Below are 144,179 nucleotides of genomic sequence, written 5' to 3' on the forward strand. Positions count from 1 at the left end.
AAAAATTTACCATAACCTCCTTTGTATGGCTGACCATTTTTCAAATTTTAACTCACTAAAATTAATTAGAAGTTCACCAAGAGTATTTAAATCATTCTAGTGTAAACATTTTCTACTTATTTAAGAGAACATTATGAAAAACTTGATTTTTATCCAATAATCAATCATCTAGGATAAAGAATGGTAGGATTCTCCTTAATCCTTTGTTTAATTTTTACAAAAATTAAAAAAATGAATAAGTAGATAATCTGTGAGAAGAAATGCTACTGTTTCATATTCACTAAGATGGTAATGAGAAAATTCAATTAAACTATCGAAGTTGGAGATCGAGATAAATGATTATTTTATTCCTCATAAGAAATTCATGTTTTAGAAATCTGTAAACAAATATTCATCGAATAAAATTCAGAAAAAGAGAAATTGAAATAATACCTTTTGAGAAAGATAGCTTAGGAAGAACCTTTCCAGACCCAAACTTTGATTCAGACTATTGACCAAGACCTACTTCCTTCATCAAATTCAATCAATGACGATGTGCCCAGTTCAGGAAAAATGTACTCAAATCCTCCACCGAATCTGAAACTAAGATAAGATTTTTGATTTTGATCTGAGGATCAAGTTAACAGAATTCAAGGAATTCTGTTTGGAATTCAGACTGGATCTAGAAGTATTGAGATACGGATTTAAGATTATTCATGGTTTTCAAACAAAATCAAAACTGAAAACTTGCATAGAAACCCTGTTTTCTTAAAGGACTGTCTTATGCCAGAATGCTGGAGGGAGCATTTGGCATATATGTTTATCTAAGGGAAGTTCGGTTGTAATAGCTAGCCGGGAGTGTTCGAGGGACAGCTCACGCGGCAAAAATTGCCCAGGTCTTGACCAGCATGGGTATGGTGAAAAATGGTGTGCTTTCCGGTACGATGGGCGAGGGCCGACGAAGCGGTCCCTGAGTGAAGTACCAGGACACCTAAGGAGGATCCTGGAAGGTTCTGACCAATCGATGCACATGCTCGCGGTGCTTAGGACACCCATACGTATGTCAAGGAAGATATATATATGTATGTTGACGAAGTGATTATTGTAATCTGTTACTGGATCTCGTTGCTGACTAGCTGGTCCCAAAACGGAGAGTCCAGATTGGTACTGTTTTTGTGAAACAAAGGATTGAATGGAAATTTTGAATTATGAAATCTGTGACCATATCTATTTTGTCAATGGATTATTTTTATATTAAAGTTTTTAAAGAGGAGTGTGTGCGTATCTATTTTCTAAATCTAAAGTTAAGAAAGGCATTTCAATTATGGGTGGGTGAGTACTTGCTTGGATCTATCGATTTCAGTGGTTGGTGGCAGGGTGGTGGCTAACCCATGGGCCGGATGGGGTTAGGCTGGAATTAGTGGAGTTTTAATAATCAAACTGAAAAATCTTAGGATTACGCTAGGATTCGAGTAGCTAGTTAATTCCCTGATAAATTTCTCAACTGAGTGGATCAACGACTCTGCCTGATCTTGATTAAGAAAAAAGCGTTGAATTTACTCAGATGATCAAATTATATCAGTGTTTTCCTTCTATCTGGTTTATTCAGGTGAAGGATAGTTTAGAATTGATCTCGTTAGAAAAATTCATTAAGAAAATTCAAAAAGGTGGAATCGTCCCCGCTTTTCGGGCATGGAAAATTTTCCCACTTTCGGTTTTCGGAGCAACCACCAGCCTAGTCTCGTGCCCGGACATTCGTGGGCGAGGCCCCGAGTGAGAAACCCTACCCCGCGCATGAGGGGGCTGCTTTCGCTGTCAGTTAACCGAGCAGAGGGGGTAGAGGGATCTCACAGTTGGTATCAGAGCAAAAATTACCTAAATTTTTAATAGAAATGTTGGGAAGAAATGTTTTTCACTTGTTAATACTATATGAATGAACTTAAAAAATTGAAAACTTATAAATTGAATTGGAAATTTATAGATGGACACCCCGAACCTATCTGGAATTCCTGGACTCTCTCAGAGTCAGGATATGATAGCTCATCAACTCATCAACTCTGCTACGACCCAAATGAGCAGAGTGAGACTCACTCGCCATTTTGAGAGTCTTTACTTTCCTAATCCTCTTGAGCGACATCAGTATATGTGGTTCAATGGAGGATGGTGCATTAATGTCAATACCAGTCAGCGTCGGAGGCTCAAGCAAAATATTTTGTTGGCCATGATTCTGATAAGACTAGGGCTTGTGTTCAGCATGTTTAACTCTTTGATCATTCACCCAGGAACTTCAGAACTTCATGCTGATTTTTTAGACTTCTTAGCCGCTTTATCCCTAGGAATAGAATTACAGCACCTCTTTGTGTAATGAATTGTGTGTACCATGGTATGTCTTCTTCGCAGTTTTGTTTCTTTATACAATTACGACTGAGGTAGTGATTCTGGAGCCGAGATGCTCTATGTACATATTGCAACTTTTATATAAATAAAGAAATGTTTTCTGGAGAAAAATTCCCTGTTGTATAAGTGATTGTTTATGAACGATTTGATAAAGAAAAATCTATTATCGGACATATGTCATACATCTCCAATAAGATCATTGTCTTGTTTAAGAAATTATTTTCCAAACCTCTTAAGTCTTAAGATCTCGTGGATGATATCAAAATAAAAATTTAATAATATATAAATTTTTGGTAAAATCATGAGACGAGGAAACCGTGGCCGCCAGACCCTCTCTCTGAAGATGACGAGCTTGACCCTGATGTTCGCAAGGCTCTTCATAGGACTCAACTAGGACCCTTCAAAGGAGAAGGGGAGAACCTAGGTGAGGCTATGGAGAAGTGGGTGGAAGCCATGGAAGAATATTTTGACGTCACAGGCTACAATGAGCAGAGAAAAATGGCTCTTGCTTGGCTGAAAATAGTGGAAATGGAGGAACCACTGTGACACCAACCGTCTGGATAGAAATACTCAGTCCTCGAAGGACCTAAAAACCTATTTAAGAAAGAGATTTTGTCCCCCTGGATTTTTGGAAATCAAAAAGAACGAATTCTTAGAGCTGAAGCAGGAGAGAAAAACCATCGAGGAATATCACCAAGCCTTTGCTCTTCTACTCAAATATTCACCACCTCTAGATGAAGAACAACTCATGGCCAGGTTCATTCGGGGAATGAACAAACCCTTGGACACACTGGTCAAAAATGCCAAGCCAGTGTCCATGGTTGAGGCAGTAAGAATGGCAAAGGATTTTGCCAAAGCCTTTGTAGTAAAGGTCCCGCCAAAGCCTGCACCCTCCAACTTTAAAAGATTCCAAGCCTAGGGAAGTACTTCAAACTTTCCACCCCCGAAGAGGCAACAAGGCTCAAATCAGAATCAGGATGCAGGAAGATTCCGAAAAGTGAAGGAAGACCCTTCCCCCAGAATACTTTCTCAAGAGCCCCCCCTCTTTCAAGAAATCAGAAGGATGAACTCAGAAGTGAAAATCGATGTTTTGGATGCCAAGGTTTTGGTCACCAACTGAAAGACTTCCCGACTCCTACCATGTCAAGGGGACAGGGAAGTCAAGGACCCCGAATTCAGAGACCAACCCACCCCTTCATACTAGTCTAATCAAGGTCCATCTCGCCCAAGCCAGCGTAACCCCAGAAGAACTCCAGCTCAGCCATCTGACTTAACCTCAGAATTCCTTCCCAAAACTGGGGCAGCCAAAGAGAAAGAGTTCCACCTCAGACTGCAGCAGCTAGAGCAGTCACAATTTCAGATGTAGTAGAAGAGGAAAGAGGGCAGATCTTTGCTGCAATTGAAAACGAGAAAGAGTTCCACCTCAGACTGCAGCAGCTAGAGCAGTCACAATTTCAGATGTAGTAGAAGAGGAAAGAGGGCAGATCTTTGCTGCAATTGAAAACCAAGGACCTAACCGTCAGTTCTCAGTCATCCATACTCCAGCAGAATATCAGGGTAAGCCTTTAAAGCTTTTGATTGATTCAAGCAGTTCTCATTCATTCATTTCCCTTGGATACTTGCGTAAGCTAGTCTTAGAACAGAAATCAGGGAAACCTATGCAAGTTGAATTGGCTAGTGGGAAGACTCTTTTCACTCACCGTGAGACAGATCTTATCCAATTCAATCTAGATGGTAATATAACTGACTGCCAGTTCAAAGTCTTATCTTTGGGAGTTTTTGACGGGATCCTTGGAATGGATTGGCTCCATAAAAATCAAGCTGACATACACTGTCACAATGGAACCATTTCCTTCCCATGACCTTCAGGACGGGAACAAAGTTCGAGGAACTAGAGTTTCCGAATCCCCAGACCTTCAGTTTTAGTAAAAGCTTCTAGATTGCTGAAAAGACTTAGAAAGAAGCAGCAAATTGATATTGTCAAAATGAATCAAGTAGACTCAAAGCTTAAGGCTAAAGAACCAGAATGGTTAAATGAATTTGATGATCTATTCCCAGCAGAGCTAACTGAAATGCCTCCAATCCGAGAAGTAGATCATGTGATTGAATTGACCCCCGGAGCTCAGCCAGTAGCTCTGCGCACGTACAAAATGCCAATTCCTGAAGTCATCAAACTCAAGGAACAGCTTAGGCAGCTGTTAGAGCAAGGGTTTATAAGACCCAGTGTTTCACCCTGGGGTGCGCCAGTTCTCTTTCAGAAAAAGAAAGATGGAACGCTTAGACTCTGTGTGGACTACAGAGGTCTAAATCAGCTGACAAATAAGAATAAGTATCCTATCCCAAGAATTGATGAGCTTCTGGATAGGCTAAATGGAGCCCAGATCTTCACAAAGATAGATCTCAAATCCGGGTATTACCAGATCTCAGGATCAATTATCAAGATATACCAAAAATAGCCAACATCAATACTCGCTATGGGCATTATGAATTTACTATCATGCGGTTCGGATTAACTAATGCCCAACTACATTCAATCGCCTAATGCAGATATTTTTTTATAATAAAAAAGTGATTTTTATCATAAATGATTTTTATGCATAAACATATGCATAAAAGAAATTCTTTTATATTAAAAGAGTGATTTTCATCGTAAATGATTTATATGCATAAACATATGCATAAAAGAAATTCTTTCATGATAAAAGAGTGATTTTCAACATAAATTATTTTTATGATGATAAACGTGACTTTCATCAGAATTGGATTTTATACATAATTAGATGCATATAGAATCTTTATAATTAAATAAGGGTTCTCCTTAATCCTCTGTTTAATTTTCGTAAAAATTAAAAAAATGAATAAGTAGATAATCTGTGAGAAGAAATGCTACCGTTTCATATTCACTAAGATGGTAATGAGAAAATTCAATTTAACTATCAAAGTCGGAGATCAAGATAAATGATTATTTTATTCCTCATAAGAAATTCATGTTTTAGAAATCTGTAAACAAATATTCGTCGAACAAAATTTAGAAAAAGAGAAATTGAAATAGTACCTTTCGAGAAAGATAGTTTAGGAAGAACCTTTCCAGACCCAAACTCTGATTCAGACTATTGACCAAGACCTACTTCCTTCGTCAAATTCAATCAATGACGATGCGCCCAGTTCAGGAAAAATGTACTCAAATTCTCCACCGAATCTGAAACTAAGATAAGACTTCAGATTTTGATATGAGGATCAAGTTAACAGAATTCGAGAAATTCTGTTTGGAATTCAGGCCTAGATCTAGAAGTATTGAGATACGGATTTAAGATTATTCATGGTTTTCAAACAAAATCAAAACTAAAAACTTGCATAGAAACCCTGTTTTCTTAAAGGATTGTCTTGCCAGAATGCTGGAGGGAGCATTTGGCATATATGTTTATCCAAGGGAAGTTCGATTGCAACAGCTGGTGCGGGGAGTGTTCGTCGAGGGACAGCTCACGCAGCAAAAACGTGCCCAGGTCTTGACCAACCTGGGTATGGTAAAAAATGGTGTGCTTCCAGTACGATGGGCGAGGACCGATGAAGCGGTCCCTCAGTGAAGTACCAGGACACCTAAGGAGGATCCTAGAGGGTTCTGACCAGGCAATGCACGGGCTCGCGGTGCTTAGGACACCCACACGTATGTCGAGGAAGATATATATATGTATGTTGACGAAGTGATTATTGTAATCTATTACTGGATCTCGTTGCTGACCAGCTGGTCCCAATGGAGTGTCAAGATTGGTACTATTTTTGTGAAACAAAGGATTGAATGGAAATTTTGAATTATGAAATCTTTGATCATATCTGTTTTGTCAATGTATTATTTTTATATTAAAGTTTTTAAAGAGGAGTGTGTGTGTATCTATTTTCTAAAGCTAAAGTTAAGAAAGGCATTTCAATTATGGGTGGGTGAGTACTTGCTTGGATCTACCGATTCCAGTGGTGGCAGGGTGGTGGCTAACCCATGGGCCGGATGGGGTTAGGCTGGAATCAGTGGAGCTCTATATGGAGCCCAGATCTTCACAAAGATAGATCTTAAATCTGGGTATCAGGATCAATGATCAATATATACCAAAAATAGCCATCAATACTGTTCAATCGCCTAATGGAGGATATCCTCAGAGAATACTTGGATGATTTTGTTCTAGTTTTCTTTGATGACATTCTGATTTACTCAAAGAATGTAGTTGACCATGAGACTCGTGTCCGAAAAGTTCTTGAGATTCTAAGGAAGCACCAACTCTTTGCCAAAAAGAGCAAATGCACTTTCTCTGCCTACCGCGTTGAATACTTGGGCTTTCTGGTATCCAAAGATGTAATTTCTCCAAACTCCACAAAAGTCCAAGAAGTCATAGATTGGCCTGAACCAAAGACAGTGAAAGAAGTCAGAGGATTCTTGGGATTGACTGGTTGACTGGATTTTTATACCAAAGTATGCTCTCATACCTTCCCCCTTACTAACCTTCTCAAAAAGAATACCCCATTTCAGTGGTCTGCCAGGTGCCAGAGTGCTTTTGATAAGCTGAAGATTGCCTTGGTAACCAATCTCATTCTGAAGCTGCCAAATTTCTCTCTACCCTTTGAGGTAGTAATAACTGATGCAAGTGGTTGTGCCCTGGGAGGTGCACTCATATAGGAAGGTCATGCAGTGGCCTATGAATCCCGAAAGCTCAAAACACATGAGAGGAATTATGCTGTCCCCACGACCTGGAATTACTTTCAGTAGTCTATGCCTTAAAGTTGTGGAGACATTACCTACTGGGAAAAAGATTCACTTTGATGATAGATATCATTAGAGCTTAAAGTGGATCTTTACTCAGAAGGACCTTAACATGCGCCAAAGAAGGTGGATGCAGACCTTACAGGAGTTTGATTTTGAAATCAAGTACCGCCCAGGCAAAGAAAATATGGGATGCCCTCAGCAGAAAAGCCTCCTTGCTTGCAATTACTGTAGTATCAAACCCTTTGATTATTGAAGCAAGAGAGAAGATCATGCAAGATAGATTCTTTGGTCCTATTGCTACCCTACTTATGCAGGAAAGCAAAACTCCACAGGAGTTGAAGAGAGTTCAAGGGTACAACCTAGATGATGGCATTATGTACTAATAATTGTAGGCTATGCATTCCCAATGATGAGGGAACCAAGGATCAAATTTTGAATGAAGCCCATGATAGCCTTATAGTAGGACATCCAGGTTTCATCAAAACCTACATGTCTGTAAAGAGAAGCTTCTTTTGGCCTGGTCTGAAAAAGGATGTACTGAATCATGTACGTCACATGCCAAAAAGTCAAAGCTGAAAGAGTAAAAATACCTGGGAAGTTACATCCATTGGACATCCCCCAGATGAAGTGGGAATGTATCAGTATGGACTTTATTACTGGATTATCTTCAGTGCAATCAGGTTACAACTCCATTTTTGTGGTAGTTGTGACAGACTAACCAAAGTTGCCCATCTGATCCCAGTAAAAGAAACCTACACTGCAGTGGATGTGGCCAGAGTGTTCCTCAAAGAAATCTTCAGATTGCATGGCCTACCCAGGAGAATAGTAAGTGATTGAGATCCCAAATTTACTTCAAGGTTCTGGATTGCATTTTTCGAAGTAGTGGGATCTTTCTTGGATCTCAACACAGCTTATCACCCTGAGACCGATGGTCAAACTGAAAGGGTAAACCAAGTAATCAAAGATATACTTTGGTCATGCTGTGGTAAGGAACCCAAGAAGTGGCTAAGCTATCTGCACCTAGTGGAGTTCGCCTACAATGCTTCTTATCACCGAAGTATCGGGATGAGCCATTTTAAAGCTCTGTATGGACAAGATTGCTTAACTCCATTAACTTGGTCGGACCCATTGATTAGGGTCGAGATGTCGAGACAGATGCTTGACGACATGGAGCAGCAGATGCAGTCAATTTGTAAAGATATTAAAGCTGCCCAGGATCGACAGAAGCAGTATGCAAATAAGAAGAGGACAGACAGAAAGTTTGAAGAAGCAGATATGGTCTTCATTACTGTACGGCCCAAAAGAAGTTCTCTATCTCTTGGGAAGTACAAGAAGTTATCCCCCAGATATTGTTTGTGGGCCATATCTGATTACAAAGAAAGTAGGTGACTTAGCCTACGAGCTTCTTCTGCCTCCTCATCTCAAACTTCATAATGTATTTCATGTAAGCCTTCTAAAGAAATATGTGCCAAGCCCAAATCATGTACTTGATGATGAAATCCTAACCTCTTCAACCCAAGGGCAGATAGAACTCCAACCTGAAGAAATTCTTGATGTTCGAGAAAAGATTCTCATGAACAGAATTCTCAGAGAATTATTGGTAAAATGGAAGTTCTATCCTTTTGAAGATGCCACCTCGGAGAATGAAGCTGCCTTCTAAAGAAATATGTGCCAAGCCCAAATCATGTACTTGATGATGAAATCCTAACCTCTTCAACCCAAGGGCAAATGGAACTCCAACCTAAAGAAATTCTTGATGTTTGAGAAAAGATTCTCAGGAACAGAATTCTCAAAGAATTATTGGTAAAATGGAAGTTCTATCCTTTTGAAGATGCCACCTCGGAGAATGAAGCTGATCTGTTGTGCGGGATTACCCCCAGTTTTTGCGAGATGAGGGCATCTCACGTTGTTCAAGTGGGAGAGAATGTAAGATTCCTCCCCAGCCTCTCAAGATGTCCAGCATCTTCCCCTGTAATTAAATCCCTCTTCAAAAATATAAAAGATCTTGTTTCTACCAGTTTTGGCCTAGAGAGAGAAAATCTTCTAGAGAGTGGTAATTCAGTTTTTAAATATTTTTGGATAGAAAAATATATCATCTTATTAAAATAAGTTCCCCTGAACTAGAAGTTCAAAAAGATTTTCAGAAGATGCATTAGAAATTAAGTATAATTTGTTCAAGAGGCATTATCCTGGGGGTCAAGATTTTTTCAAAATTTTAAATTAAGGTTCCTATGGACCAATAAGATTCATCCAAATGTAGGGAGGAGATAAATAGAAGAATAAAAGAAAAATCTCCAAAAAATGAGTAAATACTCACATATGATGAAGATTTGACTAAGGACAAGGTTAATAGTTAAAAAAGAGAGATATTTAGAAGTAATGATGCATTTTTGACACCTCGGTATGGGGGAATTCCCCTCATGAATGAGGCACCTCTTTCACATGCTTGAATAAGTTTTAAACTCCCAAATAATGAGATCTTTTTATCTCTCCTCTCTCCTGTTTCAACTAGATCCAAAAAGTGAGCAAAACTGACCCAAAAATGGTCAAAAATTGACCAAACTGATCTGGAAAGTTCTAGAATCAGTTGGCTTGGTTAGAAGCTCACTTTTTCTTATAAATAGAAGCCTTCCCCTTTGTTGAAACTCAATAGTGTTTTACACTGTTACCCTGCCTCTCCCAAGTGCCAAAAACTGTGAATTTTACTCATAATTCGTTAGTTTTTTGACCTTCCCTCTTCTAAAAGATTGGTGGCCACTCTTATTTCCAAACAAGAGTAGAACCCTCAAACCATCAAGCCAAAGGAAAGCTCTCAAATTCCTTAGTAAGTTGGAGATTCTTCTCTTTTTTATTCATTTTATGGTTTTTTATGATTTTTGTCTTCTCTAAAATGAAATGATGTTATGCCTCATTGAAAAAAGGCATTCCCCTCTCTTCTTTAGTAAATCCAACCATTCTTTATCCTAGATGATTGATTATTGGATAAAAATCAAGTTTTTCATAATATTCTCTTAAATAAGTAGAAAATGTTTACACTAGAATGATTTAAATACTCTTGGTGAACTTCTAATTAATTTTAGTGAGTTAAAAATTGAAAAATGGTCAGCCATACAAAGGAGGTTATGGCAAATTTTTTTGAAAATTTGTGAAATAAATTTCATCTTTTATTAATCAAAAAGAGTAATCCCCATCGTTAGAGTATTCTAAAAGTGTCATTTTCATTCATGCATAGAAAGATGCATATTGATTAATTTTTATAAAAGAATGATTTTCAATAGAAATAAATTCTATGAAAGATACTTATTGATAAATTTTTTTATTATGAAAGTGTTACTTTCTTCATTATGTATTTTTATGCATAAAAGTATATTTTTTTATTACAAAAGAGTTACTTTCATCATATTGATATTTATGCATAAAAGTATGCATAAAAGATTTTTTTTTTAATTATAAAAGTGATACTTTTATCAAATTGATTTTTATGCATAAAAGTATGCATAAAAGAATAATTTTTTATTATAAAAGTGTATCTTTTATCATTATTGATTTCTATGCATAAAAGTATGCATAAAAGAATATTTTTTTATTATAAAAGTGTTACTTTTATCATTATTGATTTCTATGCATAAAAATATGCATAAAAGAATAATTATTTATTATAAAAGTGTTACTTTTATAATAAATAATGATAAAAGTGTTACTTTTATCATTATTGATTTTTATGCATAAACATATGCATAAAAGATAATTTTTTAATATTAAAAGTGTGATTTTTATCATAAATAATTTTTATGCATAAACAAATGCATAAAAGATATTTTTTTATATTAAAAGTGTGATTTTCATCATAAATGATTTTTATGCATAAAAGATATTTTTTATATCTAAAGTGCGATTTTCATCAAAAATGATTTTTATGCATAAACATATGCATAAAAGATATTGTTTTTATAGTAAAAGTATATTCATGAAAGATATTTTTATTTTCAAAAATATATTTTTTATATTAAAAGTGTGATTTTCATCATAAATGATTTTTATGCATAAACATATGCATAAAAGAAATTTGTTTATTTTAAAAGAGTGATTTTTATCATAAATGATTTATATGCATAAACATATGCATAAAAGAAATTCTTTCATGATAAAAGAGTGATTTTCAACATAAATGATTTTTATGATGATAAAAGGTGTGACTTTCATCAGAATTGGATTTTATGCATATTTAGATGCATATAGAATCTTTATAATTAAATAAGGGTTCTCCTTAATCCTCTGTTTAATTTTCGTAAAAATTAAAAAAAATGAATAAGTAGATAATTTGTGAGAAGAAATGCTTTCGTTTCATATTCACTAAGATGGTAATGAGAAAATTCAATTAAACTATCGAAGTCAGAGATCGAGATAAATGATTATTTTATTCCTCATAAGAAATTCATGTTTTAGAAATCTGTAAACAAATATTCGTCGAACAAAATTTAGAAAAAGAGAAATTGAAATAGTACCTTTCGAGAAAGATAGTTTAGGAAGAACCTTTCCAGACCCAAACTCTGATTCAGACTATTGACCAAGACCTAATTCCTTCGTCAAATTCAATCAATGTTGACGATGTGCCCAGTTCAGAAAAAATATACTCAAATCCCCCACCGAATCTGAAACTAAGATAAGACTTTTGATTTTGATCTGAGGATCAAGTTAACAGAACTCGAGGAATTCTGTTTAGAATTCAGACCTAGATCTAGAAGTATTGAGATACGGATTTAAGATTATTCATGGTTTTCAAACAAAATCAAAACTGAAAACTTGCATAGAAACCCTGTTTTCTTAAAGGACTGTCTTACGCCAAAATGCTGGAGGGAGCATTTGGCATATATGTTTATCTAAGGGAAGCTTGGTTCGCAACAGCTGGCGGGGAGTGTTCGAGGGACAACTCACGCGGCAAAAACCTGCCCAAGTCTTGACCAGCCTGGGTATAGTGAAAAATGGTGTGCTTCCGGTACGATGGGCGAGGGCCAAGGAAGCGTCACTGAGTGAAGTACTAGGACACCTAAGGAGGATCCTGGAGGGTTCTGACCAGGCGATGCACGGGCTCGCGGTGCTTAGGACACCCATACGTATGTCGAGCTCGTTGACGAGCTTGTCCCAACGGAGAGTCCAGATTGGTACTATTTTTGTGAAACAAAGGATTGAATGGCAATTTTGAATTATGAAATCTGTGATAATATCTGTTTTGTCAATGGATTATTTTTATATTAAAGTTTTTAAAGAGAAGTGTGTGCGTATCTGTTTTCTAAAGCTAAAGTTAAGAAAGGCATTTCAATTATGGGTGGGTGAGTACTTGCTTGGATCTACCGATTCCAGTGGCAGGGTGGTGGCTAACCCATGGGCCAGATGGGGTTAGGCTGGAATCAGTGGAGTTTTAATAATCAAACTGAAAAATCTTAGGATTACGCTAGGATTCGAGTAGCTAGTTAATTCCCTGATAAATTTCTCAATTGAGTGGATCAACAGCTATGCCTGATCTTGATTAGGAAAAAAGCGTTGAATTAACTCAGATGATCAAATTATATCAGTGTTAGTTCCTTCTATCTGGTTTATTTAGGTGAAGGATAGTTTAGAATTGATCTCGTTAGAAAAATTCGTTAAGAAAATTCAAAAAGATGAAATCGTCCCCGCTTTCCATGCAGGGAAAATTTTCTCGGTTTCGGTTTTCGGAGTGACCCCACCAACCTAGTCTCGTGCCCGGACATTCGTGGGCGAGGCCCCGAGTGAGAAATCTTGCCCCGCGCATGAGGGGGCTGCTTTCGCTGTCAGTTATCGGGAGTCCGTGCGCGGAGGGGACCGAGGGATCTCACAGTTGGTATCAGAGCAGAAATTGCCTAAATTTTTAATAGAAATCTGGGAAAGAATTGTTTTTCACTTGTTAATACTATATGAATGAACTTCAAAAATTAAAAACTTAAAAATTGAATTGAAAATTTATAGATTGACACCCTGAACCTATTTGGAATTCCTAGACTCTCTCAGAGTCAGGATATGATAGCTTTTGCATTTGATCACCTCATCAACTCTGCTACGACTCGAATGAGCAGAGTGAGACTCGCTCGCCATTTTGAGTCTTTACTTTCCTGATCCTCTTGAGCGACGTCAGTATATGTGGTTCAATGGAGGATGGTGCATTAATGTCAATATCAGTCGGAGGCTCAGGCAAAATATTTTGTTGGCCATGATTATGATAAGACTAGGGCTTGTTCAGCATGTTCAACTCTTTGATCATTCACCCAGGAACTTCAAAACTTCATGCCGATTTTTTAGACTTCTTAACCGCTTTATCCCTAGGAATAAAATTACAGCACCTCTTTGTATAATGAATCGTGTGTACCATGGTATGTCTTCTTCGTAGTTTCGTTTCTTTATACGATTACGACTGAGGCAGTGATTCTGGAGCCAAGCTGCTCTATGCACATATTGCAACTTTTATATAAATAAAGAAATATTTTGTGGAGAAAAATTCCCTGTAGTATAAGTGATTGTTTACGGACGATTTGATAAAGAAAAATCTGTTATCGGACATATGTCATAGATCTCCAATAAGATCATTGTCTTGTTTAAGAAATTGTTTTCCGAACCTCTTAAGTCTTAGGATCTCATGGATGATATCAAAATAAAAATTTAATAATATATAAATTTTTGGCAGAATCATGAGACGAGGAAACCGTGGCCGTTAGCCAGACCCTCTCTCTGAAGATGACGAGCTTGACCTTGATGTTCGCAAGGCTCTTCATAGGACTCAACCAGGACCCTTCAAAGGAGAAGGGGAGAACCTGGGCGAGGCTGTGGAGAAGTGGGTGGAAGCCATGGAAGAATATTTTGACGTCACATGCTACAATGAGCGGAGCAAAATGGCTCTTGCCTCCTGGCTGAAAATAGTGGAAACAGCCAGGGTAGCATGGAGGAACGACTGTGACACCAACCGTCTGGACAGAAATACTCAGTCCTGGAACAACCTAAAAACCTATTTAAGAAAGAGATTTTGTCCCCCTGGATTTTTGGAAATCAAAATGAACGAATTCTTGGAGCTAAAGGAGGAGAGCAAAACCATCGAGGAATATCACCAGGCCTTTGCTCTTCTACTCAAATATTCACCACCTCTAGATGAAGAATAACTCATGGCCACATTTATTCGGGGAATGAATGAACCCTTGGACACACTGGTCAAAAATGCTAAGCCAGTGTCCATGGCTGAAGCAGTAAGAATGGCAAAGGATTTTGCCAAAGCCTTTGTAGTAAAAGTCCCGCCAAAGCCTGCAACCTCTAACTTTAAAAGATTCCAAGCCCAGGGAAGTACTTCAAACTTTCCACCCCCGAAGGGCAGCAAGGCTCGAATCAGAATCAGGATGCAGGAAGATTCCAAAAAGTGAAGGAAGACCCTTCCCCCAGAATACTTTCTCAGGAGCCCCCATCTTTCAAGAAATTAGAAGGGTGAACTCAGAAGTGAAAACTGATGTTTTGGATGCCAAGGTTTTGGTCACCAACTGAAAGACTGCCCGACTCCTACCATGTCAAGGGGACAGGGAAGTCAAGGACCCCGAATTCAGAGACCAACCCCTTCATACCAGTCTAATCCTGTCTTGCCCAAGCCGCCAGGGTAACCCCAGAAGAACTCCAGCTCAGCCATCTGCCTGTGTCCAGAGTAACCTCAGAACTCCTTCCCAGAACTGGGGCAACCACAGAGAAAGAGTTCCACCTCAGACTGCAGTAGCCAGAGCAGTCACAATTTCAGATGTAGTAGAAGAGTAAAGAGGGCAGATCTTTGCTGCAATTGAAAACCAAGGACCTAACCGTCAGTTCTCAGTCATCCATACTCCAGCAAAATATCAGGGTAAGCCTTTTAAGCTTTTGATTGATTCAAGCAGTTCTCATTCATTCATTTCCCCTGGATGCTTGCGTAAGCTAGTCTTAGAACAGAAATCAGGGAAACCGATGCAAGTTGAATTGGCCAGTGGGAAGACTCTTTTCACTCACCATGAGACAGATCTTATCCAGTTTAATCTAGATGGTAATATAACTGACTGTTAGTTCAAAGTCTTACCTCTAGGAGTTTTTGATGGGATCCTTGGAATGGATTGGCTCCATAAAAATCAAGCTGACATACACTGTCACAATGGAACTATTTCCTTCCATGACCTTCACGGGAACAAAATTCAAGGAACTGGAGTTTTCGGATCCCCAGACCTTCAGTTAGTAAAAGCTTATAGATTGGTGAAAGGACTTAGAAAGAAGCAGCAAATTTATGTTGTCAAAATGAACCCAGTAGACTCAAAGCTTAAGGCTAAAGAAACAGAATGGTTAAATGAATTTGATGATCTATTCCCAGCAGAGCTAACTGAAATGCCTCCAATCTGAGAAGTAGATCATGTGATTGAATTGACCCCCGGAGCTCAGCCAGTAGCCCTGCACCGCACGTACAAAATGCCAGTTCTTAAAGTCATCAAACTCAAGGAACAGCTTAGGCAGCTGTTAGAACAGGGGTTTGTAAGACCCAGTGTTTCACCTTGGGGTGCGCCAGTTCTCTTTCAGAAAAAGAAAGATGGAACGCTTAGACTCTGTGTGGACTACAGAGTTCTAAATCAACTAACAGTTAAGAATAAGTATCCTATCCCAAGAATTGATGAGCTTCTGGACAGGCTAAATGGAGCCCAGATCTTCATAAAGATAGATCTCAAATCTAGGTATTACCAGATCAGGATCAATGATTAAGATATACCAAAAATAGCCCATCAATACTCACTATGGGCATTATGAATTTATTGTCATGCCATTTGGATTAACTAATGCCCCAGCTACATTCAATTGCCTAATGCAAGATATCCTCAGAAAATACTTGGATGATTTTGTTCTAGTTTTCTTTGATGACATTCTGATTTACTCAAAGAATGCAGCTGACCATGAGACTCATGTCCGAAAAGTTCTTGAGATTCTAAGGAAGCACCAACTCTTTGCCAAAAAGAGCAAATGCACTTTCTCTGCCAACCACATTGAATACTTGGGCTTTGTGGTATCCAAAGATGGAATTTCTCCAGACTCCGCAAAAGTCCAAGCTATCATAGATTAGACTGAACCAAAAGATTGTGAAAGAAGTCAGAGGATTCTTGGGATTGACTGGTTGGTGTAGGATTTTTATACCAAAGTATGCTCTCATACCTTCCCCCCTGACTAATCTTCTCAAAAAGAATACCCCATTTCAGTGGTCTTCTAGGTGCCAGAGTGCTTTTGATAAGGTGAAGACCGCCTTGGTGTAATAACCAGTCCCGTTTTGAAGCTACCAAATTTCTCTCTACCCTTTGAGGTAGTAACTGATGCAAGTGGTTTTGCCCTGGGAGGTGCACTCATACATGAAGGTCATGCAGTGGCGTATGAATCCCGAAAGCTCAGAACACATGAGAGGAATTATGTTGTCCACCACGACCAGGAATTACTTTCAGTAGTCTATGCCTTAAAGTTGTGGAGACATTACCTACTGGGAAAAAGATTCACTTTGATGATAGATCATCAGAGCTTAAAGTGGGTCTCTACTCAGAAAGACCTCAACATGCGCCAAAGAAGGTGGATGCAGACCTTATAGGAGTTTGATTTTGAAATCAAGTACCGCCCAGGCAAAGAAAATGTGATAGCAAATGCCCTCAGCAGAGCAGAAAAGCCTCCTTGCTTGCAATTACTATAGTATCAAATCCTTTGATTATTGAAGCAAGAGAGAAGATCATGCAGGATAGATTCTTTGGCCCTATTGCTACCCTACTTATGCAGGAAAGCAAAACTCCACAGGAGTTGAACAGAGTTTAAGGGTACAGCCTGGATGATGGCATTATGTACTATAATCGCAGGCTATGCATTCCCAATGATGAGGGAACCAAGGATCAAATTCTGAATGAAGCCCATGACAGCCTTATAGCAGGACATCTAGGTTTCATCAAAACCTACATGAATGAAAAGAAAAATTTCTTTTGGCCTGGTCTGAAAAAGGATGTACTGAATCATGTACGTCAATGTCTGACATGCCAGAAAGTCAAAGCTGAAAGAGTAAAAATGCCTGGGAAGTTACATCCATTGGCAGATGAAGTGGGAATGTATCAGTATGGACTTTATTACTGGATTACCTTCAGTGCAATCAGGTTACAACTCCATTTTTGTGGTAGTTGATAGATTAACCAAAGTTGCCCATCTGATCCCAGTAAAAGAAACCTACACTGCAGTGGATGTGGCCAGAGTGTTCCTCAAAGAAATCTTCAGATTGCATGGCCTACCTAGGAGAATAGTAAGTGATCGAGATTCCAAATTTACTTCAAGGTTCTAGACTGCATTTTTCGAAGCAGTGGGAACTTTCTTGGATCTCAGCACAGCTTATCACCCTGAGACCGATGGTCAAACTAAAAGGGTAAACCAAGTAATCGAAGATATACTTCGGTCATGCTGTGTGGCAGGGAACCCAAGAAGTGGCTAAGCTATCTGCACCTAGTCGAGTTCGCCTACAATGCTTCTTATCACCAAAGTATCAGGATGAGCCCTTTTAAAGCTCTGTATGGATAGAAAAATATCTGAGTGGTAATTCAGTTTTTAAATATTTTTGGATAGAAAAATATCTCATCTTATTAAAATAAGTTCTCTTGAAACAGAAGTTCAAAAAGATTTTCAGAAGGTGCATTAGAAATTAAGTATAATCTGTTCAAAAGGCATTATCCTGGGGGTCAAGATTTTTTTGAAATTTTAAATTAAGGTTCCTATGGACCAATAAGATTCATCTAAATGTAGGGATTCATCCAAATGTAGGGAGGAGATAAGTAGAGAATAAAAGAAAAATCTCCCAAAAATGAGTAAATACTCACATAAGGAAATTTTCCTCATGAAGGAGGCGCCTATTTCACATGCTTGAATGAGTTTTAAACTCCCAAATAATGAGATATTTTTATCTCTCCTCTCTCTTGTTTCAACTAGATCCAAAAAGTGAGCAAAACTGACCCAAAAATGGTCAAAAATTGACCAAACTGATCTGGAAAGTTCTAGAATCAGTTGGCTTGGTTAGAAGCTCACTTTTTCTTATAAATAGAAGCCTTCCCCTTTTTTGAAACTCAATAGTGTTTTACAATGTTACCCTGCCTCTCCCAAGTGCCAAAAATTGTGAATTTTACTCATAATTCATTAGTTTTTTGACCTTCCCTCTTCTAAAAGATTGGTGGCCACTCTTGTTTCCAAACAAGAGTAGAACCCTCAAACCATCAAGCCAAAGTAAAGCTCTCAAATTCCTTAGCAAGTTGAAGATTCTTCTCTTTTTTATTCATTTTATGGTTTTTTATGATTTTTGTCTTCTCTAAAATGAAATGATGTTATGCCTCATTGAAAAAAGGCATTCCCCTCTCTTCTTTAGTAAATCCAACCATTCTTTATCCTAGATGATTGATTATTGGATAAAAATCAAGTTTTTCATAATGTTCTCTTAAATAAGTAGAAAATGTTTACACTAGAATGATTTAAATACTCTTGGTGAACTTCTAATTAATTTTAGTGAGTTAAAAATTGAAAAATGGTCAGCCATACAAAGGAGGTTATGGCAATTTTTTTTGAATTTGTGAAATAAATTTCATCTTTTATTAATCAAAAAGAGTAATCCCCATCGTTAGAGTATTCTAAAAGTGTCATTTTCATTCATGCATAGAAAGATGCATATTGATTAATTTTTATAAAAGAATGATTTTCAATAGAAATAAATTCTATGAAAGATACTTATTGATAAATTTTTTTATTATGAAAGTGTTACTTTCTTCATTATGTATTTTTATGCATGAAAGTATATTTTTTTATTACAAAAGAGTTACTTTCATCATATTGATATTTATGCATAAAAGTATGCATAAAAGAATTTTTTTTAAATTATAAAAGTGATACTTTTATCAAATTGATTTTTATGCATAAAAGTATGCATAAAAGAATAATTTTTTATTATAAAAGTGTATCTTTTATCATTATTGATTTCTATGCATAAAAGTAAGCATAAAAGAATATTTTTTAATTATAAAAGTGTTACTTTTATCATTATTGATTTCTATGCATAAAAGTATGCATAAAAGAATAATTATTTATTATAAAAGTGTTACTTTTATCATTATTGATTTTTATGCATAAACATATGCATAAAATATATATTTTTTATATTAAAAATGTGATTTTCATCATAAATGATTTTTATGCATAAACAAATGCATAAAAGATATTTTTTTATATTAAAAGTATGATTTTCATCAAAAATGATTTTTATGCATAAACAAATGCATAAAAGATATTTTTTTATATTAAAAGTGCTATTTTCATCAAAAATAATTTTTATGCATCAACATATGCATAAAAGATATTGTTTTTATATTCAAAGTGTGATTTTCATCATAAATGATTTTTATGCATAAACATATGCATAAAAGATATTTTTTATATATTAAAAGTGTGATTTTCATCATAAATGATTTTTATGCATAAATATATGCATGAAAGATATTTTTATATTAGAAGTGTGCTCTTCATCATAAATGATTTTTATGCATAAAAGTTATTTTTTAATATTAAAAGTGTGATTTTCATCATAAATGATTTTTATGCATAAACATATGCATAAAAGAAATTCTTTTATATTAAAAGAGTGATTTTCATCATAAATGATTTATATGCATAAACATATGCATAAAAGAAATTCTTTCATGATAAAAGAGTGATTGATGGGCCGGATGGGGTAGGCTGGAATCAGTGGAGTTTTAATAATCAAACTGAAAAATCTTAGGATTACGCTAGGATATTCGAGTAGCTAGTTAATTCCCTGATAAATTTTTCAATTGAGTGGATCAACGGCTGTGCCTGATCTTGATTAGGAAAAAAGCATTGAATTTACTCAGATGATCAAATTATATTAGTGTTAGTTCCTTCTATCTAGTTTATTCATGTGAAGGATAGTTTACAATTGATCTCGTTATAGAAAAATTTGTTAAGAAAATTCAAAAAGGTGGAATCGTCCCCGCTTTCCAAGCATGGGAAATTTTCTCGGTTTCGGTTTTCGGAGTGACCACCAGCCTAGTCTCGTGCCTAGACATTCGTGGGTGAGGCACCAACGAGTGAGAAACCCTACCCCGCGCATGAGGGGGCTACTTCCGTTGCTGCTGCTGCTGTCAGTTACCGGGAGTCCGGTGCGCGGAGGGGGCAGAGGGATCTCACATGAACATTGCATGAAGCTCAAATTGGCTTTGAGGAGGTATGATGATTGTGGAGGCCAGCTCAACCCAAAGAAATGTCATCTAGCTCAACCAAGAGTCAAGTTTCTTGGCCATGTCATTTCAGAGAATGGCATTGATGCTGATTCAGAAAAAGTTGAGGCATTGCTACTTTTGCCACCTCCTAAGGACACAAGACAATCGGCGACCTTCATCCAAAAGGTGAAGTATATGTCTAGGTTTGTCTTTGGCATCACAGGTCTTATATTGCAACAAGCAGCCAACGTTGACCCTTTGGATTGGACCCATGAATGTGAAGAAGCTTTTGAGCAGGTCAAGGAGCGTTTGAGTACCTTATCTACCATGTAGGCCCCTGATTGTGTTGAAGATTCAAGCTCGATGTCAGTGTGAGCCAGCTATGCTATGTGCTGGCAGATTAGGTAGGAACATGTGTGAGACATAAATGACCGCATGTCCAGCTGGTCATAGTGTGTGGACATTAGCTAGGGTTAGTAGAGTGTGGACACAACTCATTGTGTGTTGTGTGGATTATGGATTAGTGCATTATGCTTTGTGTGAGAGTGGACATGGCTTTCCTCTATGGTTAGGGTTTGCAATATACATTAGGGTTTGCTCCTCTGTGTGTGTCTCCTCCCCCTCTACCATTCTTTTAAAATGGTATCAGAGCCTTGTGCTGTTTATTAGGGTTTATGAGTGAGTGAGTGAGTGAAGAGGGAGAAGAAGAAGCTGTGAAGCTTGCCATTGGAGTTGCGAAGCTTGGAGCACACCAAATACTATCAGATCTGAGAGCTTGGCCTACCGGGTAAGGTCCTCTAAACATCTTGGAGCGGATTGCAGGTGATACAGGCAAAAACAAAGCAAATCAAAGCAAAGAAAAATTCTGGTTTTTTGAAGCTTTCCATTAAAGCTTGGCAACATTGATGTATGGTGGAAATACAAGTGATTCTGGCAAAAGACATATGTATTTGACAAAGAGGGATGTAATGGCAACTCTTATGCAAGCCCTATTGTGATTTTGGAGCATTTTGGAAGCATTTGAATGTGTGAAAATACTGGTTTTTTGAGCTCTTACAAAACAGAGAGAAAGAAGCCCAAAATTGAAGCATTTGGAGTGTGATTTTGGCTAAAATCCAACTATTGGTGGGTTGCACACATACCTAGGTGTCTTGGGCACTTGTAGCACTCATCAATTAGCAACCTAAACCTTCCCAAAGCCCTCATTTGCAGGCGGCACAGCCCTGATCGTGGATGGAACAAGTTCACACTTGGTTCATGGAAGCTAACGCCTTTTCCCTCTTTTCTTTATGAGTCATGGCCACTAGCTTGTCTCCTAAAACCAACATGTTTGGGTGCTATTCTATTACAAATCGTAGATAATAATTATGTTGGAAAGTTACCCGACTCATCGGGTCCACCCATCCATAGGATGGTGCATCCATTCACCCACACACCCAATCATTTTTGTTATCCAATTAGGTCCTACCACACTGTCAAACATATAAAAATAGGTTCTTTAATTATTTCCCATCATCACTGATTCATTAAGACATTTCTCCCAAAATAGCTCAAAACCAATGGATCTTAAAACAAAGTAATAACATTATCACTTGCTCATTACATTATTCACGTGCTCCCATGCAACCCTCGCACAACATGGGCGACATGGTTCTTGTGGTAGCAATTATTCCAGGAGGGGTCTAGAACTACGAACATCACTCACCCGCTTGGTGAGGACTACTACTAAGTGGGTCCCCAGTTCCCTCGTCCTCGACATGGCGGTGTTGTTTAAAACTCAGAGCCCCCACGGAGTCCCACCTCCCCCTCGAGGGATGTGCCCCTTAGCTGGCTTTTATTTGCACCACTTGCCTCTCGTGCCCGGAAGCAAGCAGCTCATCCACCTAGATGGGTCCAACTCTGAGCATCTAGTGGGTCGTTCTCGAAAATGGGAGGACAGCTTTAGGGTGGACCAGCGACAAGACCAGCGACAACCGATGAAACAAGAGAAAATACAATTCCATCGCATTCACAGAGCAAACAAGAGAAAACAGTCTTTTCAACTTGAGATTGCGATACGACATTCTTTATTAAGGCATTTGTCATTGTTTCATGGATGATACACCCTTCTTGCTCTTTTTTTAGGCAAGTTTTTGTGTAGGACTTCCTCATCTTACTAGGTCGCGTAATGCAATGGTCTATGCAAAACTTAAAGAGTGTTGCTAAACTGGATGATATTGACGGTGTTAGGCACTTTTTGTGAAACAAAAAAAGTGCACGTGGTCTTTGGAAAGACTTGCCAATTCGTTCATGGATGGTAGATAAATCCAATTTGTAAAAGAAAAATACCCAAAAATGAGTAAATGCTCACATAAGATGAAGAGTTGACTATGTACAAGGGTTATTTAGTAAAAAACTACGAGTATTACTAAAAAAATGAGATATTTTGGGTATAATGATTCCATTTTGACAGATGTGTAAGGAAGAGGAGTCTCTTCAAGGAGGTGCCTACTTCACATGCTTGAATGAGTTTTAAACTCAAAAATAATGTGATATTTTTATCTCTCCTCTCTCTTGGATCAAATCGAATCAAGAAGGAACCAAACTAGGTCCAAATCTGGTCTAAATTTAACCAAACTGAATCTGAAAAATTCTAGAAATCAGTTGGTCTTGGTTAGAGCCTCCCTTTCCTATAAATAGAACATGAGCCCTTTGTAAAAAATAGGATAATTATGGTGAAATAATGATAATTTTTACTATTCTCTAAAATTCTCTCCAAAATGAAGAAATTGGAGCTTCCTTCCTTCTTCAATCTTCATTGATGACAGGTAAAGGGTGAATTTTGATCTTTTTCTATAATTTCTCAATGTTTCTCTCTTCTCAACCCCTCTCAAGCTTTAGAAGCTTAATTGGAATGGCTTTTTAATGCTATTGAAGTTAATTGATGAATGGTAGTAAGAAAATACATAAATTTCCATTTATGCTTAATTTTAATGGTTTTTATGTAATTTCTCTCTCTCACTCAAAGAATGGTCATTCTTATGACCTATTCTCAATCCAAATGAAGCTTCTCATGAAGCTTTTCCCTAATCCAAGAATAAATTCTATGCTTGTTTAATTGGAGGCCAAATTAATGGCTTTTTTATGCTTTTAAGTTAGTTATTTCATGAAAATTTATGATTCAATCCATAATGGGTTAATGATCCGATTAGATATCATTCTAATCATATCCATAATGTTAAAGTTCATTCTTTTAGAATAAATTGAGATTTATCAGTAATAGCAGCGGAGCTATGGCGAAATTTTTGTAAAAATTACACATAAAATATTTTCATTTAAAGTATGAAAAGAGGACTTCCTACCATATTCTAGGAATTATCATCCTAGATAAACTGATTGATTCTCATTGTAATCATAGAAATATTGGTTTTTAGGTTTATGCATAATTAATGAGTTTTTAGATAAATTTATTTATCTATGAGAAGTAATTAAATGTTAAAAGAGGAATTTTCATTACATTTGGAATTCCATCATTGGATGGGAATAGAGAATTTCCTATCATATTGGAATTATGAGATAATTCATTTAATTTTCAAAGATGAATTTTTAGATAAATTTATTTATCTATGAGAAGTAATTAAATGTTAAAAGAGGAATTCCCATTACATTTGGCATTCCATCATTGGATGGGAAAAGAGAATTTCCTATCATATTGGAATTATGGGATGATTCATTTAATTTTAAAAATAAATTTTTAGATAAATTTATTTATCTATGAGAAGTAATTAAATGTTAAAAGAGGAATTCCCATTACATTTGGAATTCCATCATTGGATGGGAAAAAGACAATTTTCTATCATATTAGAATTATGGGATAATTCATTTAATTTTAAAAATGATTTTTTAGATAAATTTATTTATCTACGAGAAGTAATTAAATGTTAAAAGAGGAATTCCCATTACATTTGGAATTCCATCATTGGATGGGAAAAAGAGAATTTCCTATCATGTTGGAATTATGGGATAATTCATTTAATTTCAAAGATGAATTTTCAGATAAATTTATTTATCTATGAGAAACATTTAAATGTCAAAAGAGGAATCCTTACGACATTTGGAATTCCATCATTTAGATGGACAAAGAGAAATTTCTAGCATATTGCAATAATGGATATTTTAAATGAATTTATTTTATAAGAAATATTTGATGGAAAAAGAGGAACTCCCATGGTAATTGGGATCCTAAAAATTAAATGGGAAGAAGAGGAATTTTTAGTATAAATTCGATTTATGATTATTTTACCATAAGAGGAAATATGGGTGTGGATGTATAAATGTGGATGGGGATGTGGATGTATGAATGTGGATGTGGATATGGATGTATGGATGTGGATGTGGATGTGGATGTGGATGTATGAATGTGGATGTGGAAATGGATGTATGGATGTGGATGCATGAATGTGGATGTGGATGTGGATGTATGAATGTAGATGTGAAAATGGATGTATGGATGTAAATGTGGATGTGGATGTATGGAATCAGGATGCAGGAAGATTCCGAAGTGAAGGAAGACCCTTCCCCTAGAATACTTTCTCAGGAGCCCCACCTCTTTCAAGAAATCAGAGGGATGAACTCAGAAGTGAAAACGGATGATGTTTTGGATGACAAGGTTTTGGTCACCAACAACAACTGAAAGATTGCCTGACTCCTGCCATGTCAAAGGGACAGGGAAGTCAAGGACCCCGAGTTCAGAGACCAACCCCTTCATACCAGTCTAATCAGGGTCCGTCTCGCCCAAGCCAAGAAAACCCCAAAAGAACTCCAGCTCAGCCATCTGCCTCTGTCCAGAGTAACCTCAGAACTCCCTCCCAGAACTGGGGCAACCAAAGAGAAAGAGTTCCACCTCAGACTGCAGTAGCCATCACGATTTCAGATGTAGTAGAAGAGAGGAAAGAGGGTAGATCTTTGCTGCAATTGAAAACCAAGGACCTAACCGTCAGTTCTCAGTCATCCACACTCTAGCTGAATATCAGGGTAAGCCTTTTAAGATTTTGATTAATTCATATAGTTCTCATTCATTCATTTTCCCTAGATGCTTGCGTAAGCTAGTCTTAGAACAGAAATCAGGGAAACCTATGCAAGTTGAATTGGCCAGTGGTGGGAAGACTCTTTTCACTCACCACCATGAGAGAGATCTTATCCAGTTCAATCTAGATGGTAATGTAACCGACCTGTCACGTTCAAAGTCTTACCTCTGGGAGTTTTTGACGGGATCCTTGGAATGGATTGGCTCCGCAAAAATCAAGCTGACATACACTATCACAATGGAACCATTTCCTTCCATGACCTTCACGGGAACAAAGTTCAAGGAACTAGAGTTTTCGGATCCCTAGACCTTCAGTTAGTAAAAGCTTCCAAGTTGCTGAAAGGACTTAGGAAGAAGCAGTAAATTTATGTTGTCAAAATGAACCCAGTAGACTCAAAGCTTAAGGCTAAAGAACCAAAATGGTTAAATAAATTTGATGATCTATTCCCAGCAGAGCTAACTGAAATGCCTCCAATCCGGGAAGTAGATCATGTGATTGAATTGACCCCCAGAGCTCAGCCAGTAGCCCTACGCATGTACAAAATGCCAGTTCCTCAAGCCATCAAACTCAAGGAACAACTTAGACAGCTGTTAGAACAAGGGTTTGTAAGACCCAGTGTTTCACCTTGGGGTGCGCCAGTTCTCTTTCAAAAAAAGAAAGATGGAACGCTTAGACTCCGTGTAGACTACAAAGGTCTAAATCAGCTGCCCTGACAGTTAAGAATAAGTATCCTATCCCAAGAATTGATGAGCTTATGGACAGGCTAAATGGAGCCCAGATCTTCACAAAGATAGATCTCAAATCTGGGTATCACCAGATCAGGATCAATGATCAAGATATACTGAAAACAGCCATCAATACTCGTTATGGGCATTATGAATTCACTGTCTTGCCGTTCGAATTAACTAATGCCCCAGCTACATTCAATCGCCTAATGCAAGATATCCTCAGAGAGTACTTGGATGATTTTGTTCTAGTTTTCTTTGATGACATTTTGATTTACTCAAAGAATGCAGCTGACCATGAGACTCATGTCCGAAAAGTCCTTGAGATTCTAAGGAAGCACCAACTCTTTGCCAAAAAGAGCAAATGCACTTTCTCTGCCAACCACGTTGAATACTTGGGCTTTCTGGTATCCAAAGATGGAATTTCTCCAGATTCCGCAAAAGTCCAAGCAGTCATAGATTGGCCTGAACCAAAGACAGTGAAAGAAGTCAGAGGATTCTTGGGATATTGACTGGTATAGAATTTCTATACCAAAGTATGCTCTCATAGCTTCCCCCCTGACTAACCTTCTCAAAAAGAATACCCCATTTCAGTGGTCTGCCAGGTGCCAGAGTGCTTTTGATAAGCTGAAGACCGCCTTGGTAACCATTCCCATTCAGAAGCTGCCAAATTTCTCTCTACCCTTTGAGGTAGTAAACTGATGCAAGTGGTTTTGCCCTGGGAGGTGCACTCATGCAGGAAGGTCATGCAGTGGCATATGAATCCCGAAAGCTCAGAACGCATGAGAGGAATTACGACCTAGAATTACTTTCAGTAGTCTATGCCTTAAAGTTATGGAGACATTACCTACTGGGAAAAAGATTATGCTGTCCACAACCTGGAATTACTTTCAGTAGTCTATGCCTTAAAGTTGTGGAGACATTACCTACTTTGATGACAGACCATCACAGTTTAAAGTGGATCTTCACTCAGAAGGACCTCAACATGTGCCAAAGAAGGTGGATGCAGACCTTACAGGAATTTGATTTTGAAATCAAGTACCGCCCAAGAAAAGAAAATGTGGTAGCAGATGCCCTCAGCAGAAAGCCTCCTTGCTTGTAATTACTGTAATATCAAATCCTTTGATTATTGAAGCAAGAGAGAAGATCACGTAGGATAGATTCTTTGGCCCTATTGCTACCCTACTTATGCAGGAAAGCAAAACTCCACAGGAGTTGAACAGAGTTCAAGGGTACAGCCTGGATGATGGCATTATGTATCATAATCGCAGGCTATGCATTCCCAATGATGAGGGAACCAAGGTCCAAATTCTGAATGAAGCCCACGACAGCCTTATAGCAGGACATCCAGGTTTCATCAAAATCTACATGTCTATAAAGAAAAGCTTCTTTTGGCCTAGTCTGAAAAAGGATGTACTGAATCATGTACGTCAATGTTTGACATGCCAAAAAGTCAAAGCTGAAAGAGTAAAAATGCCTGGGAAGTTACATCCATTAGACATCCCCCAGATGAAGTGGGAATGTATTAGTATGGACTTTATTACTAGATTACCTTCAACGCAATCAGGTCACAACTCCATTTTCATTATCTGATCCCAGTAAAAGAAACCTACACTGCAGTGGATGTGGCCAGAGTGTTCCTCAAAGAAATCTTCAGATTGCATGGCCTACCCAGGAGAATAGTAAGTGATCAAGATCCTAAGTTTACTTCTAGGTTCTGGAATGTATTTTTCGAAGCAGTGGGAACTTTCTTGGATTTCAGCACATCTTATCACCCTGAGACCGATGGTCAAACTGAAAGGGTAAACCAAGTAATCGAAGATAGACTTCGGTCATGCTGTGGGGCAGGGATCCCAAGAGTGGCTAAGCTATCTGCACCTACTCGAGTTCGCCTACAATGCTTCTTATCACAGAAGTATTGGGATGAGCCCTTTTAAAGCTCTGTATGGAGACAAGACTGCTTAACTCCACTAACTTGGTCCGACCCATTAGGGTCGAGATGTCTAGACAGATGCTTGACGACATGGAGCAACAGATGCAGTCAATTCGTAAAGATATTAAAGCTGCCCAGGATCGACAGAAGCAATATGCAAATAAGAAGAGGACAGACAAAAAGTTTGAAAAAGCAGATATGGTCTTCATTAGAGTACAGCCCAAAAGAAGTTCTCTATCTCTTGGGAAGTACAAGAAGTTATCCCCCAGATATTGTGGGCCATATCTGATTACAAAGAAAGTAGGTGACTTAGCCTACGAGCTTCTTCTGCCTCCTCATCTCAAAGTTCATAATGTATTTCATGTAAGCCTTCTAAAGAAATATGTGCCAAGTCCAAATCATGTACTTGATGATGAGATCCTAACCTCTTTAACCCAAGGGCAGATGGAACTCCAACCTGAAGAAATTCTTGATGTTCAAGAAAAGATTCTCAGGAACAGAATTCTTAGAGAATTATTGGTAAAATGGAAGTTCTTTTCTTTTGAAGATGCCACCTGGGAGAATGAAGTCGATCTGTTTTGCGAGATTACCCTCAGTTTTTGCGAGATGAGGGCATCTTGCATTTTTCAAGTGGGAGAGAATGTAAGATTCCTCCCCATCCTCTCAAGATGTCCAGCATCTTCCCCTGTAATCAAATCCCTCTTAAGAAATATAAAAGATCTTGTTTCTACCAGTTTTGGTCTAGAGAGAGGAAATCTTATGAGAGTGGTAATTCAATTTTTAAATATTTTTGGGTAGAAAAATATATCATCTTATTAAAATAAGTTTCCCTGAAATAGAAGTTTAAAAAGATTTTCAGAAGGTGCATTAGAAATTAAGTATAATCTGTTCAAGAGGCATTCTCCTGTGAGGGTCAAGATTTTTTTGAAATTTTAAATTAAGGTTCCTAATGGACCAATAAGATTCATCCAAATGTAGGGAGGAGATAAATAGAAGAATAAAAGGAAAATCCCCTAAAAATGAGTAAATAGTCACATAAGATGAAGAGTTGACTAAGGACAAGGTTAATAGTTAAAAAAGAGAGATATTTAGGTGAAATGATGTATTTTTGACACCTCAGTATGGGGGAATTTCCCTCATGAAGGAGGTGCCTATTTCACATGCTTGAATGAGTTTTAAACTCCCAAATAATGAGATATTTTTATCTCTCCTCTCTCTTGTTTCAACTAGATCCAAAAAGTGGACTAAGCTGACCCAAAAATGGTCAAAAATTGACCAAACTGATCTGAAAAATTCTAGAATAAGTTGGCTTGGTTAGAAGCTCACTTTTTCCTATAAATAGAAGCCTTCCCCTTTGTTGAAACTCAATAGTGTTTTGCACTGTTACCCTGCCTCTCCCAAGTGCCAAAAACTGTGAATTTTACTCATAATTCATTAGTTTTTGACCTTCCCTCTTCTAAAAGATTGGTGGCCACTCTTGTTTCAAACAAGAGTAGAACCCTCAAACCATCAAGCCAAAGTAAAGCTCTCAAATTATCTATGTAAGTTGGAGATTCTTCTCTTTTCAATTTCTTTTATAATTTTTGTCTTCTCTATAATGAAATGATGTTATGCCTCATTGAAAAAGGCATTCCCCTCTCTTCTTTAGTAAATCCAACCATTCTTTATCCTAGATGATTGATTATTGGATAAAATCAAGTTTTTTTATAATGTTCTCTTAAATAAGTAGAAAATGTTTACACTAGAATGATTTAAATACTCTTGGTGAACTTCTAATTAATTTTAGTGAGTTAAAAATTGAAAAATGGTCAGCCATACAAAGGAGGTTATGGCAAATTTTTTAAAAAATTTATGAAATAAATTTCATCTTTTATTAATCAAAAAGAGTAATCCCCATCGTTAGAGTATTCTAAAAGTGTCATTTTCATTCATGCATATAGAAAGATGCATATTGATTATTTAAAAAAAATGATTTTCAATAGAATTAAATTCTATGAAAGATACTTATTGATATTTTTTTTAATTATGAAAGTGTTACTTTCTTCATTATGGATTTTTATGCATGAAATAATGCATAAAACTATGCATAAAAGAATATTTTTTTAATTATAAAAGTGCTACTTTTATCATTATTGATTTCTATGCATAAAAGTATGCATAAAAGAATATTTTTTTATTATAAAAGTGTTACTTTTATCATTATTGATTTCTATGCATAAAAGAATATTTTTTTAATATAAAAGTGTTACTTTTATCATTATTGATTTCTATGCATAAAAGAATATTTTTATTATAAAAGTGTTACTTTTATCAAATGATTTTTATGCATAAACATATGCATAAAAGACATATTTTTTATATTAAAAGTGTGATTTTCATCATAAATGATTTTTATGCATAAATGGGTGCATAAAAGATATTTTTTATATTAAAAGTGTGAATTTCATCATAAATGATTTTTATGCATAAAAGATATTTTTTTATATTAAAAGTGTGATTTTCATCATAAATGATTTTTATGCATAAACATATGCATAAAAGATATTTTTTATATTAAAAGTGTGATTTTCATCATAAATGATTTTTATGCATAAATGGGTGCATAAAAGATATTTTTTATATTAAAAGTGTGATTTTCATCATAAATGATTTTTATGCATAAACATATGCATAAAAGATATTTTTTTATATTAAAAGTGTGATTTTCATCATAAATGTTTTTTATGCATAAATGGATGCATAAAAGAAATTCTTTTATATTAAAAGAGTGATTTTATTATAAATGATTTGTATGCATAAACCTATCCATAAAAGATTTGGAAAAATGAATAAGTAGATAAGGGTTCTCTTAATCCTCTGTTTAATTTCTGCAAAAATTAGAAAACTGAATAAGTAGATAATCTGTGAGACGAAATGCTACCGATTCATATTCACTACGATGGTAATGAGAAAATTCAATTAAACTATCAAAGTCGGAGATCGAGATAAATGATTATTTTATTCCTCATAAGAAATTCATGTTTTAGAAATCTGTAAGCAAATATTCGTCGAACAAAATTTAGAAAAAGAGAAATTGAAATAGTACCTTTCGAGAAAGATAGTTAAGGAAGAACCTTTCCAGACCCAAACTCTGATTCAGACTATTGACCAAGACCTAATTCCTTCGTCAGTTTCAATCAATGACGATGTGCCCAGTTCAGGAAAAATGTACTCAAATCTCCCATTGAATCTGAAACTAAGTTAAGACTTTTGATTTTGATCTGAGGATCAAGTTAACAGAATTCGAGGAATTCTATTATGAATTCAGACCTGGATCTAGAAGTATTGAGATACAGATTTAAGATTATTCATGGTTTTCAAACAAAATCAAAACTGAAAACTTGCATAGAAACCCTGTTTTCTTAAAGGACTGTCTTACGCCAGAATGCTGGAGGGAGCATTTGGCATATGTGTTTAACTAAGGGAAGTTCGGTTGCAACAGTTTGGCGGGGAGTGTTCGAGGGATAGCTCATGCGGCAAAAACCTGCCCAGGTCTTCACCAGCGTGGGTATGGTGAAAAATGGTGTGCTTCCAGTACGATGGGCGAGGGCCGACAAAGCGATCCCTGAGTGAAGTACCAGGACACCTAAGGAGGATCTTGGAGGGTTTTTACCAGGCGATGCACGGGCTCGTGGTACTTAGGACACCCATACGTATGTCGAGGAAGATATATATATATGTATGTTGACGAAATGATTATTGTAATCTGATACTGGATCTCGTTGGCTGGCCAGCTGGTCCCAACGGAGAGTCCAGAGTGGTACTGTTTTTGTGAAACAAGGGATTGAATGGAAATTTTGAGTTATGAAATCTGTGATCATATCTGTTTTGTTAATGGGTTATTTTTATATTAAAGTTTTAAAGAGGAGTGTGTGCGTATCTGTTTTCTAAAGCTAAAGTTAAGAAAGGCATTTCAATTATGGGTGGGTGAGTACTTGTTTGGTTCTACCGATTCCAGTGGTAGGGTGGTGGCTAACCCATGGGCCGGATGGGGTTAGACTGGAATCACTGGAGTTTTAATAATCAAACTGAAAAATCTTAGGATTACACTAGGATTCGAGTAGGATTACGCTCGGATTCGAGTAGCTAGTTAAGTCCTTGATAAATTTCTCAATTGAGTGGATCAACGACTATGCCTGATCTTGATTAGGAAAAAAGCGTTGAAATTACTCAGATGATCAAATTATATCACTGATAGTTTCCTTCTATCTGGTTTATTCAGGTGAAGGATAGTTTAGAATTGATCTCGTTAGAAAAATTCGTTAAGATTTTGTATAAAAGGTGGCTCATTTGAGAGCTTAGGCACACATTGGGCAAACTCATGTTTGAGCTCTCTTGAGACTAGCTCTCCCTCTTTTCCCATAGAGGTGCAAGCTCTTCTCTCTCCCCATCTACATTATTGTAAGTTCTTTTTTTAATTCAATGCAATGCAATGAGTGATGTTTGTCTCTCTTCTCATGTCTATTCTCTAGTGTGCATGTTTCTTATTGATAGCTTCAAGGTTTGTGTGCATGCTAGGGAAATGAGTATTTGAGAATGAAGAATGCTTTGATCTTGTGTATGCAATAGCTTAGCTTTCTTCTTGTTTGGATGCATGAATGAGTGGGATGATGAGTGAGTGAGCAATAGCAAGATTGAGCTTGTGTGTGTGTTAAGTCTATGTCAATAGTAGTAGTATTCTTAGCATTCTCTCCATCAAATGGATAAGCTTTTGTGCACTGGTACGGGTTGAATCCCTAGCTCCGAAAGGGATGCAAATCCCATTGGATTGAGTTACATGTGGATCATACTACTCTTGCTACAAGTGAGAGAGTTTTCCGTCTCTCCATTGGCGCCGTTGTGCCGGGGAGAAGACTCAAATCCGGTTGAGAGTGTGTGGAAACCACCACTATTTCCTCTTTTGGTTGCAAAACCATTGAGTGATTAGGTTAAGTTCGGGTGTGCGATCCCAGTGTGAGTGGATAAGGTTAGGATAAGAAAAACCCATTGAGCGGTTGAGGTTTCTCCCGCATTGTTTTTTATGTTTTATTGCTTTTATTTTTTTTCAAGTACCGTCATTATGCTTACCTTCATTGTTTTTTGTCATTTCATGCTTTCATGCTTTTCACTAACATGTAATTAGTAATAAAAATAAAAATAAAAGAGGTGCGTTGCTAAGCTCTTCCATAGCTTATGCAAGCTCCATAGGCTCCCAAGCGTGAAGCCCGCTTAAGGAAGAGAGGGAAAGAGAAGGGAGAAAGGAAAAAAAGAGGAGGAGAAATTATTTTTGTTATATTTAAAAAAAACACACAAAGAGAACTGTGCCTGTGTATTATGTAAATAGTAAGGCATATTAAAGCCTTACTAAAAACATTATTAAAACAGCTCTGTAAGCAATCTGACGTGGCCGGTTGAAATCAGACATTAGAGGAGGCTGCGTGGAGAGTGGCTGAGAAGGAGACTGGCCGTGTGGGAGATGTGAAGGGCCGCCTGGCTGTGAATGAGTTGGCGAAGGAGCAAGGTAGCTGGAGGCGGCTAAAGCTGCGAAGTGGGCGCAAGCGTGGAGAGAGCCGGCATCGAAAAGGACAGCGTGGAGGGCGCCTGGCTGAGAGAGCAAAAGAAGGAAGTGCCGCTGCTGCTGTGGCAAACGCAGGCGGCTACGTGGAGACAGGGCGGGCTAACTGGTCAGAAGCTCTGCAGCTAAGGGCTGGCGGTGGCGCAGGGAAGTGCCGCTCTGCTGTGGCCAACGCAGGCGGCAAAGGGTGCCGGCCGTAGAAGAAGGTGAGGCAGCATCGAAAAAAAAGGCTGCTGGCAAAGGAAGCGGCCAAGCCCGCCTAGGTTGCTGGCGAAGAGAGGCCATCGAAGAGGAGGAGGCGGCTGGCAAAGGTCTACTGAGCCTGTAGACGAGGCGAGGTGCTGAAGGGCAAGCGATGGTAGAGGGTGGCTAGCGAAGAGCGCAAGCACCTGCAGCGTAGGCTCAAGGCGGCAAGAAGAAGCGGTGGTGGAGAGCTGCACAGCTGGCTGCAGCAAACAGCACGTGAAGGCAGCAAGCGATCCGGAGCTGATAAGGTTAGTGATTTTTTTGTTTTTTTTTTGTTTTTGTTTATTTTTTATTATTTATTTTTGTTAATTTTCTTGTTAATTATAATTTTTTTTAAAAAATAATAAAAATAAAAAAAAACCATAAAACAATAATTTTTTTTAAAAAAAAGAGAAAAAAAAGGAGAGAAAAGAAAAAAAGAAAGAAAGGAAAAAAAACAAAAAAACAAAAAAACAAAAAAAACAATTTTTGTGTTTTTTTAAGAATCCATATTCTTTACATATTCTGTAATTTTTTATTTTTTAAAAAACTTTTGTAATTTTTTTTGTGCATAATTAGAATAACTTGCATTTTTTTTAAATTTTTGTAATTTTGTGCATAATTAGTATTTTTGTTTAATTAGTAAAAAATAAAAAAATATTAAAAAAAGAGAAGAAAAGAAAAGAAAAGAAATAGAAGTAGAAAAAATTCTGTAAATTATGTGTTTTTTTTAGGAGTCCATATTCTTTGCATATTTTGTAATTTTTTATTTTTTTAAATTTCTGTAATTTTTGGCATAATTAGAGTAACTTGCATTGTTTTAAAATTTTTGTAATTTTGCGCATAATTAGTATTTTTTTAGCGTAATTCATATTTTTGTGTAATTAAAAAAAATAATTAAAAATCAAAAATAAAAAAATAAAAAAAATAAGAAAGATAGTTACACACATATTTATTTTAGTTGCATTTAGTGGTGAGGTAGGGTTTAAAAATATATATATATATATATATACATAAATATATATATATATATATATTAAACAACCAAAAAAAAGAAAAAAAGAAAAGAAAAAAATCCCAAAAAAATTGACCTTATGCACTTACGGTTGGGACGTCAGATAGACTCTGCCACCATAGGGCCTAGGACACCTTCTAGAGTACCTACGCAGGAAAGTGGGACCCAATTGGTAGGAAATTTGGCAGATATTGCTGAAACCTTTTCCGAATCCCAATCTGATACCCTTTCCTCCTCCAGAACAACTAGCTCATTGTCCATGGACAATCTAGGGCTGTCAAATAGTCATTCCTTAGCCCCAAATAGAACACCCACAAGATCTTTTAATCCATTTGAAGCCGACACCATGGGGTTAACACTCAATGTGAGACTCCAATATGTCTACACGAATGCTCAAGGAGCTGAGATCTTTAGGGATCCACAACAACGGTATCTTGTTAAGATCACAGACTTTTTCTCAGAACTTGATAGAGCACCTCTAGTCAATGACCAGGGTAACATGTACATGGGTGGAAATGGTGTTCGCACGAAGTCACCTATCATCCAGAGAATGTAGACAAATTAGGGGAGCTCTCTAAAAGCGAGTTCTTAGACTTATCAAAGCTTTCCAGAGCAAGGGAGTCTAGAGATGATTGGCTCATCAAGCCGGACATGCTTGGACCATCCAATGCCCAGTCCTCAAAGCTATCCATAGATGATTTACTTTGTGTAGATCTAAATTTGGAAAGGGATAGGAAAGGCAAGAGCAAAATGTATCAGGGGGCTGAGAACCAATGGGAGTTTGTACGACAAATTCCAGTGACAAAGGTCTTACAGGATGACCCACTTCAAGAGGTCTATAAGGACTCTTTAGAGGGATATTATGCCACAACTAAATTGCCAGAGCTAGATCTTCCTCTAGCACTTGTGGTGGTAGTCGAGAAGCTTGCAGGAGACACATGAACCGAATCGTTGATAAATGGGCCAATGAATACCGAACCTTGGATTGGAAGGAGATTCGGGAGCTCACGTGGAAAGGACAACCATTATTCATGGAAGTGTTCTCAACAAATACAGCTAAACCAGGAGAGACAGCCTTTCTTGGAGAAACTGTTGCTCCTCCCCTACGAGAGTTCACTAGAGAGGGACCCTTCAAAGTGGACCACTGCTAGTAGCCCAACTCTAGCACCAAGACATTATCCTACACCAAAAGTGCGACCACAGGTCACACCACAACAACATTTCTCTCACTATAACAATCGGAGGGTAGGGGAGCCAACTCGGCCTCCCATAAATGCACCTCCTGAAATGCGGGTAACAAGATCTTTGGAGGGGGTTGGTGAGGCAGGTAATAGGGGACCCACACCAATTTGGGATGCATGTGGACCATCTTACCAAAGAGAGGAACAATTCCCACTGAGAGTGAGAGGCCGTAGGCCCTATGATGAGTATTCAAGACAAGTAAGGCCATCAACTCTTCAGAAACTGGTAAAGAAGTACGAAGGGTCGGGAGATCCATACGACCATGTAGCAGCATTTAGGCAAGCAGTTCGAGCTGAGCAAGTGGCTGACAAGCATACTCAAATTGAAGGATTTGGGCTCACTCTTGAGGGAAAGTCCCTTGCTTGGTTTCAGGCACTAGAGGCTTCAGACAAATCTTCTTTACGAGTTTTGGAAGAGAGATTCATTGCTGCTTTTTCCTTGATGGGGATTCAACATGACACGGTAGCAAACATCTACTCTTTCAAGCAAGGCGAGAATGAGAGTGTTAGAGATTGTGTAAATAGGATGAAGCAGTACATTAATCGTTGCCTAGAAGATGAGAAGCCCGCCCAGAGTCGATTAATTTCTCTCTTCTTAAAAGGACTCAAGAATTCAACACTGCATACACATCTCTATGCAAAGAAGCATACAAATTTCAATGAGTGTTGCCATGATGCTATGGATTTCACCGATAACTTCAAATTCCAAGATGGTATTGGCCCTGAGGTGAAACCTAGAGATCAGTGGGGTGATGACCAAAGTTCAAGGTCTAGCGCGCTAGTAAATCCAGACCAGATAGCTAACCTAGTACTAAGGAGATTGGGACAGACCTATCGCCCACCCATGCAGCCACAACAACAGCAGCAGAAGCGAATGAGGAGTGTACTACCTACAGGTCCTCATCTTTGTGGAGCATGTGGCGGTAACCATAAAACCGAAGAATGTAATACCTTTTTTCCTCTAGTCACAAACCAGCCCACAAAGAAGTGGTGCCAGGCCTGTGCTTGGAACTTTACCCACACCACACAGGAATGTACTCGCATTGCAAGAATGAGACAGGAGCGTGAGCAGCAAAGGGGTGGAGTGGCTCCACAAATGCATCAACAGTATACTAATTTTGAACGTAAGCCACCGATGGCACAAGAGCAAGCACGACCTGTTCTTGGTGCTCAACCTCCTGCTCCTGGGACTGCTCCTGTGAGGGTTGTTGACTACGACAATTCAAATATGTGTAGAGACTTGGTAAACCCAGGCTATGTGGAGGAGGAATATGCATCATATTCATCCAAGGAAAATCTCTTTGAAAGTCCCGCATATCCAAGCCAAGCAGTGGAGGCTCAACCAGGGGAACAAAATTCTTTGATGTTGCTAGGCGGCTACCAACCTAGGACTCCAGGTCCCTCAGGTCAATGGCAGCAAAGGAAAGTAGAAGCCAAACTAACAGGTCCCTATTATGAGTGCGGAGAACCCCATTAGGCTCGTGATTGTCCACATCGCTCAAGGCAAACAGCTCGATCCAATACAATAGTACCACAGTTTCCACCAATTGAGAGATATTGTCTAGGGTGTTGTGTAGAACACTTCCCAAAGGATTGTTTGCTGAAACCACATGAGGAAGGCACCTCTCAACCAAAGGTCTCACTCAACCTTGTAGGGGCAGTTCCATCACCACCTTCATCAGAGAATGAGGATGTCGTGCCACTTAGAGTCATGACTAGATCACAGACACGAAATGCCGAAATGCAAACTGATGAGACACCTCGAACTAGGGATGCAAAGGCAAATCTAGTGGACAAGACCCTACATTCAAATAGAAAAAGGACCACTAGGAGGAAAAAGAACCACTAGGAGGAAAAAGGACCACTAGGAGGAAAAAGAACCGCAACAAGCAAACTAAAAGTGCATCCAGTTCTCAAGAAGTCTCTAAACAAAACATGAGGGATCAAACTTTTACATCCCAAGAAGTGCATGAGGAGCATCAACCTCAGCCTGGGCCTAGTGCTAAACAAGATGAGACTAGTACGACCGAGGATAGTTCTGGGGGTTCTATTTTTGTGGATAAGGTGAATGAGACTCTAGATGCCATCATTGATGCTCATAGAAGTCGCATTGTAGCTTTATCTGAGCTACCCAAGAAGCTTCAAGAATACCCAAACCCTCGTCATCAGCAACTCATTAGGGAAGCTCAATCAATACTTGAGGGACCGCCTCCTATCCCTCGGGGCCCAACCTCTCTTAAGCCAACATTAGAAACCATACCAGAAGTGTCATCAAGTCGGGAAATGAAAAGTGAGCTCATTTCACAAGCTCATAGCGAGAGGTCTACACCAATTGACACCCAATTGAAAGGAGGTATTCTGCCACCACCTAGCCTTGTCTTCCCATGCAATGATGAAGTTATTGATGCTAACGAGGACATGGCAAATGAGATGTGGGCAGCAGTTCATGAGAAAGTTAATGAGAACATGTCCTCTATTAGTTCACCTCCATTCTCTGACCAGGGGCACAGAAAACAGCTCTAGACGCCCAAGCATCCAGGAGGAAGTTCAAACAATTATTTCTCCTAGAAGTAAGCATACAATGAAAACCTTACCATCATATTTGGGAGAATATGAGAACTGTTCTCAAACCTTGAGGATACCCTCCATGCATAGAAGGTTGACAAAGGAGATGGATATGGGTATCGTGCAAGCTATTTTGTCAGCACCAGTGGCTTGTACCTTACCTTTGCTTGATTTGATAAAGCTTCGACGTGAGTTGTGGAATGATATTGCCACATGTTTGTCAGAGCAGGTATTGCTACAAAAGGGTCACCATCATTGTACTATACACCCTGAGACAAAGCATGTTATGCCTGTTCCTATCAACAAAGTAGGAAAATTTTGTGAGGATGATCAGGGAAATGCTACCCTCCCATTAGAAGTGTGAAAAGTAGCTTCAACTGCAATACTTGATAGTGGTACAGGAGTGGGCATTGTGACAAGGTCCATTTGGGAAAAGTGGAGCAAACCAGCTATTAGGAGTACCAGGATGTGCTTGCAACTAGCAGATGGAAGCTTAGAACATCCCCTTGGGCTGCTTGAGAACATATTGGTCACCACATGTGGGATTGAATATGAGCACACCTTTACAGTAGTGGATTTTGGAAAACATCCAAATTATGTGGGTAGACCATTCATGCGACAATTTCAAATGATTCAAGATTGGGGATACAGTTATTTGTACCTCCGACATGATTCTGTCATCACAAGGGTCAACCTAAAGAATCACTCATATCGTGATGTAACAAGGTCTCCAATAGATGAGTTTGATTCTGCTTCATCTGAGGGCTCAAGAGTTACATTGTCAGATGGGCGAGAAGATCTGTGGATGTGTGGCGCCTCATGTAAGGATTTCAACACCGAGAGACTTAAGGGTAATCAAAGTGTATCAGATGAGGCATACATTCCACAACCCTTCCCTGAGCATTTAATTGATCCACTAGAATGGAGTCATGTCCTTGCAACTTTATCAACCTGTGCTTTACCTAAGCCAATTCAATTTTGTGACTCAGATGGATATGACATTATTCCTATATGAATGGTACAACCACGAGACCTTCTAGATGTTTTGTACTATGGGGATGCATCCACAACAGCACTGCATGTAGAGGAAGTCTCAGTGGAGGATTTAACACCCGAATCTGCTAATGATGCTGATAAGGAAGATGGATGGGACTTTGATTTTGATAATGATGTGATAATCCCTGAGGAAGAGTTAGGAAAGGCATGCCTACTCTTGAGAGGAACGGAGGTTCAAGTAGAGATCCCTCGAAGCTGACCCAAACGTAAATGCTGTAAGAGCCATAAGAGAGTCCGTAAACAAGATGAGAGGGAACGACGTGAGAGACTACAAAAAGAAAAGGAGGAGTCTAAGAATGAACTCTCTAGACCACCACCTCACTTCTCAGGAAAGAACGGATATCTATACTATGTCCAAGCACAAGATAGTATCAAAGACCAAGTAAAACGATCAGATGGATTCCAAGCAGGAGAAAAGCTAAAAATTGTTAGCAAAAATCGTAAAAAAAATGAAGAAACAAAAACCAAAACTCAAGTCTAAAACCGATTCAAAAGAGAGTGTCGGAAGTGCAAAGATAACGGTTGATCAAAAAAATCCGATGCAAGATGGCAAAGGAGAGCTCAAAACCACATGGTCTTCAATGAGTGATGACTCAAGTGGATAAGAACAGGGTCTCAATGTTCCCCCCAACTTCACACAGTACACTCTTCAAGATCGGAAGATTGTTCTTCAACAGCCCATGCGACAAAAACCAAGCGTGCCAGGGGTTTCATATGATGGTCCAGAAGATGCAAAAAAAATTGATATCGCTAAGCCAAGAGAAGAGCCTCGCTATGTGTGGATTGCCACCCACAGACTTGTCCTTAGATGAGGAGAAGTTATTAATTCAAATAATAACGGAGTATCGCGATGTTTTTGCTTGGAGTTATAAAGACCTCAAAGGAGTTGATCCAAGCATATGTCAGCATACAATTCCATTGCGAGAGGATGCAAAGCCTTCCAAGCAATATCCTTATACCTACAATGAGAATTTTGCACGAAAGATAAAAGAAGAAATAGACAAGCTCTTAGAGGCAGAATTTAACTATGAGATTGAACACACTGAATGGGTCTCTCCTATTGTAGTGGTGCCCAAGAAAAATGGAAAACTTCGAGTATGTGTAAACCTCAAGAAGGTAAATGCAGCTACTGTACGTGATCATTACCCACTTCCAATCACGGATCATGTTCTGGAACGAGTTGCAGGGAAAAAGGCATATAGTTTCTTGGATGGATTCTCCGGTTACAATCAAGTGTCAATTGCACCAAAAGATCAACACAAGACAGCCTTTGCTACTGAAGATGGCATCTTTGCCTATCGTGTTATGCCATTTGGTCTAACAAATGCACCAGCAACCTTTCAGCTCCTGTGGGTGTGGATGATGATATGTTAGATTCAACATTTTTCCTTGTAGAGACAGCTCCTAAATGGTCTGAACCCATCTTAGAAATTTTGACAAGTGGGCAGATACAACTAGCGGGTCCTAATGTGGACCTATGGCAACCATTCAAGTTAATCTCAGGGAGATTATATCGTCAGGGTAATGATGGAGTGTTGCGACTTATACTTAACCCTGACCAATATGAGGAGATCTTGGAATGGGCACATGCAGGTATCGGTGGAATCCATGCATCAGCTACTACTTGTGTGCGACGTATATCTTAGGATGGGCAATGGTGGCCTGCCATGCATGCGGATGCTGAAAAATTTGTTCGTAACTGTGCTTCATGTCAAATTCAACAGCCAATTCATAATGTCACATTATTCCAAATTTCAACTACACCAAGTTGGAGTAAGTATATTGTGGACTATCTTCAGCATGGTCATACTGATCAAAAAATTCCTAGATATCGAAAGCATGCTATTGAAGTTGAAGCGGCAAACTATATGCTGATAGAGGGCCAACTCTACAAGAGGGGTAAGGATGGCAACTTACGCATGTGTGTATGTGAAGCTGACTACTTGAAAATCTTGACTCATGCACATGCAGGTGTTGGGGGTGGACACTTTTTGGGCAATACCACAGCTAAGTTGATTAGGTGGTCGGGGCTTTGGTGGCCAACCTTACAAATGGATGCCGAAGAATATGTAAAACGTTGTGACGATTGTCAAAGGACCAAACCTCCCATCACAAAGGACAATATGCCATTGCGGCCTATGTTAAGCACACGTGCTTTTGCAAAATGGGGTATTGATTTTGTCGGTCCCATTAAACCTCCAGCTCGTCACACGCATGCCGAATATATTATAGTCGCAACTGACTATTTGACCAAATGGGTAGAGGCAAAGGCTATAGTCAAAAATGATGCCAGAACCACAGCCAAGTTCTTGTATGAGTACGTGTTTACACGCTATGGATTACCCATTGAGATCGTTAGTGATCAAGGTGTGCACTTTGTGAATGAGGTCATAGAGTTTTTGCTTCAAGAATTTATGGTAATTCACAAGCGTTCTGCACCCTATCATCCCCAGACCAATGGACAAGCTGAGAGTACTAACAAGATTCTCTGCACAGCACTCACAAAGATTGTTGAGGGACATAGGACTAATTGGGAGCAAAAGTTGCACTCAGTTCTTTGGGCGTATAGGACAGTCTATAAAACATCTGTGGGCACAACCCCATTTGAGCTTGCTTTTGGGCTAGATGCAATTCTTCCCATTGAATTTCTTGTACCTACTCTACGAGTTGCTAAACAATTGGATTGGACTGGTCATGAGCTTTCACAACGCATTGATGAATTGGAAAAGCTTGATGAGACCCGCTTAATGGCGGTAATGGGGATGTATGCCGAGAAGAGGAGACAGAAGCAATGGTATGATAGAAATGTAACAACTGGCCGATTCAAAAAAGGAGACCTAGTGCTCTTGTACACACTTAAGAAGCATAAGCGAAAGCTCAAGAAACGTGGCCTAGGACCGTTTGTGATTAATGAGCTTACTCCAAGTGGTGCAGTGCGTTTAGAGACACTAGAAGGTGAGCAAATGCCTAACTTCATTAATGGAAGTCGTCTCAAGAAATACAATGAACCATTAACTAAAGCCATGCTTCAACAAATGCATGTTGCACAAACACGGAAAGAAGCACTTGACCTACTTAAACGTCAGGCTCAAGAAGAGGCTAAAGCTAGAGTTGCAAAAGCCAAGGAGCATCGCAAGGCTTCTATGTTGGCCCTACAGGTTGCTACTGATGAACCATATGTCGATCCTTTCAATATTCAAGTGTGCCTTCATCTTCATGAGACTACCTACTTTGTCTCTACCTTAATTGACTCTGGTGTGCAGACTATAATGTTCTCTCGTTTGACACATGGATAGCCTTGGGACAACCAACACTTGTGCACATTCCTATTGACTTACGAAGCTTCTCAGGTGAAGATAACCCTATAGAGGAAAAATGTGTCATTATGATGTCCATTCAGGATCACCAGATGTCAGTTCCCTTTTATGTGGCAAGTAAGTCCAAGACAGTGGTAGAGGCGGTTCTCGGTCGATCATGGTTAAGTGCTACCAATTGTTCATTAGATTGGAAGAATAGACAATACAAATTGCAAATTGATTCTGACTGCCTCTTGGGATCTGCTACTCCACGAGCTTTATCGTGTCAAAAGGGTGGTGTTTCTACCTTACACAACCCACTTTCAAAATCTGCTCTTGAAGCTCCAACACAAATGATGTGGATAATTGATGAGTACTCAAGTGAGGGCCATGGCTGGCATGTTCCAACTACTCTAGTCGCTGCTCAAAGAAGGCCAGGCAAGAAGGAATTATCAATTTGGCTACCAAAAGATGCGTACAAACTGGTACCATCTAGTCTAGTTGCTAAGCCTCTTAAAAAGCACATCTTTTCCAAGCCTAAACCTCAGATTGTTACTCGTTGGGTCCCAAAGCATGTTCTTAAAGAACAAGACTATTATGAGGATGCCATGGTTTTCTAGGGGTAAAAGAGTGTATCAATAAGATTCCAAAAGCCGCCCTCGGTTTTCCATATCAGTGGGTGCTAAGGAAATCAACACAACCTCTTCAAGATAGGATAGTTGGTTGTGATAGCACCTACAAAACTTCTTGTGTTGATCTTCCCAAAACAAGTATTGAAACACCAGTTGTCCCAATTTCTCCTTGTTACACAATTCCACCATCAACTTGTGTACCTAAGACAAGTCCAACTTCACATGAGTCTCCTTTGAGCATAGATTCTAGCACTTCAATGCCTAAATCCTCTTATCTTGCTCAAATTCCTCGACAATTGCTAACCTTCCCACCTCTTAAGAAGGACATACCCAAAACCAAAGATAAGGCATTAACACTACAATTGAAGCTCTTTGGTAGATCAATGTTTGAATAGTGTGGTTCCTTATGCCTTAAGAGGATTGTGTTCTTTTTGAGATGATCTTATCTAAAATGTTTTTGATTGGGATTATAATGATGGATATGAGTGTTTCTAAATTTCATTGTTCTACGTCTAGATAACTCCTAATGGATACTTGGCAAGATACATGTCCACCATGCATTGACCCCGATAGTACTCGACCTGAACATTGCGGGGGTTATAGTGCTCCTCCTTTTCAAACTCATTCTAGGTACTTCTAATGCTCCCTTAGGTGAAAATTGCTGTGGGCATCACTTTGTCACATTATTCTATCAACAGCATCACCCATTTCCACATTGTCAAGAGTGTGCATGACTTGTATTAGGAGAAGCTTCACACATTTGTTGGATATGCCGCTCTTACTTTATACGATATGGCACGGGCTTAATGAAACAAATTGTGGGAATTACACCCCGACGCCATAATCTTCTTAATGTGAGAATACCAGAGAGAGGACCAAATCAACGTAGATTACCTGAGGGGTTCAAGCACAACAATGGAGGGATACATGCTTAAATGACTTGCAACCACCGATCTTGCAATGCATCAACACAAACGCACAACATCAACGAGCACTACAACAGGTGTATTCAAATCATAATCTTTTGTTCTTTATGTGCTTTTAACTTTTGGATATATGGTTTGCATGTTCACACACAGTTGGCTGGTTTAAGTTTTAGATTAGTTGTTAAAATGTGGTGAGTGATTTCTAGATTCTTAGAGGACCTAGTATAAGGTATTTCTATTTGAAGACAGTGTAGGATTTATACCAACGGAGTATGCCAAGTTCTTATGCTCTCAAAGTATATTAGTTACCCTTAGTGGTAGCTACCTCTTGGGTATGGGCTACCCTTAGTGGTAGCTACCTCTTAGGTATGGGCTAGGTGCTAGGATTAATTAAAAAAAATTTACGAAAAAAATATGCCCTAAAAAATATATACAAGTGAATCAAGACATGACGTGTCTTACAGCCATGTGGAATGCTTTTGGTAGGACCTGGGGTTGTCTTAGCACCTTGGGGCCGATGCCTTGGTTTCCATGGGGTGAACACTGACGTCTAAAAGCTTCAGAAAAAGACCTTCAAGGACTCTATCGCCTTGATAGATGTTGGTAGGACTCTGGGGTACATTATGGGCCCTCGAGACCGATGCCCTCATCTTCATGGGGTACTCCTTATGTCACAAAAGAAAGAAAAGGGTCTGTCGCCCTTGAGATACTTAGCGGCCTTTAGATTCTCTTGGCGGAGGTCTCTTGGCCATTGCTTGGGTCTCATTGGGATGGAACCTTCCTCTTTATCATCTTTTACACACACACCAAATGAAGAAAAAAAAAAGTTATCCAATCACCATTGCTCATATTTAGGAGTAGGTTTGCCACTTAGGAATAACTTAAATACTTGTAGGACATTGAGACTGCGATCATAACCTGCGGTGTACAAGCACACTTGCCTTTACATAGCACTATCTACCACTTAGTCTCACTTTGACTAGTCTTTACTCACCTCTTTTAGCACTCTTTAAAACTCTAATCATGATGCCTTTCACTTGTATGCTCACGTGTGAGATTGTCATTGCTGGTTTTTTTCTTTTCTTTTCTTTTCTTTTCTTCAATAAAAAGCTTTACTTGTATCCATTGTTTTTTGCAGCTTTTGCTTCTACCGCGCTCGAGGACATGCGCAAAATAGGAAGGGGGGAGTGTTGTGTGCAAGTTGTAGATGAGTGTGGGAGTGGGCTTTGCAATAATCCCACATGAGAACTTTTTGGAGTTTTAGAGTTTTTGTATAAAAGGTGGCTCATTTGAGAGCTTAGGCACACATTGGGCAAACTCATGTTTGAGCTCTCTTGAGACTAGCTCTCCCTCTTTTCCCCTAGAGGTGCAAGCTCTTCTCTCTCCCCATCTACATTATTGTAAGTTCTTTTTTTAATTCAATGCAATGCAATGAGTGATGTTTGTCTCTTCTCATGTCTATTCTCTAGTGTGCATGTTTCTTATTGATAGCTTTAAGGTTTGTGTGCATGCTAGGGAAATGAGTATTTGAGAATGAAGAATGCTTTGATCTTGTGTATGCAATAGCTTAGCTTTCTTCTTGTTTGGATGCATGAATGAGTGGGATGATGAGTGAGTGAGCAATAGCAAGATTGAGCTTGTGTGTGTGTTAAGTCTATGTCAATAGTAGTAGTATTCTTAGCATTCTCTCCATCAAATGGATAAGCTTTTGTGCACCGGTACAGGTTAAATCCCTAGCTCCGAAAGGGATGCAAATCCCATTGGATTGAGCTACATGTGGATCATACTACTCTTGCTACAAGTGAGAGAGTTTTTCGTCTCTCCAGAATGTTATGTTGGCTTATGATGTGTTTGAGAAGTGGGGACTTGATGCGATTGGGCCATTGCCTATGACTGGTAGAGGAAAGGTCTACATCCTCACTGCTGCTGTGGACTGCTTGTCAAAATGGGCAAAAGCAAAGGCAGTGAAACGAGTCACTAGCAAGGATATGGGAAAGTTTGTTTATGAGGAGATATGTTGCAAGTTTGGTGTGCCATTGGAGTTCCTATCAGATAGGGGTCCCGGATTCCGTGGGGAGTTAGTTGATTACCTTTGTGTGAGAAGCTACATATACAACACAAGTATACCACTCCTTACTATCCACAATGTAATGGCTTAAATGAAAGGTTCAATGGAGAGCTAATGAAGTTACTCACAAAGATGACTCAAAGTCATGGCAAAACGTGGGATTTGGAGCTTCCATGTGCCTTGTGGGCTTATAGGACATGGATGAAGACAAGCACAGGTTTTTCTCCGTTTCATTTGGGTGTTTGGCAAGGAGGCCCTGTTACCCATTGAAAGTGGAAATCCCATCATTGAGGTTGATGTGTGAGTTGGGCGAAGAAGGTTTAGATGCATTCCAAGAGAGGATGATGCATCTTCAATGTTTGCATTTGGATAGAAACCTTGCTTTAGAACATTATGAACAGGTGTTGAAGACAAACCAAAAGAAGGCAAATGAGATGTTCAAAGACAAAGGCATCAATAAAGGGAGGTATAATAGCAGGTTGGACCATTCATTTCAAAAGAAGTTCCAAATAAAGTGGGAAGGACCTTTCTTGGTTGTGGACAAATTTGCAAATGGCACTTACCAGCTTGCTGACTTGGATGGCAATTGTCATGGATATCGTGTGTGAATGGTTTTAGGCTGAAGAAGTATGTTGCTCGTTTGATGTGCATTGTCAAAGATGATATGCTTGAAATGGAGGATCTAAATATGGACATTGTCATGTGTGTGGACGCTGTTTCTGGGGAAGACATGCACGAGTTGTTTGCCTTGGAAGTTATCATGAATGATTAAGCATGCTAGCGGGGTTGGCAATGTTAGGCACTTTTTGTGAAATCAAAAAAAGTGCACGTGGTCTTTGGAAAGACTTGCCAACTTGTTCATGGATGGTGGAAATGATTATGCTATGTATATATTGTGAATACGTTCCTAGCGGGGTGACTTCCACATACATACCTCACCGCGGTTTTATGACCTTGGAGGTGGCACCATTGGTGTTATTTGGGTCTTAAACATTCTTTTCATGCTTTTGGCATGTACATACGTGGAATAAAAGGTGGCGAGATGCCCCTTGTGTTGGCACGATGGGTTGCATGTCGGTGATGCCTATATATAGAAAACCGGTGTGCACGATCATCAAAGATCATGCCCAGATAGGAGGTTTTGGGGGAGAGGAACACCGAGGAAAAGGAGGCCCGATGGCCTATGCATGGAGGAGGGGGATGAAAGTATGGAGGAGGGGTTCCTCATGTAAAAAATTGGCATCTTGGAGGCATGAAGAGTTTCTTGAATTTTGATTGACGTGCTAGGTTGAAACAATAGCTGGATTTTGCATGCAACAGCTGGATGTTGTTCATGTCTTGTCTCGGGAGGAACGGAGCGAAGGGATTCGAGGAAAGGTGTTGGAAGTTTGCCTTAATGTTTTGAGAATTTGGGAATGATTAATGAGGTACAGGTCCATGGTTTGTTTTGAGGGTGCCCTTCAAGGCTTGTTTGATGTGTGCTATTAATTCCAAGCCCTGGCTCTTCAGTTCGCCTAGCAGGGTTTTTTGGGTTGGCGTGTGCTCATAATCCCCAAAAGGCTAGGCTTAAGTGGAGAGAAAAGAGATAACCTTTTCTAATTTATGGGTCTAGCTTATGTTGTGAGTTGTTTTTTCAAACGGCAAGGAGGCTAAGTTATAGAGGTGCCCTGCTGTTGGCATCCCTTGTCAACGGCGATGATAGTGTCTATGCACGGTGGCGTTGCTTGGTCCGACAGAGACGTTACTTGGTCCCCGGGATGTTACTCACGTCCACACGCACATTTGGGTGCCATGACTTGAAAAATCATAAGATTAAGAAAAAGTGCACATAACGCTAAATTTGACGGATTTTGTGCAAAAAGCGACATCTTTAAGTGATGCTAATTTGGTTCCTTATTCAATTTCGCTATAAAGCGTGTTAAATTCTCCAAGTCAAATTTGTACAATTCGGGCCCCAAAAATGCATGATTAAGAGTGCAATAAAATGAATTAGAGTGGGATAAAATCAAATTCTGTGATTTCATGCATAATTTAGCTTAACTTGATTTATTCATAATTTCCTAAGCATTTTACTAACTATAGAGTAATTATGGAGTGAAATTTACACAATTTCTTGCATAAAAGAGTGGGAATTTAAAAAGAAATGTCAATTTCTGAAAGGATTTCTGAAATTAAGATTATTGAATCACTAATTTGCGTAAGGAAGTTAATATGAGAGTATTTACTTAATTAGAGAATAGTTTTAATGCAAGGTCGACAAAACAACACGTAAATGGGATCAAGCAGTAAATTTTTACCTTAACTCCGCTCCGCGTAATTACAACAACTTTCTGCCAAAAACGATGTGTGGGAGGACTACACCAACGTCTAAGGGTATGCACAAGTGTTAATGAAGATATATATCAAGGTCTAGAATCACCTTGAGGCTACTTGCTGCCTTCTTACAATTTCCCTGTGTAGAGACCTCGACAGAACCAACAAATTGTTTTGGCCATAACTCTATAATAAAAACCCTGAATATGGTCATGTAGCCAGTGAAAATAACAAGAAGGCATCTGGTCTACAAGCTGACGTAGGTAGAATAGGAAAAAAAATATCTGTATATAGCCGCAAACTCGCCATCTTTAGAAATGCCTTGCTTTTCCATATTTTTAGTGTGCATGAACTCTAAATATGTAAAAGTACTCTAAATATGACCTCCTATCACCTGAATTCAAAATTATAATTTTTGAGATATTTATCTCATAATAGATCTATTCTTATCTTCTTCTTTCTTTTCAAATTTTTGGAACTAATATTTTTACTCTATCACTTTCTTAATGTTTCTAGCCTTATAGTCTCTCTCGAAGTGCACTCTCTTTGTTATTGAAACCTGTATTAAAAGAGAATCCTTTACATGTCTTGGAAAGAATCCCACTTAAAAATTCGAGATGTCCTCATCTCGCGAGCTGGGGTAATCTCTAAGTAAATCCTCCTCTCTCTCCCAAAGTGGTGTCCCCACTGGGTAGAAATCTTCTTGTATCTAAACATTGTTCCTAAGACTCTCTTCTTTCATGTGTCTAGCTCATTTTGTTGAGCTCCCAAAATAGCTTTATTATTCTAAAGCTAATTGGCCTTATTATCCTAAGTTCATGCATCCATATACACTCTCATATGATACAAACCCATTATTTATTATCTCGAGTTCTACCTTATGAATTCCTTATTCAATCCTTTGTGCTATCTAACCTATGACAGAAAGATGCATAACCTTGGCATCCTCTCCTAGAATACCTTACTCCACATGAATCTTTCACCAATTAACTTCTATTTACTCAGAGAAACACTTGTTGAATTTGGGTATCTTTAACCCATCATATATATAATTCTATATCAAAATTTGTAACTTAATCTCTCGTTTATAATCTTCTCATAATCTCTATAATACTTCCTAACACAATCCCTATGTTAATCTTTAACATACTCCCTAACATATTCTTAATTAAACTTTGATTAAAGAATCAATGATCTCTTGCTTAATTCAAAACAATCACAACTTGGGCAACCACTTCATAGTTTGGGTATTCTAGGCTTCATGCTAGCCTCATTCTCGCCTCTTGCATTGATATAGGCCCATCCTATTGGGTTTCCCTTTTCCATGATTTGGGAAGAGAAGGGTCCTTGTTAGTTAGGGAAATCTTTTCTCATGTGGCCGTGTTGTCTGCTCTCTCTAACCCTGTTTCTTGACATTTATTTTACTCTAGCTCACGATTCCTCTTAGCCCAAGGGTGGGCTTCACATTCATCTTGAATTAGGGGACCTCTTCCTAATATTCATGGAAGGACTCACGTCCTTCTCGACACTTTATAAAAAACTTTATCATAGTCTCTGGCCATAATTATGGTTTCTCAAATGGAGGATGGCTTGGTAATTCTTGACTAGCTTATTCAAAGGCAGATTAAGTCTCCGAATGAATCGATGAAGGAGAGTTATCTCATCCATCTCAGGAGGAAATTAGAGAGGTTTAACAAAAGTTTGGCGGTATTCTTCTAGGGTCTTACTTTCTTGGGTTAGCTCCAAAAATTCATTCATTTTATCCTCCTGAAATCTTTGAGGACAAAACCTTTCATCACAAAGATGTACCTTCATGGCATCCCATGACAACTAATTCCAGTTCTAGTGGTTAGATTGACAATAGTTCTTTCAACCAATCCGAGCATTTCTCGCAATTTTAAAAAAAGCAAGGGTGAACTTGCTTCTTTCATTGTATCGAGCTACATCGAAATACTCGTCCATGGACTCTATCCAAGCGTCTACTTCTTGTCCCAAATTCCTTTGTTCACCTTTGAATGGTTTCATCCGGGCTCCATGAAGGACTTCTTTAATGCCATTATCCAGGCTTTCTTGGCGAGACACTTTCTCTTGCCTAAAAAGTATCCAAGAAGTCTCTCAGACTCAAACTCTCTTTCTTAAGAAAAGGTCTTTACTTAGCTGGTCTATATAAATTTCATGATATTTCTTATATGATATAATAAGTACAACACTTAACCTGCTTAACCGTTGGGACACTCTCCATCCACTGATAAATCTACTCGTTTAAATCGACTTCTCCGTAAAATCTGACATCATATATTATAAGAACAGTAATACTCTACTTTTTTGATTGCTCTAATAGGCTGAAGCAATAATTATTCATTATTGTCAACGATAGTTGACTAACTTTACTTATATCCCTGGTCATAGGCATGTTAATCTAGAATTTCCATCACAATAAAATCATGAAAGGGTAAACTTTCAAGTTTCCCTTGGTAATACTAGAGATTTTTGTTCAACTATTATTTTACTGTATTTTTTTGGTCATTGAGTGAGCCTCCTATTCTTGTCGAATAATAAAGATAAAAAGACGTCAAGAAAGCAATTCAAAATTTAATCTTCCCTTACCAGCTACCATAAAGCTATCATCCATGAAAAGTTCAAAACTATCACAAATACTTATCATAGCACCACATCTGAAGGCACTCAAGATTAATACACATGAGGGTTTGTTTTTCTTTCTTTTGGTAACATCCAAAGTCAGACCCACGTTTGTCCGAGATGGGGCCAGGAAACCGGACGACTGTCCTAGTGTAAAGTGTCTAGTGATGGCATTCACATGTCAACTATTCAAACATGTATTGGTACCTTACATAGGTCTCTCCTAAATGGAGTTATGATCCTAATAACTTATAATATGCAAATTAATGAGATATATCCTCAAAATTTATCTAAACAAAGTATCGGTCTATTGTTCTAGTCATTCAATCACACTAATTTCTTAATTAGATCACAATAACTTATAATATGCAAATTAATGAGATATATCCTCAAAATTTATCTAAACAAAGTATCGGTCTATTGTTCTAGTCATTCAATCACACTAATTTCTTAATTAGATCACCCATTGTTTTTCCTAAAATGGTTTCCTCCCCAATCTTATTCCTCAAATTTATTGCACAAAAATCTTGCGTGTTACCTTTGTGAGAAGCTACATATACATACCACTCCTTACTATTCACAATCTAATGGCTTAAATGAAAGGTTCAATGGAGAGCTAATGAGGATACTCACAAAGATGACTCAAAGTCATGGTAAAATGTGGGATTTGGAGCTTCCATGTGCCTTGTGGGATTATAGGACATCGATGAAGACAATCACAAGTTTTTCTCCGTTTCAGTTGGTGTTTGGCAAGGAGGTGCCCTGTTACCCATTGAAGTGGAAATCCCATCATTGAGGTTGATGTGTGAGTTGGCGAAGAAGGTTTAGATGCATTCCAAGAGAGGATGATGCATCTTCAATGTTTGCATTTGGATAGAAACCTTGCTTTAGAACATTATGAACAGGTGTTGAAGACAAACCAAAAGAAAGCAAATGAGATGTTCAAAGACAAAGGCATCAATAAAGGGAACATGGTATTACGGTATAATAGCAGGTTGGACCATACATTTCAAAAGAAGTTCCAAATAAAGTGGGAAGGACCTTTCTTGGTTGTGGACAAATTCGCAAATGGCACTTACCAGCTTGCTGACTTGGATGGCAATTGGCATGGATACCGTGTGAATGGTTTCAGGCGCGCTGAAGAAGTATGTTGCTCGTTTGATGTGCATTGTCAAAGATGATATGCTTGAAATGGAGGATCTAAATATGGACGTTGTCATGTGTGTGGACGCAATTTCTGGGGAAGACATGCATGAGTTGTTTGCCCTGGAAGTTATCATGAATGATTAAGTAGGCTAGGGGGGTTTGTAAGATTCCTCCACCAACCTTCGAGGTATACAGGAGTAAGAACCTCCCTTTCTGATCTTATAATTATTCCCTCTCTAAAATAAAAGAAAGATTCTGTTTAAAAAAGAAAGATCTTTCCCCAGAATACTTTTTCGGGAGCCCCACTTGTTTTAAGGATTCAGAACGATGAGTTCAGAAGTAAGAACCGGTGTTTTAGATGCCAAGGAATTGGTCATCAGTTAAAAGACTACCCAGGATCGACAGAAGCAGTATGCAGATAAGAAGAGGATAGTGAGAGAATTCAAAGAAGCAGATATGGTCTTCATTCGAGTACGGCCCAAAAGAAATTCTTTATCTCTTGGGAAGTATAAGAAGTTATCCCCCAGATATTGTGGACCATATCGGAATTCAATGAAAGTAGGTGACTTAGCCTACGAGCTTTTTCTACCTCATCATCTCAAAGTTCATATTGTATCTCATCTAAACCTTCTATAGAAATATGTGCCAAACCCAAATCATGAAAAGACGGTAAAACTTCAGTGGCAAGATACCCGTTGGCTTCTAGGTTACGCTAGTTCCTTCTTTTATATAAGTCGTAACTCTTACTTGTAACTCGTAGTAATCTTACTTCCATCGATTCCCTTTCTTTCTTAATCTCCTTTATGGCTTGGCAACAAGAATTGGTTTTATCCATGATGATTTCTCACCTTCAAGATGCAAGTGAGTCTGTGAAGAAGGATTTTATAGCATTGTATGAGCGCTCATTTTTCCCTCACTTGGGAACTTCTGTAGCTCAGACCAAATGGGGACGTGTCGAGACATAACTAGGGTAACATCGTGGGGTCGGCAGTACTTTCGTAACAGTGTCTGCTTGGCCATGGTTATTGAAGCTTTGGGTTTGGGTCCCTGATACTACTGCGTGATGAGATCAAGGCATGGTGGATTTTCTGAGCGGGTCTTCTTACTAGCGTGTTTTCTTCCTCATCAGAAGATATGTCTTTATCCCATTTTTGGCTTGCCTCTCAAAGGTCCTTTTAATAGGTCACCTCATACTAGTGAGATAGGTGCTGCAATATCCAGCCGAATTATTCCCATAGATGAGTTACCTTATACGTGTGCAGCTTGCGAGTGCTGCTTTTGTGATCATATGATGGACTAATGTGGAAAGACGGGAGTTTGATATAGAAACTGTATTTTGTGACTATTTGTAAATGACTGTTTTATGTCAAGAATACTAGGGAAGCATTTTGACCGTCTTATGGATTAAGGTCATGGAGACCTAACTGATAAAGTTGCAACTGCTGAGACGGAGAGTCAATGGACGATGTCTCGCGTAGCAAGGTCGACCGAGGTCTTGACCAGCCTCGGTTTGATTTAAATGGTGAGCTTCCGGTACGGTGGATTAGGAACCAAGGAAGCGGCTTATGAGTGAAGCGCTAGGTCACCTGCGAGAAGGATCCTAGAGGGTGCTATGACCATACGGTGCTCGGGCTCTGGGTCGCCGAAGATACCCACACGTGCGTCGTGGAAGATATTGGAACAAGGAATAAGAGTTGTTTTCTGAAACCGGGCATGGATCTGATTGATTGACCTTGCTGGTCCTCAACGGATGAGTCCATGGCTCTTTTATATGGATCTGTGGGTTGATCTTGCTGATCTTCCACGAAGATTCCATTCTATTATATGAATATATTGCCGGTTACTATGAGCTAGGAACTATGGAAAAGGCCCCCGAGTGAACAGGTGGTGAGCGTTCTGGTTGCCAATGATGCCATAAGTATACCGATGAATGAATGAATGACTGGAAATAAGGATTCAACCAGAGACTTTGAGGATTGTCATCAGTGACATAATGGTTTCATTAAAGGATTGTTTTAAAGTTAGATGATGCTAAGAAAAAGGCAATTTCATATTGGGTGTGTAAGTGGTGTGACTAGTTTTATGTTTGCATGAACTTCCAGCTAGGGGGCCTTGGAACTCTTTTCCTTGGTACCTGGGACAAAACCTAACCAAATTCTTAATTGGATCCCATCACTACAGTGGTTGGGAGGTTGGCTAACCCATGGGACCTGGATGGGGTTAGGCTGGACTGATGGATCCGTAAATCGAGACTCAATTTCTGTTATTACGATAGTTGAAGTAAATCCCGGATAGTAATTGTTCTATGGATAGGAATCAACGGCTGTGCCTCTTGATGGGGAAAAAAGCATGATCCCAATAATCCAAGTGCAAGTTTCTTCCTTGATCTGACCGAGTACCTTTATAGGTGCAGTCGGATCAGTTTGATCAGTAATGGTCTTGACTACGTTAGAGTAAAAAGTTATCCTGGTGGAATCGCCCGTGCTTTCCGGATAAAGGAAGTTTTTGCGGGTTTGGTTTTGGATAAACCGATGGATTAGTCTCTTGTCCGGATATCCGTGGTGGGTACCCCGCGCAAGATGTGCTACTTCCGCTGCTAGTACCCCGAATACGTTGCACGGTGGGAAGAGGGATCTCACAGTTGGTATCAGAGCAAATTGGCTAACTAAGATCAACTGAGAAGCCAATTATGTCAAAAAAAATTTAAGAAGCACAAAAAGGTTGTAATTGTGTGATATAATTCATACAATTTGATATTCAAACTCAAAATTCGTAAATTAGTAATTGGGTCTTCAGATGGAAGTACCGCAATTCTCTGGAACCCTGACTTGCTTGAGGCCTAGACATGATGGTATTTACCTTATAGTTCCAAGTACCATGACTACCCGTATATACCAAGGGTATAAAACTGCAGCTCTTTATCGGCAATATATACGAGTAAATCTAAGACTTGAAATTATAAGCATTAATGCTATCCAGATGATGAATTCGAATGTGGTTGATATGATTTTTAATTCTGTTTGAAAACTGATGAGTTGATTTGGATTCTGATTGAAAAATGTTGATCCCTAAAATTTGGTTGAAATGTAATAAGCTGAACGAATCCTCAATGAGAATGAATGGGACGAGTCCTTGTGATGATATTCATAACTGGAATGATGATAATGATTTCAGCAAATCACTATGAGATTAGTGGATTGTACTGTCAAATTGCTACTGTTAACTCTTATCATGGTAGATCAAGTTAAGGGATGACATTTTGAGAAATTGCTTAACTTAAATTTATGGAGGAATGTTCAAAAAGAAATTTTTCGATCTAATGGACCATTATCGTGTTAAAAATATGGATGATATGATCTGAATGAATTGTTATTTAATGAGAGTTCTATATAAGGGATACTTATCCCCGTATTCTGTTGGGTTGACCAGAATATAAGGAACCCGAGAATAAATTGGATCTTAAGAAAAAAGAGTTATCCTCTACTTTGCGAGATGAGGATATCTCGCGCCTTTTTAAGTGGGGTAGAATGTAAGATTCCTCCCCCAACCTTCGAGGTATACAGGAGTAAGAACCTCCCTTTCTGATCTTATAATTATTCCCTCTCTAAAATAAAAGAAAGATTCTGTTTAAAAAAGGAAGATCTTTTCCCAGAATACTTTCTCGGGAGCCCCACCTGTTTTAAGGATTCAGAACGATGAGTTCAAAAGTAAGAACCGATGTTTTAGATGCCAAAAGAAATTGGTCATCAGTTAAAAGACTGCCTAGGATCGACAGAAGCAGTATGCAGATAAGAAGAGGACAGTGAGAGAATTCAAAGAAGCAGATATGGTCTTCATTCGAGTACGGCCCAAAAGAAATTCTTTATCTCTTGGGAAGTATAAGAAGTTATCCCCCAGATATTGTGGACCATATCGGAATTCAATGAAAGTAGGTGACTTAGCCTACGAGCTTTTTCTACCTCATCATCTCAAAGTTCATATTGTATCTTATCTAAACCTTCTATAGAAATATGTGCCAAACCCAAATCATGAAAAGACGGTAAAACTTCAGTGGCAAGATACCCGTTGGCTTCTAGGTTACGCTAGTTCCTTCTTTTATTTAAGTCGTAACTCTTACTCGTCACTCGCAGTAATCTTACTTCCATCGATTCCCTTTCTTTCTTAATCTCCTTTATGGCTTGGCAACAAGAATTGGTTTTATCCATGATGATTTCTCACCTTCAAGACGCAAGCGAGTCTGTGAAGAAGGATTTTATAGCACTGTATGAGCGCTCACTTTTCCCTCACTTGGGAACTTCTGTAGCTCAAATCAAATGGCGGACGTGTCGAGACATAACTAGGGTAACATCGTGGGGTCGACAGCACTTTCGTAACAATGTCCGCTTGGCCATGGTTATTGAAGCTTTGGTTTTGTTCCCCGATACTACTGTGTGATGAGATCAAGGCATGGTGGATCTTCTGAGCGGGTCTTCTTACTAGCGTGTTTTCTTCCTCATCAGAAGATATGCCTTTATCCCGTTTTTGGCTTGCCTCTCAGAGGTCCTTTTAATAGGTCACCTTATACTAGTGAGATAGGTGTTGCAATATCCAGCCGAATTATTCCCATAGATGAGTTACCTTATACGTGTGCAGCTTGTGAGTGCTGCTTTTGTGACCATATGATGGACGGGCTTATGGAATTGTAAAGAGTTCTTCTATCTTTACTGTATATGTTCCAAGAATGAATAAAGTTGAAATCTTTGTTCTTGTCTTGAGTCTTGCTCTCTTTGAGACTTTTCTTGTGGTTAATCTTAATTAAATTTTCTCTTAGTCTCATATTCGTGCATCTTGCAAAATTACCCCCAGTTTGCGAGATGAGGACATCTCGTGTTTTTCAAGTGGGAGAGAATGTAAGATTCCTTCCCAGCCTCTCAAAATGTCCAGCATCTTCTCCCTGTAATCAATTCCCTCTTCAGAAATATAAGAGATCTCGTCTCTGCCTGTTTTGACATAGAGAGAGAAAATATTCTAGAGAGAGAATATTTAGATTATGAATATTTTTGGATAGAAAAATAACTCATCTTATTAAAATAAGTTTCCCTGAAACAGAAATTAAAAAAGAACTTTCCAATGTGCAATTAGAATTAAATGGAAATGGGTATGAAGGACCTTAGCCTAAGGGTCTAGATTTTCAGAAATTTTTAGATTATGGTCCAATTAAGGTTCCTATGGACCAATAAGATCAATCCATGTGTGGGGAGGAGATAAATCCAATTTTGTAAAAGATGATACCCAAAAATGAGTAAATGCTCACATAAGATGAAGAGTTGACTATGTACAAGGTTTATTAGTAAGAAACTATGAGTAATATCAAAAATATGAGATATTTTGGGTATCCAAAAATGAGTAAATGCTCACATAAGATGAAGAGTTGAAAATGTATAAGGTTTATTAGTAAGAAACTATGAGCAATATAAAAAATATGAGATATTTTGGGTATCCAAAAATGAGTAAATGCTCACATAAGATGAAGAGTTGAAAATGTACAAGGTTTATTAGTAAAAAACTATGAACAATATAAAAAATATGAGATATTTTATCCAAAAATGAGTAAATACTCACATAAGATGAAGAGTTGAAAATGTATAAGGTTTATTAGTAAAAAAACTATGAGCAATATTTAAAAATATGAGATATTTTGGGTATAATGATTCCATTTTGACACATATGTAAGGAAGGGGAGTCCATTAAAGGAGGTGCATATTTCACATGCTTGAATGAGTTTTAAACTCATAAAAATTGAGATATTTCATCTCTCCTCTCTCCTAATTCAAGTCTAGTTGCAAAAAGTTAACTCAACTGACCTAAAAATGGTCGAAAATTGACCAAACTGAGTTGGAAAATTCTAGAATCACTTTGTTTGGTTAGGAGCTCACTTTTTCCTATAAAAAGAGGCCTTCTCCTTTGTTGAAACTTAACAATGTCTAATGCATTGTTACTCTACTCCACCCAAGCCAAGAACTATGAATTTGTTAATAATGCATTAGTTTTTGACATTTCCCTCTTCCAAAGATTGGTTGGCCACTCTTGTTCAAACAAGAGTTGAACCCTCAAACTATCAAGCCAAAGGAAATCTATCAAAGTCATTAGTAAGTTGGTGATTCTTCTTTCTTTCAATTATTTTATGAATTTTTATGGTTTTAAATGGTTTTTATGCTTTATGTCTTCTCTATAATGTTAGGCCTCATTACAAAAGGCATTCCCCTCTCTTCTCTAACAAAACCAACCATTCTCTATCCTAGGTGAATGGTTAAGTGATTAATGTCAAATTTTTATAATGTTTATCTCAATTAAGTGAAAAAAAATGTTTACTTTAGGATAATTTCAATATGGGTGTACTTTTAATTAGTTTTAAAGACGTAGAAAATTAAAAAATGATCAGCCATACAAAGGAGGTTATGGTAAAATTTTTAAAAATTAGTAAAAGAAAATTCATCTTTTTATTATTATAAAAGAGTTACTTTTAGCATAATTGAATTTCATGCATAGAGGTATGCAAAAAAGGTGAATATTTTATTATAAAAGAGTTACTTTTAGCATAATTGAATTTCATGCATAGAGGTATGCATAAAAGATGAATATTTTATTATAAAAAGAGTTACTTTTAGCATAATTGAATTTCATGCATAGAGGTATGCATAAAAGATGAATATTTTATTATAAAAGTGTTACTTTTAGCATAATTGAATTACATGCATAGAGGTATGCATAAAAGATGAATATTTTATTATAAAAGAGTTACTTTTAGCATAATTGAATTTCATGCATAGAGGTATGCATAAAAGATGAATATTTTATTATAAAAGTGTTACTTTTAGCATAATTGAATTTCATGCATAGAGGTATGCATAAAAGGTGAATATTTTATTATAAAAGTGTTATTTTTAGCATAATTGAATTTCATGCATAGAGGTATGCATAAAAGGTGAATATTTTATTATAAAAGAGTTACTTTTAGCATAATTGAATTTCATGCATAGAGGTATGCATAAAAGATAAATATTTTATTATAAAAGTGTTACTTTTAGCATAATTGAATTTCGTATGAATGTGGATGTATGGATGTATGAATGTGGATGTCGATGCATGGATGTGAATGTGGATGTGGATGTGTATGTATGGATGTATGCATGTAGATGTGGATGTATGAATGTGGATGTATGGATGTGAATGTGGATGCATGAATGTGGATGTATGGATGTGAATGTGGATGGGTATGTATGGATGTATGAATGTGGATGTGGATGCATGGATGTGAATGTGGATATGTATGTATGGATGTATGCATGTAGATGTGGATGCATGAATGTGGATGTATGGATGTGAATGTGGATGGGTATGTATGGATGCATGAATGTGGATGTGGATGCATGGATGTGTATGTATGGATGTATGAATGTGGATGTGGATGCATGGATGTGAATGTGGATGTGTATATGTGGATGCATGAATGTGGATGTATGGATGTGAATGTGGATGGGTATGTATGGATGTATGAATGTGGATGTGGATGCATGGATGTGAATGTGGATGTGGATGTATGGATGTATGCATGTAGATGTGGATGTATGAATGTGGATGTGGATGTATAGATGTGAATGTAGATGTGGATATGGATGTATGGATGTGAATGTGGTGTGTATGTATGGATGTATGCATGTAGATGTGGATGCATGAATGTGGATGTATGGATGTGAATGTGGATGGGTATGTATGGATGTGAATGTGGATGTGGATGTGGATGTGGATGTATGGATATGAATGTGGATGTGTATGTATAGATGTATGCATGTAGATGTGGATGCATGAATGTGGATGTGGATGTATGAATGAGGATGTGAAAATAGATGTATGCATGGATGTGTATGTAGAATAATGAATGGGAATGTGTATGGGAATTAATGTGTCGTCGATACGAGTGAATGGATGAGAATGAGTATATATGAAGGGAATGTGGAATAAGTAATGTTGGATTGAGGAGGGATAATGTGGAAAGACCGGAGTTTGATATAGAAACTGTATTTTGTGACTGTTTGTAAATGACTGTTTTATGTCAAGAATGCTGGGGAAGCATTTTGACCGTCTTATGGATTAAGGTCATGGAGACCTAACTGATAAAGTTACAACTACTGACGGAGAGTCAATGGATGACGTCTCGCGTAGCAAGGTCGGCCGCCAGCCTCGGTTCGATTTAAATGGCGAGCTTTCGGTACGGTGGATTAGGGACCAAGGAAGCGACCTATGAGTGAAGCGCTAGGTCACCTGCGAGCGACGAAGGATCCTAGAGGGTGCTGACCATACGATGCTCGGGCTCTGGGTCGCTGAAGATACCCGGTGCTGACCATACGATGCTCGGGCTCTGGGTCGCTGAAGATACCCACACATGCGTCGTGGAAGATATTGGAACAAGGAATAAGAGTTGTTTTCTGAAACCGAGCATGGATCTGGTTGATTGACCTTGCTGGTCCTCAACGGATGAGTCCATGGCTCTTTTATATGGATCTGTGGGTTGATCTTGCTGATCTTCCATGGAGATTCCATTCTATTATATGAATATATTGCCGGTTACTATGAGCTAGGAACTATGGAAAAGGCCCCTGAGTGAACAGGTGGTGAGCGTTCTAGTTGCCAATGATGCCATAAGTATACCGATGAATGAATGACTGGAAATAAGGATTCAACCAGAGACTTTGAGGATTGTCATCAGTGACATAATGGTTTCATTAAAGGATTGTTTTAAAGTTAGATGATGCTAAGAAAAAGGCAATTTCATATTGGGTGTGTAAGTGGTGTGACTAGTTTTATGTTTGCATGAACTTCCAGCTAGGGGGCCTTGGAACTCTTTTCCTTGGTACCCGAGACAAAACCTAACCAAATTCTTAATTGGATCCCATCACTACAGTGGTTGGGAGGTTGGCTAACCCATGGGACTGGATGGGGTTAGGCTGGACTGATGGATCCGTAAATCGAGACTCAATTTCTGTTATTATGATAGTTGAAGTAAATCTCGGATAGTAATTGTTCTATGGATAGGAATCAACGGCTGTGCCTCTTGATGGGGAAAAAAGCGTTGATCCCAATAATCCAAGTGCAAGTTTCTTCCTTGATCTGACCGAGTACCTTTATAGGTGCAGTCGGATCAGTTTGATCAATAATGGTCTTGACTACGTTAGAGTAAAAAGTTATCCTGGTGGAATCGCCCGTGCTTTCCGAATAAAGGAAGTTTTTGCGGGTCCGTGGGTGAGGCCCCGAATGTGGGACCCTGCCCCGCGCAAGATGTGCTACTTCCGCTGCTAGTACCCCGAATACGTTGCGCGGTGGGAAGAGGGATCTCACAGGGTTGGCGAGATATGTTAGGCACTTTTTGTGAAACCAAAAAAAGTGCACGTGGTCTTTGGAAAGACTTGCAAATTTGTTCATGGATGGTGGAAATGATTATGCTATGTATATATTGTGAATACGTTCCTAGTGGGTGACTACCACATACATACCTCACCAAGGTGTTAGGACCTTGGAGGTGGCACCATTGGTGTTATTTGGGTCTTAGACATGCTTTTCATGCTTTTGGCATGTACATACGTGGAATAAAAGGTGGCAAGATGCCCCTTGTGTTGGCATGATGGGTTGCATGTCAATGATGCCTATATATAGAAAATAGGTGTGCACGATCATCAAAGATCACGCCCAGATAGGAGGTTTTGGGGGAGAGGAACACCGAGGAAAAGGAGGCCCGATGGCCTATGCATGGAGGAGGGGGATGAAAGTATGGAGGAGGGGTTCCTCATGTAAAAAATTGGCATCTTGGAGGCATGAAGAGTTTCTTGAATTTGATTGACATGCTAGGTTGAAAATTTGTGCACAATGGAAGTTCGAATTTTGCATGCAACAGCTGGATGTTGTTCATGTCTTGTCGAAAATAGAGCGAAGGGATTCGAGGAAAGGTGTTGGAAGTTTGCCTTCATGTTTTGAAAATTTGGGAATGATCAATGAGGTACAGGTCCATGGTGTGTTTTGAGAGTGCCCTTCAAGGCTTGTTTGACGTGTGCTATTAATTCCAGCCCTGGCTCTTCAGTTCGCCTGGTAGGGTCTTTTGGATTACCGTGTGCTCATAATCCCCAAAAGGTTAGGCTTGAGTGGAGAGAAAAGAGATACCCTTTTCTGATTTATGGGTCCAACTTATGTTGTGAGTTGTTTTTTCAAACGACAAGGACGCTAAGCTATAGAGGTGCCCTAGTGTTTGCCTTCCTTGTCAACGGCGATGATAGTGTCTGCGCGCACGGTGGAGTTGCTTGGTCCGGAGGAGAAGTTACTTGGTCCCAAGATGTTACTCGCATCCACACGCACGTTTGGGTGCCATGACTTGAAAACTCACAAGATTAAGAAAAAGTGCACCTAACGCTACACATGTGCCAACAAGAATTCGGCCTCAATTTCACGGATTTTGTGCAAAAAGTGACTTCTTTAAGTGATGCTAATTTGGTTCCTTATTCAATTCCGCTAAATTTTAACCTTTGAATGTCTATTTTAGCAAAAAGAACGCAAGTTCCAGCAATTTATGTGAAGATGTGATTAATCTAAAGCGTGCTTAATTTTCCAAGTCAAATTTGTACAATTCGGGCCAAAAATGCATGATTAAGAGTGTGAATTAGAGTGGAATTAAATCAACTTAACTTGATTTATTCATATTTTCCTAAGCGTTTTACTAACTATAGAGTAATTATGGAGTGAAATTTACATAATTTCTTGCATAAAAGAGTGCGAATTTAAAAAGAAATGTCAATTTCTGAAAGGATTTCTGAAATTAAGATTATTGAATCACTAATTTGCGTAAGGAAGTTAATATGAGAGTATTTACTTAATTAGAGAATAATTTTAATGCAAGGTCGACAAAACAACGCGTAAATGGGATCAAGCAGTAAATTTTTACCTTAACTCCGCATAATTACAACAACTTTATGCCAAAAACGATGTGTGGGAGGACTCCACCAATGTCTAAGGGTATGCACAAGTGTGGGAGGACTCCACCAATGTCTAAGGGTATGCACAAGTGTCAATGAAGATATATATATACATCTCAAGGTCTAGAATCACCTTGAGGCTACTTGCTGCCTTCTTACAATTTCCCTGTGTAGAGACCTCGACAGAACCAACAAATTGTTTTGGCCATAACTCTATGATAAAAACCCTGAAAATGGTCATGTAGCCAGTGAAAAGAACAAGAAGGCATCTGGTCTACAAGAAGCTGACATAGGTAGAATAGGAAAAAAACGTCTGTATATAGCCGCAAACTCACCATCTTTAGAAATGCCTTGCTTTTCCATATTTTAAGTGTGCATGGACTCTAAATATGTAAAAGTACTCTAAATATGACCTCCTATCACCTGAATTCAAAATTATAATTTTTGAGATATTTATCTCATAATAGATCTATTCTTATCTTCTTCTTTCTTTTCAAATTTTTGGAACTAAAATTTTTACTCTATCACTTTCTTAATGTTTCTAGCCTTATAGTCTCTCTCGAAGTGCACTCTCTTTGTTATTGAAACCTGTATTAAAAGAGAATCGTTTACATGTCTTGGAATGAATCCGACTTAAAAATTCAAGATATCCTCATCTCGCGAGCTGGGGTAATCTCTAAGTAAATCCTCCTCTCTCTCCCAAAGTGGTGTCCCCACTGGGTAGAAATCTTCTTTTATCTAAACATTGTTCCTAAGACTCTCTTCTTTCATGTGTCTAGTTCATTTTGTTGAGCTCCCAAAATGTCTTTATTATTCTAAATTTAATTGGCCTTATTCCTAAGTTCATGCATCTATTGCGTGACGAGTGGTGATCAATGCAAGGATGCAACACAAAGATGGAAGCAGGAAAACAAGAGACTTGACATTCTTATTTAGGGCTCTTGTAGAGAGTTCCAAGTTGTAGGTGAGTGTGGGAGTGGGCTTGAGAATAATCCCACATGGAAAGTTTTGGGAGTTTTAGTATAAATAGTGGCTCATTTGAGAGCTCACATACACTTTGGGCTCATTTGAGAGCTCACATACACTTTGGGCTAAGTTCATGCAAGAGCTCCTTTGAGAGCTCTTCTCCATAGAGGTGAAGACTCTTCTCTCACCCCATCTACATCTTTGTATGAGATAAATCTCTTCATTGAATCAATAGCAATGTCATGAGTCTTTCTCATCCTCTTCTCTAATCATTTTACTCTTATGCATGCTTTTAGTATTTTGTTTTTGTGTATGTGGGCTGATTTGAAGCTTTCATGGAAGCTTGAGTGTGTGCATGCTTGTAGGAAGATAGGAGTAGAGTGAGGTCTTTCTCTTTGCTTGTGTGCATAGTGATTGTGTTCCTCTTGCTTGTATTTGTGAATGAATGGGTGTGTAGGAATGAGGGCAAGTTGAGCTTGTGTGTGTGCTTAATCTAGTGTCATGTGATGGTAGCCATAGGCATCTCTCCTTTAGAGGATAAGCTTTTGTGCACCTAACCGGGTTGAGTCCCTAGCGCGAAAGGAGTGCTTGCATTCCATTGGAGCTAGGCATTACCTCTATTCGCCTATATTGCATCGTAGGGAGATAAGGGTCTTTCCACTGGCGCCGCCTGCCGGGGATACGACCTACGGTTGGTTGAGGACCCTTGGTAGCCATTACATTCTAAACATCATTAGGAGTAGGATAATTAGACTCTAAGCTATTGCAGGGAAGCGCTAGCAGGCGAAGAGTTGATTGGCCAAGGTAGAGAGGGCGACGGTGGCGGCAACAGCAGAGATGGCAAAAATGGAGAATGGCTGTGCTCGATGCGCCCATGCTTCTGCCTTCCAGTGCCCGTGCCACCATGTGGATGCTTCAACTAAGAGCTATAGCCGTCAATGATGCTTTGAATTGCCGCTCAAATACGTCGTCCCTGAGCCTCTTGCTTCTTACTGTGACGCTGACAGCTCCAAGCTCACCACGCGGCCCGTCGCCGCATCGCACGTAACCCCGTTCCACGCGCAACAATTGTAATGATGGGCAGCACCAGAAGTTGAGTCGACCCACGAGGTGCGAGAGGGCGGCCAGCCCCGACACCAGCTTTCCTTTGAGACGGGCTTGCGGTGATTCGCTCTCGCAAAAAGGGGAGGCCATAAGAAGGTTTTTGATTAGCTGGGCAGTGCAGACCTCATATCCGCCGGTGATTCGCTCTCGCAGCGCAGACCTGATTAGCTGGGCAGCGCAGACCTCATAACTGCCCGCCGGTGATTCGCTCTCGCAAAAAGGGGAGGCAATAAGAAGCCCGGTGATTAAATCAAGGTTAGTGTTTAATTTTTTTTATTAATCTTTAATTTTTTCAAAATCTGCAATTTCTGTGTTTTCCGCATATACTAGGTAATTTTCATGTTTTTTGCATTTTAAATAATAATAATAATAATTCTATAAATTATGTGTTTTCTTTGGTTTTCGCATTTTCTGCATATTTTGCATTTTTTGAAATTTCTATAATTTTTTGCATAATTAGTGTAATCTGCATAATTAGTATAATTAGCATAATTCGTATTTTTATGTAATTATTAAAGAAAATATATTTACACACATATTCATGTTAGTTGCATTTAGTGGTTAGGTAGGGTGAAAAAATAAAAATAAAAATAAAAATAAAAATAATAAAATTTCTAAAACTGGACACTCCAACGTGCTAAAAATAGCGTATGCATCTACGCTCGGGAACAATACTAGGGTTCTGCTAATCCATTTGAAATCCCAGATGGGGAGTTGATTGACAACATGAGACTCCATTTCTTGTATACAAACGCGCATGGCGGTGAGATCTACAAAGATCCAATAAGTCGGTTTGTTGTTAAAATTACAGACATTCATTCTGCATTTGAACCATGGGTAAACTACCAAGACGATATGTACATGGGTAGAAATGGAGTACGCTTCGAGGTCACCAAAAATCCTGAACAAATGGATGCTTTGGGTGTACTTCAACCTAGCGCACAAGCAAAGCAGGAGGAGGACTTCCATCGGACCCAAATGTGCCAGGAACATCGCGCAGACCTGGTACGCCCATTTCTTTACTTGAAGAATTGTTTTCTGACAGGAATTGGGAGGATAGAGAAAGAACGGGTAAAGAAAAAGAGACAAAGAAAAACCCACGGGAAATAGTAAAAGAAATTCCAGTAGTTAAAATCTATCAAGACGACCTAATTAAAGAGGTGTATAGGGATGCGGTAGAAACCTACTATGCAACCACTAAGCACCCGAGCTTAGAGCTTCCAGTCACGTATACAATAACTATAGAGCATCTAGAAGGTTTCACTAAGCGTGTTCATGATAGATGGGGGAACGACTTTAGAACCCTTGAATGGCCAGAGCTTAGGGAATTGACATGGAAAGGAAGACCCCTTTTCACTGAGGTGTCTACCTTAGACACGGCACATCCAGATGAATCTGCCTTTCGAAGAGAAACACTAGCACCACCATGGGCTAGAACCCCAAGTGTGGCTCGACCAGCACCTTCCATGCGAACAACTGCTAGAGGACCAGTCTTTCCAACTGCTAGAGGACCAGTCTTTCCAACGATTGATCCTACGAGGAGACCCGAGGCTATTAGAGAATCTAGGGGAGAAGAAAGACCACGAGCAAGTGGATATGTACCTCCAAGAGAACCCCATAGACCAAGAGAACTGACATTTGAAGAGCCTAGAGTTAGAGGCCGAGACTCATATAGGAGACATGACGATGAATATTCTAGAAAAGTGAAACCATCTGCGCTGCAAAAGCTTGTCAAGAAGTACGACGGATCCGGTGACCCATATGACCATATAGCAGCTTCTTTTAAGCAAGCTATACATGCGGAGCAAGTCACGGATACGCATACGCAAATCGAAGGATTTGGCTTGACGTTAGAGAGTAAGTCTTTATCATGGTTTCAGACTTTAGAGCCTGAGGCAAAGCGATCTTTTGATGGGCTGGAAAAGAGCTTTATAGCTGCGTTTTCAAAAATGGGAATTAAGTACAATGCGGTAGCTCAAATTTACGCTTTTAAGCAAAAAGATCAAGAATCTATGCGAGATTGCGTAAATAGGCTAAAGCAGTACATCAATCGATGCCCTAACGATGAGAAGCCAAGCCAAGGAAGATTAATTTCTATCTTCCTGGAAGGCTTACGAAACAAGACGCTTCATGCTCACTTGTACGCAAAGAAGCATGTCATCTTCAATGAGTGTTGCATGGATGCCATGGATTACGATGACAACTTTGACATGACTAGCATGGGAAACCAAGATAGTCATCCGGAAGATAAACCTAGCTCTGGGAAGAGCTTTGACTCTAGTGTGCCATTAGTTAATCCAGATCAGATTGCCGAGATAGTATTGAAAAAGATGGGGCAATACTACAGACCTTCCTATCGACCCCAACCATCATATATGCATACTGTACCTACAGGCCCCTACGTCTGTGGAGGATGTGGAGGTAGCCATAAAACCGAGCAGTGCCCAACCTTCTCACCATTGGTTAGCAATCAACCAACAAAGAAGTGGTGCCAGCTTTGTAAATGGAACTACACACATGTGACTTCGGACTGCAATCACATTGCAAGGATACAAAGGGAACAAGAAGCCAACTCTGCACCTAGGCAGCAAGTTGTGAACCATGAGAGAACCTTAGTTGCTCAAGAGCAAGCACGGCCGGTGCTTGCTAGGAGCTCAACCTCCTCCACCTGGCACAGCTTCCTTTAGATATGTGGAATATGAGAATCCTGAATTAGGTATGGAGATGGTTAGCTCTCAACCATACTACATCGAAGTGGAGCATCCTCTTGTCGAACCCTACTTTGAGAACCCAACCGGACCAAGCCTAGTTCATGACTTTAATGGAGACCCAAGCTCTTTGATGCTTATAGGATCTCAGCCAACCAAGACTCAAGGTTATCCAGGACCATATCCTACAAAGAGACTATACCCCACGCAACAAACAGGACCATGCTATGAATGTGGTGGACCGGTTTTGCCAAGGGTGTAGCATTGACCATCTACCAAAGGATTGCTTGTTGAAGCCTGCGGATCTGGCAGCACAGAAAGCTAAAGCGTCCCTCAACTATGTTGAAGTGATTCCATCACCCACGACATCTAAGGAGGAGAACGAACTAGTGTCGCTAAGAGTAGTGACTAGAGCCCAGGCGCAAAAGAATGTCAAAGAGGTTGTTGAGAAACCCTCTGAGATTAAGGTTCTATCCAAAGATGGAAAAGAGAGAAAGAAATCAACTCGACGTAAACCACGCAGCAAGGGGAGTAAGAAGTCGAAGGAGCAAAAGAGCTCTGATGGAGGAAACTCTATCCCAAAAGAGCTAGAAGGAATGTTGAAAACGAAACAAATAGGAGAGAAAACTCAAAATGAGCAAAAGGGAAAAGCATCCGAGTCTGAGGAAAGCTCAAGAGGATCAGTCCTTGTGGACAAGGTGTACGAGCCTTTAGATGCAGCGCTTCAAGCGTATAATAGTAGGATCACAGCTCTGACCAAGCTGCTTAAGAAGCTACAAGAATATCCCAACCCTCGTGAAGAGACAATCAACTTGGCTATCCATAAGCAGTTGATTAGGGATACTCAGACTCTAATAGACGGCCCACCACCTATGTACGCAAGAGGACCTGCTTCTCTGAAGCCTAACTTAGAGACGATACCAGAAGCCATGCCAAGCATGGAAAAGGGAAGTGAAGTTGTATCTCTACATTTCCTAGAAATGCCTGAAGGAGATGATTTACCTCATACCAATGCAGACGAGTCAAAACCATTGACTACCGTGGATTTTGGAGATGAAATTCCTAAAATAGAGGAAGAAGTAGCAAGGGAGATGTGGGAAGCAGTGCAAAAACAAGTTGAGGATCTAGCATCTTCTGACAAGTCACCACCGTTCTCTATAGTAGAATTCTCAAATCAAAGGGTTCAAGAATTAGATGCTTTATCTCTACCAGATGATGCTCAGACTGTTGTCTCAGCTCGGAGCAACAAGCTCACTTGCAAGACACTGCCCTCATATTTAGGACTGTATGAAGCACATAGCCAAATCATGCGAGTACCATCAATGAAACGACAACCTCATCAGGAACGAGACATAGGGAGTTTGCAAGCTTTAATGTCGGCACCAGTTACGTGTACCATTCCACTCGCAGAGTTCTTAAAGCTTAGGCCAAGATTGTGGGGAGAAGTGGCTACACAATTAACTGAGCAAGGATTGTGGAACCAGAACATCCAGGTTAAGGAGTTGTTGAAGGCAAAGGCTTCTGAGCTAATGCTTAAGCAAACAATTCCGGTTCCTGTGAACAAAGTTGGCAAGCATTGTGAAGACGATGAAGGAAATACTACGCTTCCTGTGGAGATCAACAAGATTGAATCTATAGCTATTCTAGATAGCAGAGCAGGGGTGAGTATAGCAACAAAAATTGTATGGGAAATGTGGGGAAAACCTGCAATTAGAAGTACAAGGATGAGTTTGCAATTGGCAGACGGAAATCTAGAGAGTCCCATAGGATTGCTTGAGAACATTATAGTCAAGTCATTTGGCATTGAGTACGAACATACCTTTGCTATTGTAGACTTTAGCAAGAACACAAATTACGAAGTGATCCTAGGAAGGCCATTCATGCACCAATTCAAAATGATTCAAGGCTGGGGTTACAATTACTTGTACCTCAGACATGAGAATGTAACCCACGAGGGTGAATCTGAAAAACCATGCTTATCGAGATGTGACGCACTCTCTTGTGTGGATGAGTTTGACTCCACTTCTTCAAAAGCATCGAGAGCAACCATGTCTGAAGGAAGAGCTGATCTATGGATCTGTGGAGCATCTTGTCGAGACTTGCAACTTGGAAATGTTACCATAGACAGAAGTGTGACGGATGAGGCGTATATCCCTATACCTTTTCCTGAGAACTTGATAGATCCCTTAGAATGGAACCATGTTTTAGCTACCATAGACACTTGTGCATTGCCAAGGCAAACACAGTTCTGTGATCCAAATGGGTATGACATTATTCCCGTAAGAATGCTAAGACTGATCTATGTAGAGGAACCTCAAGAAGCCCCTAGGTATGAAGCAAACAAATCATTATTGCTAGGAGATATGGTATCTGTAGAGGAAGTATCCCCTCTTGAGTACAGCTCAGCTGACGAAGGAGATGAGGATAGATGCTTAGAATCCTCTGATGAGAAGGATTCTGATGACGATGCCATAGTCCCTGAATCAGAGTTAGAGAAGATAAGATTATTGTTAAAGGGCATAGAGTCGAATTATTGGATATTTTATTTAAATTCAAAGATGAATTTTAGATAAATTTATTTTATCTATGAGAAATACTTAAATGATAAAAGAGGAATTCCTATGACATTTGGAATTCAATCACTTAAATGGGAAAAGAGAAGTTTCTAGCATATTGAATTAATGGGTATTTTATTTTAGATGAATTTATTTTATGAGAAATATTTGATGATAAAAGAGGAATTCCCATGACATTGGAATGCAAATAATTAAATGAAAAAAGAGGAATTCCCATGGTAATTGAGATCCAAGAAATTAAATGGGAAGAAGAGGAATTTTTAGTATAATTCAATTTATGATTATTTATCAAAAGTGAAAATATGGGTGGAATTGATTTCTGTAAATCCCATGAATTCTTCTATTCCAAAAGAGGAATATTGAATATAATTCATTTGAGGAATTGAGAAGGAATATGGAAATAGTTGTCGAGAAAAAGAACATTTATCTAGCCAAGCAATTGGCAAAAATTTAGAAAAAGGTCCCATTATCGGTATCAAAGTAGTAAAAACTATTAAATGGGAATAGGATGTGGAACGGATGTGATAAGAGTAAATGGGATGTGAGAAGATGTAAATGGGATGTGATAAGATGTAAATGCCATGTGATAGGATGTGAATGGATGTAAATACCATGTGATAGGATGTGAATGGATGTGATAAGATGTAAATGGGATGTGATAGGATGTGATAAGATGAAAATGGGATACGATAGGATGTGAATGGATGTGATAAGATGTAAATAGGATGTGAATAAGATGTAAATAGGATGTAAATAGATGTGATGTAAATAGGATGTGATAAGATGTGATGTAATGAAAATGGATGTGGATGTGAATGATGAGATGAGAATGAGATGAGAGGATATGTGCAAGGGTGAGATGAGAAGTACATGGATGTGGATGTGGATGTGGATGTGTAAGTGAAAGAATGTGATGTAAAGAGGATGTGGATGTGTATGTGAAAGAATGTGATGGAATTGGATGTGGATGTGTATGTGAAAGAATGGATTCGGATGTGTATCTAAAAGAATGGATGTGGATGTGGATGTGGATGTAAAAGAATGTGATGTAAGAGGATGTGTATGTGAAAGAAGGGATATGTGAAAGAATAGATGTGGATGTGTATGTGAAAGAATGGATATGTAAAAGAATGGATGTGGATGTGTATGTGAAAGAATGGATGTGGATATGTATGTAAAAGAATGTGATGAAAATGGATGTGGATGTGTATGTGAGAATGAATGAGGATGTGTATGCAAAGAATGGATGTGGATGTGTATGTGAAGAATGGATGTGGATGTGTATGTGAAAGAATGGATGTGGATGTGTATGAATTGATGTGGATGTGTATGTAAAGAGTATGATGTGATGTAAAGAGATGTGATGTGACATGAATATATGTGGATGTGAAGTGATAAATATGAATGTATGGATAGATGTGGGTAATCGTACATGTGAATGATTGGATGGATGTGGATGAATGAGATGAGATATGTATGAACGAGATATGATGTGGATGTGATGTAATGTAGATAGAATATATGTGATGGGATGGTGATGAGAATGAATGTGATGGATATGAATGAATGTGATGTAATGGATGTGATATAAATGAATGTGATGGACGTGAATGGATGTGATGTGATGTGATGTGAATCGGATAAATGTGAATGAATGAAATGTGATGTGAAATTATGTGAGGAGATGTGATGTAAATCGGGATGATAGATGTGAAAGGATGATATGTGATGTGAACGAATGTGATGTGATGTGATGAGAATCGGGATAAATGTGGATGAATGAGATGTGATGTGAATGGATGAGATGTGATGGGATGTGAATCGGGATAGATGTGAGAGACTGAGATATGTGGTGAAATGGATGTGATGTGATGTGGATATGGCTAGATCGAGTGGATGAGATGTGATGAGGCTAAATGAGGAAAGATGTGTGATGAGATGGAAAATGATGTGATTGGGTGAGAATGGCAATACATATGAATTGGATGTGGATTAAGTAATGTGTATTGATGTGGAACAATGTGGAAAGACGCGAGTTCGTTATAGAAATTGTATTTATGACCTATTTTTAAATGACTATTTTATGTCAATAATGCTGGGGAAGCATTTTGACCGTCTTACAAATGAGGTCATGGAGACCTAACTGATAAAGTTGCAACAGCTGTGAGACGGAGAGTCAATGGAGGACATCTCGCGTAGCAAGGTCGGCCGAGGTCTTGACTAGCCTCAGTTCGATTTAAATGGTGAGCTTCCCGTACGGTGGATGAGGGACCAAGGAAGCGGCCTATGAGTGAAGCGCTAGGTGACCTGCAAAGGATCCTAGAGGATGCTGACCATACGGTGCTCGGGCTCTGGGTCACCGAAGATACCCACACGTGCGTCAGGGAAGATATTGGAGCAAGGAGTAAGAGTTGTTTTGTCAAACCGGGCATGGATCTGGTTTCTCAACGGATGAGTCCATGGCTCTTTTATATGGATCTATTGGTTGACCTTGCTGATCTTCAACAAAGATTCCATTTTGATTTTTATAAGTGAATAAATTGTCGGGTACTATGAGCTAGGAACTATTGAAAAGGCCCCTGAGTGGACAGGTGGTGAGCGTTCTGGTTGCCAATGATGCCATAAGTACATCGATGAAGGAATGATTGAAAATTAGAATTCAACTGGATATTTTGGAGGATTATGATTAGTGATTCTATGGTTTCATTAAAAGATTATTTTAAAGATATCTAAATCTTTGAAACAGGCAATTTCATATTGGGTCTGTAAGTGGTGTGACTAGCTTGAAGTTTGCATGAAAATCCGGCTAGGGGACCTGGGAACTCTTTTCCCTACTACCCGGGACAAAACCTAACCAAAATTCCTAAATGGATCCCATCACTATAGTGGTTGGGCGGTTGGCTAACCCACGGGACTAGATGGGGTTAAGCTGGACTGATGGATCCCTAAAATGAGACTTAATTCTGTTATATGACAAATTTAGGAATTTGGGAAATTATTTGAGTCCCATTTCTTATAGGATTGGTTGGAAACTCGGTTTTTTTGTGTAGTTTGAGCTAACATCTATTTGTTGGTGCACTCTTTGTGCCATTAGATTATATCTTGACACAACTATTTGGCGTATTTGTTTGTAGTTGTATAGATACATACGTCAATGCAACAATATTAGAAGGACAAGGGAAACATGACACTAAACTTAATTAAAATTATACAACACCTTTCATATGAAGAAGATAATATTAAATACTATCTCCACTTTGAGACATTGAAGTAAAAACATGGGCTTTATTTAATTTGCCAAAAGAATTCTAAATATCACTTAAAAAGGAACCTTAGAAATGAGAGATCTCTAAAGGGTGTGGTGTTAGAAACAACAAAACAAAAAGTAAATCTCAATGACAGTAACAATGTGCTAAGTTTACGATTGATCCACAGATAAAAACCCATCTTAGACACTATATCAAGATTATAAATCATGATATATATGCTCAAATTTGAGGGACATTGAAGTAAAAACATGGGATAATAATGCCAAAGAACACTTGGAAAAGGAACCTTAGAATTGAGGGATCTCCAAAGAGTGTGGTGTTTAGAAACACCAGAAGTAATCAAATTTTAATGAGATTGTTACATTCAAGTTTACAATTTATCCGAAGACAAAAACCCTTCATAGACACTTTGTCAAGATAATAATTGAGTACAAATTGTATCTCAAACATAGCGTTTTCTCATGTATTGCTCCAATACATACAAAGTTTCTCTATCATAAGCTGCTTCATTTACTAAAGTGTTGCAAGTATACTCCCGTTTGTTCTTTGCATAAATCCAACCAAGTAACCATGCGCTGATTGTTGTCTCCAAAAAACTTTGAAGCTCCTCTATATTTTGATTCCACATCTTTGGAAAAATCAAGTAGGTTCCGGGAATATTCCACATTACATTGTAGAGGGTATCATAAAAAATTAGCGTGTTATTTCCATCCAGGTCATGAAAAATTCTCCATGCTACATCCAAGTTTTTGTGGTATACAAATCGATATCCAATTAGAAGATCCGTCTTTTGACATGCTGCTTGCCTTGCTACGACCTTAAACTTTTGATGGTGCCGAGGAAAGAACAACTCAAGAATGCGTCGAGTCCTTTGTAGTCTATTAGTACTCCAGATCCATACCTCAAACCATTGCATACAAAAATCAAGGAAAGTGAATGCATCTTTGCAAATCAAATGCCAAACACTTGTATTCTCTTCCACAAGATGCATATGTTTGGCCCAGTCTAGACATACATCACCATGTTGCATCTCAATGGTCTTAAGTAAAACACCATTGAGTTCAAGTATCAATACTCTTCTTTGTTTCCTTATTGTATCTGGGGGTGGTGGAACTCTTTTGCTTCTAGGTACGAGTCACCAATGATTGGAACCATATTACCTGCCAAGACTTTCACATAAGGGTCAAACTTGAGTTTGAGCCTCACTTACAAGGGCAAAGTAAAGATCCCTCAACTTGAGATTGTGCCTTGTGTTGGAAGACATCCCCAAGGTTGGACATAAGTGGAGGTACGCTACACTAGGATATGGAGTAAGTGTAATTTCTTAATAGTAAGTGTGCGTCATCATTTGTATTAGGCTCAAACTTAATTTTGAGCCTCACTGCTACACTAGGATATGGAGTAATTTCTTAATAGTAATACCAAACGTTGGCATGAAATAAAGGTGCATCATCTTTTGTACCAAACGTTGGCATGAAATAAAGGATAATTAGAATAGAAATATTCACTTTAATAGAAAAATGTTAAAAGTGAATCCAAAAAAGCCAATGTATTAATCAAAAGACTAATAATTATTTCAACAAATCCACACTTTGAACAAGACCTATGTCAATATTAGTTGTTGATAAGCTCCTTTCAATGATCACCATTCATTGTACATTCATAAGCACTATCAATGCACTTTTCTACCTTTCTTTGGTTGAGAGCTTGATGGGCTATGAGCATGGAAAGCCTTGTTGACATCTGTATCCCCAATCTTCTCAACGGCCATAGCAACCCCAACATTTGAAGCTTCCATGGCTTTTGCAGTATCCAATATATCATCACCATTCCCACCTTCATCATCATTTTCATGCCTTCCAATATCTTCAAAATTGTCTTTGGCATCCTCATTGAATAGAGCATCATTCCCTTGGTCCTCTTCATTCCTTTGCCCTACATCTTCAAAGTCTATAGCATCCCCAACTTCTTTATCATCATCTGTGTCATTTTTGTTGTCAATATCATCACCTTTGTCTTCCTCCTCTGTACTTTGGTGGGTTGTCAATGTGAAGATTTTGAAGGTTCTCTTTTTCTGCATCATCTAGTGTTTGCTTTTTTGTGCTGCCACTTACACCACACCACACCAAGGACGGGTGAACGTCATAAAGAGCAGAGCACTTTGATTCTAATGCCATCGCTTCCAAATCATCTTTGCATAAAGCAATACATCGTCTCTTCTTTAGCAAGCTCTCCTCTAGCACAACTCCACCACAATATATCTCTACAACATAGCTATGTTCAGGACAAAACCCTATGATGAGACCGTCAATAAACCCTGTGATGAGACCGTTAATTCTCTATTTTGGCCACTATAGCCTAAGATGAATACATTTTTTGTGAGAACCTTATCAATGGCCTCAAACTTGTCAACCTTGATGAAAAGAATAACAGTTGCAATCGCAACTGTTCCAGATGTCTAGGCATCATCTTTTTGTGTGTGGATCACGTCAAATTCATAGTGCACCTTTGCTGTGACTGGCTAGAAATCCCTTCGATAAGCATTCCAATGGTGATGAAATCAACAAAACACACAAGAATATATTCATATTGTGAGTTTAGTGTGTTTAAAGCAAGTGCCAACTTGGAGAAAAATTCTAACGAGAGCTTCTCCTTTGTACCATGTAGGTCCATGATTGCCAGTTGAAATGGTACATGCTCTTCACTATAGAAGGCTATAATCTTTGCCATATCAAAACCCACCCCCCTAATTGTCCAAGGAATAGACTCTTGTTGAGATACAATACCCATAGATGCTCTATATAGGTGATTCAGTAAAGTTACTACACTTTTTGGAAGTGATGTATTTTTTTTTGAACGATTGAGAGCGTCCCTAACAAAGGACTTGCTGTAGCTCTTCAATTGATTATACTCATACTCCTCTAGCTTATATGTCTCACACACCTGTTCCCAAGTCATCTTTTCCCTTGTCAAATCAAAATAGAAGGCGGTTATTGCATCTTTGAGCACTCGATTTGTTTTTAGCTTCCAAGCCATCTCCTCCATATCCATTCTTTGATGGGTTTGCTTTCCCTTCTTAAGCAATATTCTCTTGTCAAGAAGTGTTGTTTGAATGTCCAAAACTTCACTCTTTTGAAGGCCTAAAATGCACCTAAACAACGTTGGGCCTAGCGTGACTGTTCCTGGTGCTTGCTAAATTTGCCCACTCTTCAAAGTTGGAAGTTTGGGATTTCGATCAAGACCTTTAGTTTGAGTTTCACCCTTTGTATTTGGTAGCAAGCCTTTTGCATATATCCTCATGATCTTAACCCAATTCTGCCATACATCATCATCACATAGAAGCAAGTGTAAATCATTTTTGACAAAATTCTTATGTAGTGTGTGCTCCTCCGTGGTCTCCACAAAGGCCTGCAAAGTTGCAAAGTAAGAAGTTAGCCCCCTTACTATAGATATCACAAAATATTAGGAGAAATCATGCATCTATGGGGTTTCAATCATTTGGAGTTTATGCTCAAACTTGAGTTTGAGCCTTACTTGCCAGTGCTAAACTAGTATATATAATGATGGTGATGCTCGATCTTAGGTTTGAGTGTCACCTCCGTATGCAAATCTAGCACTTGCAAGTGAGGCTCCAACTTAAGTTCGAGCCACAATTAGATATGCAAGTGCTACACCATCATAGAGAGGTGAGGCTTGAAGTTCAATTTCAAACCAAACTATTAAGTTTATGCAGTTTGAGAAGAAGCCTCACATGCATCTTTCTTATGCCACTGCTACACTTGAAACTATAGATCCGTAAAAGATATTATGAAAAGTAAAGAAGAAGTAATGTATGTCTATGATTTACCAAGATATAGCAAAGAATCAAAAGAGTACCTTCCAAGACTCGTCCATCTTGGGTTGATTAACACCAGGCAAAGGTTTACTAGGACGACCGTTTGCATGCCATTGTGCTCGAGCTTGTAGAAGTTGATCGAGAAATGGCTCCTTTTGCATTGACTTTGCAACAAATAAATTTGGATCCTTGGAAATGTCACGAGAAATCTTGGGCGGGTAATTTACAATTATCTTTGATCTCCTGAAAACCTAAATTGTTGATGCAGTTGAGGGGTCACTTTAGCCATATTTAGAGCCTGCAAGCTTTTTGCAGCACTAATGGAGTGTTGACCAGAGATAATCCAATATTCAACTTTATGAATATGTTCTTTTGCGAGTTTATCAAGGGGTTGTTTCGTAGCACAATTATAGGGCATCAAAATTGTAAGTATATCCTCTTGCTTTGGGTCCTCAATAAAGTATTGGGTCAAAATACGAAGTGGGGGGACTCCACTAATGTCTAAGGGTATGCACAAGTGAGAATGAAGATATATATATACATCTCAAGGTCTAGAATCACCTTGAGGCTACTTGCTGCCTACTTACAGTTTCCCTATGCAGAGACCTCGACAGAACCAACAAATTGTTTTGGCCATAACTCTCTGATAAAAACCCTGAATATGGTCATGTAGCCACTGAAAAGAACAGGAAGGCATCTGGTCTACAAGGTGACGTAGGTAGAATAGGAAAAAAATGTCTGTATATAGCCGCAAACTCGCCATCGCTAGAAACCCGTTGCTTTTCCATATTGTTAGTGTGCATGGACTCTAAATATGACCTCCTATCACCTGAATTCAAAATTATAATTTTAAAAAAATATTTATCTCATAATAGATCTATTCTTATCTTCTGCTTTCTTTTCAAATTTTTGAAACTAATATTTTTACTCTATCACTTTCTTCATGTTTCTAGCCTTATAGTCTCTCTCAAAGTGCACTCTCTTTGCTCTTGAAACCTATATTAAAAGAGAATCGTTTACATGTCTTAGAAATAATCCCACTTAAAAGATTCGAGATGTCCTCATCTTGTGCGAGCTGGGGTATCTCTGGCATACTCCCTAACATATTCTTAATTAAACTTTGATTAAAGAATCAATGATCTCTAGCTTAATTCAAAACAATCACAACTTGAGAAACCAATTCCTAGTTTGGGTATTTTAGGCTTCATGGTGGCCTCATTCTCACCTCTTGCATTGATATAGGCCCATTGTATTGGGTTTCCTCTTTCCATGATTTGGGAAGGGAAGGGTCCTTGTTAGTTAGGGAAATATTTTCTCATGTGGCCATGTTGTCTTCTCTCTAACCCTGTTATCTATGTTTCTTGACCTTGATTTTACTCTAGCTCACGATTCCTCTTAGCCCAAGGGTGGGCTTGACATTCCTCTTGAATTAGGGGACCTCTTCATAATATTCATGGAAGGACTCACGTCCTTCTCGACACTTTCCATATAAAAAACTTTATCATGGTCTCTGGCCATAATTATGGCTTCTCAAATGGAAGATAGCTTGGTAATTCTTGACTAGCTTATTCAAAGGTGGATTAAGTCTCCGAAATGAATCGATGGAGGAGAGTTACCTCATCCATGTGTGGAGGAAATTGGAGAAGTTTAACAAAAGTTTGGTGGTATTCTTCTAGGGTCTTCCTTTCTTGGTTAGCTCCAAAAATTCATTCATTTTATCCTCCCGAAATCTTGGAGGACAAAACCTTTCATCTCACGAAGATGTACCTTCATGGCATCCCATGACAAGTGATTCTAGTTCTAGTGGTTAGATTGACAATAGTTCTTCCAGCTAATCCGAGCATTTCTTGCGATTTTTAAAAAAGCAAGGGCAAACTTGCTTTTTTCATTGTATCCAACAGCTACATCGAATTACTCATCCATGGACTCTATACAAGCCTCTACTTCTTGTCCCAAATTTCTTCGTTCACCTTTGAATGGTTTCGGCCAGGCTCCATGGACTTCTTTAATGCCATTATCTAGGCTTTCTTGGCGAGACACTTTCTCTTGGCTAAAAAATATCCAAGAAGTCTCTCAAACTCAAACTCTCTTTCTTAATAAAAGGTCTTTACTTAGCTGGTCTATATAAATTTCATGATATTTCTTATATGATATAATAAGTACAACACTTAACCTGCTTAACCGTTGGGACACTCTCCATCCACTGATAAATCTACTCGTTTAAATCGACTCCTCTGTAAAATCTGACCTCATATATTATAAGAAGAGTAATACTCTACTTCTTAGATTGCTCTAATAGCTTGAAGCAATAATTATTCATTATTGTCAATGATAGTTGACTAACTTTTCTTATATCCCTGGTCATAGGCATGTTAATCTAGAATTTCCATCACAATAAAATCATGAAAGGGTAATCTTTCAAGTTTCCCTTGGTAATACTAGAGATTTTTGTTCAACTCTTATTTTACTATATTTTTTTGGTCATTGCGTGAGCCTCCTATTCTTGTCGGATAATAAAGATAAAAAGAAAATCATACAAATTTAAAAAAAGACTGTCATCAAAAAAACAATTCAAAATTTAATCTTCCCTCACACCATAAAGCTATCATCCATGAAAAGTTCAAAACTATCAAATACTTATCATATCACCACATCTGAAGGCACTCAAGATTAATACACATGATGGTTTGTTTTTCTTTCTTTCGGTAACATCCGAAGTCAGACCCACATTTGTCCGAGATGGGGTCAGGAACCGGACGACCGTCCTAGTGTAAAGTGTCTAGTGATGGCATTCACACGTAAACTATTCAAACATGTATTGGTACCTTACATAGGTCTCTCCTTCATGGAGTTATGATCCTAATAACTTATAATATGCAAATTAATGAGGTATATCCTAAAAATTTATCTAAACAAAGTATCGTTCTAGTCATTCAGTCACACTAATTTCTTAATTAGATCACCCTGTGTTTTTCCTCAAATGGTTTCCTCCCCAATCTTATTCCTCAAATTTATTGCACAAAAATCTTGCATGTGCACCCCCAAGATATAAACACAATTTCACAGCATGATTGTCTAAACATGTGAGGATATTCAAATCACTTCTATGGCTAGCAGAGATGATCGATTCATCCTCATACGATAAACGATCACTTGTTTTAATTCCTTGATAGGTAATCTTTAAATAACAAACCCTACAAACTAAGATCGGCTCAGCTACCACTTGTAAGGTCCCCTCCCCTAGCTAGCTCAAGGGGATCCTTTTGATAGGCAGCAGCTAAGTCTCCTTTGTCTTCGATTGATGATACCTCAATCTCTTGGAAATACAAGGATACGAGCAAACGAAGGAACCTAACTCTATCTCGTATAGGGGAAACGTAATTATTCTAATAGGAATCTATTCCTCTGATCAAATGGCACTCTCAATGTGTGTGATCCTGGATGGAACAAGTTCACACTTGGTTCATGGAAGCTAATGCCTTTTCCCTCTTTTCTTTATGAGTCACGGCCACTAGATCGTCTCCTAAAACAAACTTGTTTGGGTGCTATTCTATTACGGATCGTAAATAATAATTAGGTTGGAAAGTTACCCGACTCATCGGGTCCACCCATCCATAGGATGGTGCATCCATTCAACAACGCACCCAATCATTTTTGTTATCCAATTAGGTTCTACCACACTGTGAAACATATAAAAATAGGTTCTTTAATTAAGGTCTTTCTCCCAAAATAGTTGAAAACAAATGGATCTTCAAACACAATAATATTATTATCACTTGCTCATTACATTATTCATGTGCTCCCACACGCAACCCTCGCACAACATGGGCGACATGGTTCCTGCGGCGCGGCAGTAATTATTTCTGGAGGGGTTTAGAACTACGAACATCACTCACCCGCTTGGTGAGGACTACTACTAAGTGGTGGGTCCCCAGTTCCCTCGTCCTCGACGTGGCAGTGATGTTTAAAACTCAGAGCCCCCACGGAGTCCCACCTACCCCCTCGAGGGGTGTGCCCCTTAGCTGGCTTTTATTTGCACCACTTGCCTCTCTCGCGCGCTCGGAAGCAAGCAGCTTATCCACCTAGATTGGTCCAACTCCGAGCATCTAGTGGGTTGTCCCGAAAAAGGGAGGACACCTTTAGGGTGGACCAAAGACAACCAATGAAACAAGAGAAAATACAATTCCATCGCATTCACAGAGAAAACAAGAGAAAACAGTCTTTTCAACTTGAGATTGCGATACGACATTCTTTATTAAGGCATTTGTCATTGTTTGATGGACGATACACCCTTCTTGCTCTTTTTTTAGGCAAGTTTTTGTGCAGGACTTCCTCATCTTACTAGGTCGCTTAATGCAATGGTCTATGAAAAACTTAAAGAGCGTTGCTAACTTGGGTGATATTGACGGCGATGATAGTGTGTGCGCACAGTGGCGTGTTGCTTGGTCCGACGGAGACGTTACTTGGTCCCAGGATGTTACTCGAATCCACGCACACGTTTGGGTGCCATGACTTGAAAACTCATAAAATTAAAAAAAAAAGTGCACAAAACGCTACACATATGTGCCAAGAATTTGGCTTCAATTTGATGGATTTTGTGCAAAAAGTGACATCTTTAAGTGATGCTAATTCAGTTCCTTATTCAATTCTGCTAAATTTCAACCTTTGAATGCCTACTTTAGCAGAAAGAACGCAAGTTCTAGCATTTTATGCAAAGATGTGATTAATCTAAAGCGTGCTTAATTTTCCAAGTTAAATTTATATAATTCGGGCTAAAAATACATGATTAAGAGTGCAATAAAATGAATTAGAGTGGGATTAAATCAAATTCTCTGATTTCATGCATAATTTAGCTTAACTTGATTTATTTATAATTTCCTAAGCATTTTACTAACTATAGAGTAATTATGGAATGAAATTTACACAATTTCATGCATAAAAGAGTGGGAATTTAAAAAGAAATGTCAAATTCTGAAAGGATTTTAGAAATTAATATTATTGAATCACTAATTTGCGTAAGGAAGTTGATATGAGAGCATATACTTAATTAAACAACAATTTTAATGCAAGGTCGACAAAACAACGCATAAATGGGATTAAGTAATAAATTTTTACCTTAACTCCGCATAATTACAACAACTTTCAGCCAAAGTGATGTGTGGGATGACTCCACCAACGTCTAAGGGTATGCACAAGTGAGAATCAAGATATATATATACATCTCAAGGTCTAGAATCACCTTGAGACTACTTGCTGCCTTCTTATAGTTTCCCTATGTGCAGAGACCTCGATAGGACCAACAAATTGTTTTGGCCATAACTCTCTGATAAAAACCTTGAATATGGTCATGTAGCCAGTGAAAAGAACAGGAAGGCATCTGGTCTACAAGCTGACGTAGGTAGAATAGGGAAAAAAACGTTTGTATATAGCCGCAAACTTGCCATCTTTAGAAACGAATTGCTTTTCCATATTTTTAGTGTGCATGGACTCTAAATATGTAAAAGTACTCTAAATATGACCTCCTATCACCTGAATTCAAAATTTTTAATTTTTGAGATATTTATCTCATAATAGGTCTATTCTTATCTTCTTCTTTCTTTTCAAATTTTTGAAACTAATATTTTTACTCTATCACTTTCTTAATGTTTCTAGCCTTATAGTCTCTCTGAAAGTGCACTCTCTTTGTTCTTGAAACCTATATTAAAAGAGAATCGTTTACATGTCTTGGAAAGAATCCCACTTAAAAGATCCGAGATGTCCTCATCTCGCGAGCTGGGGTAATCTCTAAGTAAATCCTCCTCTCTCTCCCAAAGTGGTGTCCCCACTGGGTAGAAATCTTCTTTTATCTAAACATTGTTCCTAAGCCTCTCTTCTTTCATGTATCTAGTTCATTTTGTTGAGCTCCCAAAATGTCTTTATTATTCTAAAGTTAATTGGCCTTATTATCCTAAGTTCATGCATCCATATACACTCTCATATGACACAAACCCATTATATATTATCCTGAGTTCTACCTTACGAATTCCTTATTCCATATGCCCATGTAATATGATAATTCATAAATTGTCATGGAAAAACGTAAGGGGATCAATCCTTTGTGCGATCTAACCTATGACAGCAAGATGCATAATCTTGGCATCCTCTCCTAGAATACCTTACTCCACATGAATCTTGCACCATTTAACTTCTATTTACTCACAGAAACACTTCTTGAATCTGGGTATCTTTAACCCATCATATATATAATTCTATATCAAAATTTCTAGCTTAATCTCTCGTTTATAATCTTCTCATAATCTCTATTATACTTCCTAACACAATCCCTATGTTAATCTCTAGCATACTCCCTAACATATTCTTAATTAAACTTTGATTAAAGAATCAATGATCTCTAGCTTAATTCAAAACAATCACAACTTGGGCAACCACTTCCTAGTTTGGGTATTCTAGGCTTCATGCTGGCCTCATTCTCGCCTCTTGCATTCATATAGGCCCATCCTATTGGGTTTCCCCTTTCCAAAATTCCTTCATTCACCTTTGAATGGTTCCGATTGGGCTCCATGAAGGATTTCTTTAATGCCATTATCCAGGCTTTCTTGGCAAGACACTTTCTCTTGCCTAAACAAATCTAAGAAGTCTCTCAGACTCGTTTTAAATCGACTCCTATGTAAAATCTGACCTCATATATTATAAGAAGAGTAATACTCTACTTCTTAGATTTCTCTAATAGGCTGAAGCAATAATTATTCGCTATTGTCAACGATAGCTGACTAACTTTACTTATATCCCTGGTCATAGGCATGTTAATCTAGAATTTCCATCACAATAAAATCATGAAAGGGTAAACTTTCAAGTTTACCCTTTGGTAATATTAGAGATTTTCGTTCAACTATTATTTTACTGTATTTTTTTGGTCATTGAGTGAGCCTCCTATTCTTGTCGGATAATAAAGATTTAAAAAAATGATACAAATTTCAAAAAAGACTGTCTCATCAAGAAAACAATTCAAAATTTAATCTTCCCTTACCATGATGTACCATAAAGCTATCATCCATGAAAAGTTCAAAACTATCAAATACTTATCATAGCACCACATCTAAAGGCACTCCAGATTAATACACATGAGGGTTTGTTTTTCTTTCTTTTGGTAACATCCAAAGTCACCACGTATTAGTACCTTACATAGGTCTCTCCTTAATGGAGTTATCATCCTAATAACTTACAATATGCAATTTAATGAGATATATCCTAAACATTTGCCTAAACAAAGTATTCGTCTATCATTCTAGTCATTCAGTCACACTAATTTCTTAATTAGATCACCTTGTGTTTTTCCTAAAATGGTTTCCTCCCCAATCTTATTCCACAAATTTATTGCACAAAAATCTTGCATGTGCACCCCAAGATATAAACACAATTTCACAGCATGATTGTCTCAACATGTGAGGATATTTAAATCACTTCTATGGCCAGAAGAGATGATCGATTCATCCTCATATGATAAACGATCACTTGTTTTAATCCCTTGATAGGTAATCTTTAAATAAAAAACCCTAGGAACTAAGATCGGCTCTGTTACCACTTGTAAGGTCCTCTCCCCTAGCTGCTGGCTCAAGGGGATCCTTTTGATAGGCAGCTAAGTCTCCTTTGTCTTCGATTGATGATACCTCGATCTCTTGGAAATACAAGGATACGAGCAAATAAAGGAACCTAACTCTATCTCGTAGGGGAAACGCAATTATTCTAATAGGAATCTATTTCTCCGATCAAATGACACTCAATGTGTGTGATCCTGGAAAGAACAAGTTCACACTTGGTTCATGGAAGCTAACGCCTTTTCCCTATTTTCTTTATGAGTCACGACGGCCACTAGCTCGTCTCCTAAACCAAACTTGTTTGGGCGCTATTCTGTTATGGATCGTAAATAATAATTATGTTGGAAAGTTACCCGACTCATCGGGTCCACCCATCCATAGGATGGTGCATCCATTCACCCATGCACCCAATCATTTTTGTTATCCAATTAGGTCCTACCACATTGTGAAACATATAAAAACAGGTTCTTTAATTATTTCCCGTCACTCACTGATTCATTAAGACATTTCTTCCAAAAAAATAGTGGAATACAAATGGATCTTCAAACACAGTAATAACATTATCACTTGCTCATTAGATTATTCACGTGCTCCCACGCAACCCTCGGACAACATGGGCGACATGGTTCTTGCGGTAGCAATTATTCCTAGAGGGGTATAGAACTACGAACATCGCTCACCTGCCTAGTGAGGAGGACTGCTACTAAGTGGGTCCCCAGTTCCCTCGTCCCGCGACATGGCGCGGTGATGTTTAAAACTCAGAGACCCCATGGAGTCCCACCTACCCCCTCGAGGGGTGTGCCCCGTAGGCTGGCTTTTATTTGCACCACTTGCCTCTCGCGCCCGGAAGCAAGTAGCTCATCCACCTAGATGGGTCCAACTCCGAGCATCTAGTGGGTCATTCCCGAAAACGGGAGGATAGCTTTCGGGTGGACTGATGACAACCATGAAACAAGAGAAAATACAATTCCATCGCATTCACAGAGCAAACAAGAGAAAACAGCCTTTTTAACTTGAGATTGCGATACGACATTCTTTATTAAGGCATTTGTCATTGTTTCATGGACTTGTTTCATTGACGCTACACCCTTCCTGCTCTTTTTTTAGGCAAGTTTTTGTGTAGGACTTCCTCATCTTACTAGGTCGCGTAATGCTATGGTCTATGCAAAACTTAAAGAGCATTGCTAACCTGGATGATGTTGACGGCGGATGATAGTGTCTGCGCCGCGCACGGTGGCGTTGCTTGGTCCGACGACGGAGACGTTACTTGGTCCCGAGATGTTACTCGCATCCATGCGCACGTTTGGGTGCCATGACTTGAAAACTCATAAGATTAAGAAAAAGTGCACCTAACGCTACACATATGTGCCAAGAATTCGGCTTCAATTTGATGGATTTTGTACAAAAAGTGACATCTTTAAGTGATGCTAATTTGGTTCCTTATTCAATTCCGCTAAATTTCAACCTTTGAATGCCTAATTTAGCAGAAAGAATGCAAGTTCTAGTAATTTATGCAAAGATGTGATTAATCTAAAGCGTGCTTAATTTTCCAAGTCAAATTTGTGCAATTCGGGCCAAAAATGCATGAATATGAGTGTAAAAAAATAAATTAGAGTGGGATTAAATTAAATTCTATGATTTCATGCATAATTTAGCTTAACTTGATTTATTTATAATTTCCTAAGCATTTTACTAATTATAGAGTAATTATGGAGTGAAATTTACACAATTTCATGCATAAAAGAGTGGGAATTTAGAAAGAAATGGGTGAAATTTTCTAAAATTGTGAAAAATAAGTTTTACTTTTTTTTATTTCAAAAGAGTAATTCCCATCGTATATGTATTCTTAAAGTGTTATTTTTCATCCTAGGTATAGAAAAATGCATACTAAAAATATTTTATTAAAAAAGTGTTTCTTTCTTTAGAATTAAATTCTATGCATAAAAGGAAGCATATTGAAATTGTTATTTTGATTATAAAAGTGTTATTTTCATTATAAATGATTTTTATGCATAAATGGATGCATAAAAGAAATTCTTTTATATTAAAAGAGTGATTTTCATCGTAAATGATTTGTATGCATAAAAGATTTTTTTATATTAAAAGAGTGATTTTCATCATAAATGATTTGTATGCATAAACATATGCATAAAAGATTTTTTTATATTTAAAGAGTGATTTTCATCATAAATGATTTGTATGCATAAACATATGCATAAAAGATTTTTTTTATATTAAAAGAGTGATTTTCATCATAAATGATTTGTATGCATAAACATATGCATAAAAGATTTTTTTTATATTAAAAGAGTAATTTTCATCATAAATGATTTGTATGCATAAAAGATTTTTTTTATATTAAAAGAGTGATTTTTATCATAAATGGATTTTATGCATAAATTAGATGCATAAAAGAAATTATTTTATTATAAAAGTGTGACTTTCATCAGAATTGAATTTATGCATAAATAGATGCATAAAAGAAAGTTTTTATTTTAAAAGAATTATTTTTTATTGGATTAAATAGTTTTTATGCAGGGGAAGATGCATAAGAGAAATTCTTTTATTCTAAAAGAGTAATTCCTACTAAATTGGATTTATGCATGGAAAGATGCATAAAGAATTTATTATTCTCATCAAATTTGATTTTATGCATCAAAGGATGTATAAATAAATCCATTTTTATTTCAAAAGAGTTATTTTCATCAATTTTTATTTTATGCATAAATAGATGCATAAAGAATTTTACTTTTAATCCAAAAGAGTTGTTCTTATCAATTTTGATTTTATGCATAGAAAGATGCATAAAAGATTTATTTTTATTTCGAAAGTATTATTTTCATTGAAATTGAATTTATGCATAAATAGATACATAAAAGATTTATTTTTATTTTGAAAGTGTTATTCTCATTAAAATGGAATTTATGCATAGTAAAATGCATAAAAGGTTTATTTTTAATTCGAAAGTGTTATTTTCCTTAAAATCAAATTTATGCATAAATAGATGCATAAAAGAATTTTTATAAAAGTGTTATTCCTACTAAAGTTATCTTTATGCCTAATTAGATGCGTAAAGAATCTTTATATAAAAAAATAGAATTCTCTTACATTCTATGAATGGATGGATGGAAGTGATATGAATCAGATAAATGTAAATGGATGAATGGATGTGATGTCCTGTAAATTAGGATGTGAATGATGTAGATCAATGTAGATAGACGTATGGATGATGTGGTTTGATGTGTGAATGATGTGGGTTGATGTAAATGGATGGATGGATGATGTGGTTTGATGTGTGAATGATGCAGATTAATGTCGATAGATGTATAGATGATGTGGTTTGATGTGTGAATGATATAGATTAATGTGGATGGATTTATAGATGATGTGGTTTGATGTGTGAATGATGTGGGTTGAAGGATGTGGATGTATGGATGTAGATGTAGATGTGGATGTATGGATGTAGATGATGTGGTTTGATGTGTGAATGATATAGATTAATGTGGATGGATTTATAGATGATGTGGTTTGATGTGTGAATGATATAGATTAATGTGGATGGATTTATAGATGATGTGGTTTGATGTGTGAATGATGTGGGTTGAAGGATGTGGATGTATGGATGTAGATGTGGATGTATGGATGTAGATGTGGACGTGGATGTATGAATGTGGATGTGAAAATAGATGTGTGGATGTATGAACGTAGATGTGGATGTGGATGTATGAATGTGAATGTGGATGTGGATGTAAGAGTGTAGATGTGGATGTGGATGTGAATGTAGATGTGGATGTGGATGTGGATGTATGAATGTGGATGTGAAAATGGATGTATGGATGTGGATGTGGATGTGGATGTGGATGTGGATGTGGATGTATGAATGTGGATGTGGATGTATGAATGGATGTGGATATGGATGTGTATGTATGAATGCAGATGTGGAAGTGGATGTACGAATGTGGATGTGTATGTAGAATAATGAATGCGAATGTGTATGTGAAATGATATGACGTCGATATGAGTGAATGGATGAGATGTGATGACATGTGAATTGGGATGTGAATAAATGATATGTGATGTGAATGAATCGGAGGTGATGCGATGGAAAATGATGTGATTGGATGACAATGAGTACACATATGAATGGAATGTGGAATAAGTAATGTGAACTGATGAGGGATAATGTGGAAAGACGAGAGTTCATTATAGAAACTGTATTTGTGACCTGTTTGTAAATGACTGTTTTATGTCAAGAATGCTGGGGAAGCATTTTGACTGTCTTGTGATAAAGGTTGTGGTTTGACCGTCTTGTGATAAAGGTTGTGGAGACCTAACTGATAAAGTTGCAACAGCGGACAGTCAACGGAGGACGTCTCGCGTAGCATGGTCAGCCCAGGTCTTGACCAGCCCTCGGTTCGATTTAAATGGTGAGCTTCCGGTGGTATGGTGGATGAGGGACCAAGGAAGCGGCCTATGAGTGAAGCGCTAGGTGACCTGCGAAGGATCCTAGAGGGTGCTGACCATATGGTGCTCGGGCTTTGGGTCGCCGAAGATACCCACACGTGCGTTGTGGAAGATATTGAATCAAGGAGTACGAGTTGTTTTCTGAAACCGGGCATGGATCTGGTTGATTGACCTTCCTGATCCTCAACGGATGAGTCCATGACTCTTTTATATGGAGCTGTTGGTTGATCTTGCTGATCTTCCACAAAGATTCCATTTTGTTATGTGAATATATTGCCGGTTACTATGAGCTAGGAACTATTGAAAAGGCCCCTGTGTGAATAGGTGGTGAGTGTTCTGGTTGCCAATGATGCCACAAGTACACCGGTGAAGGAATGATTGGAAACAAGGATTCAACCAGAGATTTTGAGGATTGTGATAAGTGACACAATGGTTTCATTAAAGGATTGTTTGAAATTTGTATGATTTCCTTTTTATCTTTATTATCCATCAAGAATAGGAGGCTCACTCAATGACCAAAAAAATACAGTAAAATAATAGTTGAACGAAAATCTCTAGTATTACCAAGGGAAACTTGAAAGTTTACCCTTTCATGATTTTATTATGATGGAAATTCTAGATTAGCATGCCTATGACCAGGGATATAAGTAAAGTTAGTCAACTATCGTTGACAATAACTAATAATTATTGCTTCAGCCTATTAGAGAAGTCTAAGAAGTAGAGTATTACTCTTCTTATAATATATGAGGTCAGATTTTACGGAGGATTTGATTTAAACGAGTAGATTTATCAGTGGATGGAGAGTGTCCCAACGGTTAAGCTGGTTAAGTGTTGTACTTACTATATCATATAAGAAATATCATGAAATTTATATAGACCAGCTAAGTAAAGACCTTTTCTTAAGAAAGAGAGTTTGAGTCTGAGAGACTTCTTGGATATTTTTTAGGCAAGAGAAAGTGTCTTGCCAAGAAAGCCTGGATAATGGCATTAAAGAAGTCCTTCATGGAGCCCGGTCGGAACCATTCAAAGGTGAATGAAGGAATTTGGGACAAGAAGTAGAGGCTTGGATAGAGTCCATGGACGAGTATTTCGATGTAGCTGGATACAATGAAAGAAGCAAGTTTGCCCTTGCTTTTTTTTAAAATCATGAAAAATGCTCGGATTAGTTGGAAGAACTATTGTCAATCTAACCACTAGAACTAGAATCAGTTGTCATGGGATGCGGTACATCTTCGTGAGATGAAAGGTTTTGTCCTCCAAGATTTCGGGAGGATAAAATGAATGAATTTTTGGAGCTAACGCACGAAAGGAAGACCCTAGAAGAATACCACCAAACTTTTATTAAACTTCTCCAATTTCCTCCAAAGATGGATAAGGTAACTCTCCTCCATTGATTCATTTGGAGACTTAATCCGCCTTTGAATAAGCTAGTCAAGAATTACAAAGCCATCCTCCATTTGAGAAACCATAATTATGGCCAGAGACCATGATAAAGTTTTTTATATGGAAATTGTCGAAGGACGTGAGTCCTTATGAATATTCGGAAGAGGTCCCCTAATTCAAGAGGAATGTCAAGCCCACCCTTGGGCTAAGAGGAATCGTGAGCTAGAGTAAAATCAAGGTCAAGAAATAGGGATAATAGGGTTAGAGAGCAGACAACATGGCCACATGAGAAAAGTATTTCCTAACTAACACAGGACCCTTCTCTTCCCAAATCATGGAAAGGGGAAACCCAATAGGATGGGCCTATAACTAACAAGATCCATTTGTTTTCAACTATTTTGGGAAATGTCTTAATGAATCAGTGATGACGAGAATTAATTAAAGAACCTGTTTTTATATGTTTCACAGTGTGGTAGAACCTAATTGGATAACAAAAATGATTTGGTGCGTGGGTGAAAGGATGCACCATCCTATGGATGGGTGGACGCGATAAGTCGTGTAACTTTCCAACATAATTATTATTTACAATCTGTAATAGAATAGCCCCAAACAATTTCGTTTTAGGAGACGAAATTGCTATGGCCGTGACTCATAAAGAAAAGAGGGAAAAGGCGTTAGATTCCATTAACCAAGTGTGAACTTGTTCCATCCAGGATCACACACATTGAGTGCCGTTTCATCAGGGGAATAGATTCCTATTAGAATAATTACGTTTCCCTTGCGAGATACAGTTAGGTTCCTTCATTTGCTTGTATCCTTGTATTTCCAAGAGATCGATGTATCATTATTCGAGGACAAAGGAGACTTAGCTGCCTATCAAAAGGATCCCCTTGAGCCTACTAGGGGCAGGGACCTTACAAGTGGTAACAGATCCGATCTTAGTTCCTAGGGTTTGTTATTTAAAGATTAACTATCAAGGGATTAAAACAAGTGATCGTTTATGGTATGAGGATAAATCCATCATCTCTCCTGGCCATAGAAGTGATTTGAATATCCTCACATGTTGAGACAATCATGCTGTGAAATTGTGTTTATATCTTGGGGGTGCTAAGAAATTAGTGTGATTGAATGACTAGAATGATAGACCGATACTTTGTTTAGATAAATTTTTAGGATATACCTCATTAATTTTTATATTGTAAGTTATTAGGATCATAAACTGCATTAAGGAGAGACCTATGTAAGGTACCAATACATGTTTGAATAGTTGACGTGTGAATGCCATCACTACACACTTTACACTAGGACGGTCGTCTGCTTCCTGACCCCATTCCAGACAAAACGTGGGTCTGACTTTGGATGTTACCAAAAGAAAGAAAAACAAACCCTCGTGTGTATTAATCTTGAGTGCGTTCAGATGTGGTGCTATGATAAGTATTTGATAGTTTTGAACTTTTCATGGATGATAGCTTTATGGTAGATGGTAAGGGAAGATTAAATTTTGAATTGTTTTCTTGATGACACTTAGTCTTTTTTGAAATTTGTATAACTTTGATTTTATCTTTATTATCCATTAAGAATAGGAGGCTCACTCAATGACCAAAAAAATACAGTACAATAATAGTTGAACGAAAATCTCTAGTATTACCAAGGGAAACTTGAAAGTTTTTCCTTTCATGATTTTATTATGATGGAGATTCTAGATTAACATGCCTATGACTAGGGATATAAGTAAAGTTAGTCAACTTTCATTGACAATAACGAATAATTATTGCTTCAGCCTATTAGAGCAATCTAAGAAGTAGAGTATTACTCTTCTTATAATATATGAAGTCAGATTTTACAGAGGAGTCGATTAAAACGAGTAGATTTATCAGTGGATGGAGAGTGTCCCAATGGTTAGCAGGTTAGGTGTTGTACTTACTATATCATATAAGAAATATCATGAAATTTATATAGACCAACTAGGTAAAGACCTTTTCTTAAGAAAGAGAGTTTGAGTCTGAGAGACTTCTTGGATATTTTTTAGGCAAGAGAAAGTGTCTCGCCAAGAAAGCCTGGATAATGGCATTAAACAAGTCCTTCATGGAGCCCGGTCGGAACCATTCAAAGGTGAACGAAGGAATTTGGGACACAAAGTAGAGGCTTGGATAGAGTCCATGGACGAGTATTTCGATGTAGCTGGATACAATGAAAGAAGCAAGTTTGCCCTTGCTTTTTTAAAAATCGCAAGAAATGCTCGGATTAGTTGGAAGAACTATTGTCAATCTAATCACTAGAACTAGATTCAAATGTCATGGGATGCCATGAAGGTACATCTTCGTGTGATGAAAGGTTTTGTCCTCCAAGATTTCGGGAGGATAAAATGAATGAATTTTTAGAGCTAACCCAAACTCGCCAAACTTTTGTTAAACCTCTCCAATTTCCTCCAGAGATGGATGAGGTAACTCTCCTCATCATCGATTCATTTGGAGATTTAATCCACCTTTGAATAAGCTAGTCAAGAATTACCAAGCCATCCTCCATTTGAGAAACCATAATTATGGCCAGAGACCATGATAAAGTTTTTTATATGGAAAGTGTCGAGAAGGACGTGAGTCCTTCCATGAATATTAGGAAGAGGTCCCCTAATTCAAGAGGAATGTGAAGCCCACCCTTGGGCTAAGAGGAATCGAGCTAGAGTAAAATCAATGTCAAGGAACAAGTATAACAGGGTTAGAGAGCAGACAACATGGCCACATGAGAAAAGATATCCCTAACTAACAAGGACCCTTCTCTTCCCAAATCATGGAAAGGGGAAACCCAATAGGATGGGACTATTTCAATGCAAAAGGCGAGAATGAGGCCAGCATGAAGCCTAGAGAATACCCAAACTAGGAAGTGGTTGCCCAAGTTGTGATTGTTTTGAATTAAGCTAGAGATCATTGATTCTTTAATCAAAGTTTAATTAAGAATATGTTAGGGAGTATTCTGGAGATTAACATAGGGATTGTGTTAGGAAGTATTATAGAAATTATGAGAAGATTATAAACGAGAGATTAAGCTAGAAATTTTTATATAGAATTATATATATGATGGGTTAAGATACCCAAATTCAACAAGTGTTTTTGTGAGTAAATAGAAGTTAATTGGTGCAAGATTCATGTGGAGTAAGGTATTCTAGGAGAGGATGCCAAGGTTATGCATCTTGCTGTCATAGGTTAGATCGCACAAAGGATTGATCCCCTTACATTTTTCCCTGACAATTTATGAACTAGCATATTACATGGGGCATATGGAATAAGGAATTTGTAAGGTAGAACTCGGGATAATAAATAATGGGTTTGTATCATATGAGAGTGTATATGGATGCATGAACTTAGGATAATAAGGCCAATTAACTTTAGAATAATAAAGACATTTTGGGAGCTCAACAAAATGAACTAGACACATGAAAGAAGAGAGTCTTAGGAACAATGTTTAGATAAAAGAAGATTTCTACCCAGTGGGGACACCACTTTGGGAGAGAGAGGAGGATTTACTTAGAGATTACCCCAGCTCGCGAGATGAGGACATCTTGAATCTTTTAAGTGGGATTCTTTCCAAGACATGTAAATGATTCTCTTTTAATAGAGGTTTCAATAACAAAGAGAGTGCACTTCGAGAGAGACTATAAGGCTAGAATTATTAAGAAAGTGATAGAGTAAAAATATTAGCTCCAAAAATTTGAAAAGAAAGAAGAAGATAAGAATAGATCTATTATGAGATAAATATCTCAAAAATTAAAATTTTGAATTCAGGTGATAGGAGGTCATATTTAGAGTACTTTTACATATTTAGAGTCCATGCATACTAAAAATATGGAAAAGTAAGGCATTTCTAAAGATGGTGAGTTTGCGGCTATATACAGACATTTTTTTCCCTATTCTACCTACGTCAGCTTGTAGACCAGATGCCTTCCTATTCTTTTCACTGGCTACATGACCATATTCAGGGTTTTTATCATAGAGTTATGGCCAAAACAATTTGTTGGTTCTGTCAAGGTCTCTACACAAGGAAACTGTAAGAAGGTAGCAAGTAGCCTCAAGGTGATTCTAGACCTTGAGATGTATATATATATATCTTCATTGACACTTGTGCATACCCTTAGACGTTGGTGGAGTCCTTCTCCCCGGTGTTCCTCTCCCCCAAAACCTCCTATCTGGGCGTGATCTTTGATGATTGTGCACACCCATTTTCTATATATAGGCATCATCGACATGCAACCCATCGTGCCAACACAAGGGGCATCTCACCACCTTTTATTCCACATATGTACATGCCAAAAGCACGAAAAGCATGCCTAAGACACCCAAATAACACCAACGGTGCCACCTCCAAGGTCCTAACACCTCGGTGAGGTATGTATGTGGCAGTCACCCGCTAGGAACGTATTCACAATATATACATAGCATAATCATTTCCACCATCCATGAATGAATTGGCAAGTCTTTCCAAAGACCACGTGCACTTTTTTTGGTTCCATAAAAAGTTCCTAACACCGTCAATATCAACCACGTTAGCAATGCTCTTTAAGTTTTGCATAGGCCATTGCATTACGCGACCTAGTCAGATGAGGAAGTCCTACACAAAAACTTACCTAAAAAACGAGCAAGAAGGGTGTATCGTCCATTAAACAATGACAAATGCCTTAATAAAGAATGTCGTATTGCAATCTCAAGTTGAAAATACTGTTTTCTCTTGTTTTCTCTGTGAATGCGATGGAATTTATTTTCTCTTGTCTCATTGGTTGTCGCCGGTCTGTCCTCCCGTTTTCGGGAATGACCTACTAGATGCTCGGATTTGGACCCATCTAGGTGGATGAGCTGCTTGCTTCCGGGTGCGAGAGGCAAGTGGTACAAATAAAAGCCAGCTAAGGGGCACACCCCTCGAGGGGGTAGGTGGGACTCCGTGGGGGCTCTGAGTTTTAAATATCACTGCCACGTCGAGGATGAGGGAACTGGGGACCCATTAGTAGTACTCCTCACCAAGCGGGTGAGTGATGTTCGTAGTTCTAGACCCCTCCAAGAATAATTGCTACCGCACGAACCATGTCGCCCATGTTGTGCAAGGGTTGCGTGGGAGCACGTGAATAATGTAATGAGCAAGTGATAATGTTATTAATGTGTTTGAAGATCCATTTGTTTTCAACTATTTTGGGAGAAATATCTTAATGAATCAGTGAGACGGGAAATTTTTAAAGAACCTATTTTTATATGTTTCACAGTGTGGTAGGACCTAATTGGATAACAAAAATTAGGTGCGTGGGTGAATGGATGCACCATCCTATGGATGGGTGGACCCGATGAGCTGGGTAACTTTCCAACCTAATTATTATTTACAATCCGTAATAGAATAGCGCCCAAACAAGTTCATTTTAGGAGACGAGCTAGTGGCCCTAACTCATAAAGAAAAGAGGGAAAAGGTGTTAGCTTCCATGAACCAAGTGTGAACTTGTTCCATCTAGGATCACACACATTGAGTGCCGTTTCATCGGAGGAATAGATTCCTATTATAATAATTATGTTTCCCCTGCGAGATAGAGTTAGGTTCCTTCATTTGCTCGTATCCTTGTATTTCCAAGAGATCGAGGTATCATCAATCAAAGAAAAAGGAGACTTAGCTGCCTATCAAAAGGATCCCCTTGAGTCAGCTAGGGGCGGGGACCTTACAAGTGGTAACAGAGTCGATCTTAGTTCCTAGGGTTTGTTATTTAAAGATTTACAATCAAGGGATTAAAACAAGTGATCATTTATCATATGAGGATGAATCGATCATCTCTGCTGGCCATAGAAGTGATTTGAATATCCTCACATGTTTAGACAATTATGCTGCAAAATTGTGTTTATATCTTGGGGGTGCACACACAAGATTTTTGTGCAATAAATTTGAGGAATAAGATTGGGGAGGAAACCATTTTAGGAAAAACACAGGGTGATCTAATTAAGAAATTAGTGTGATTGAATGACTAGAACAATAGACCGATGATACTTTGTTTGGATAAATTTTTAGGATATATCTCATTAATTTGCATATTGTAAGTTATTAGGATCATAACTCCATTAAGGAGAGACCTATGTAAGGTACCAATACATGTTTGAATAGTTGACGTGTGAATGCCATCACTACACACTTTACACTAGGACGGTCGTCCGGTTCCTAACCCCATCTTGGACAAACATGGGTCTGACTTTGGATGTTACCGAAAGAAAGAAAAATAAACCCTCATGTGTAATAATCTTGAGTGCCTTCAGATGTGGTGCTATGATAAGTATTTAAAAGTTTTAAACTTTTCATGGATGATAGCTTTATGGTAGATGGTAAGGGAAGATTAAAATTTGAATTGCTTTCTTGAGGACACTTAGTCTTTTTTGAAATTTGTATGATTTTCTTTTTATCTTTCTTATCCGACAAGAATAGGAGGCTCACTCAATGACCAAAAAAGTACAGTAAAATAAAAGTTGAACAAAAATCTCTAGTATTACCAAGGGAAACTTGAAAGTTTACCCTTTCATTATTTTATTGTGATGGAAATTCTAGATTAACATGCCAATGACCAGGGATATAAGTAAAGTTAGTCAACTATCATTGACAATAATGAATAATTTTTGCTTCAGCATATTAGAGCAATCTAAGAAGTAGAGTATTACTCTTCTTATAATATATGAGGTCGGATTTTACGGAGGAGTCGATTTATGAGTGGATGGAAAGTGTCCCAATGGTTAAGCAGGTTATGTGTTGTACTTATTATATCATATAAGAAATATCATGAAATTTATATAGACCAGCTAAGTAAAGACCTTTTCTTAAGAAAGAGAGTTTGAGTCTGAGAGACTTCTTGGATATTTTTTAGGCAAGAGAAAGTGTCTTGCCAAGAAAGCCTGGATAATGGCATTAAAGAAGTCCTTCATGGAGCTCAGTCGGAACCATTCAAAGGTGAACGAAGGAATTTGGGACAAGAAGTAGAGGCTTGGATAGAGTCCATGGATAAGTATTTCAATGTAGCTGGATAAAATGAAAGAAACAAGTTCGCCCTTGCTTTTTTAAAAATCACGAGAAATGCTCAGATTAGTTGGAATAACTATTATCAATCTAACTTCTAGAACTAGAATCAGTTGTCATGGGATGCCATGAAGGTACATCTTCGTGATGAAAGGTTTTGTCCTCCAAGACTTCGGGAGGATAAAATGAATGAAGTTTTAGAGCTAACCCAACAAAGCAAGACCCTAGAAGAAAACCGCCAAACTTTTGTTAAACTTCTCCAATTTCCTCCAGAGATGGATGAGGTATCTTTCTCCATCGATTCATTCAGAGACTTAATCCGCCTTTGAATAAGCTAGTCAAGAATTATAAAGCCATCCTCCATTTGAGAAGCCATAATTATGGCCAGAGACCATGATAAAGTTTTTTATATGGAAAGTGTCGAGAAGGACGTGAGTCCTTCCATGAATATTTGGAAGAGGTCCCCTAATTCAAGAGGAATGTCAAGCCCACCCTTGGGCTAAGAGGAATTGTGAGCTAGAGTAAAATCAAGGTCAAGAAACATGGATAACAGGGTTAGGGAGCAGACAACATGTCCACATGAGAGAAGTATTCCCTAACTAACAAGGACCCTTCTCTTCCCAAATCATGGAAAGGGGAAACCCAATAGGATGGGCCTATAACTAACAAGATCCATTTGTTTTGAACTATTTTGGGAAAATGTCTTAATGAATCAGTGACGAGAAATAATTGAAGAACCTCTTTTTTTATGTTTCACAGTATGGTAGGACCTAATTGGATAACAAAAATGATTGGGTGGGTGGGTGAATGGATGCACCATCCTATGGATGGGTGGACCCGATGAGTCGTGTAACTTTCCAACATAATTATTATTTACGATCTGTAATAGAATAGCACCCAAACAAGTTCGTTTTAGGAGACAAGCTAGTGGTCGTGACTCATAAAGAAAAGAGGGAAAAGGCGTTAGCTTCCATGAACCAAGTGTGAACTTGTTCCATCCAGGATCACACACATTGAGTGCCGTTTCATCGGAGGAATAGATTCCTATTAGAATAATTACATTTCCCTTGCGAGATATAGTAAGGTTCCTTCGTTTGCTTGTATCCTTGTATTTCCAAGAGATCGAGGTATTATCAATCCAAGACAAAGGAGACTTAGCTGCCTATTAAAAGGATCCCCTTGAGCCTGCTTGGGGCGGGGACCTTATAAGTGGTAACAGATCCGATCTTAGTTCCTAGGGTTTGTTATTTGAAGATTAACTATCAAGGGATTAAAACAAGTGATTGTTTATGGTATGAGGATGAATCGATCATCTCTGCTGGCCATAGAAGTGATTTGAATATCCTCACATGTTGAGACGATCATGCTGTGAAATTGTGTTTATATCTTGGGGGTGCACACGCAAGATTTTTGTGCAATAAATTTGAGGAATAAGATTGGGGAGGAAACCATTTTAGGAAAAACATAGGGTGATCTAATTAAGAAATTAGTGTGACTAAATGACTAGAATGATAGACCCATACTTTGTTTGGATATATTTTTAGGATATATCTCATTAATTTGCATATTGTAAGCTATTAGGATCATAACTCCATTAAGGAGAGACCTATGTAAGGTACCAATACATGTTTGAATAGTTGATGTGTGAATGCCATCACTACACACTTTACACTAGGACGGTCGTCCGCTTCCTGACCCCATTTCGCTTCCCTGACCCCATTCCTGACTTCGGATGTTACCAAAAGAAAGAAAACAAACCCTTGTGTGTATTAATCTTGACTGCCTTCACAAGTGGTGCTATTATAAGTATTAGATAGTTTTGAACTTTTCATGGATGATAGCTTTATGGTAGATGGTAAGGGAAGATTAAATTTTGAATTGTTTTCTTGATGACACTTAGTCTTTTTTGAAATTTGTATGATTTTCTTTTTATCTTTATTATCCATCAAGATTAGGAGGCTCACTCAATGACCAAAAAAATACAGTAAAATAATAGTTGAACAAAAATCTCTAGTATTACCAAGGGAAACTTGAAAGTTTACCCTCTCATGATTTTATTATGATGGAAATTCTAGATTAACATGCCTATGACCAGGGATATAAGTAAAGTTAGTCAACTTTCATTGAAAATAACGAATAATTATTGCTTCAGCCTATTAGAGCAATCGAAGAAGTAAAGTATTACTCTTCTTATAATATATGAGGTTAGATTTTACGAGGAGTCAATTTAAACGAGTAGATTTATCAGTGGATGGAGAGTGTCCCAACGGTTAAGTAGGTTAAGTGTTGTACTTACTATATCATATAAGAAATATCATGAAATTTATATAGACCAGCTAAGTAAAGACCTTTTCTTAAGAAAGAGAGTTTGAGTCTGAGAGACTTCTTGGATATTTTTTAGGCAAGAGAAAGTGTCTCGCCAAGAAAGCTTGGATAATGGCATTAAAGAAGTCCTTCATATGGAGCCCGGTCGGAACCATTCAAAGGTGAACAAAGGAATTCGGGACAAGAAGTAGAGGCTTGGATAGAGTCCATGGACGAGTATTTTGATTTAGTTGGATACAATGAAAGAAGCAAGTTCTCCCTTGCTTTTTTTAAAATCGTGAGAAATGCTCGGATTAGTTGGAAGAACTATTGTCAATATAACCACTAGAACTAGAATCAGTTGTCATAGAATGCCATGAAGGTACATCTTAGTGATATGAAAGGTTTTGTCCTCCAAGATTTTGGGAGGATAAAATGAATGAATTTTTGGAGCTAACCCAAGAAAGAAAGACCCTAGAAGAATACTGCCAGACTTTTGTTAAACCTCTCCAATTTCCTCTAGAGATGGATGAGGTAACTCTCCTCATCGATTCATTCGGAGACTTAATCCACCTTTGAATAAGCTAGTCAAGAATTACCAAGCCATCCTCCATTTGAGAAACCATAATTATGGCCAGAGACCATGATAAAGTTTTTTATATGGAAAGTGTCGAGAAGGACGTGAGTCCTTCCATGAATATTAGGAAGAGGTCCCCTAATTCAAGAGGAATGTGAAGCCCACCCTTGGGCTAAGAGGAATCGAGCTAGAGTAAAATCAATGTCAAGGAACAAGTATAACAGGGTTAGAGAGCAGACAACATGGCCACATGAGAAAAGATATCCCTAACTAACAAGGACCCTTCTCTTCCCAAATCATGGAAAGGGGAAACCCAATAGGATGGGACTATTTCAATGCAAAAGGCAAGAATGAGGCCAGCATGAAGCCTAGAGAATACCCAAACTAGGAAGTGGTTGCCCAAGTTGTGATTGTTTTGAATGAAGCTAGAGATCATTGATTCTTTAATCAAAGTTTAGTTAAGAATATGTTAGGGAGTATGCTAGAGATTAACATAGGGATTGTGTTAGGAAGTATTATAGAGATTATGAGAAGATTATAAACGAGAGATTAAGTTAGAAATTTTGATTAGAATTATATATATGATGGGCTAAAGATACCCAAATTCAACACTTAGTGTTTCTGTGAGTAAATAGAAGTTATTTGGTGCAAGATTCATGTGGAGTAAGGTATTCTAGGAGAGGATGCCAAGGTTATGCATCTTGCTGTCATATGTTAGAATGCACAAAGGATTGATCCCCTTACGTTTTTCCATGACAATTTATGAATTAGCATATTACATGGGCATATGGAATAAGAAATTCGTAAGGTAGAACTTGGGATAATAAATAATGGGTGTGTATCATATGAGAGTGTATATGGATGCATGAACTTAGGATAATAAGGCCAATTAACTTTAGAATAATAAAGACATTTTGGGAGCTCAACAAAATGAACTAGACACATGAAAGAAGAGAGTCTTAGGAACAATGTTTAGATAAAAGAAGATTTCTACCCAGTGGGGACACCACTTTGGGAGAGAGAGGAGGATTTACTCAAAGATTACCCCGTTTGCGAGAGATGAGGACATCTCGAATCTTTTAAGTGGGATTCTTTCCAAGACATGTAAATGATTCTCTTTTAATATAGGTTTCAATAACAAAGAGAGTGCACTTCGACTATAAGTCTAGAAACATTAAGAAAGTGATAAGAGTAAAAATATTAGTTCCAAAAATTTGAAAAGAAAGAAGAAGATAAGAATAGATCTATTATGAGATAAATATCTCAAAAATTAAAATTTTGAATTCAGGTGATAGGAGGTCATATTTAGAGTACTTTTACATATTTAGACTCCATGCACACTAAAAATATGGAAAAGCAAGGCATTTCTAAAGATGGCAAGTTTGCGGCTATATACAGACATTTTTTTCCCTATTCTACTACGTCAGCTTGTAGACCAGATGCTATCATGTTCTTTTCACTGTCTATTTAGAGTACTTTTACATATTTAGAGTCCATGCACACTAAAAATATGGAAAAGCAAGGCATTTCTAAAGATGGTGAGTTTGCGGCTATATACAGACATTTTTTTCCTATTCTACCTACGTCAGCTTGTAGACCAGATGCTATCCTGTTCTTTTCACTAGCTACATGACCATATTCACGGTTTTTATCATAGAGTTATGGCCAAAATAATTTGATGGTTCTGTCGAGGTCTCTACACAGGGAAGCTGTAAGAAGGCAGCAAGTAGCCTCAAGGTGATTCTAAACCTTGAGATGTATATATATATATCTTCATTGACACTTGTGCATACCCTTAGACATTGGTGGAGTCCTCCCACACATCAATTTTGGCAGAAAGTTGTTGTCATTACGCAAAGTTAAGGTAAAAATTTACTGCTTGATCCAATTTACACGTTTTGTCGACCTTGCATAAATTGCTAGAACTTGCGTTCTTTGTAGGCATTCAAAGGTTGAAATCTAGCGGAATTGAATAAGGAACCAAAATAGCATCACTTAAAGATGTCGCTTTTTGCACAAAATCCGTCAAATTGAGGCCGAATTCTTGGCACATATGTGTAGCGTTAGGTGCACTTTTTCTGAATCTTATGAGTTTTCAAGTCATGGCACCCCAACGTGCGCGTGGATGCGAGTAACATCCCGGGACCAAGTAACGTCTCCACCGGACCAAGCAACGCCACCGTGCGCAGACACTATTCATCGCCGTTGACAAGGGAGGCCAACAGCACCTCTATAGCTTAGTTTCCTTGCCGTTTGAAAAAACAACTCACAACATAAGCTAGACCCATAAATCAGAAAAGGGTATCTCTTTTCTCTTCACTCAAGCCTAACCTTTTGGGGATTATGAGCACACGCCAACCCAAAAGACCCTGCGAGGCAAACTGAAGAGCCAGGGCTTGGAATTAATAGCATATGTCAAACAAGCCTTGAAGGGCACCCTCAAAACAAATTGTGAGATCCCTGTCCCCACCGCGCAACGGATTCGGTGTGCTAGCAGCAGAAGTAGCACATCTTGCATGGGGCAGGGTCCCACACTCGGGGCCTCGCCCACGGATATTCGGATAGGTGACTAATTCCTCGATTCTTTCAAACAGAACTCAGAAAAAACTTCTCTTGCTCGGAAAGCACGGGTGATTCCACCAGGATAACTTTTCCCTAACGTAGTCAAAAGCCTTAACTAACTGAGCTCATCTGACCGAACCCATAAGTCCCATAGTCAGATCAGGGCCTTTTCAATAGTTCCTAGCTCATAGTACTCGGTAATATAGTCACTTATAAAAATCAAGATGGAATCTCCGTTGAAGATCAGCAAGATCAACCAACAGATCTATATAAAAGAGCCATGGACTCATCCGTTGTTGAGGACCAGCAAGGTCAATCAACCAGATCCATGCCCGGTTTCAGAAAACAACTCTTACTCCTTATTCCAATATCTTCCACGATGCACGTGTGGGCATCTTCGGTGACCCAGAGCCCGAGCACCATATGGTCAGCACCCTCTAGGATCCTTCGCAGGTCACCTAGCGCTTCACTCATAGGCCGCTTCCTTGGTCCCTCATCCACCGTACCAGAAGCTCACCATTTAAATCGAACCGAGGCTGGTCAAGACCTCGGCCGACCTTGCTACGCGAGACATCCTCCATTGACTCTCCGTCCAGCAGTTGCAACTTTATCAGTTAGGTCTCCACGACCTAAATCACAAGATGGTCAAAATGCTTCCCCAACATTCTTAACATAAAACAGTCATTTACAAACAGGTCACAAAATACAATTTCTATATTGAACTCTCGTCTTTCCACATTATTCCACATCAATCCATATTACTTAATCCAATTCCAAATCATATGTGTATCCGTTCTTGATCAGATACATCATTTTCCATCCCATCACATCAGATTCATTCACTTCACATAACATCCATTCCTATCTTTCTTAATTTACATTACGTCTCATCACATCCATTTCTCATTATATCTCATTCGTTCAGATCTTATATTATTCATTCACATTCTGATTCACATGACATCTCATCTCATCCATTTGCTCATATCGACTTCATATCCATTCACATTCATATTTGCATTCATTATTCCACACACACATCATCCACATTCACATCTATATCCATACATCCATTTTCACATCCACATCCACATCCACATCTACATTCATACATCCACATTCACATTCACATCCATACATCCATACCCACATTCCACATTCATACATCCATAGCCACATTCCACATCTACATCCATATCCCCATTCACACATCCACATTCACATTCATATACATCAGGGATTTCACTGACGTAAATGAAAACATGTGAACATGTTAATAACATATATTAATAACATATGTTAATAACACAAAAAATCTTGTGATCATATGTTATATTCACAAAGCTTTCGCAAGGGCCTTAAAAAATTATCTTTGTCGGGCATAAAAAATCTTCTTAGGTGGCCACTGACCTGCTATTATGTGAAGATGGTAACATGAGAACATGTGAATAGCTTATTCCCATGTGTAACCAAGCTTTTAAGGGGTTCCCAGATGGCAAGTGACCTGTTATTTTGTGAACGCTAACATGAGAACATGTGAATAACTTGTTCACATGTGTTATTATCACAAAAAATCTTGTGATCACATGAATATTAAATCCCTGATATACATCCATATCCACATTCCATATCTACATCCATATCCACATTCACATTCACATCCATACATCCATATCCACATTCCACATCCTCATTCACATTCACATACATCCACATCCACATTCCATATCTACATCCATATCCCCATTCACACATCCACATTCACATTCACATACATCCATATCCACATTCCATATCTACATCCATATCCCCATTCACACATCCACATTCACATTCACATACATCCAAATTCACATTCACAGTCATACATCTCCATCTATTCCTCGTTCATTTTCATCTATTTGATTCGTTTCACATCCTCATATCTATTTATAGAATACAAGAGAATTCTTATTTTTGATATAAGATTTCTTTACGCATCTATTTATGCATAAATTCCATTTTAAGGAGACTAACACTTTCAAAATAAAAACCAATCTTTTATGCATCTTCCTATACATAAACTCATTTTAAATGAGAATGACACTTTTGAATTAAAAATCAATCTTTTATGCATATTCCTATGCATAAATTCATTTTAAATGAGAATGACACTTTTGAATTAAAAATCAATCTTTTATGCATATTCCTATGCATAAAATCAAAATTGACGAAAATAACTCTTTTGAACTAAAAATAGATTTATGTATCTTTCTATGCATAAAATCAAAATTGATGAGAATAACTCTTTTGAACTAAAAATAGATTTCTTTATGCATCTTTCTATGCATAAAATCAAAATTGATGAGAATAACTCTTTTGGGTTAAAATAAATTCTTTATGTATCTTTCCATGTATAAATCCAATTTAGTAGGAATTACACTTTTAGAATAAAAGAATTTTTCTTATGCATCCTATTTATGCATAAAATCATTTATGATGAAAATCACACTTTTAATATAAAAAAATATCTTTTATGCATATGTTTATGCATACAATCATTTATGATGAAAATCACTCTTTTAATATAAAAAATTTTCTTTTATGCATCTAATTTATGCATAAAATCATTTATGATGAAAGTAACACTTTTATAATAAAAAATAATCTTTTATGCATAAAAATTAAATATGATAAAAGTAACACTTTTATAATTAAAAAATAATCTTTTATGCATACTTCTATGCATGAAAATCAAATATGATAAAAGTAATACTTTTACAATAAAATAATAATCTTTTATGCATACCTCTATGCATGAAAATTAAATATGATAAAAGTAACACTTTTATAATAAAATAATAATATTTTATGCATACTTCTATGCATGAAAATCAAATATGATAAAAGTAACACTTTTACAATAAAATAATAATCTTTTATGCATACCTCTATGCACGAAAATCAAATATGATAAAAGTAACACTTTTACAATAAATAATAATCTTTTATGCATACCTCTATGCATGAAAATCAAATATGATAAAAGTAGCACTTTTACAATAAAATAATAATCTTTTATGCATACCTCTATGCATGAAAATCAAATATGATAAAAGTAACACTTTTACAATAAAATAATAATCTTTTATGCATAAAAATCAATAATAATGAAAGTAATACTTTTATAATAAAACTAAATTTCTTTTATACAAATAATCAAAATGCATCTTCTATGCATGAAAATGACACTTTAGAATATAGAATTCATAAGGATTACTCTTTTAGAATAATGAAAGATAATACTTATTTCTAAATTTTTAAAAAATTTTGCCATAACCTCCTTTGTATGGCTGACCATTTTTCAATTTTAAGTCTCTAAAATTAATTAGAAATGCATCAAGAGTATTTAAATCATTCTAAAGTAACATTTTTCTACTTTTTTAAGAGAGATATTATGAAAAACTTGAGTTTATTCATTAATCATTCACTTAGGATAAAGAATGGTTAGATTTACTAGAGAAGAGAGGGGAATGCCTTTTGTAATGAGGCATAACATCACTTGCAATTTTAGAGAAGACAAAAAGCATAAAAAACCATAAAAACCATAAAATAAATGGAAAAGAGAAGAATCACCAACTTACTAATGAATTTGAGAGCTTTCCTTTGGCTTGATGGTTTGAGGGTTCAACTTTTGTTTGAGACAAGAGTGGCCACCAATCTTTTGGAAGAGGGAAGGTCAAAAACTAATGAATTATGAGTAAAATTCATTGTTTTGGCAGTTGGGAGAGGCAGGGTAAGAGTGCAAAAACACTATTAAGTTTCAACAAATGGGAGTGCTTCTATTTATAGGAAAAAGTGAGCCTTTAACAAAGCAAACTGATTCTAGAATTTTCCAGATCAGTTTGGTCAATTTTTGACCATTTTTAGGTCAGTTTTGCTCACTTTTTGGATCTAGTTGAAATAAGAGAGAGGAGAGATGAAAATATCTCATTGTTTGGGAGTTTAAAACTCATTCAAGCATTTGAAATAGGCGCCTCCTTCATGAGGGGAATTCCCCCATGCAGAGGTGTCAAAAATGCATCATTACTTCTAAATATCTCCCTTTTTTAACTATTAACCTTGTCCTTAGTCAACTCTTCATCTTATGTGAGTATTTACTCATTTTTGGGGGATTTTTCTTTTATTTCTTCATTTATCTCCTCCCTACATTTGGATGAATCTTATTGGTCCATAGGAACCTTAATTTAAAATTTTGAAAAAATCTTCACCCCTAGGATAATGCCTCTTAAACAAATTATATTTAATTTCTAATGCACCCTCTAGGCCAAAACTGGTAGAAACAAGATCTTTTATATTTCTGAAGAGGGATTTGATTACATGGGAAGATATTGGACATCCTGAGAGGCTGGGGGAGGAATCTTACATTCTACCCCACTTAAAAAATGGGAGATGTCCTCATCTCGCAGGTGGAGTATGATCTCTTTCATCTTCTTCTTCTTCTTCAATCACTTCCAGCGTTACTGCCTTGGAAGTGGACGACCGATTTGGGAACAACTCTCTGTGACTTCCCCTATTCTGAGTTGGAGGTCTTGCATTACTTTGGGTTGAAACTGCAGGTTGGATAGAGGGTCTACCTTTTGGGATTTCCCTGATTTTGACCGTGATTACTCTGGACGGAAGGGGTTGGAGTCTAGAATCTTGATCCCTGACTTTCTTGTCCTTAAAACCTTGATCCAAAAGGAGTTGGGCAATCCATACTGCGATGTCTAAATCCTTGACAGTTATAGCATTTCACTCCCTTGTTCAAGGGTGGAGCTTCTGAAGTTGAATTCCAGGGGATTGAGTTTCGGGAAAAGGACATTTCTTCCATTTTGGAACTTTCCATATCCTAGGTTTGACCCTGATATCTCTTAGGTGGAGGAAGGCTGGAATCACCTTCTGGGAATAAAAACCTTTTGAAAGGTGATGGTGCTAGCTTTTGCGGGACTTTGACATCGAAGGCTTTGGCGAAATTCTTCGCCATCTGAACTGCTTCGGCCATGGAAATAGGTTTGGCATTCTTGACTAAAGTATCTAATGGCTCGTTCATTCCCCGAATGAACGTGGCCATCAGCTGCTCTTCATCTAATTGAGGGGAATATTTAAGGAGAAGGGCAAAAGCCTGATGGTACTCTTCAATTGTCCGGTTTTCTTGCTTTAGTTCCAAGAACTCATTCATCTTAGTTTCAAGAAAGCCTGGGGGACAAAACCTCTTTCTGAGGTAAGCCTTGAGATCGGTCTAGGTTTGGGTATTTCGGTCGAGATGGTTTGTCTCGCAGTGGTTTCTCCATGCCACTCTAGCTGTCTCCACTATCTTCAGCCTTGCAAGAGCCATTTTGCTCTTCTCATTGTAACCAGTGACATCGAATTCCATTGATTCGATCCACTTCTCCACAGTCTCACCCAAGTTTTCCCCTTCACCCTTGAAAGGTCCAGGCTAGAACTATGAAGAGTTTTACGAACATCCAGGTCGAGTTCTTCTTCATCGAGTTGAGGGTTAACATTTCTACCACGACGTCCTCGATCCATGTTCCTATCAATACGAAAATTTTTGTTAAGTTCTTTTATTTATGATTCGATCTGATTTTTGATTCAACTGATTCTGGGGTTCTTTAAATAGGTCGGTGGCTCCCCACATAATCATGGGATAAAGATACTCATATAGAACGCATTATCAAGTAACAATTCATTCAGAATATCTCATTCATATCTTTAACACCATCAGACTAAATTTTTCCATCTGAACAGTCCTCCATGGTGGGGATTTTATTTTATTTTTTGATTTTTAATTTATCAACCCTTAACTTGATTCATTGATCAAAAGTTAACAGTAATAATCTGCCAGCACAATCCACCAATCTCATAGTGATTGGCTGAAGTCATTAACGTCATTCCAGTTAAGAACATCATCATAGGGACTCGTCCCATTCATCCTCATTGCAATTTTGCTCAGCTTATTACATTCCACGGATCATTATTTTTCAATCAGAATCCAAATCAATTCATCAGTTCTCAACCAGAATTTAAAAATCATATCAACCACATTTGAATTCATCATCTGGATAGTATTAATGCTTATAATTTCAAGTCTTAGATTTACTCGTATATATTGCCAGTAAAGAGCTGCAGTTATACCCTTGGTATATACGAGTAGTCATGGTTCTTGGAACTATAAGGTAAATACCATCATGTCTAGGCCTCAAGCAAGTCAGGGATTCCCTACAATTGCGGTACTTCCATCTGAAGACCCAATTACCAAATTACAAATTTCAGTTTAAATATCAAATTGTATGAATTTTTATCACACAATTACAACCTTTTAGTGCCTCTTGATAAATTTTTGACATATTTGGCTTCTCGGTTGATCCTCATTAGCCAAATGGCTGTGATACCAACTGTGAGATCCCTGTCCCCACCGCGGATTCGGGGTGCTAGCAGAGCGGAAGTAGCACATCTTGCGCGGTGCAGGATCCCACACTCGGGGCCTCGCCCACCACGAATATCCGGACAGGTGACTAATTCCTCGATTCTTCCAAACCGAACTCGAAAAAAACTTCTCTTGTCCGGAAAGCACGGGCGATTCCACCAGGATAACTTTTCCCTAACATAGTCAAAAGCCTTAACTAACTGAGCTCATCTGCCCGAACCCGTAAGTCCCATAGTCAGATCAAGGAAAAAGACTATACTTGGATCATAGAGATCAACGCTTTTTTCCTCATTGAGAGGCACAGCCGTTGATTCTTTTCCATAGAACAATTTTTGTCTGGGATTTACTTCATCTATCGGACTAAACAGAAATTGAGTCTCGATTTACGATCCATCAGTCCAGCCTAACCCCATCCAGTCCCATGGGTTAGCCAACCGCCCAACCACTGTAGTGATGGGATCCAATTAGGAATTTGGTAAGGTTTTGTCCTGGGTACCAGGGAAAAGAGTTCCCAGGCCCCCTAGCCGGATGTTCATGCAACATAAAACTAGTCACACCACTTACAGATTCAGTCATCTTTAAAACAATCATTTAATGAAACCATAGTATCACTGATCACAATCCTCCAAAATATCCGGTTGAATCTTAATTTCCAATCATTCCTTCATCAGAGTATCTATGGCATCATTTGCAACCAGAACGCTCACCACCTGTTCACTCAGGGGCCTTTTCAATAGTTCCTAGCTCATAGTACGCGGCAATATAGTCACTTATAAAAATCAAGATGGAATCTCCGTTGAAGATCAGCAAGATCAACCAACAAGTCCATATAAAAGAGCCATGGACTCATCCATTGAGAACCAGCAAGGTCAATCAACCAAATCCATGCCCAATTTCAGAAAACAACTCTTACTCCTTATTCCAATATCTTCCACGATGCACGTGTGGGTATCTTCGGTGACCCAGAGCCCGAGCACCATATGGTTAGCACCCTCTAGGATCCTTCGCAGGTCACCTAGCGCTTCACTCATAGGCCGCTTCCTTGGTCCCTCATCCACCGTACCAGAAGCTCGCCATTTAAATCGAATCGAGGCTGGTCAAGACCTCGGTCGACCTTGCTACGCGAGATGTCCTCCATTGACTCTCCGTCTCAGCAGTTGCAACTTTATCAGTTAGGTCTCCACGACCTTAATCACAAGATGGTCAAAATGCTTCCCCAGCATTCTTGACATAAAACAGTCATTTACAAACAGGTCACAAATACAGTTTCTATATTGAACTCTCGTCTTTCCACATTATTCCACATCAATCCATATTACTTAATCCAATTCCAAATCATATGTGTATCCATTCTTGACCAGATACATCATTTTCCATCCCATCACATCAGATTCATTCACTTCACATAACAATCATTCCTATCTTTCTTAATTTACATTACGTCTCATCACATCCATTTCTCATTATATCTCATTCGTTCAGATCTTATATTATTCATTCACATTCTGATTCACATGACATCTCATCTCATCCATTCGCTCATATCGACTTCATATCCATTCACATTCATATTTGCATTCATTATTCCACACACACATCCACATTTGTACATCCACGTTCACATCTATATCCATACATCCATTTTCACATCCACATTCATACATCCACATCCACATCCACATTCATACATCCACATCCACATCTACATTCATACATCCACATTCACATTCACATCCATACATCCATACCCACATTCCACATTCATACATCCATAGCCACATTCCACATCTACATCCATATCCCCATTCACACATCCACATTCACATTCATATACATCCATATCCACATTCCACATTCATACATCCACATTCACATTCACATTCACATCCATACATCCATATCCACATTCCACATCCTCATTCACATTCACATACATCCACATCCACATTGCATATCTACATCCATATCCCCATTCACACATCCACATTCACATTCACATACATCCATATCCACATTCCATATCTACATCCATATCCCCATTCACACATCCACATTCACATTCATATACATGCAGATTCATACATCTCCATCTATTCCTCGTTCATTTTCATCTATTTGATTTGTTTCACATCCTCATATCTATTTATAGAATACAAGAGAATTCTTATTTTTGATATAAGATTTCTTTACGTATCTATTTATGCATAAATTCCATTTTAAGGAGACTAACACTTTCGAAATAAAAACCAATCTTTTATGCATCTTCCTATACATAAATTCATTTAAATGAGAATGACACTTTTGAATTAAAAATCAATCTTTTATGCATCTTCCTATGCATAAATTCATTTTAAATGAGAATGACACTTTTGAGAAGCCTAGACATGGATCTATCAAGGTGTTGTCTCTTGGTGAGCTACCCAACATATGTCTAACTGTGGATGCATGGTATAAGGGTAATATGATGGGTGAAGCTTACATAGATGGGGGAGCTCAAGTTTGTGTCATTACACAATCATGTGTTGAGAGATTGGGACTTGTCATGTCAGGAAGTTCAGGGTTTAGGATTCAGCTTGCTAACCATGCAAAGGTAAAGTGTTTAGGCATAATCAAGGATTTGGAAGTGAATGTTTTTTATGTCAAAGCTTTGGTGAATTGCCATGTCATGCCCGCTGGACTTGGTGCATTTCCCCTTATCCTTGGGAGACCATGGTTAAGAGCTGTTGGTGCTATTCAAGATTGGAGGCATGGTACCATCACTGTGTACAATAGGAAGGGAGGAAAAAGAACATTTGATCTGGCAAGTAAGCAACCCTTGGAGATTGAAGACCTAGATGAAGACGGTGAAGATGAAGGCTCAAGTGAGTATGATTCAGGGGAGAGTGAAAGCACTACTATGTCCATATCAGATAGTGAAGGTGAGGTATCCTATCTACTTCTTGAAGATGAAGAGAGAGAAGATGCAAGGATGTCACAAGTCATGAAAGATGAAGGATCTTCAAGCTGCTTTGATCAACTAGAAGATTTGATGCAACAACCTAAGGTGGAGTCATCCACAAAGGAAGAGATCTTGCAAAAGATGTTGTGCCTAGATCTTTCACAAGGTGAGAAGGATGAATATATGTGCATGCTTAAGAAGTTTCCAAACCTTTTCATCACATCATACCAAGAGATAAGAGGTTTCAAGAGTGATTATGTGAAGATACAACTCAAGGAAGGGGCCCAACTAGTGAGACAAAAGTTGAGAAGATTTGGCCAGGAGCAAATGGTTGCAGTGCGAGAGGAGGTGGACAAGCTATTACAAGCAGGCTTCATTTATCCTGTGGATAATGTAGAGTGGGTAAGTCTTGTTGTGGGTAAGTCTTGTTGTGGTTACTCCCCAAAAAAGAATGGCCGTTGGAGAATCTGTGTTGACTACAAGCCATTGAATGCTGCTACTACCAAGAAGGATCCTTATCCTCTACCTTTCATTGATGAGGTTTTAGATTCAGTATAGCAGGTTATGAGAGATATAGTGTGTGTGATGGCTTCTCTGGGTACCAAGAAGGATCTTTATCCTCTACCTTTCATTGATGAGGTTTTGGATTCAGTAGCATGTTATGAGAGATATAGTGTGTGTGATGGCTTCTCTGGGTACTTTCAGCTTCCTATTTCTCCAGAGGATCAAAAGAAGACTACCTTTGTTACTCCTTGGGGTTGTTTTTGTTATCGTGTTCTTCCTTTCGGTCTCACAAATGGTTCAAGGGAATACCAAAAAAGGGTCAATAGGGTATTTTCACCTTTTCTTGGGAAGTTTCTCAAAGACTTTATGGATGACTTTTCTATCTATAGTGCACAATTTGAGCATTGCAGGAAGCTTGAAATGGCTTTGAGGAGGTATGATGATTGTGGAGGCCAGCTCAACCCAAAGAAATGTCATCTAGCTCAAACAAGAGTCAAGTTTCTTGGCCATGTCATTTCAGAGAATGGCATTGATGCTGATTCAGAAAAAGTTGAGGCATTGCTACTTTTGCCACCTCTCCTAAGGACACGAGACAATGGCGACCTTCATCCAAAAGGTGAAGTATATGTCTAGGTTTATGTCTTTGGCATCACAGGTCTTATATCCTTTGCAATAGGCAGCCAAGGATTTGGATTGGACCCATGAATGTGAAGAAGCTTTTGAGCAGGTCAAGGAGCATTTGAGTACCTTATCTACCATGCAAGCCCCTGATTGGAACCAAGAGTTCTATGTGAATCCATCAGTAGGTGAGGATGCCATTGGTGCTATGCTTTTGCAAAAAGGAAAGGAGTCAAAGTACATGAGGTAGTGTATTGTGCTAGTAGGGTAAAGACACCTTCAGAAAGGAAATTCTCTAAGGTGGAGCTTGTGATGGTAAGTGTAGTATATGCTTGCAGGAGGTTTAGACATTATCTATTGCATAGGCCATTTACCTTCCTTACAAGCTATTCCCTTCTTCCTCAACTCTTCAAGAATTCAAATTTGTCTAAAACGACGATGAAGTGGATGGTTGAGCTGCAAGAGTTTGAGTTCTCATTCTTGGTTGAGGAAAGCACTCGAGCAATCTTGGCAGATTTGTTGACATACAAGGAGAGTCCTCTCTTGATCAAGGAAGAAGTTGTGAGGAAGCCAGAGGTTGAGACGCCCAGGATTGACAATGCATTCTTGATGTTCTTTGATGGTTCATATAGGAAGAGCCATAATGCGGCATCAAGTGTGGTGTGGTGATCTATAACTAGCATGGAATCTTGGTTAGGAAGCAAGGTTTAAATATTGATGCAAAGAGCAACAATAAGGCAGAATATGTAGCTCTTGAAAGTGGATTATGCATATGCATGCAGCTTGGGATCCGTCGTTTTTGCAGATAAAAAGGGATGCATTACTTGTGGTAAAGCAAGTATTGGGAGTTTGGAAGAACAAAATTCCTAGATTGAAGAGCTTATACATGCGTGTGAAGCAATTTCTTAAAAGGTTTGAAGCCTGGAGCATTTAGCATATAGACAGGTCCCAAAATGAGCAAGCTCATGAAGCAGCACAAGGGGTGATAACCAATGTGTTTGTCATGAGGGTAGAAGGACCATTGTATCATGGGAGGAAATCTCTCTCCAAAGAGGCTGAGTTCTTGCAGAGATGTGTTTTACCAAAGGAGGTGTTGCCATCCAAGAAATATGCATTTATGAGGAAAGCAAGGAAGTATGTGTTGCATGATGATGTCTTGTACATGAAGGGTGCTGATTTGGTTTTGCGACGAGTACCATGGAAGGAGGAGATATACAAAATTTTGGAAGAAAACCACGAAGGTGCATGTGGTCACTTTGCCATGAAGGTCATTTTGCATCATAAAGTATTGCTTGAATACAAAAAGATGTGCATCATTGGTGTAGATCATGCTTGCCATGTGTCAAAGGATGGGAAAAAGGGTATTGAATCCCGAGTTGAGGAATGTTATGTTGGCTTATGATGTGTTTGAGAAGTGGGGACTTGATGCGATTGGGCCATTGCCTATTGACTGGTAGAGGAAAGGTCTACATCTTCACTCTGTTGTCTTCACTGCTGTGGACTACTTGTCAAAATGGGCAGAAGCAAAGGCAGTGAAACGAGTCACTAGCAAGGATGTGGGGAAGTTTGTTTATGAGGAGATATGTTGCAAGTTTGGTGTGCCATTGGATCTCCTATCAAATAGGGGTCCCAGATTCCGTGGGGAGTTAGTTGATTACCTTTGTGAGAAGCTACATATACAACACAAGTATACCACTCCTTACTATCCACAATGTAATGGCTTAAATGAAAGGTTCAATGGAGAGCTAATGAGGATACTCACACAAAGATGACTCAAAGTCAAGGTAAAACGTGGAATTTTGAGCTTCCATGTGCCTTGTGGGCTTATAGGACATCGATGAAGACAAGCACAGGTTTTTCTCCGTTTCATTTGGTGTTTGGCAAGGAGGTACTGTTACTCATTAAAGTGGAAATCCCATCATTGAGGTTGATGTGTGAGTTGGGCGAAGAAGGTTTAGATGCATTCCAAGAGAGGATGATGCATCTTAAATGTTTGCATTTGGATAGAAACCTTGCTTTAGAACATTATGAACAGGTGTTGAAGACAAACCAAAAGAAGGCAAATGAGATGTTCAAAGACAAAGGCATCAATAAAGGGAACATGGTATTGCGGTATAATAGCAGGTTGGACCATACATTTCAAAATAAGTTCCAAATAAAGTGGGAAGGACCTTTCTTGGTTGTGGATAAATTTGCAAATGGCACTTATTACCAGCTTGTTGACTTTGACTTGGATGGTAATTGGCATAGATACCGTGTGAATGGTTTCACGCTGAAGAAGTATGTTGCTTGGTTGATGTGCATTGTCAAAGATGATATGCTTGAAATGGAGGATCTAAATATGGACATTGTCATGTGTGTGGACAAGGTTTCTAGGGAAGACATGCACCAGTTGTTTGCCCTGGAAGTTATCATGAATGATTAAGCAGGCTAGGGGGGTTGGCGAGATATGTTAGGCACTTTTTGTGAAACCAAAAAAAGTGCACGTGGTCTTTGGAAAGACTTGCCAATTTGTTCATGAATGGTGGAAATGATTATGCTATGTATGTTGAAATATACAAGTGAATAGGGTGTGTGCGGGAACAAGCCCTTGGCAAGAGGCTATAAAAGAGAATGTGTAAATGTGAGAGAACCTGTGAAAAGGTAAGAAGAATCTACTGGGAGAGAATAAAGGGTAGCATGAGAAGATTTAGGAAGTGTGGAGATATTCTGGGAGAGGTGGAGAGAATCAAGCAAAAGAGGTGGAGTGAATCAAGGAGAATTCAATGGGATTAGATGCTTGGATGTAAACTCTATAAATTGAGGCATTGGCCTAATGAGAATTTGCTGGATTTTGATTATCCATGCCTACATTAAGCTATTATTTAACTACTCACTAATCATGTCTTAATTATCATAAAATGATGTTGATTATTCTAGCATTTGATCTACCATAGCTCATCACATTGCTGTAATTTTAACATGGTATCAGAGCTTGGATCTCACTGTAGATGTAAGATTCCTCCTCAGTCTCTCAAAATGTCCAGCATATTCCCCTATAATCAATTCTCTCTTCAAAAATGTAAGAGATCTTGTCTCTGGCTGTTTTGGCATAGAGAGAGAAAATATTCTAGAGAGAGAATGTACAGATTTTGAATATTTTTTGATAGAAAAATATCTCATCTTATTAAAATGAATTCCCCTGAAGAAATAGAAATTCAGAAAGAACTTTCCAATGTGCAATTGGAATTAATTGGAAATGGGTATAAAGGACCTTAGCCTAAGGGTCTAGATTTTCAGAAATTTTTAGATTATGGTCCAATTAAGGTTCCTGTGGGCCAATAGGATCAATCCATGTGTAGGAAGGAGATAAATCCAATTTGTAAAAGAAAATATCCAAAAATGAGTAAATGCTCACATAAGATGAGTTGACTATGTACAAGGTATATTAGTAAGAAACTATGAGTAATATCAAAAATATGAGATATTTTGTGTATAATGATTCCATTTTTGACACATATGTAAGGAAGGGGAGTCCCTTAAAGGAGGTGCATACTTCACATGCTTGAATGAGTTTTAAACTAAAAAATAATGTGATATTTTTATCTCTCCTCTCTCTTGAACCAAACCAAATCAAAATGGAACCAAACCGAATCAAAAAGTAACCAAACTAGGTCCAAATCTAGTCCAAATTCAACCAAACTGAAATCTGGAAAATTCTAGAAATCAGTTAGCTTTGGTTAGAGCTTCCCTCTCCTATAAATAGATCATGAATCCTTTGAAAAAAAGAGGAGAATTTTACTATACTAAAGTTATGCTGAAATAATGCTAATTTCTACTATTCTCTAAAATTCTCTCCAAATTGAAGAAATTGGAGCTTCCCTCTTTCTTCAATCCCCATTGGTGACTCTATCAACATACTAAACCAATTGATTGGTTGGGGGCCTCTACCGTGAACAAAGAATCAAGCAATTTGTAAGGTAATTAGTGAATTTTGATCATTTTCTATAATTTCTCAATGTTTCTCTCTTCTCAACCCCTCTCAAGCTTGAGAAGCTTAATTGGAATGGTTTTTGAATGCTATTGAAGTTAATTGATGAATGGTAGTACTTGAATTACATAAATTGATGAATGTTATTGAAGTTAATTGATGAAAGATAGTAAAGAATTACATAAATTTTCATTTATGCTTAATTCTAATGTTTTTTATGTAATTTCTCTCTCACTCAAGAAATGGTCATACTCATGACCCATTCTCAATCCAATGAAGCTTTTCATAAAGCTTTTCCTTAATCCAAGATTAATCTATGCTTGAGGCCAAATTAATGGCTTTTTTCTATGCTTTTAGTTTATGTATTTCATGAATATTGATGATTCAATCCATTATGGATTAATGATCCAATTAGGGATCATTCTAATTATTTTCTTAATGATAAGCTTTATCCCTTAGAAAAATTGAGATTTATCAGTCATAGCAGCGGAGCTATGGCAAAATTTTTATAAAAATTACGCATAAACTAATTTCATTCAAAGCATGAAAAGAGGACTTCCTACGATATTCTAGGAATTATCATCCTAGATTAATTGAAAGATATTCATTGTAATCATAGAGAAATTGATTTTTATATTATGCATAATTGATTTTCATGCATAGAGGTATGCATAAAAGATCATTATTTTAACATAAAAGTATTACTTTTATCATAATTGGATTTCATGCATAGAGGTATGCATAAAAGATTATTATTTTAATGTAAAAGTGTTACTTTTATCATATTTGGATTTCATGCATAGAGGTATGCATAAAAGTTGATTATTTTATATAAAAGTGTTACTTTTATCATGTTTGAATTTCATGCATAGAGGTATGCATAAAAGTTGATTATTTTATTATAAAAGTGTTACTTTTATCATGTTCGAATTTCATGCATAGAGGTATGCATAAAAGATGATTATTTTATTATAAAAGTGTTACTTTTATCATGTTCGAATTTCATGCATAGAGGTATGCATAAAAGATGATTATTTTATTATAAAAGTGTTACTTTTATCATGTTCGAATTTCATGCATAGAGGTATGCATAAAAGATGATTATTTTATTATAAAAGTGTTACTTTTATCACAATTGAATTTCATGCATACTAGAGGTATGCATAAAAGTTGATTATTTTATTATAAAAGTGTTACTTTTGTCATATTTGAATTTCACGCATAGAGGTATGCATAAAAGATGATTATTTTATTATAAAAGTGTTACTTTTGTCATATTTGAATTTCATGCATAGAGGTATGCATAAAAGATGATTATTTTATTATAAAAGTGTTACTTTTGTCACAATTGAATTTCATGCATAGAGGTATGCATAAAAGTTGATTATTTTATTATAAAAGTGTTACTTTTATCATAATTGGATTTCATGCATAGAGGTATGCATAAAAGATATTCTTTTTATACTAAAAGTGTGATTTTCATCATAAATGGATTTTATGCATAACTTAGATGCATAAGAGAAATTCTTTTATTCTAAAAGTGTAATTCCTACCAAATTGAATTTATGCATAAGAAGATGCATAAAAAATTGATTTTTAATTCAAAAGTGTCATTCTCATCTAAATTAAATTTATGCATAGAAGATTGATTTTTAATTCAAAAGTGTCATTCTCATCTAAATTGAATTTATGCATAGAAAGATGCATAAAAGATTGAATTTTAATTCAAAAGTGTCATTTTCATTTAAAATGAATTTATGCATAGGAAGATGCATAAAAGATTGATTTTTACTTCGAAAGTATTAATCTCCTTAAATGGAATTTATGCATAAATAAATGTGTAAAGAAATCTTATATCAAATATAAGAATTCTCTTGTATTCTATAAATAGATAAGAGATATGATAAGATGTGATAAGATGCATATGAGATGTGATAGAATGTGATAAGATGTGTATGGGAAGTGATAGGATGTGATAAGAGATGTATGAGATGTGATAAGATGTGATAAGATGCATATGAGAATGAGTTAGGATGTGATAAGATGAGTCAAGATGTGATAAGATGTGTATGGGATGATGAGGTAAGAAGTGTATGTGATGGGATAAGATGTATATGGGTTGTGATAGGGCAAGAATGGATGTGATGTAAAAGAATAGATATGAAGGCGTATGTGGTTATATGTGGATGTATGAATGTGAATGTGGATGTGGATGTATGAATGAGGATGTGAAAAGGATGTATGCATGTAGATGTGTATGTATGAATGGAAATGTGAAAATGGATGTATGTATGTGGATGTGTGAATGTGGAGATGGGAGTGTGGATGTATGAATGTGAAAATGGATGTATGCATGAAGATGTATATGAGTAGATGTGAATGTGGATGTAGATGTGGATGTATGTATGTGTGTGGATGTATAGATGTGAATGAGAATGCGGATGTGGATGTATGTATGTATGTGGATGTAGATGTGAATGTATAGATGTGAATGGGAATGTGGATGTATGTATGTATAGATGTGAATGTGGATGTGGATGTGGATGTATGTATGTATGTGGATGTGGATATATGAATGAGGACGTGATAATGGATGTATGCATGTAGATGTGGATATATGGATGTGAATGTGAATGTGGATGTGGATGTGGATGTGGATGTATGGACGTCGATACGGATGTGAATGTATGTATGTATGTGGATGTAGATACGGATGTGAATGTATGTATGTATGTGGATGTAGATGTGGATGTATAGATGTGAATGGGAATGTGGATGTGGATGTATGAATGTGAATGTGGATGTGGATGTGGATATGGATGTGTATGTATGAATGTGGATATGAGATGTGGATGTATAAATGAGGATGTGAAAATGGATATATACATGTAGATGTGGATGTATGAATGTGAATGTGAATGTGTATGTGAATTAATGTGTCGTTGATATGAGGAAATGGATGAGAATGAGTACACCTTGAATGGAATGTGGAATAAGTAATGTGGACTAAGGAGGGATAATGTAAATGTGGATGTATGGATGTGAATGTGAATGTGTATGTGAATTAATGTGTCGTCGATATGAGGAAATGGATGAGAATGAGTACACATTGAATGGAATGTGGAATAAGTAATGTGGACTAAGGAGGGATAATGTGGAAAGACGAGAGTTCGATTTAGAAACTGTATTTTGTGACTGTTTGTAAATGACTGTTTTATGTCAAGAATGCTGGGGAAGCATTTTGACTGTCTTGTGGATTAAGGTCATGAAGACCTAACTGTTAAAGTTGCAACTGCTGACGGAGAGTCAATGGAGGACGTCTCACGTAGCAAGGTCGACTGAGGTCTTGACCAGCCTCGGTTTGATTTAAATGGTGAGCTTCCGGTGGTACGGTGGATGAGGGACCAAGGAAGCGGCCTATGAGTGAAGCGCTAGGTCACCTACGAAGGATCCTAGAGGGTGCTGACCATACGGTGCTCGGGCTCTTGGTCGCCAAAGATACCCACACGTGCGTCGTGGAAGATATTGGAACAAGGAGTAAGAGTTGTTTTCTGAAACCGGGCATGGATCTGGTTGATTGACCTTGCTGGTCCTCAACGGATGAGTCCATGGCTCTCTTATATGGATCTGTTGATTGATCTTGCTGATCTTCAACGAGGATTCCATCTTGATTTTTATATGTGAAAATATTGTCGGGTACTATGAGCTAGGAACTATTGAAAAGGCCCGTGAGAGTGAACAGGTGGTGAGCGTTTTGGTTGCCAATGATGCCATAAGTACACGGTGAATGAAGGATTGGAAATATGGATTCAACTAGAGATTTTGAGGATTGTCATCAGTAACATAATGGTTTCATTAAAGGATTGTTTTAAAGTTAGTTGATGCTGAGAAAAGGCAATTTCATATTGGGTGTGTAAGTGGTGTGACTAGTTTTATGTTTGCATGAACATCCGGCTAGGGGGCCTGGGAACTCTTTTTCCTGGTACCCGGGACAAAACCTAACCAAATTCCTAATTGGATCCCATCACTACAGTGGTTGGGCGGTTGGCTAACCCATGGGATCAGATGGGGTTAGGCTGGACTGATGGATCCGTAAATCGAGACTTAATTTCTGTTAGTACGATAGATGAAGTAAGTCCCGGATAGTAATCTTGATGTTCTATGGATAGGAATCAACGGCTGTGCCTCTTGATGGGGAAAAAAGCGTTGATCCCAATGATCCAAGAGCAAGTTTCTTCCTTGATCTGACCGAGTATCTTTATAGGTGCAGTCGGATCAGTTTGATCACTAATGGTCTTGACTACGTTAGAGTAAAAAGTTATCCTGGAGGAATCGCCCGTGTTTTCCGGATAAGGGAAGTTTTTTCAGGTTCGGTTTTGGAAAAACCGACGGATTAGTCTTTTGTCCGGATATCCGTGGACGAGGCCCCGAGTGTGGGACCCTGCCTCGTGTAAGAAGTGCTACTTCCGCTGCTAGTACCCCGAATCCGTTGCGCGATGGAGACAAGGATCTCACAGTAGACTTGATCAAATCAATTTCTGACTTCACTAGCTTGTAGAGCATGCTTGAAAACCCCCGGGGCTAAGAGGAATTAGACCCATTTGATCTGTGGAAGAGAAGATCTCAGTTTTTCTCCCAGAAATAGGCACTTAATAAATCGCGAATTTCAGTAGCAACAACCAGTGGCGGTTTGACAATTTGAGCACATGGGCTAGTGCGTGGGGATCATAGCTATATGTGGCTAGAAGCAATGGGCCTAATGTTGAGCCTACAAGGAGAGCGAGATCCACTGGCTGGGGGTACAGAAAGCTTCTTGAAAATAACTAAAAATTTGATTATTTTCTAATTATCTACTAATCCTAATTAACTAGATAATGGGCTCATAAACTTGATGGATTCTAGGCTTGGCTCTGATACCATGTTAAAATTACAGCAATGTGATGAGCTATGGTGGTGGATCAAATGCTAGAATCAACATCATTAACAAAGTGATTAGATGATAATTAAGACATGATTAGTGAGTAATTAACTAATAGCTTAATGTAGACATGGATAATCAAAAACCAGCAAATTCTCATTAGGCCCATTGAGGGTTCAAATTAACCATTAACTTCAGATTGTAATTCGGAGTTGGTTTGATACTCCAACCATTCTGTACAAATTCGTTACCCTTGATTTAATGTAATTTCTGGAAAAATTATGCTGATAACTTTGTGGTAATCATCATTTTACATTTGACCCTTGGTTAATACTGAAAATCACACTCAAATTCAAGATTATTCACAGCTAGAGTTGCATTTGGGAATGTGCATAAAAATGAATGCTATATGCATTATGTATTGGGCACATTACATCAGTGTAAAAATGGGATCAAACACTGCCCTTGTCCAGAATAAGGCAAGAGGTAAGACCTCCCACATAGATTTGGGTTTGCATTACATAATGACACAAGATAAACATCAAAAGCCCAAAAGAACTATCAAACAAATATTTAAACATGTTGCTCACATGGAGCAAGAAGACCTGACGGACAAGCTCATGGCCCCAGCCATGATAGAAGAAGAACATCTCTTTCCAAGAGGAAGATCCACACCAAGAAGAAAAGCTAAAGGAAGACATGGACACGAGAAGAGAAGCTACCACAACAAGAAGACTGAAAGAAGAGAAAAACACGGATGCGTGAAGAGAAGAGGAAGACACGGACTAAAAGAAGAGGAAGACACGGACGCGTGAAGAGAAGCTGCCACGACAAGAAGACTGAAGACAAGAGAAGATGTGAGGCTCCAAAGAGTGAGGAGCCGCCATGTGAAAATCTGAAATGGATCTAGAGCAAAATATGGAATCAAACACATCAAAGCAAGAATCTAGCATCCATTAATCATGAGATTAGTGATCCAATGGCTCATCACATGAATATACAAAAGAGAGAGAAAATCTATAAGTGCATGTAGCAAGAGAAGATGCACAAATAGCCTAAGTGTGTTTAACCTCTCACCAAGAGGATGACCATGGAAGGCCATATCTCCATAGATGGAGCCCAAAGGTACAAGATGACCAAAGTTAGTAAAGTGTCAAAAGGTCCCTACCAATGTACCCCAAGCCCTATTTATAGTCACTTTCTCTTTTTGCCCATGGGCCCCTATGTCCATGTGGAAATCAAGCTCTATGGTTCATGACAAACCATCCCTTCCCAAAGATTTTGTCCTCAAAATCATACAAGATATTTACAATTGAATTGCAAACTCAATGTAAACCCATGGGAAGTAGAGAGGTCTTCAAAAATGTGCCTCGAATACATTTGGAATAGGAAAACCAAATGTAGTGAAGCCGGCAAACTCCTTCTCCAAAAATAGCATGTAGGACTGTTATGGCAGCCATGTTGTCGATGAAGCTTCCCTTGAAATTCTTCATGAAACCTCCATAAAAATGAGCTGCAAATGATGCGTAGCCGTACCAAAAAAATCCTACATATGTGTCATCAAACCAAATGATCTTCCAAGTGTGTTGGAGTAGATTGGTAACCCCAACAATAGATCCAACCAAAGCTGTCCAGAAATTACAGCACATATGAAACCTCATGATATGCCCATTCTTCATATAATAATCATGCCACTTGATCAAGGAATACTTCCATCAAGTAAACCATGTTGTTGAACATACTCCATTGATTGCCAAGTAGCCTCATCTATGGGCAAGCGCTTCCATTTCACAAGGAATTCATCAATGTTCCGGTTCCTCAAAACCCTTGTCCTCTTGTCCACAATCCTCTCCGGCTCATAGATAATCTCCCCTTCTTCATCCATCGGTGGTAACTCTTCAATCTCTTGAGGAAGAGAGCCCACAAACCTCTTAAGGTTGGATACATGAAACACATTATGAATCCTTGTAGAAGGAGGTAGGTCAAGCTTATAAGCCAAATCTCCCACTTTCTTGACTACCAAATATGGTCCATAGTATCTATGTGCCAACTTGGAATTGGAAGACCCTTTGAGAATATTGTGACGGCTCTTAGGAAGCTTGAGCAACACATAATCACCTTCCTTGAACTCCATTTTGTGTCTATGCTCATCCGCATTTGCCTTCATGACTTCTTGTGCCTTCTTCATATTATCCTTGCATAATTGAAGAAGCTGTCTCATCCTTTCCAACTCTTCCTTGGCTAAAGGATTAACCATTTTATCCTCATGGAAGGCAATAGATGGCACATGCACTTGATACCCATAAAGAGCCTCGAAGGGTGACATCCCAATACTCAAATGCTTGCTTGAATTATGACAAAATTCAGCAAGGTAAAGCCATTCATCCCATGATGCTTGCATGTCATGACAATAGTGTCTCAAGTACACTTCGAGCCATTTGTTTGTGCACTCCGTTTGCCCATCCGTTTGAGGGTGATAGGCTGTAGAAGGAGTGATTTGAGTCCCCAAGTTCTCATACAATGTCCTCCAAAAAGTGCCCATGAACTTGGTATCTCTATCACAAACTATGTTGAGTGGTAAACCATGTATCTTGAATACATGCTCCATAAATTGCTTGGCAATGTGAGAGGCCCCATAAGTAGTCTTGGAAGCAATAAAATGAGCTGATTTGGTGAGTCTATCCACCACCACAAATACTTGATCCCATCCATGCTTCGTCTTTGGCAAGCCCGTGATGAAGTCCATGGAAATGTGAGTCCATTTTCCATCCGGAATAGGCAAAGGATGAAGTAAACCACTTGGCAATTGGTGACTATCCTTATTCCTTTGGCATGACACACATTCCAAAACAAACTTCTTGACATCCCTCCACATGCCTTTCCAATAGAAGCTTTTGCTCACTTTGTCAAATGTCTTGAGAACACCAAGATGACCCGAAAGTGGTGAAGAATGCATCTCATGAAGCACCTTGGGAATGTAGGATGAGGTTGGAACCAAATACACCTTATCCTTGTGCCATAGTAGACCATTCCAAAGCTTATAATGAGGAAATTCTTCTCCATCTCCTTGCTGTAATTTTCTGTAAATATGGGCAGCACTCTCATTGACAAGATACTCCTCTTTACACTTCCATAATTGATGTCAAGGTGCAAGCCCCCACATTCTAGACAATGCGTCCGCTACTACATTGTCCTTTCCCGGAGTATAGGATATCTCAAAGTCATATCCTTGAAGCGTAGCCAACCATCTCTTTTGCTTGGGAGAAAGATTTGGTTGAGAGAGGAAAAATTTCAGCACCCTATGATCACTTCTCACCTTGAAATGAGCACCATAAAGATAGTGATGCCATTTCTTAATTGCATGAAGTATAGCCAACATCTCTTGTTCATACACATGCAATTCCATCTCCTTCTCGGAAAGCTTCCTACTCTCAAATGCAATGACACCATGCTCTTGATACAAAACTGCCCCAAGACCTCTTCCACTTGCATCCGCTCTCACATAGAATGTCTTTGAGAAATCCGGACAAACAAGAATAGGAGCTGATGTAAGTAAAGCCTTGAGCTCATTGAAACTCTTGTCGGCAATGGCATCCCAAGAGAAAGCTTCTCTCTTAAGTAGATCGGTAAGAGGTGCCGCAATTGATGCATAGTGCTCCATAAATCTTCTATAGAAAGAAGATAGACCCAAAAATCCTCTCAATTGAGTTGTATTAGTAGGGATTGGCCATTCTTTGACACATGCCACCTTCTTTGGATCAGCCCTAATGCCATTTTCTCCCACCAAGTGTCCAAGGTATTCAACCTCATTCACCATGAAAGTGCACTTTGTCTCCTTTGCAAACAATCTATGCTTCCTCATTACTTCAAAAACGTGCTTCACATGTACCAAATGCTCTTCTTTGCTCTTGCTATAGATCAATATGTCATCAAAGAATACAAGTACAAATTTGAACAAGAAAGAAGCCAACACTCTATTCATGAGTGCTTGGAAGGTGGCCGGGGCATTCGTGAGACCAAAAGGCATAACCATGAAATGTTTGCAACTCTCCCATTAATGGTGCCCACCAACCTCAAGGTGTTCGGACTCTTGCAACCCGCCAAAAGCTCTTGTGAAATGGAACATACATGGGCTGCATTTTCTGCATTTCCTGCATCTTTTAGCATATTGTCCCTCAAAATGCATGCATGATCCCTTCCACCGGGGTCGAAAGGAAACTCATCCTCTTCTTTGACAAAAGAATGACCCTCCAAGTCTTCTTCATGTGTCTCCTCCCTGGAATCTTCAAACTCTTCCACCTCATGAGATGACTTGGAATCGTCATGCTCATCCATAATGATCATAGTAGCCACCACTTTCTTTGATTTGCAAATGTGCCCGGGTGACCACTTCTCTTTGCATTTAAAACATAGGCCTTTACTCCTCAATTCCTCAATCTTAGGATCATCCATCCGTTGAGTCTTCTTGAATGGTTGAGGAGGCTTCTTGACAAACCCATTGCTCTTCTTAGCATCATTATGAACTCCACTTGTGGACTGTCCACTTCCAAAAGATGTATGGAATTTGGAAGTGTAAGTGGATGTAGAAGAAGGTAGACTTTTTCCCACATTTGAAGAAGTGTGAAATGGCTTATGAAAAGGTACATTGGGCTGAACCCTCTTATACTTTGGCTCATATAGCTCTGCCAACCTCATAGCCTCTTTGATAGTGCTTGGTCTTTGTGCCGAGACATCCGCTTTGATGTATGAATCTAGACCATGCACAAACTTCTTCAATCGCATGCCTTCATTGAGTCCATCCACGAACATAGAGAGCTTCATGAACCTCTTGATGTACTCCCTAACCGACATGCCCTTTTGTGTGAGTTCATACCATTCTTCATGGTATCCAAAGGCGACACAAATGTCAAATTCATTTCATGCTTGAGTTCTTCCCAAGTATGTGGCATAACTCCTTCCTTGAGCATATGTCTCCACCATTGATGTGCATAGTCTTCCAAATGCAAGGATGCAAAACACACTTTGTCCCTTTCACTCTTCGGATAGAGCTGAAAGTATGTATCCAACTTATTCATCCATTCTTCCAACTCATGTGGGGCTGAACCATCACCCTTGAACTTAGAGAGTGAAATCTTGTCCCTTACATCCTTTGACACGGTTGACGATGCATTCTCATGATGGTGCGAGGGCTTGTGCTTTTGCATTTGCACAAAAGATCCAAGGAATTGTGCAAAATCTTTGTACTCCCTCTTGAGGAAATTTGGCATTTCCATCCACCTATCATGAGCTTCTCTTTGTCTCTCAATGAATGACATATGTTCCCAATCAAGCTCAACCACATCATCCATATCATACACCTCCTCTTCAAGCATGGAGAACTGATTTGCTTTGGGTTTCAAAGGTACTCTCCTTGGATCCCCAAAATTTGACTCCTCATGTCTGAATGTAGGTGCATGTTGCTTTCCGTCCAATTGAGAAGAACCCGCTTGGAATGTAGTAGGCTTCATCTCCCGCATAGAAGGCTTTCTAGCATCCGCCATGAATCCAAAAGTGACATTCTTGGTAGAATGCTCATGTGTTACCTTGGGAGCAACCTCTTGTACCATGGGTAGCTTGCCTTCCCTACGGCCTTCAAAAGCTGTCCCAAATTGCTTGCCTTCATGTAAAGCACCATGACCACTATCATAAGAAGGTTGGCTCATTGGCCGAGTGACCCTTTCTTCCAAAACTTCCATCCTTGTAGCCATAGTGTCAAGCCTACCATTGACTTCCACCCTTGTAGCCATCGTGTCCATCTTAGCATTCATTTCCATCAGCATTTGCATGATCGAATCGATGGGGATGGTATGTGAAGTTTGTGGGGTGTGCTTATGGGCACTTCCGACATTCAACTCCTCATTCCCTTCTCTTGAAGTATGCCCAAAAGTATCCCCTTCTCTTGAAGTGTGCCCAAGAGTATCCTCTGGAGCATCCAAAATTCCTTGTTCCATCATTGTCTCTTCATCCTCTACCTCATCGGAAGCCAAAGTGTTGCGCCTCGATCGCCCTTTTGGCTTCGGCCCCATGGAAACCTTCGCGGTTTTAGAAATTTGGCTCTAAATTGAGGTAGAAATGTCCGATTGAAGTGATCTAAAGCTTGTTGGAGAGCTAATGAAGTGTACTAGACCACTATGCAAAGACTTGTAAGGATGAAGTGTGCTACTATTCTCTGTTTTAGGGTTTACAGGGTTATAGGCTGAAATGGTATTTTGGGTATAACTTGAGCTAGGAATATCCAAATGCAAAACTTTTTAGCTCAAATCGAAGCCCTCAATGAGTACTACAAGCCTATGTAATTAGATTTAGAAGACCTTCAAACCCTTGTGACTGAATTAGGGTTTACTGTTTCTACAAAAACCCTAAATTCTACCCTAAAGAGATATCGAAACGCGGAGGTTAAGGGCTCGTTGGGTAGCTCTAAGGAAGCACTAAGAGCTCATATGGTCCCTTTTAAGTCAGTCCAAAAGGGTTGGGACTGAATTTTGGTTTTTGGAAACCTGCAGATTCTTGCCAAAGTGACCCTTTTTGTGCCCCCCAATGATCCTTGTTTGTTCCCGCACCTTTGTCAACACCTTTTGCACTTCCTTTGCATCCCAAGGTCTGCAATTTATGTTTCACCAACCTCAATTGCCCATGCATAACCAGAATTTTGAGAAAATTTTGACATAGTCGCCTTTGTCTTTGGAGCTAAATCTCAATATTTCTCAAATAGCAATGCAATAAAAATTCCACAATCTTCTTATCAAATTCAATTTACTGCATAGCATGTGCCTCATTGCATCATCAAAAAGGCATCCCAATCCTTGCAATTCCAAGCATATGCATCACCAAAAAGGCATAGCAATCCTTGCAATCCCAAGCATATGCATGAACCAAGAGAGTGATCGTTTGAAGAGGATTGTCGGTGTAGCACGTCGAAGCTTGCCGATCTCCCGGCCAAGCTCTTCCCACCCTCGTACCTAGTTCGAATCAAGGCACGAGTTGAGGCCAAGTCTTCACCACCAAACCTAATCCTCCACCGTACCGCTTTCCCAAGGCAATCACGGCACGGTAGATTCAAGTCATGCTCTACCCACGGGCCTCTCCACCAACACCCGGGGTACCCTCACCACATATCTAGTTTCTAGAAATTTGACGTGAGTGTAAACAATCGTGAGGTGTATGTAACTTGAATCTCAAAATGAGGTGAATGTAATGGGGGGGAATCACTTACAAGGATGTGGCATGACTCATGCCATTTACAATATACTCATGAACCATGATGCATGAACTCATGCTTATCCTCATAGCTCCAAGTGTCCACCATTCATCCACAAATCCAACATCAATCATCAACAAGAACAAATCAAGTAATACCATAAACCAATGTATCAAAATCCACTTGGTATCAATCCCATGAGCATTGCTTATGAGTAATTGGCATCAAATGGCATCCAAGGGCATCCATTGCATTTGAATGTAGTATTGCCAATTGATTCCAATCATCAATCAAGCTTTTCCAATGCTCACTAGCATCATTCCCATGCATAGAAGCATCATGCTCATGGCAAAAGCCTTCATATTATGAACCAACATCCATTCCATGTATGTGGTTCAATCAATGCATCAATGCAAATGCATTCCCTCTTCCATTTATGCATAGATTCATCAATTAATGTTCCATGTGTCTCTCCAATGGCCCATTGCATCCAAATGAGTGTGATTAACAAGAAATGTGAGCAATGAGAGTATGTAACCACTTTCCAAATGATTATGAGTTATGTATGAGTGTTGAATTTCTGTAAATTAGGGTTTCCCTCATGAATAACCCTAATAGACCATGGCATGAAGAATAATCACCATTGCTTGAGGAAATGGTCATAGCAACTCACCAATGGCATGCCGGAAGCTTCAATGGTTGGAAATTTGCTTGATGGAGCATTCAATTAGTCCAATGCTTGAAGATTTTCCCTCTTTTTGATGATTGCTGTGGGCTGCTCAAACCACCATTTCTCCCTCTCCATTGGCCATGAAATGCTCCCCAAAATCTCACCAAAGGGCTAAAACACTTAGAAATCCTTCATGAAGCTTGTGGCTAAGCTTCATAGCTTGGAGGAGGCATGGAAGAGGCGACGAAATCAGCGAAATTCAGCGTGGAAGTGAAAAATCAGCCCCATTGCTAGTCTCCATGCTTATTGAGAGAAGAAATCACCATAATATGATGCTTTCAGCCATCTATGTTGAGTAGAACTTGGCAATGGTGAAGCATGAGGGAGGGATTAGGGTTTGGAGCAAAGAGGGAAGAAAAATGAAAAAAATTTCAAAAAATGCTTGTAAATTGGTGCTCTATGTGTTCCTCTCCTCAAGATCAACAAAAGCCCTAACAAATGGGAGCAAAACGGGATGAATCTAAGGAGTAATGGCTATGGAAAGCTTGAAAAAGAAGCACAAAAGATAAACATGATTAATAGAGAGATTAAAAGATGATTAATTCAAATTTTCCCTAATTTTTGTACCCCGCTCCAAAAATTTGGTCCAAAGTGCCCAAATTAGATCCAAATGAGCTAAATCTCCATGAAATCACATGAAATGATGCCTTTCCTCCACTAATCTCCAAAGATTAAGTAGAAATTAAGTAAGATTAAGCCAAAACTCCAAGAAATCAAGAGAAAATTCCGAAAATTATCAAGAAAATGACTAATCTCATGCCCAAAACCTTGAAAATGGATCAAAATCAAGGCTCTGATACCAAATGAAATGGATCTAGAGCAAAATATGGAATCAAACACATCAAAGCAAGAATCTAGCATCCATTAATCATGAGATTAGTGATCCAATGGCTCATCACATGAATATACAAAAGAGAGAGAAAATCTATAAGTGCATGTAGCAAGAGAAGATGCACAAATAGCCTAAGTGTGTTTAACCTCTCACCAAGAGGATGACCATGGAAGGCCATATCTCCATAGATGGAGCCCAAAGGTACAAGATGACCAAAGTTAGTAAAAGTGTCAAAAGGTCCCTATCAATGTACCCCAAGCCCTATTTATAGTCACTTTCTCCTTTTGCCCATGGGCCCCTATGTACATGTGGAAATCAAGCTCTATGGTTCATGACAAAATCTCTAAGAGAGAGAGAGAGAGAGAGAGAGACCCCACAACCCAATGTAACCTGCCCCAACAAAGTAAAACCACCTCTGAGCCACCGATGATGTAGGCCACGTGGTAGATGTATGTGTGAGCACTTTAGTCAAGGTCGCGGGCACTTGTAGTAGCCTTGGACACATAGAGAGAGAGAGTGTCAAGGATGAGGTACTGTAAGATTCCCCCCCCAGCCTCTCAAGATGTCCAGTATCTTCCATGTAATCAAATCCATCTTCAGAAATATAAAAGATCTTGTTTCTACCAGTTTTGGCCTAGAGGGAGAAAATGTTCTAGAAAGAGAATATTCAGATTTTAAATATTTTTGGATAGAAAAATACCTCATCTTATTAAAATAAGTTCCCCTGAAAGAGAATATTCAGATTTTAAATATTTTTGGATACAAAAATACCTCATCTTATTAAAATAAGTTCCCCTGAAACAGAAGTTCAAAAAGATTTTTCAGAAGGTGCATAAACTTGCCTAAAAAAAGAGCAAGAAGGGTGTATCATCCATGAAACAATGACAAATGCCTTAATAAAGAATGTCGTATTATCGCAATCTCAAGTTGAAAAGACTGTTTTCTCTTGTTTTCTCTGTGAATGCGATGGAACTGTATTTTCTCTTGTTTCAGTGGTTGTCGCCGGTCCACCCTCTGTCCTCCCGTTTTCAGGAATGACCCACTAGATGCTCGGAGTTGGACCCATCTAGGTGGATGAGCTGCTTGCTTTTGGGCGCGAGAGGCAAGTGGTACAAATAAAAGCCAGCTAAGGGGCACACCCCTCGAGGGGGTAGGTGGGACTTCGTGGGGGCTCTGAGTTTTAAACATCACCGCCACATCAAGGACGAGGAAACTGGGGACCCACTTAGTAGTAGTCCTCACCAAGTGGGTGAGTGATGTTTGTAGTTCTAGACCCCTCCAGGAATAATTGCTACCGCAGGAACCATGTCTCCCATGTGCGAGGGTTGCATGGGAGCACATGAAAAATGTAATGAGCAAGTGATAATGTTATTACTGTGTTTGAAGATCCATTTGTTTTCAACTATTTTGGGAGAAATATCTTAATGAATCAGTGAGACGGGAAAGTGAGCTAGAGTAAAAACAATGTCAAGATACAAGGATATTAGGGTTAGAGAGCAGACAACATGGCCACATGAGAAAAGATTTCCCTAACTAACAAGGACCCTTCTCTTCCAAAATCATGGAAAGGGGAAACCCACCAATAGGATGGGCCTATATCAATGCAAGAGGCGAGAATGAGGCCAGCATGAAGCCTAGAATACCCAAACTAGGAAATTGTTGCCCAAGTTGTGATTGTTTTGAATTTAGATAGAGATCATTGATTCTTTAATCAAAGTTTGATTAAGAATATGTTAGGGAGTATGCTAGAGAGATTAACATAGGGATTGTGTTAGGAAGTATTATAGAGATTATGAGAAGATTATAAACGAGAGATTAAGTTAGAAATTTTGATATAGAATTATATATATGATGGGTTAAAGATACCCAAATTCAACAAGTGTTTCTGTGAGTAAATAGAAGTTAATTGGTGCAAGATTCATGTGGAGTAATGAAATGGATCTAGAGTGAAATATTGAATCAAACACATCAAAGCAAGAATCTAGCATCCATTAATCATGAGATTAGTTATCAAATGGCTCATCACATGAATATACAAGAGAGAGAAAATCTATAAGTGCATGTAGCAAGAGAAGATGCACAAATAGCCTAAGTGTGTTTAACCTCTCACCAAGAGGATGGCTTTCAAGTTGACCATGGAAGGCCAAATCTCCATAGATGGAGCCCAAAGGTACAAGATGACCAAAATTAGTAAAAGTGTCAAAAGATCCTACCAATGTACCCCCCCAAGCCCTATTTATAGTCACTTTCTCCTTTTGCCTACCATGGGCCCCTATGTACATGTGGAAATCAAGCTCTATGGTTCATGACAAACCATCGCTTCCCAAAGATTTTGTCCTCAAAATCATACAAGATATTTACAATTGAATCGTAAACTCAATGTAAACCCATGGTAAGTAGAGGGGTCTTCAAAAATGCGCCTCGAATACATTTGGAATAGGGAAACCAAATGTAGTGAAGCTGGCAAACTCCTTCTCCAAAAATAGCATGTAGGACTGTTATGGCAGCCATGTTGTCAATGAAGCTTCCCTTGAAATTCTTGAAACCTCCATAAAAATGAACTGCAAATGATGCGTAGCCGCACCCAAAAGGGCCTCACATATTTATCATCGAACCAAATGATCTTCCAAGTGTGTTGGAGTAGATTGATAATCCCAACAATAGATCCAACCAAAGCTGAAATTACAGCACATATGTGAGATCCCAGTCCCTACCACGCAATGGATTCGGGGTGCTAGCAGCGGAAGTAGCACTTCTTGCGCGGGGCAAGGTCCCACACTCGGGGCCTTGTCCACGGATATCCGGACAAGAGACTAATTCGTCGGTTTTTCCAAAACCGAACCCGGAAAAACTTCCTTTATCCGAAAAGCACAAGCGATTCCACCAGGATAACTTTTTACTCCAACGTAGTCAAGACCATTACTGATCAAGCTGATCCGACTGTACCTATAAAGATACTCGGTCAGATCAAGGAAGAAACTTGCACTTGGATCATTGGGATCAACAATTTTTTTCCCATCAAGAGGCACAGTCGTTGATTCCTATCCATAGAACAATTACTATCCGGGATTTACTTTATCTATCGTAATAACAGAAATTGAGTCTCGATTTACGGATCCATTAGTCCAGCCTAACCCCATCCAATCCCATGGGTTACCAACCGCCCAACCACTGTAGTGATGGGATCCAATTAGGAATTTGGTTAGGTTTTGTCTCGGGTACCAAGGAAAAGAGTTCCCAAGCCCCCTAGCCGGAAGTTCATGCAAACATAAAACTAGTCACACCACTTACGCACCCTATATGAAATTGCCTTTTTCTCAGCATCAGATAACTTTAAAACAATCCTTTAATGAAACCATTATGCCATTGATCACTATCCTCAAAATCTCTAGTTGAATCCATATTTCTAATCATTCATTCATCATCGGTGTACTTATGGCATCATTGGCAACCAGAACGCTCACCACCTGTTCACTCAGGGGCCTTTTCGATGTTCCTAGCTCATAGTAACCGGTAATATTTTCACATATAAAAATCAAGATGGAATCCTTGTTGAAGATCAGCAAGATCAATCAACAGATCCATATAAGAGAGCCATGAACTCATCCGTTTTGAGGACCAGCAAGGTCAATCAACCAGATCCATGCCCGGTTTCAGAAAACAACTCTTACTCCTTGTTCCAATATCTTCCACGATGCACGTGTGGGTATCTTCGATGACCCAGAGCCCGAGCACCATATGGTCAGCACCCTCTAGAATCCTTCGCCCGCAAGTGACCTAGCACTTCACTCATAGGCCGCTTCCTTGGTCCCTCATCCACCGTACCGGAAGCTCACCATTTAAATCGAACCGAGGCTGGTCAAGATCTCGGTCGACCTTGCTACGCGAGACGTCCTCCATTGACTCTCCGTCAGCAGTTGCAACTTTATCAGTTAGGTCTTCATGACCTTAATCCACAAGACGGTCAAAATGCTTCCCCAGCATTCTTGACATAAAACAGTCATTTACAAACAGTTTATAAATACAATTTCTATAATGAACTCTCATCTTTCCACATTATCCCTCCTCAGTCCACATTACTTATTCCACATTCCATTCATATGTGTACTCATTCTCATCCATTCACTCATATCGACGACACATTATTTCACATACACCTTCACATTCATTATTCTACATACACATCCATGTTCGTACATCCACATCATACATTCAATCCCATATCCACATTCATACATACACATCTATATCCACATCCATACATCCACATCCACATCCACATCCACATTCACATCCATACATCCACATCTCCATGCATACATCCACATCCACATTCACATTCACATCCATACATCTACATCTACATGTATGCATCCACATCTCCATGCATACATCCACATCCCCATTCACATTCACATCCATACATACACATCCACATCCACATCTCATCGATACATCCACATCTCCATTCATACATCCACATCCACATCCACATCTCCATTCATACATCCACATCCACATTCACATTCACATCCATACATCTACATCTACATGCATACATCCACATCCACATTCACATTCACATCCATACATCCACATCTACATGCATACATCCACATCCACATTCACATTCACATCCATACATCCACATCTACATGCATACATCCACATTCACATCCATTCTCGCCCTATCACAACCCATATACATCTTATCCCATCAGATACACTTCTTACCTCATCCCATACACATCTTATCACATCCTAACTCATCTTAGCACATCTTATCACATCTCATACACCTCTTATCATATCCTATCACATCTCATACACATCTTATCACATCCTATCACTTTATATACGCATCTTATCACATCCTATCACTTCTCATACGCATCTTATCACATCCTAATATCTATTTATAGGATACAAGAGAATTCTTATATTTGATATAAGATTTCTTTATGCATCTATTTATGCATAAATTCCATTTTAAGGAGAATAACACTTTCAAAATAAAAATCAATCTTTTATGCATCTTCCTATGCATAAATTCATTTTAAATGAGAATGACACTTTTGAATTAAATATCAATCTTTTATGCATCTCCCTATGCATAAATTCATTTTAAATGAGAATGACACTTTTGAATTAAAAATTAATCTTTTATGCATCTTCCTATGCATAAATTCATTTTAAATGAGAATGACACTTTTGAATCAATCTTTTATGCATCTTCCTATGCATAAAATCAAAATAGATGAAAATAACTCTTTTGAACTAAAAATAGATTTCTTTATGCATCTTTCTATGCATAAATCCAATTTAGTAAGAATTACACTTTTAGAATAAAAGAATTTCTCTTATGCATCTAATTTATGCATAAAATCCAATTATGATGAAAATCACACTTTTAGTATATAAAAAAATATCTTTTATGCACCCATTTATGCATAAAAATCAAATATGATAAAAGTAACACTTTTATATTAAAATAATAATCTTTTATGCATACCTCTATGCATGAAATCCAATATGATAAAAGTAACACTTTTACATTAAAATAATAATCTTTTATGCATACCTCTGCATGAAATCCAATTATGATAAAAGTAACACTTTTACATTAAAATAATAATCTATTATGCATACCTCTATGCATGAAATCCAATTATGATAAAATTAACACTTTTATATTAAAATAATAATTTATCTTTTATATAATCAAAATGCATCTTTTATGCATGAAAATGATACTTTAGAATATAGAAACCATAAGGATTACTCTTTTAGGATAATAAAAGATGAATTTTATCTCACTAATTTCTAAAATTTTTGCCATAACCTCCTTTGTATGGCTGACCATTTTTTAAATTTTTAAGTCTTTAAGACTAATTAAAAGTGCACTAAGAGTATTGAAATTATCCTAAAGTAAATATTTTTTATTTAATTAAGACAAACATTATAAAAACTTGACTTTAATCATTAACCATTCACCTAGGATAGAGAATGGTTGGTTTTGCTAGAGAAGAGAGAGGAATGCCTTTTTGTAATGAGGCATAACATTTTTAGAGAAGACATAAAGCATAAAAACCATTTAAAACCATAAAAATAAGTAAAAAAATAGAAGAATCACCAACTTACTAATGACTTTGATAGCTTTCCTTTGGCTTGATGGTTTGAGGGTTCAACTCTTGTTTGGAAAAGAGTGGCCACCAATCTTTGGAAGAGGGAAATGTCAAAAACTAGTGAATTATTAATAAATTCACAGTTCTTGGCTTGGGAGGAGTAGAGTAACAGTGCATAAAACACTATTGAGTTTCATCAAAGGAAAAGGCCTCTATTTATAGGAAAAAGTGAGCTCCTAACCAAACAAACTGATTCTAGAATTTTCCAATTCAATTTGGTCAATTTTTGACCATTTTTAGGTCAGTTGAGCTAGCTTTTTGCAACTAGACTTGAAGTAGGAGAGAGGAGAGATGAAATATCTCAATTTTTAAAGATTTAAAACTCAATTGCACATGTGAAGTAGGTGCCTCATTCATGAGGGGGAAATCCCCATGCAGAGGTGTCAAAAATGCATCATTACTTCTAAATATCTCCCCTTTTTCACTATTAGCCTTGTCCTTATTCAACTCTTCATCTTATGTGAGTATTTACTTCTAAATATCTCCCCTTTTTTAACTATTAGCCTTGTTCTTATTCAACTCTTCATCTTATGTGAGTATTTACTTCTAAATATCTCTCCTTTTTTAACTATTAGCCTTGTCCTTATTCAACTCTTCATCTTATGTGAGCATTTACTCATTTTTGGATACCCAAAATATCTCCTATTTTTGATATTACTCATAGTTTCTTACTAATAAACCTTGTACATAGTCAACTCTTCATCTTATGTGAGCATTTACTCATTTTTGGGTATCTTCTTTTACAAATTGGATTTATCTCCTCCCCACACATGGATTGATCCTATTGGCCCACAGGAACCTTAATTGGACCATAATCCAAAAATTTCTGAAAATCTAGATCCTTAGGCTAAGGTCCTTTATACCCATTTTCAATTAATTCCAATTGCACATTGAAAAGTTCTTTTTGAATTTCTGTTTCAGGGGAATTCATTTTAATATTATGAGAAATTTTTCTATCTAAAAATATTCAAAATTTGAATATTCTCTCTCTAGAATATTTTCTCTCTCTATGTCAAAACAGGCAGAGACAAGATCTTTTATATTTCTGAAGAGGGAATTGATTACAAGAAGAAGAGGCTGGACATCTTGAGAGGTTGGGGAGGAATCTTACAACTTATAAAACCTCATGATATGCCCATTCTTCACATAATAATCATGCCACTTGATCAAGGAATACTTCCATCAAGTAAACCATGTTGTTGAACATACTCCATTGATTGCCAAGTAGCCTCATCTATGGGCAAGCGCTTCCATTTCACAAGGAATTCAACAATGTTCCGATTCCTCAAAACCCTTGTCCTCTTGTCCACAATCCTTTCCGGCTCATAGATAATCTCTCCTTCTTCATCCATTGGGTGGTAACTCTTTAATCTCTTGAGGAAGAGAGCCCACAAACCTCTTAAGATTGGATACATGAAACACATTATGAATCCTTGTAGAAGGAGGTAGGTCAAGCTTATAAGCCAAATCACCCACTTTCTTGACTACCAAATATGGTCCATAGTATCTATGTGCCAACTTGGAATTGGAAGACCCTTTGAGAATATTGTGACGGCTCTTAGGAAGCTTGAGCAACACATAATCACCTTCCTTGAACTCCATTTTGCGTCTATGCTCATCCGCATTTGCCTTCATGACTTCTTGTGCCTTCTTCATATTATCCTTGCATAATTGAAGAAGCTGTCTCATCCTTTCCAACTCTTCCTTGTCTAAAGGATTAACCATTTTATCCTCATGGAAGGCGACAGATGTCACATGCACTGGCACATGCACTTGATACCCATAAAGAGCCTCGAAAGGTGACATCCCAATACTCAAATGCTTGCTTGAATTATGACAAAATTCAGCAAGGTAAAGCCATTCATCCCATGATGCTTGCATGTCATGACAATAGTGCCTCAAGTACACTTCAAGCCATTTGTTTGTGCACTCCATTTTCCCATCCATTTGAGGGTGATAGGCTGTAGAAGGAGCGATTTGAGTCCCCAAGTTCTCATACAATGTCCTCCAAAAAGTGCCCATGAACTTGGTATCTCTATCACAAACTATGTTGAGTGGCAAACCATGTATCTTGAATACATGCTCCATAAATTGCTTGGCAATGTGAGAGGCCCCATAAGTAGTCTTGGAAGCAATAAAATGAGCTGATTTGGTGAGTCTATCCACCACCACAAATACTTGATCCCATCCATGCTTCGTCTTTGGCAAGCCCGTGATGAAGTCCATGGAAATGTGAGTCCATTTTCCATTCGGAATAGGCAAAGGATGAAGTAAACCACTTGGCAATTGGTGACTATCCTTATTCCTTTGGCATGACACACATTCCAAAACAAACTTCTTGACATCCCTCCACATGCCTTTCCAATAGAAGCTTTTGCTCACTTTGTCAAATGTCTTGAGAATACCAAGATGACCCGAAAGCGGTGAAGAATGCATCTCATGAAGCACCTTGGGAATGTAGGATGAGGTTGGAACCAAATACACCTTATCCTTGTGCCATAGTAGACCATTCCGAAGCTTATAATGAGGAAATTCTTCTCCATCTCCTTGCTGTAATTTTCTATAAATATGGGTAGTACTCTCATTGACAAGATACTCCTCTTGTATCCCTTTTATCCATTCACTATACACTTCCATAATTGATGTCAAGGTGCAAGCCCACATTCTAGACAATGCATCCGCTACTACATTGTCCTTTCCCGGAGTATAGGATATTTCAAAGTCATATCCTTGAAGCGTAGCCAACCATCTCTTTTGCTTGGGAGAAAGATTGGGTTGAGAGAGGAAAAATTTCAGCACCCTATGATCACTTCTCACCTTGAAATGAGCACCATAAAGATAGTGATGCCATTTCTTGATTGCATGAAGTATAGCTAACATCTCTTGTTCATACACATGCAATTCCATCTCCTTCTCGGAAATCTTCCTACTCTCAAATGCAATGACACCATGCTCTTGATACAAAACTGTCCCAAGACCTATTCCACTTGCATCCGCTCTCACATAGAATGTCTTTGAGAAATCCAGACAAACAAGAATAGGAGCTGATGTAAGTAAAGCCTTGATCTCATTGAAACTCTTGTTGGCAATGGCATCCCAAAAGAAAGCTTCCCTCTTAAGTAAATCGGTAAGAGGTGCCGCAATTGATGCATAGTGCTCCATAAATCTTCTATAGAAAGAAGATAGACCCAAAAATCCTCTCAATTGAGTTGTATTAGTAGGGGTTGGCCATTAAAGTGCACTTGGTCTCCTTTGCAAACAATCTATGCTCCCTCATGACCTCAAAAACTTGCTTCACATGTACCAAATGCTCTTCTTTGCTCTTGCTATAGATCAGTATGTCATCAAAGAACACAAGTACAAATTTGAACAAGAAAGGAGCCAACACCCTATTCATGAGTGCTTGGAAGGTGGCCGGGGCATTCGTGAGACCAAAAGGCATAACCATGAAATGAAACAATCCTCTTTCGGTCCTAAATGCCGTCTTCTCTTCATCACCCTCCTTCATCCTTATTTGATGGTATCCCGATCTCAAGTCAATCTTGGTGAATAACTTTGCCCCTTTTATCTCATCAAGAAGATCATCGATGCGAGGTATGGGGTATCTATTCTTGATGGTTACCTTATTCAAATCATGGTAATCTATGCATATACGAAAGGAACCATCCTTCTTCTTCACCAATAGAACGGGAGATGCAAATGGATATTGTGAGGGTTGAATGAGACCCATGGAATGCCACTTCTTCCCTTTCCACCTTTGACAACCGGGTAAGGAGGTTTTTTCACAACCTTTGCATTCGGCTCAAGTACAATGGCATGGTCGATTTCCCTCTTTGGTGGCAAACTCTTTGGCACTTGGAAAATGTCCTTATAATCCTTGAGAAGAGCTGCCTATGTGCTGTCCATTGCTATCCATCCCTTCTTGAATGACATGCAACACATAGACTGTACCAAGAGTTTTGAGTTCCTTCTTGAGTCTCTTTGGAGTGATCAAAGAAAGCGCTTTTGGTGTATTTCCAGCCAATACCACAAGCTGTCCATCATGTGAAAAGCTCATAACACCTTGTTGAAGGTTCATGTGAAAATCACCAAGAGAAGCCAACCAATCACATCCCATAATCACATCAACGGGCCCCATGTTGTCCAATACTACCAAGTCACCTTCCCAAGCATATGAAGAGGATAAACTCACTCTTGTTGAAGGGCAAAACAAATTGGCTTTTTCATTCTCTCCATTGTCCACTTGTACTTGGAAGGTTATGGGTAGCTCCGTCGGAGATAGTTTGAGAGAGTTAAGGGATTTGGAGTTAACAAAACTATGAGTACTCCTCCTGAATCCACCAAGATGTGTGCAACTCTCCCATTAATGGTGCCCACCAACCTCAAGGTGTTCGGACTCTTGCAACCCGCCAAAAGCTCTTGTGAAATGGAATATACATGGGCTGCATTTTCTGTATTTCCTGCATCTTTTAGCATATTGTCCCTCAAAATGCATGCATGATCCCTTCCACCGAGGTCGAAAGGAAACTCATCCTCTTCTTGACAAAAGAATGACCCTCCAAGTCTTCTTCATGTGTCTCCTCGCTGTGCAATCTTCAAACTCTTCCACATCATGAGATGACTTGGAATCGTCATCCTCATCCATAATGATCATAGTAGCCACCACTTTCTTTGATTTGCAAATGTGCCCGGGTGACCACTTCTCTTTGCATTTAAAACATAGGCCTTTGCTCCTCAATTCCTCAATCTTAGGATCATCCATCCGTTGAGTCTTCTTGAATGGTTGAGGAGGCTTCTTGACAAACCCATTGCTCTTCTTAGCATCATTATGAACTCCACTTGTGGACTGTCCACTTCCAAAATATGTATGGAATTTGGAAGTGTAAGTGGATGTAGAAGAAGATAGACTTTTTTCCACATTTGAAGACGTGTGAAATGGCTTATGAAAAGGTACAATGGCTGAACCCTCTTATACTTTGGCTCATATAGCTCCGCCAACCTCATAGCCTCTTTGATAGTGCTTGGTCTTTGTGCCGAGAGAGAGCTTCATGAACCTCTTGATTTACTCCCTAACTGACATGCCCTTTTGTGTGAGTTCATACCATTCTTCATGGTATCAGTCAAGAACCAAAGGAGACACAAATGTCATATTCATTTCATGCTTGAGTTCTTCCCAAGTATGTGGCATTGATGTGCATAGGCTTCCAAATGCAAGGATGCAAAATGCACTTTGTCCCTTTCACTCTTTGGATAGAGCTGAAAGTATGTATCCAACTTATTCATCCATTCTTCCAACTCATGTGGGGCTGAACCATCACCCTTGAACTTAGAGAGTGAAATCTTGTCCTTTACATCCTTTGACATGGTTGACGATGCATTCTCATGATGGTGCGAGGGCTTGTGCTTTTGCATTTGCACAAAAGTTCCAAGGAATTGTGCAAAATCCTTGTACTCCCTCTTGAGGAAATTTGGCATTTCTATCCACCTATCATGAGCTTCTCTCTGTCTCTCAATGAATGACATATGTTCCCAATCAAGCTCAACCACATCATCCATATCATACACCTCCTCTTCAAGCATGGAGAGCTGA

Source organism: Cibotium barometz, chromosome 54, assembly GCF_041138505.1.
Source record: "Cibotium barometz isolate CiBa-2024 chromosome 54, ASM4113850v1, whole genome shotgun sequence".
NCBI classification, from domain to species: domain Eukaryota; kingdom Viridiplantae; phylum Streptophyta; class Polypodiopsida; order Cyatheales; family Cibotiaceae; genus Cibotium; species Cibotium barometz.